This window comes from Scomber japonicus, chromosome 16, assembly GCF_027409825.1.
Source record: "Scomber japonicus isolate fScoJap1 chromosome 16, fScoJap1.pri, whole genome shotgun sequence".
Lineage (NCBI taxonomy): Eukaryota > Metazoa > Chordata > Actinopteri > Scombriformes > Scombridae > Scomber > Scomber japonicus.
Window position 1 is genome coordinate 9,478,446 of NC_070593.1, and position 144,179 is coordinate 9,622,624.

The following is a 144,179-nucleotide window of genomic DNA, read 5'->3' on the forward strand; positions in this document are numbered from 1 at the left end:
TTACAGTGAGGTAACACAATCGCATCATAAAAACCATGACTCACCTTCATATTCCTAAAACTATGAGTAAGATACATATTTCCCCTAACACAATCCAATAGCCAAAGTACTTCATTGGCAACTCGTTTATATCTGCTGCTTATATTTGGTTAACATTTTGACTGAAATTTGGAAGGTATAACCACTTAACAAAAGGTTTTTCCTTGACCCACATTCAAATTTTATTATGGCAATGTCATACACTTACAGTCCTAAATAACTGTGCTGAGCTCAAAATGAAAACATGACTCCCTTACACGTATTCTAAGCTTCCAGAACAAAAAACAAGTGCTTGGCCATATGTTTCTCTTCAGGTGTCATTCTTCCACTTCACGTAACAGCCGTCTGACTGGTTACCAGATCCCGCTGGATCTTCCTCCGGGCGGAGCGAGGATCCTGGCCGAGGATCTCTTTGGAATGTTGTCATCGATCTGGGCACCTGGAGCAGTGATTGTGAGCGTTTAGGGGCGAAACTAAACGAACTGATACTTCTAAGCAGCTCAATCATATTTTCTCATGTTATTATAAAAGGGTTCTCTTAACAGCTTATGTTAAATCCCAAACAACTCCAGGGGGATTTACGCACTAAAGCAATTCTTCCAATTCCATCAGAAAAGCCTCTCTAATCGTCAACGGATACTGCCAAATAACTGGGTGGAAAAGATACAATTAAGGTTTAATTTGGCTTAAAATCTGGCAATATTCAAGTCAAGAAAATCAAGTATGTTCCAACTTCCTAAGGTAGATTTGAGACCAAAAACCTCTGCTGCTCAGTTGCCTAAAGGGGTAATGGGCAACTCCCAGGTCTGAATATGTGTAATCGGAAAGAATATAGTTAAAAAAGAGGATGGTGTGAGCTTCCTACACTTTGGTTGCAAAGCAGTTTGGAAAATTCAACATAAATTAAGCTGCTAATCTGTCATAAGAAAGGATGAAAATGCTGTGTTTCATCCTCCACAGCTGATGCAGGCATATTCTGAGCCAACTATAGACCGTACAGAGCCAACAAGATGCAGTGTATCTCAAGTTATTTTAACTAGAGCTCCCTCATCAGGCCAATCAGTGTATGTTTTAAATGCAGCATCCCGGCCAGTCTCACCACACTGACACTAGTAACTATAATCATGTAAATACTTTTCAGTTTATATAAATGGACACAGCCTGAAAAGATTCTCCTGCTTGGATAATACGTGGTATTTCATATCTAGATCTGTTGATACTCACCAGACAGGCTGAAGCTGGATTCTTGCAGGTCCCTCATACCTCCGTGCCGGGTGCAGGGGCGTGTCGGAGTGTCCACGTCTTGAACTCCAAAGTCCCTCTTTCCTGAGTTCAGCACTGCGACGACATCACCTGTGTAGGGTTCTCGCTCCACAGCTTTAACCGCCTGGCACTGGTAGATCACCATGACAACACAAACACACACACACAAACAAACAAATAATTAAGTTAGTGAACATGTTAAAGCAAAATCCAACTTTCACAGGGAAATGTTACAAGAGGACTGACTTTCATGGCTTCACAATGTTTCAGCTACCAGTATTGTACCTGTACATCATTAGTAACAGCAAGGCTGAAATGTATACTTCGATAAAGTATATTTCTACTCAGCTGCTACTTAACTTTAATATTACTCAGACAAAATTAAGATTACTTGTGTTGATGACTAATTCAGTAAATTACCTAGAAGTAGCTCTTTGAAGGACTATTACCACTAACAGCAGCTTTATTACATACACTGAAATGGAAAATGTGACAGTGTAAAAAATCTTGTGCCCTACCAGCCAATTCCTCTGCAATTCACTGTAGCTCACGAGAGTTGTGACCATAATTTATTGAGAACAAAAAAAACACAAGCAGAAATTGACTTGTGAGAAAAAAATGTTAAACTCAGTTCAGATTTGTAGACACCAGCTATCGAGTTTCTTAAGATCATCACCATTCATATGCACTTTACATCTGTAAGTGAATCACAGTTCATAATAGCGTGATATTGTGTGCTGATTCTGTTTTCAATTCAGTATTACTTTCAATCTTTTTCTGTTTCAAGCCATTACGTTCAGCTCAGTAAAACACTAGACCTTTATAAGCTCTGGCTCTAAGGTTAATACTGTAGCTTAGCAGCTACCTGAGCCACTTGCAACAGAATTATCACATTATAATGATCTGTCTCTTGAATACATTTTCAAGTAACACACTGGGTCACAGCTGATTTAACAACGGTGCTGCTAAAAGCTACCAATTGGTTCAGTAACAATGCTGATTCAGTTTAAAGATTTGGTGTTAAAAGCTTGTTTGTACATGTGCTATGATTGTGTTAAAGTATCTTGTATGGACATCTAAGAAATAATATAATTAGATGATGAAGTTAATATACACCCTATAATTAAAACTTAAAAATTCAACACAAATAGCTGTCTAAAAATCAGTGTATCAGTTTTACAGTGTTTCACAGATCATCATCATCGTCACTTTAACTGATTTACATAGCTTTCAGATTGTGGTTTTCATAAATACATTTCAGTCTGATACCTTTTCTCTCTGAACCATCTTCTTGTAAAGGTAATCTGGGAAGGTTCTCAGTGGGCAAAACTTTCCAGAGCCCTCAGCACACGTGAACATGCCATTTTCATAGACCAGACGCCCGCGGCTGATGGTGACCAGGGGCACACCGTGACAACGAAGACCTTCATACAGGTTCACATCTCCTCCCTGGAACTGGTTATCCACAGAAATGGTCCTGCAGGCAGAGATGGAAAGACATGACCCAGTTTTAGTCAGATGAAAAACCTGATCAGCCTCAGAGATTCGAGATAAAAGCTGCAGCAAGACAAGCTGGTCGATTTAAGGGATTGAGTTTCATACTTGGATCCCTCGGGGTCCCAGACTACCACATCAGCATCTGCTCCCGGGATGATCCTGCCTTTCCTTGGGTAGAGGTTGTAGATCTTGGCTGCGTTCGAGCTTGTGACTGCTACAAAGCGATTTTCATCCATTTTACCTCCAATCTGTGAAATATGACACAAATTATATTAAATTATCTCATTATCGCTCTCACACTAAATCTGACCAAATCATTTGTTGCACCAAAAGCAGGAGCATGTTTTTTTTATGCTTCTACTATCTGTGTTTATTTTTAATAACCACCAAACTAAAACAGGTGTCCTATTTCTGGACATTCTCTGGCAGCCAGACAGGAACAAAAGAGCTCCACATACCACTCCTTTCTCCCAGATGACGCTCATACGGTCCTGAATGCCAGGAACACCATGGGGGATCTTTGTGAAATCATCCTTGCCCATGGCCTTCTGTTTAATGGTGAAAGGACGGTGGTCGGACCCAACAACATTCAGGGTGTCACTGTGGCCGGGATACAAATAGATGGAAGGTGACATTTAGATTTTACAGCATTATATTGCATTTAATAGAAGATTTAACAGTGTTTTTCTTACTTTCCCAGCAAGCTCATTAGGAAATTAGGTGTACTGGGATCCAGACGGAGAGGAGGCACGATAACATGGGCAGCAGCATGGGACCAGTCCTGATGATAGTACTGCATACCGTTCAGCACAGTGTGGGCCGTGGTGGTTTCCCCATGAACCACCTTGCCTGTAGTCAGACAGCACAGTGAGAAAAGGGGAAGAGATTAAACAAGCTTCAAAGATTAAGACAGCAAATCCTTACTTGTCCAAACAATGAGGAGTTTCACACTGAGAAAACATACCAGTAACAATTTAAAAACTACAATTTCATCCAGAAAAACAGAAATATTTGACAAATCCTATAAGTTCATGGAATCATCAAAATCTCTATAATTACAGAAAATCAGCCTCACCCTGCATCTTAGCTGTAGCCACCACATCTCCTGCATGCATACTGGACACACTGACAAGATAGATCGGGCAGTGGGCCTAACAGATAACACACAGAAGAATAAGAGATGCTTAAAGGTTTGATTTTTGTCTTTTGATCATTATAAATGTATTTAATTGAGCCACAGATCTCTCACTCACCCTGTTGGCGATGGTTATTGCCCTGTGAGTCGCCTCTGCTTCCAACTGTAAAGAAACACAACAGTGTGAGGAATAATTGGGAGACACTAAACTACAACAGCAGATTTATTCTATGCACTTTATTTTCTACACACAGTTACACACATCACACATTTTTTACTTTGCACTAAAATCAACACTGCCAATTAGTTGTATATACTTTTGTACATTACATTTTATTTATTTTATTTCATTTGCTATTTTGCTATTTTATTATGTATAGTTTGTTCTTTATATTCTTATATTATATGTTGTTATTGTCACTGTGTGAAATGCTGCTGCTGCACTGTAGTTCTATCTATCTATGTATCTATCTATGTATCTATCTATCTATCTATCTAAGAAGTAATATTAATACTAGTTAATAGTCCAGGTCAGTTTTATTGACTGACAGTGATTAGAGGGAAAGACTTTCATACCTCTTCAGGCCTGCTGATTTCAATCCCCTCGGGGCCACTGATGCCCAGGTCCAGTGCTTCCTTTGCACCCTGTGAGGAAGCAGGAGAATACCATGACTGTAAATTATGTATAACAAAGTACAACCAAATGCAATGAATGAATGAGAACAATGAACTTTAGTAGATATAATGGACTGAAATATGAATGACAAAGTAAAGTAATGAAGTGATTCTCCCTTGCCTCTGCCACCAGTTCTCCATTCTCAGCATGGACCCTTGCTATGGCGCCAATATCCTTACAGTGCTGCAGGGCTTGGAAGAGCTCACCGTCCCTCAGCATGTACATGTCCTTATAGGCCATGAACATCTGAAAGGAATTCACTCCTTTCTCCCTCACCAGCTTCTCCATCTCAGCCCGCACCTGCAGGGAAGTGTAAATGTAAATGAGCTGCAACAAAGCTCAGCTTGCAAAGTGCGCCTGTGCACAGCAGAGTCCACAGCAACCGGTGGGCTTTAATTTTGGTGCCAATGTTGTTTTGTGATGTAGTATTGCTTTAATTCTCATGTACAAGTAGAATTTGATGTAATTTTAAGAGTATTTTAGTTCAAATAAAAATAAAAAATAGATTTTATTGTAAACTACCAGACCCAAGCAGCAAGACTTACTTTCTTAATCACCATTTTATACAGTCATCCCAGAAAAAGAGTAATTTCTCTAAAGAAATGGCGTCAATTAAGCATAATTCAACACAGCTACATGACATTTAAATATGACTGGATTCTTGCTTTGTCCTGGCATAAAATATCTCTCTCATGTAGGTATTATTCTGACTATCACCATGTGACCATGTCTAATTACATATACAGGGAGCTGAAAAAACATGTAAACATCTTGTCACTGGAGGGTGCCATAAAGCATTCTGGGAGTTGTAGGAATTCACTAACAGACCAACAGCAAAAGTAACACACTGTCTCCTGAACATCACAGACTAACAACCTTTTAAGATTTTAAAATATGAAACAAAATGAGCCATGTAAAATTGTTACAGTACCTTGGGTCCCCACCAAGTAACTCCCACGTGCAGAGCGTAGTCACAGCAGCTTTTGGAGTCCGCTGAGCTGCGACAATTCTCGTAGGCTTCCAGCAAAGACTCATTCTTCTCTGGCAGGACGTGTCCAATCACCATTGTTGTACCACCAGCTAAAGCAGCCTAAGAAAACACACATAAAGGCACTCAATCAGTCAGACAATTTAATATAGGATATAATTCTTTTATTTAATATGCAAAACCTATTGTGTTGCATTGTTTTTTTGTGGAGGGGTGGAGGGTCATTTGAGGTCCGTTTGCACCCGTGTTTTACTGTGTGGTTTTCTTTTAATTGATTGCAGTTAAAGATCTGAGATGAACTGAAATGAGCACACCTTAAATCAACTGAAATGACTATTAAATGCAGGTATTTAGGTAGACTGAGGCAAAAGCTTAATGTATTAATGGATTCAGCCCATAAATACTGACGAGACTCTTTTCTACAAATCATCACAGCTCCTACTGCAAGCACAACAGTAAAAGCATCAATTACCATTAACGCTTATCTGTTATGGGGAATATAAATCCTTAAGTAGTTAGAGCACAGGGTTGACTGCCCCTCACAGTAAAATCAAGAGACATTTAAAGCTGCAATTATGATTGAAATACTCCAGATTATTATCCTTGCAGCATCAGTAATACCTGCTTAATAACATGTAAATGTAACTGTAAATTGTTGTAAATTGCTACAATCCCAACAAATGAATACAGAGTGTGTTTTGTGTATAAGTGCATGCTTCAGCGAGCATCTGTCAGCTGACCCTAGAGAGTCGAGTAGTGTGTAGTGGAGGGAAGACGAATGGGGGGGGGGGGGGGGCCGGAGGTCTGAGAACCATTGTCTCTAAGCACAATGGCGTGAGTGAAAAGGCTTTGCGGCAGTCTTTGCAGCAGCCCCCTGGTATCCATGGAAACAGATACTGATCTGCATTTGTCTCTGGACTTATTCTGAAGCACGGCAGCAGTGGAGCGGCTGAGGGAGGGGTGCGGGGGAAGACGGAGAGAGGAATGAGGGGCGAGGGTAGAGAACAGTGGAGAATAGTGTCTGTCACCAGCGTCTACCAGTCGCGGTTTGTCCAGTCACCATAACTACTGAAAACCAATGTATGTCATCTCTCAGCTCCCATCATCTCAAAGTGCTACACAGTGATGAGTCATCATGGTGCCCTGAAGCAGACAGGGGTATCCCAGTCTTATCAGCATCCATGATGACTCCACTACAGTCTTTCTGGCAGCTATTAGTCTCGCCTGCTACAGCAGCAGCAGCAGCAAAGTGCTAAATCATCTTTGTGATCAAGCTGGAGAAACAATCTCTGCAACCTCAAAAAACAAAACAAACAAAAAACCATAAAACTGCAACTAATGATTATTTATAATGATTTATTATTGATAAATATACTGATTATTTTCTGGATTAATTCATTAATCATTTTACCTATAAAATATAAGAAAAGTGTAAAAGACGGTGTATTTATTACATCAAGTGTTCAAAAATATTAGCAAACCAGAAACTTTTTCACATTTAAGAAGCTGAAACTAGAGTTTAAAAACAAATTACACAAAATAGTTTTAGAATAATAATCTGTCCAGCGACGAATCAATTAATCAACTAGCTGTCGCCTCTGCTGTAAGAACATCCAAAAGTTTGTGGTTGCTAAATATCTGACAATACCTTCAAACATATAGCCAACTTAGAGCATCGTCTTTTTTCATGTTGCTTTTGCTCCACTGTAATGCTTTATTTTTCATTTCAGTTTTACTGTCAAAGTTCAAGATCTATTATATTCATTTACTAACTTCTTATTTCTTCTCTCTTTCTTTAACAGCTGGAATAGATCTGTCTGAAATAACCAACACATTTGTTGCCAAATATAAATACAACAGTCTCTTCTAATCAAAAGCCAACAAAAAGAGGCGTCACTGACATCTTAGTTAAAATTAGCATCAGTGGAGAAGCTCAAGTTCTCTATCTGATGCACAAGTGACAAATACATTTGTAATGATGTGAAAAGTCCAAAATTAGGGCATATTTAAATAAATCAAATGATGAACATAAGTTAGTTTTAAGACTGTATTTTAAATCTTTATCTCATGCTTTGACTGAAAGGGGTGATTCCCTACTTCCAGCCTAAACCACCTCTTTCCTCCTCTCTTCCTCCTCCTTACCTTGGTGCCGCTGTAGAAGTCATCTGCCGTGGTGGCGTTCATGAAGCTCTCCTCCAAGTGGACGCTGGTGTCGATGCCCCCGGGTAGGACCAGTTTACCCGAGGCGTCGATCACTTTGGCCCCACCTGGGATCATCAGCTCCTTCCCCACCTGCTGGATGATGCCATTCTCAATGTAGACATCTGCCTCCTGGGTGCAGTCGTCGTTCACCACCTTGCCGCCCTTGATCAGGATCCGCACCATCGCTGAGCTGGAAGACATGGCTATAGCTCTGTAAGGAAGAGAGAAATATTTTTAGCCTTTTTGTCAGCTCAAAAAAACAAAGTTGATTTGACTATAAATATAAATCCTACAAATAATTAGAGAAGACTGTTTTAAAGTACCTCATTGTGAGGCCGTATAGTAAGTATAGTAAGACTAGCAGAGAGATTAGTCAGTGATGCTGCTCTGTGACCAGACTGTCAGGCTGTGACTGACATCAGCTACGAGGCTGAGTAGTCTGTGTCAGTCACCGCCTGTGACCTGACGTCCCAGTGCACAGTGGTGTAGTGGTAAATAAAAAGAAGCTGAATCCAGTCGTGGATCACAATGAGGCAAACAATTGTGAACAAAAACTGTATTTTATAAAAGGACATTATTTGAAAAGAAAGAATTAAAACAGCATAAAGCTACTTCCAATGATGTTGGCTCACTGTAAAGTTATATAACAGCTGAACATGTTTAATTATGTTGTGTTATGATACTCCAATGTTGCGTAATATGATACTCTAATGTTGTGTTATGATACTCCAATATGCTTTCAACCCTGGGGTCAGCACCCAGACAAGATCAATCACCTGTGTCACCAGACCTTAATCAGGCAGGAACCAATATGAAATAATAATATGGTGGACTAGTGGCAGAGACACATATTATGTAATCACAGCTGGTGTGAGTCTGGCCAGAGAGCTTTATTATTACATGTTCGGCTATACCCCTCTCTCTACCCTAGTATCCTCTCTGTCTCTATACTATCAGTAGTCCAATGAAAATAAGAAGTCATTTTTATATGTAATAATAATCTTATTATTATAAATTGGCTTTGGTTTTTGCTTTTTTATTACAAAAAGAATATTCAAATGATGCAATCTGACTGCCCACACCCTATTGACTGGTGAGAGTGAGTCACAGGCAGGCAGATGAGACTTAATTTTAAGGGGCTACAACCACAAAGTGTAATCCACTCCTTTTTCTGTCTCACACACAACACAAAGTGATCTAAACAATTACCCAAAAATAAATAAATTAACTGATTACTGGTACTGTTCATCAGTTCATCAGTAACAAAGAAATAATCTCCAAGATCTTTCCCCTCCCTTTCTTCTACACCCCAGTATTAATGATGTGATGTGATGTAGTCTGTGTGTGTGTGTGTGTGTGTGTGTGTGTGTGTGTGTGTATGTGTGTGTGTGTGTGCCCATCCTGCGTGCTTGCGTGCATTTCTGCTTGCAGGATGCGTACGTATGAGGGTGCGGCAACTTTACTGCATGGCATGGACTCCTTCACACATCCAGATATAGTGGCTGATAGCGTGAGGCAGGGTTCATCCTTTCATATTCATCCGCCACCACTAACACATTACATATAAAAGGGCGTGAACTCATATTTCAGCAGCTACAGGCTATAATAAAGTTATTATTTTATTACAGCGACCACTATGGAAGTTAATGCCAGTTAGTCAGGTAAGCTTATGTTTCCTGCATAAAAAACATCAATGTAAACAAATAGTCCAAGTCGCATATATATGAAATAAAACCACCCAAAAAGCATTTAACGTCCACAGATTCAACACAAGCAGCTCCTGAATGAACAACAATTGAATCACCTGGTTTTTTTTTATCACTTTGGAGAGGTTATTACACTACAGGCCCTATAGTATTTGGGTTAAATGTCTCATATTTCTATATATTTAAACAGTCCATTCAAATCTTATAATTTCCAGTAACAAATCACGTGAAATCCCAGGTACATTTACATCCATCATGCATGTTATTTTTGTCCATTGCGGAGGTTTTGCTGGTCAAGTGTGAGCGCAGTGAGATGATGACACTTCTACTTGTGCGACTTGACACAAAGAAACCGGTCTCCATCCGGCGTGATCGGCTGCACAGCATTCATTACCGACTCCCCCCTAGTCCCTGCTCTCCTTCCTCCACAGCAAACAGCAGGTTTCTGTCTGTCTACCCCCTCACCTACAATCATGCATTCCTGCTGCCAGGTGAGGCGGAGTACCTTAGGGTGTGAAGAGACCCTGAGGGGATGGCAAGAACCAGCAGGCAGGCAGGGCTGCCACCCAGACGTGTGGCCATAAGGGGGGGGGACATGGAAACAAAGTGTCCAGGCTCCAGGAGAGAGGATTTTCTCCCTCTCTTTCCTTCCCATCCCCGATACAGCCGCTGCAGCCGGAATGCAGACAACCGGTCAGAATAATGCTTCTGATGTGCAACTACATACCTCCTCTGCAGGCCTGCTGCTCCTCTCGGCTCTCTGCTTACTTTCTGACAGGAACAGATTGCAACACAATCCGCGGATGGCACTTCCCAAGGAGGCACACGCACCAGATGGATGCCTTCCTGGCCGGTCCGGGACCAGCAGACCGCAGCATCAGCCGTCTGTCAATTCAGCAATAGGAAATAGGCAGTGCTTCCGGTTATCGCCTTCAAAATAAAGCACAAATTGTTGCACTTTAAGGACAAGTTGAGGTACTTTGCATTTTCAGTTCATGTTACTATGATGCTTCTAGTAGTAATGCATTATAGTATATTGCAGTAACATGCTGCTTACACACTGATGCTTCAGTATTAATAATCTAATGATGCTATAATAATAATCAGTCAGAAGGACCAAACCACTACTTTTACTGAAAAGATTTACTAGATTTTCTGTTAATACTTATGAAGGCCAAGTTTTACTTGAATGTGATTTTTCATGCAAGACTTTTACTTGAAATTGAGATTTTTTTAAAACATTTTTTTAGACATGCAAAGTGGTGTAACTGAATTGAATTTTGGTCTGTCAGGTTGTAAATATTGGATTGGACAAGGTTTTTCTATCAGTTTCATAATCCTATACTTACTTACATTATACCCTTAATTCATATACAGTATACTTGTTTTTTTTAATGTTTCAATAAGTACTTTCATTTCATATCACAGAAAAAAGTCATGCAGATTGCTCAACTGGCTTCTCCATGGATGCACTATAAGATACAAATGTGACGCTGATAATATTTCATAACTTTTCTCACACAACAACAACTGTTTACATGCACAACTCTGAGTACATCCACATCTTAGTGAGAAAGGTGCTGGATACAAAAATCCATTTAAGCTCCTCCCAATTACAGGTGTTCCTAAGGCTTATTTTATTCTACCAAATGCAAATACCTAATTAGTTTACCAGTCTTCTTCTATCTATTATTGAAGCATGACATCAGTACATTTAAAAAAACTTTCACTTTGAAGGCAGATCTTGTGGTTTCCGGTCACATTTCGCCTTTTCATGGTTAACTTGACGTTGCTCGCAGCATCCAGGCAGTGCGATGGTGCGACTCTCCAATCAGCAGCTCTGAGTGAAGGCTTGGTCGCCTAAGCAACCAATTACTTTGGGCTCAGGGCGTGTCCACTTTAAGGCGGCTGTACCACTGTGAGAGGGAGAGGGTGAGCTGCAGAGAACAACAGAGTGAGGCTGCATAATACACCTAACGTCAGATCATCACCTTAATCATGGATTTAATGGCTTAAATGTCACCATGAGCATTCAAGGGATTTATTAATCTATTTAAGATTTATTTAATAACCTTATCATCTTTATGTGTTATCTTAACATGATTTATACTTGACCTGCAACATCTAAATGAAAATAAATGGAGGAAAAAGAAACATAAATTATACATGTATGAGTGTGTAGCATTAGTGAGACGTGTGAGCCCATAAACTCTGCCTGATTGAAGGCTGCACTGAAGGGCTGTTCAGTGGCACCATGATCAGAGAGTAGCTGCAGGGCAACACCCTTATTTAGAGCACCAAAGGTGGTAAAGAAGACCCAGGTGTTAAGACACTGAGGAACTAAACCCCCTGCTAGAGGGCACGATGGCATGGAAACTGGGGCTGAATATTGATGTGTATGTGTCTCCATCTTGTCTGTTTTAGTCTCTGATTGTCCAGAGGTTGACAGAGTGGTGACAGCAGTAATTATGACTGGAGGATAAAGAGGTTATGTGTTAATTAAAGGCCATATCTGCCTTTTTAAGAAATGTTTTTCCCTCAATTGATGACTTGTTATCTCATAATTACAAAAAAGTTTCTCCTAATATAAAGTTTCTGTTTTGTTTAGGTGTCCCAGTAAACCTTGATTCAACTGAAGCAACTTAAATTCATTTTATTTTTTACACTAATACATTTGTATTTTTCCTGCTGTGACGATCTTTTTTGTGACGTAGGAGCTAGTTCGATTATTTCAAAGCATCTGTAAACATCTGCGCAGTCCGCATGTTGGTGCCGCACTATACACAGTGCACAAATTCACTATTAATGTCTTAATTGTACATTTAGGTTGATTTTTATTAATTATAAATGAAAAAAAAGAACAGGAGGTGGCAGAGTTTTGCACAAAAACAATACATTTATTCAAGTGTTCTCCAGCACAAGTACATACGGAGCCTTTATCTTCTCTCTGGACACTAAACATAAGTATGGGGGAGGGTGGGGAGGGGAGGGGCAGGAAGGGTGGGGTGGGGGGTTCAAAGTGGAGAATGACTGCTACATTTGCTGTACGAACTGGTCTTGAGGAAAAAAAGCATATAGGCCATAAACAGTTATGACAAAGAAAGTCACACAGAGTGTCAACAGTATCACCGAATATAGATTATTGACCTGCCTTTGAACAGTGAAATGAAATGTTGCTGATAAAAAAAACAAAACAAATAAGCATCAATTTAACATTCTGAAAACAGACATGGAGAATATTAATGCATGGAATGTAGGATTAAGAAGTAATGCGTATTAAGCATACATAATGCTACAGTAAAAGTTATTACCGTTTTTTTTTCTCACACGATTTTCCCACAGATAAGCACCAACTACAGCAATCTCTAGTCTAAAACAATATAGGAAACCTTTCATTATTTGTTATCCTTATTTTTTCAAGTACAAAGTTAAAATGCCTTTGTTAATATATTTATATGAGTGAAATAATAGTTCTTTTCCATTACTACAAGGAACTTAAAAACAGTCATTGTTGAGACATGTTTATTTCTCTTCCAATCAAATATATTTTTCTTGATTAGATAAAATGTTTAGCACCATCGGAAAACACCTACAATCCCTCTTTTAAAGTCTTACAAAAGAAAACCGAAGCAAAAAACACCACCATGTAGGGCTGTGCAGTGAAGTTGAGACCGTTCATCTTAAAGCTGTCCGTAGGCCACTATTAAGATCACATGACATTAAATCTGGATTCACTTGACACAAACAAATCAGTACGAAAAAAGTAGACTTGGAGTCTCCCTACAGCTAATGCTCAAAGCAAGTTTTGAATCAAATTTGTCACTTGATTTTTATTTTTAACCTAAGATTTTTTTTTCTAATTTGATGATATATATTAGCAAAGAATTATATTTGTACATCTCATACGTAAAAAAAAAAAAAAAAAAAGATAAAAACAAATTGAAACAGCAACCGGAAAACTCTATGTACAAAATGTACAAACATGAGGGGATGTAATTATCATAGGAGGAGGGGGTAAATAACATCTGGTCAAAATATCACAAAGCACAAGGACTCATATTGAGCCCTGTGTGCATGGACAACAATGATGGCAATAAGGTCACTTAAGAACTTAATTACATTAAGAAATTAAATTTCAAATTTTGAATCTTAAATATGATATAGATAAGCGATAGCATCTGTTTTTATTACCCTCTTTACTCTTTGAGTGGTGACATCTCGCCAGCCACTGTGTCAGTTTTTCGTTTTGACAAACTGAAGCCTAAATCCTCCATGTTTAGCTTAGAGGTTACAATCAAGAGAATTTAGTTTGTGAATGTAATCCAAATTTGGATCAGCACTTAAATTTGTCAACATGACGACTACGATTCATCAGGGAAATGGCCGAGGGCCAACTGTCCTTCACAAGGGACAAAATATTATACAAAGCATGAGACATAGTTCTTTAACTCTGTCTTACGTTTTACAATCTCAATAGAAATAGACGCTCTTTGAATCTGGGTAGTAACATACTGTATCGCTGCTTTAAAACAGAGAACAATATGGATGATGGAAGAAGGGAAAAGGGTTGGGGGTTGCAAATGTCAATCCATCTACTGTACAATGAGTCAAATAACATGGGTTTCACATATCAAAATCCATTCTTTCACTTCTATTGGCACAGCCCTACTGTATACAAAAAGTATTACACGAGGGTAGATCAGTTCACATCATAAAACAAAACAAAAACAATTCACAAGAACCAATATTTTTTTTAAAAATATCAAGAAAAAAAAAGAAAGTATACATATAAAAGTGCTTTATAATGTTGATAAAACAGCACAAAATTGCTATAAAAAGGTAGAAGAACTTTGTGAAGCCGCACCATATTGTTGAGGATTTGCACCTGACAGTTTTTCAGTTTAGAGAGGTGGTAGTTGAGGAGGAGAGTTACCCGGCCTGGCCACCCTACCTCCAGCGACCACGCTTACTAACAGTTGTACAGTAATGTCATTGGTCAGGATGAAACTAGAAAAAAGTAGCTCACCACAGACTTTGATCTTAAGTTTTTTTTTCTTTTTCAAATGACAGAAAACATCATTTCCCATGTGGCTAGCTTCACTTTCTGTTTGTGCAGATCCAGGCAGTGAGCCTGAGTGTAGCAAGGCTGAGAGATTAAATGAGCACCAGTAAAAACTGTATAAAAGCTGTAAAATGCAGAAAAGAGGATTTGCTCCATTTTGCAGTCTACTGTCTGTCACTTCTACGTTTCCTCTGAAGTGAACAAAACGGCACAGAACAGATTTTTTTTTTTCATTAAGTGTAAAAACATCAAACACAAGTTTTTCCAGCAACAGGTTAAATAGCTCCGTATTGTCTAAAGTTGTATTGCCACATGGGCTATGATGTTTCTCATCATTGTGGAGCACCATGGTATTGTAACCATATTACAGTAGTACCTTTATTACCTTCAGTTGTGTATAGAAACTGTAAACAAAGAGGTATATGTGATCTGGTGTTTTGGATTCTCAGAGACACAGCTCTCCTGACACTGAAGAAAATCTGCTTTCTCTTCACATCTCTGTGAGGCTCAGTAGCTGGAAGCATGGCTGCACTGCAGGTGGGAATCTCGCAGCCCCCGACGTACAGTACGCTCACACAGCAGAAACATTTCACATATCTCAAAACCACTTCCTATCTATCTGGTGTTTCCCATCGCACGACCGTCTCTTTTAAAATACATGTTTAGCACTTTTCTGTCTCAGTGTCTTGAGAAGAAAGCATAGTCTCAAGTATAGCTTGCACAAACAAATCAACAATACTTGATAACACTGCTAAAAGGTAAAATGACATATCAAAATTAAATAGAATAAGAATTACAATTCAAATACAAGAAATAATGTGAAATCTACGTCAATGTTTTCGCTTGCAAATTATACAAGAGTATAATTTGAGGATCAAGGCTCTTATTTCTAGTAACAACATACAGTTGTAGTTCCTAAATGGTTCAGAGCGGGTGCTCTGGCTGCTCAAACACAGGCAAAGTATTCTTTGAGTGGTGCAAACAGGTGGCGGATCACCGGGACGCTCCATGATCTGCCGAGGAGCCTCTGCCTTGCCAGTCGGCTCATGTTGGACACGTCCGTATAGTGGACTGGGAAGCCAAAGATCCTGACGGGGGAAAACAGCCACACCATCGGATACAGAACAAACACAATAGAGAGGAGGGCAGACATACGTGTAGCCAAATAGGGAAAAATACAGGAGGATCATTTGGAGATTTTTTGTCTCTTAAAGAGTAAACAAAGGTGGTTTGAGGGAACATGTTCACATACCTCTCCATCTCAGTGCACCAGAGTATGTCTTCCTTCTCGTTCATGAAGACAGGGAAGTGCTGGTCCTTGCCCTGTTTGATGGAATTAGACCTGGTGGTGATGGTCCTCACCTTCTCAAACTGAAAGAGAATAAAGGAGAGAGAAGATTAGTCACACAAATAAATCTAACCCTGTTTCTTCCTCCCTTGATAAACATCAAAGCCAAAAAAAACCCTCAGATTTTGTTCTATGAATTTGACTCTTTCATCTCAGATCAGAGTCCTGTGTGCACTTAATTAACCTCAACTTTCATCATTTCTCAGTACCTCTCGCTGCCACTGGGAGCCACCAGTGTACAGTTGCCTAGTCCTGCTCTGAGCAATCAAATCAAATCAATACAGTAATATGCATTTTGTTTTTGGGGTTTGTTTTATATCCTAAAATACTGACTGTCACAAACTGAAACTCTTATGGTTTCCATGGTTTTTTAAAGCTAGAAATAACATTAAAAAAATGATAATCTCTTTTGCTTTGAACAGGTAACTTAAATATTTTTTTTTCTTCTCCCAAGAATTGAACAGAACCAATTAGTATGCAGGACATCCAGGATACCTTAAGGTCTTGACATTATACCAGATGTTGATGCATGCACTTCTTGCTGTAGCATTTTCATGAAGCCAAATAATCAGAAATAATACCTTCGCAGTTCTGCCGTGTTCTAAACAGTCCTGGAGGTCCAGCCTGTCAGTATACATGGCAGACAAAGGCCTGAGGAGGAGAACAAAAAAACAAACTATATTTAGACATACAGTATGACTTCATTTATAAAAAACTGCAAAGCCACTGCAGAATGTTCATTTTGCAGTTTGTGGTCTGGTTAACCGTGGATGTATGAAGGCGGATGTCATGTCAAGAATGCTGTACAGTGCATTCCTGCGCCAAAATAACCTCCTCCTGTAATCTCATTGGGTTAACACACCATTGGTATTTGCTTTTGATTTTCTTAGTTTTTTATTCTCTTTTTATTGAGAGAGATATTCACCACGTTTTATTGTCTCTTACACACCTTTCTTTTCTTTTTTAATAACATCAAAGTTATCAAAAAAAATATATATATAATGAAAGGGCTGATTTCAAGATAATATATGTAAATTAACACATACATATACTGTATACACATCCATATATCCATACTTCTTCCTTTCCTACTTACCCGTTATGTATATACAGTATATCCATCCATACAGTTTCAATCTGTCATTTAAATTAAATAAAGAAAAAGGAAAAAGCTCAATTATCTTTCCTTTAATTTAAATCTATGTACCTATGTGTACCCTGTGCCTTACCCCATACAGTACATTTTTACTTCTGTCGGAGTAGAGATTTTAAATATCTTAGTAGTACAGCAAGTAAAAGAATATTTAAGATATGTAGTGATATAAAATCATATTAAAGTTTGACCTAGTTGGCAATATATATTCAACCACTTTCCCCAGACTCTATTAAATTTGTCTAGTTCCAGTCGGGAAGAGAAAGACAACCTCTCCATCATATATATATATATATATAATTTTATTATGTATTAGATCAAACCAGTCTTCAACCATAGGCACATCTGTCTGGAGCCATTTTCTGGTTATCCTAAACATACGTTTGTCTCCAAATTTGGTTCCTTCTCTATTCATTTTCCACAATATAACACCTCAAATGTAAATAGAGCTTTTACCCTCAACATTTCCTCCATACATTTCTCTAGCTTTTGGCAATAGAGGCTAATAGAGCCCAAAAAATATGGAAGCGATCGGCTTAATTTGCTCCACTTAATCTCCAGCACCTTGGACCTTGATATTTTTTTCTGTACCAGTATCATAAAAAAATCTTGTAATATTTATCCATCCGTTTTCTCTCCAAGATAAAGAGCTAAATGTTTCCCACAGCTGCTCATTAATCTGTTCCCATTTGTCCACTGATAACATAATATTTGCCTCTTTCTCACACTTCTCTTTTATATATATATAATGCATCATTTTCTTTTAAATTTTCCACTCCCATATATAACTTCAAAACTAACTTCCTACCCAAATCTGATGGATATGCTGAGGTAAACATGTTAAATAATGTTTCTGTTGGAAGTATCTATACAGTCATGATTGGTTAAGCTATATTACAGTATCTTCCATTTGGTATAAACTCTGAATCATATGCAATCCATCATAATATCCTAATATGTGCTTTCAAGCTGTTCCTACTGTGATTACTTCAAACCAAATCTTAAGACATAGGCCCAATGGTGGATTCATCTACTCTCTAAGGTGTTTTCTCGGTTCATTATCACCTATTATAACCTGCATAGGAACGCCATCTGTTGTACTAGCTTGATTGCACAGATTCAGCAGTGTTTTGATTGGAGCAGCTTGACACCAGCTCTTTAAATAGGAGAGAGCTAAGAGTCCCTTAATTGTGGATAACTGCAAAGTTCTGTACCTCGTTCTTGGTCTCTTTCCTTGCCAAATACATCTCAAAATCATTTTATTCCAGTCCATGATATCTTTGTCTGTTATCTCTACTGATAGAGTGTGGAACAGATACAGTAACCTTGGAAGTATATTCATTTTAATCACTTCAACTCTTGAGGTGATACTAGAAAAGGAATGAGACTATCTACTAATATCAGATTTTATCCTAGAGAGTTATTTTAAATGTTTAATTGAACTGTTTAATAACCTGTGTTTTTTTGTACAACTACATTTAATTTGATTTATAGCCAGATAGTAGATCATAATCTGTAAGAGTGACATAACTGCAGGGAAGGATGTATTAGGTCTTGATAGTTAACCAGGATAACATCTGCGAATAGCGCCATCTTCTGTACTCCCCCCTCCGTAGCCATTGCTTCATAGGTTCCCAAAAAAATGGAAAATGAAAGAGCATTCTTTAAACAACCCTGCAGACAGCCGTGTTCTAGTGTGATAGGATTCAAAGATCCATAAATCTTGATCCTAGCCGTTAGTTTATTATATAGAGCCTGTGTGGTCTTGATAAACATCTCATGAAAATTAAACCTTCTAAAAAAAAGTCCAATCTAACAAAGTCAAAAGCTTTTGTCTGCATCCAATCTCACAACAGATGCTTCGGCCTGTTTTTCTATTACAAGTTGCATTACATGCAGCATGTGTCTGATGTCTTGTGTCAGTTTCTGCCTTACAAAAACTGTCTGATCTAAATGATTTATTTCTAGGAGTATATTTTCTATATGTCTGTTATAGCAGTAAATAGTCTATAACTTTGATATATGACACTTATAGCTTCATAAAACTTTCCAACTTATCCTTTCCTTCCTTTGGATTTAGAGAGATGATGGCCTAACTCCATGGATAGGGTATTTCTCCCTCCATCAGCGAGCGCCCAATTACATTTATTCTGTAGTGAAGGGATCAATGGTTCCCTGAGTCATTTTTACCCATCTGTGGCCAATTTGTGATGATCACTTGTACTCACTTTATGGTAAATGGTAAATGGACTGTACTTATATTTCTGGTCTTTACGACCACTCAAAGTGCTTTACATTACATTACCCTTTCACACACATTCATACACTGATGGCAGGGGCTACCACACAACCTGCATCAGGGGAAGCTAACCATTCATTCTCATTCACACAGCAACGGGAGCAATTTTGGGGTTAAGTGTCTTGCCGAAGGACACATTGACATGTGGACAGGAGGAACCGGGAATCGAACCGCCAATTGGAGGACGGCCGCTCTACCACAGCCGCCCCAGACTTATCCTCAGACTTTGCTGGTGAAGGTCTGAGGACTGAAATGTCATTAATAAAGTGAGTACAGCGTGATTTTTTGGTCCTTTTACAGTTAGTTTATGATCCAATGCACCTGCCAACAAGATCTTCTGGACCACAAGACTATGGTGAGATATCTACAACAACCTTGGTGTTAGTAGAAGTGAAGACCTCAGTAGAAAAGTCTGTAGTCTGGCTGTACAACACTACAAATATTTATGCTTGTGATCACAACCAGGAAACAATTTATGCTTTTTATTTAGTTAATGAACCACTGCCACAGTCACTATTTAATCTAGCATAATGTTGAAAGCTCGGAGAGCAAATAAGAGAGCAAATAAATGCAGGCCCTGGTTTAAATGAGTTTGATGTTTCCTATTATGTATATCAAAGGCTGCTGCTTCCCTCACCATTCATACACCAACCTGTTCATGCCAGGAAGGTTACCCCAGAAGTAGCGAGCACGGTGGGCAGCAGACACCTCTTTGGCATCAATCATCACTGGGTTGCACTGAGGTAAAGAGAAAAAACACCAGTCAGAGGGGAACCAAGGGGTGGTCCTGTGCTACAGTAGGCTATTGTTACAGTGTAGTGAAATATACCAACAATTTAATAGCCCAGTATTACCGGTACTGAATAATATGTTTATCTAAAGATGTGGCTTCAGTTCATTTTACACATTTTTCATTTATTTTAAAAGGGTTTCAATTGTGGGTGTGTTTAAACCCACAGATAACCACCTTTTAACAGCAATATAAAATGTATCATGATACACTGCATGGTGCAAGGCACATTATTTGGATTTTTTATGCTCTCTAGGATAGAAAATTAACACAAGATTAAGATAATATTCCCTTTCAACAATCTATGGCTGAAGAGAATGAAAAAGTACCACAAGGGGGCATTCATAATCCATCAACACTGTGTCACGTCCTGCTATATGTAGTTATGAGCAGTTATGCCTTGTAGGGTTAGACCAGACAACTATAAGTGCTCACCTCTAAAAAGCGAGATATGTCCCTCTTATCGCTGACACCCATGGCGACCACATTTTCAAAGAGCCAGAAGAAGGGTCGTTCTTCCCCCGCCTTCGGCCGAGCCTCGTGAAGCAGCCTGTAGAACTCAAAGAACAGGCGGCCGGTTCCCTCTGCAGGACAGAAACAGTCATTGAACAGAGTGTTTGAAGACAAAAAAGAGGGTGCATACTGATGATATTCTGGTTACTTTTCTATTCTGATGTTGGTAAAACATCATCACAAAGAGATTATTCATGGTTTTCTACAGTGGAGGTTTAACTCCTCTATGGTAAGTTTATTTGATATACATTTTTTTCTGCATTCATATGAAGAAAAAGGGAAGTGAAAAAGTTTAAACCTACCATACAGACCTTTCCTCGCAGGGTTGACTATAGAGAGGTCATTGCATGGGCTTCCACCAATAACTAAGTCAAAAGGACCCCACTCATGTATCTGCATAGACAGAATCAACAGAGATAAATATAGAGATAGTCCAGTTAGTGGTTGTAAGATAAAGTGAACCAGTAACAACAGGTAAAGGTACAATGTGCAACAACTGAGAAATACTGTGAGGTGAAAAAAGACTTGTTTACTTCTACTCCCTGAGTCAAACTTACATGTTTGCGTGTGACGTTTCTCACATCTCCAACATACATAATGCGACCCTGATGCCGGACAATACCCACAGTGATGGAGTCTTCGCACACTTCTGAAGCTACATAGCGATCCACATCGATGCCAAGTTCTTTCAGCACCAGCAGGCCTGCAGAGAACAGGGTCAAAGATCAGACAAAGCATGAAGAACTAAGAACGTTTTTCACGATTTTCGGACAATGTATAGACCAAATGACTAACCAACCAATTGAGAAAATAACGGATTAATCGATAATGAAGATAATCATTAGTAACAGCCCTACACTACCCTTCAAATCCTCACTTTAATACACATACACTGCCTACAAAATCACTTTCACCACCAATATAATGCTTTTTTATCAGTTATGGATATTGATACACAACAAAGTCTGATATAAATATTTAAGAAAGTAAAAAATTTGCAGTTATTTTGATTTCCTTTTTGACAGAAATCAACTTAAACTTCGAGGAAACATTTTTTCTTTTCACTTTCACTTCAGGAAATGGTTAAAAAGGAGACATTTAGTGTAAACTGATACGAACAGAATCTGTCACACAGACTTGGATTAGAGGAAAGGGGAATCCAGTTCTTGTCTAACCTGTTGCGATGCCATCAAATAGCGACAGCACACGAATGGGCTTCCTCTTCTCCACCATGACTGGGGGGTAAAGCTTTGGTGGATCCTGAAATACAACACCGAAAAAGGGGGGAAAAAAATATGAGACACAGAGAGGGGGGGAAAGAAAAGACTCCTCAGTGAGATAGTTACTGGGGGTTTTTAGCCTTGGGGTGCTTTACTCACAAAATCTTGATCATGATTATTAGCAAAGAAATGCTGGAGACGGCAGGGCCAGTCAGTGCGACGCTCGAGCAGGCCAAACACACCCTTCTGACTGCACATGTAGCAGTTCCACGGGTCTTCTTTGATGGCTGCGACGGCTGCTCCGTGACCAACGAGGAGGTCAACACACTCCACACAGAAACACCTGAACACAGACCGGGGAGGTTTTTTACTACTCTGAGTGACACATCTACCTGTTTACTAGTCTAGTAAAAATAAGCAAGTAAAGTTTATTTGGTATAGCACCTTTCACAGAGCAAGGTCACAAACTGCTTCACAAGCGTAAAATGGTTAAAAATAAGCACATAAAAAGTTTTTTAAAAACACACAAACAATAAAGCACAAGCAACAAGAGATGCTAGAAACACACAGAATTACAAACACCTGACAGAACTAGGCTAGAGGACAGTGTGAGTAAATGAGTCTGCAGCTGCTTTTAAAAGGCGTCCACAGAGACTGTATCGTACGTTTATAGGAAGAGAGCTCCACAGTGTTGGAGCCAAAACGCCAAAGGCACAATCACCTTTTATTTAAGTCGAGCGTGGGACAACCAGTAAGCCCTGGTCAGAAGACCTCACTGACCTGCTGTAGGTATAAGGATGGGGCAAGTCACAGATCTATACAGGTGCTTGACCATGAAGGGCTCCATATGTGAATACAGGAACTTTAAAATGAATCCTATACTTGATAGGAAGGACGTGAGTCGTCCTGCTAGACCTGGTCATCAGCCTTGCTGCAGGGTTCTGGACCATTTATAGATGCTATCAGGAAAGGCTTGTTGAGGCAAGTTAAAAGGGAATTACAGTAGTCAAGCTGGGAGGATCTAGAGCGTGAATAATCATCTCTAGCTCAGGCTATGACAAAACAGACCTGAATATGGCAATGGTTCAACAGTTTGATATGTTGATTGAAGTACTTAGCTTGGTCAAATATAACACAAAGACTATAAGGTTAGACGGTACAGCTGAAGAAAGGGACTCAATACACTGAGTAACCTTGGAAACTATACTATCTGAAGTGATGATAAGGACGTGAGTCTTATCTGCATTTAGCTGTAAAAGGTTGTTAGCCATCCAGTCAACAATTGTGCAAAGCAGACAGTCAATCAATCTTATCAGTCTTAAAAGAGTCATAGAGGTGAATATCATCAAAGTGTCAGTGATATGAAATACCTTTAAATTTGCTAATAATATGACCAAAGGGAAGCATATATAAAGCAAATAATATAGGACCAAAGACAGAACCCTGGGGCACACCGCAGGAAAGAGCAGCATTTTCAGACACGTAGGTATCAAGCAACACAGATAAACTCTTATCTGAGCGATAGGAGGAGAACCAATCCAGGGCGCTCCCACAGACACCCACCCACTGCTTAAGCCTTTCAGTTAGGATGATGTAATCTATATTCGAAAGCTGTGCTAAGATCTAACAGCACCAAAACAGAGCATTTACCCACATCAGTAGACATCATTATTTCATTGGAGCCACTAGAAAGGGCTGTTCTGAAGATTTAGGCATGAAAATGTTGTGTGCAGTCAAGAAAGCGGTGAGCTGTTTGGCTAGAAGCTTGTTGAGTAATTGCATGTCAATATAAAAATTAGCTACTTTACTAAATTATACTACTGGCTTGTTACAGTAGTTGCCTAAAAAAACCCAATGAACACCTGTTTGTGCAGATAACAGTAAAGCTAACTTAAGACTCTTGAGTTCATCATTACATGTCACAAAATTGTAAATAGAAAAAAAGAATATGAAACTGAATAAGTCACACAAACGTCCTTTTAGTTTCACCTCTCTTATTTTGGTTTCAGTATGCCGTAGACGTATTAAGATGGAAAAGGGTATTTCCCCCCTTAACTATATTCAAAAAACTGCACTCGTGTAAAGTCATTTCATATTATATGCTGATAGATTTATTTGTAGAATTTGGGTCGTAGCAACACTCATATTGTAAAAATGTGGTCCTAAATTTCTGATATGGTCATCATTTTACTATCCTGCAAGTTTTCATCTCTCATTGCAGTCTGACAAGGCCATGGTTGACACCTATGCCATTTAGTTAATAACAGTATAGGGATGATAAAATCTTTTTCTAAATGAATCAGAGGTCAGAAACAGGCCAAATAGTTGGAGAATCAGACATTGTTTTATATCTATGGAGCCTTGTTTAAATGGTTTTGAATTAGGTTTGGGAGTTTTGAGAGGCAGCAAGTTGTCATCAAAATGTCATCTAAATGTCAAGCCATCATCTAAAACACACAGCAAGCCATTGTTTGCTGATTGGTATGACATGTTTCATTCTGACAAGGCTCAATCTGTTCCCACTGGTATTTTTTCTACACTGTAAGTCTGACTATGTGCAGATACTTTATCAGATGAGTTCTTTATCGTCAATACTGGTCTATTCAACTGTCATACAGCCACGCTTTATATAATATTTATCATCCTGCTACCCTGCTGGACCTCCATGATGGCGCCTGACATCACTGCTATGGCAGCGACAAAGCCTCTGTTGTCGTGTTCAATATGTGTAATGTACTCAAAATAGAAATGAGACCAATGGTAATTTGCACGTGGTTGCAGTATATTGCTTCTTTATACAAAGTAAGATTTAAAATATCACTTTACCACAAATACAATAGTCAGAATTTGTATTTAAGAAGACACTGTGGGACATCTATACACATATTTGGACTGGAATTTATATTTAGGGTTACTATGACTACGAGGATTACACAGAAGAACCCAGCAGAAAACTCACCGACAACAGTTATTGTTTCCGCACATGAGCACCTCTCGCCCTCCGCAGCATATAGTGCAGTACGACTGATAACCATCATCGTCGTACTGATATGCACATTCTAGGAAGCAGTTCTGTGAAAAATCGGGTGCAAAATTAAACAAGTCAGAACATTTTATGGGCCAAACATCAAGTGCTGCTCCAAATGCGTTTAGAGTATTATTAGCAAGAAAGGAGCTGTGATATTTTACGACACGGTAGTTGGAGTTGAGCCCCAGACTTTTAATGACCTCTATCACAGCTTACCTTACAGCTCTGGCACATTCCTCCACCAAACAGCGGGTGCTCAAGGCTAACATTCAGACTTCCACAGGAGATGCAGATGTCTGTAGAGGTAAAAAAATGCAATTTGTCAGTGTTTAAAAGGCAGAGGTCAGAAAGGTGTGAATGCTCTGCTGTGACGCTCCAAATTTCACACTTCAATGAAATTATTTGAACAGCTGTGGTGCAAGTATAGATCTAATGAGCTTAGCTGCTATGTTTGGAGAGAACGCACAAAGGAGCCAGTGATGTAACAAAAATAATGTGAAATATGATGTTTTTATGGCTTTATTGATGCCGCTGTACTCGTCAACAACAACAATTCCAAGTATGAAGCGTCTAGGTGTTCATCCCCTGAGAGGCCCCCTAGTGCTGCCACAAGCCAGAGTACACAGAGGACACGTCACTTACCTTCTATGCTGCGGCACTTTTGTCTCACTTCATGAACAAGCCGCTCTGAAAACACAAAACAGGATATATCTGATGAGAAATGTAGGTCAACAAAACCGCCACTCAACGACTTATTGGTATGGTCAACAGTGGAAGAAATCAATCAATCCATCAGACTTTATTTATATAGCACTTTTCATACAAGAAGTAGTACAAAGTGCTTTACACAATAAAAGCAAGCAAAAAAAAGCACAAGCAAAAAGCCAAAAACACACACACAGAGACACACACACACACACACATTAAATGCATACACACTTGAAAAAAGGCAACTGAAGCGCTATCTTACTCTCAGCAATTTGCAGTGAGGAAACACCAGAGACTGGATAAAACCAAATATATAAAAGTAGCTAAAAATGAATAATTAAATAAATAAATAAAATAGAAAGTTCATTTTCGGAAAAAAAAAAATTAAAAGATGATGACATAATAAAAATCTCAGTTGTGGTAACTGTAAAAAGGTGCTCGGTGTGTTAAAATACTTTGCAACAACTTGAGTCTGTTGATGTTTCTATGATAACAAAATATACTAATAATAATATTTGGACCAACAAAAGGCCTTAAAACTGACGCCTGTGGTAAACCAAATTCTAGGAGGAGTAGTAGGAGTACAATTAAAAGTTGCATTCAATTCTCCACATGGACATTTATAGTTAAAACAAATCTGTGGCCCTCTTTCCTGTTGAAATATTTCCATTCAGGGTCAAAGTTGGACAAATAATGCAAATACTTATGACTCAGAACCATAGCTGTGAAGAAGAGGCGTAGATAAGAGGTTAATATGTAAGAGGTTATAACTATATCACTCCTACTGAGCACTATAGCATTATACAGATAGCTTTGAAGTTTACTGTGAGGTGGAAGCTGAAGCCGCATCTAATAATGTCTAGCCTGTTAACATACATGAAGTTTAATCATCAAAAACAAAACAATCTGGACTAAACACACTAAATATAAACCAGTAACAACTTAAACATGACTCGTACCCTGTCCTTCTTTTTTCAGTCTTTCTTTAAACTTACTTAATGTTTAGCATGTATTCAGTTCCTCACCACATCTGTTCCATATATTTAACTCCTTTGACTCTAATACATTGATATTTAACATTAGGCGTCTCTTACTTGGATACTTTCAGGTACTAATTAATTTTTTGAGAGATGTTTTATTCATTTTCATCACAGTGCAGAACATGGTACAAATGCCAGCGTTCTTATACTGTACAATATATGACTCTATTATAAAACCAACAAATCACATTCCCCATGTGAACTCATTCATTTTAATTTTGAAAATGATTTTAACCATTTTAAAGTCAAGATTGTCTAACATTAAGTTTTACTGCCAGTGCTACTTATGTTACAGCATCAGGTACTATTACTTAGGTAATCTAATAACTCTTCATTGGTAAAATACAGTTATAGTCCAATATTAACATTAAAAAGGACATTATAGAAATAAACTCATACAAACATAGAAGAACCTAAGCCTTTTTGCTGGGTTACATCACTCATGTCCTACTTCTCCCACTACTTACTCTAACCCTTAAATGGTTAAAAGTACAATTCAACATAGTCCTCTCCAAGGGGAAGGAAAGTATAAAGAGTTCATGACTCCTATTTCACCTAATAAATGAGGCACCTTACCTCGTGTCCTTTCATCAATGATGTCCTTGACCTTGGGTTTCTCTGCTGTGCTTTTGCGAGGCTTTTTGGCTGGAGGAGGCGTATAGGCTGCAGCTTCTGGCTCCATACACATCTCAGGGTAAACCTCTTTGTATGGGTTACGCTCGTCTGGTGGGAACACAGCATATCGGACAGTTAGTATTACAGGAAATGTTATGACTTATCAAACCATGTGCTTCATTTGAGAATTTGGAGTTGACAACATCTATTAGGACGTTATCACAATTTTTCAAGTGTGTCTTAAAACCTTTTTTCCCCACTAGAAAACATTTAAATACGATGTTAGGCTAATATGAAGTTTCAGTCATCAAAAAAAATCATATCAAGTGGATATCTTGTAAATTTAAGTGAGTAAGTGCCATATTCCCCTCTTTTTGTTTTTGGTACTCTTCCACTGCAGCAATAGAGAAGCATTGTTCAGGGAAACACAAAGAGGGCATTTTATATTAAACACACAATTCATTTGACTAGCTGTGACATGTAAAGCTTCATATTAGCTTCAGATAATTTGTTTAATACATTTTTGCATAAAACAATGACTGCGGATTTGTGTCCCCTATCACATTTAGATGAGATCATCTAATGGTCTGTATGAACAGGAAGAACAATTCATTTGGCCAGCTGTTTTCTGAAAAAAAATGTGAACCTGTCTTTTAACACATTTTATCTGCGACAAATAAGGAAACTGATACTCATGAGACATTTCTGGGAAATGAAGAGTGTCAACATCCACAGCTGCTGAAAACACACTGAGACACAAGGTCAAATATTCCAAGCGTCATGTAGGCTTCCTCTTACCTTCGGGTGGCTCCAGGCCTTTGGGTCCAGTGGGCTGAAATCCATTCATAGCCCAGTCAATCATCTGCTTGTTCAGCATTTCCACTGATTTGGAGGTTTCTGTTTCATCACTGTCAGGGCAGGCTATGAAGGCTTTGCCTGCCCTGCTACTAGCCGCCTACAAACATATTAAAACAAAATGGTTGAATGAGATTGATTGTTAATAAATCTATAATAAAGATCATGTTATTATCCAGTGTTTGGATTTTCTCAACTAAGGGTTTACTACTACCTACTATACCTAAAAGAGCTGATATCTTTACATGTTTTGTATCAGTATCAGTATCATGATTTGTTTGTTAGATCACTGGGGAAAAAACTGAAAACAACAGTACATTGTTAAGGATCAGATGTCCTGTAGATATAAAATGTGATATTGTAAGGAAGTGCTGCTGTGACTTTGAGACTGATGAGCTCCATTTTATTGGCTAGTTTCATGAGTAAACGGGGCTGCACAATTCAAACTGTTCTTGCACTCACCTGCAGCACTTCATAGATGGCTTTCTTGTACATGGGCTGCTTGTTGTAAGTTGGTTGGTGAAAGGCATTGTTGAAGGAACTTAAAGGCAAAAGTTTCTCTACGCAGACCTGAAAAATATAAACAGAAAATGAAGTTATTGATCTCTGCTGTGAGGTACGAGTGCAGATCTCTGACGTGTGTGTGGTGAGCCACTTACTGTGATGGCACAACTACCAGATGCAACCAGCAGATAATAAATAAATGAAGCGTTTGCATAGTTTTCTTATAAAGATGTTTGAAAAGTTTTAAAAATGTTTTAATGTTTAAAATAGATAAAAAATAATAATATAATAAAACCCTCCCTACCTTCCTCTCCCCTCCCAAATAAGAAAAAGTTGAATTTCACTCAATTGTCCATCCAGGCTTATTCATCTTGTATTAGCTAACTTTAGAGGAATATAAAATCTTGGGTATGAAATTAACGTGCAGATGCTCTGATTCAAGATGAGGACTAATATCAGTGTAGCTGAGGTGTGTTTTTAACCTAGGTGACTGTTTTTTGCTATGTCACAATGCATAAAGTCTAAGCTTTATGATATTTTATGGCTTAAATATGCTAAAATAGTTCTTTTTTAATTGGTAAAGACTGCAACCACAAGAGGTCCTAAAGCATTGTCATAAAAGTGCACAAAAAATATTAGTCTGACCTAACCTTAACCACTGACCTAAAAATCTGCCTTTTTCCCATTTGGGGACATGGCTTTTGTCTCCAGTTGCACAAGCCGTCCCCAATTAACTAAGTCTGAAATTTGTCCCCAAAAGTTGCCTTTGACAGAGTAGACACACACACACAGAAACACATGATGCCCTCCAGGCTTACGCCTTGCAGAGATAATAATATGAAGAAAGAAAAGTTGGTTATTTTGCTTAATTCTTAGTGGGAAAAAAAAATCACCTGACAGCGATATTAATTTGAGCTCTAAACACTCACCACTGAGAATTTTCCATCTCCAAACCACATGACCCATCTGGTTCCCTCAGCAGCTCTGCTCCGTCCCGTCATCCACCAGGATACGATGCGGCCTGGCCACCACGAGAACCCTCTCAGCTTTCCCCAAACAAGCTCGCCGATGCCAAAACCACGACCGTCCTGCAGCCAAATAATGAGAATCAACTACTTAGTACTAACTTCTGGGCATAATTATGAACCCATTTTGAATATTGCCTGTTTGAAGATGAAAAAGCAGCACATTTTAAAAACTGAAAATGATGGAAATAGGAGAATTGATGTCATTTTTATTTTAAAATTTTAAATTATGAATCAAAACAGCTGCTGGTTAATTTCCTGTTGACTGCCCAATCAGTTAAGCAATAGTTTAGATTATAATGTAAATAATAACAGGAAATCCTCAAACTAAACACATTTAACGTCTGGAAACTCTTCATCTCCCCTTAAATATCCCATTTAAGGTAATGTCTGACTGTACATGTCAAAGTTTGTGTGGTAGTGCTACATATTTGAGAACAGTTGTATTAATAATTGTATAAATATACATAATATAATATTCCTATTACAAAACAATTTGCATTACATCAATGTAAATGCACTGTAGATGTATCTGCATAATTTTACATCATTTTATTTTGCCTTAATTCAACATGACATATTGGGTATCTTTGTAAACTGTAACCAAAACTGTAACCAAGTGAATAAATTCCCAAAACATACATGGTTGCTTTACTCAACATGGATTAACCCCGGCCTTAAACTGAATCCTTTTTTCCTACAGAAACCTCTGTTGTAAAGTCCTGTGAGTTACTACAACCACACATTAATCAGCATCTCAAAAAGACCTTACCTCATACTCTGGCTCAGTGTCTGCAGACTTGGGGGATGCCTTGTCTCCACCTCCGATGGCGACAGGCTCAGGGGTCGTGGCCACCGTGGGGGAGGCGGGGTCAGTAGGCTGCTGCTGCGGCTGCGGCTGCTGATGTTGTTGTTGTTGTTGTTGCTGTGGCAGCGACGGCTGTGATTGCTGTTGATACTGAGGCAGTAACTGAGACTGAGTGTGCGACTGCGGCTGAGGCTGCTGCTGTTTTGAAGGTGGCGGGTGCTTGATTATTGAGACCTCTTCTCTCTGGGTCTCTATTTCCCTCTCTTTGTGATCCTTCATCGTATTCATCGCTGACATCAGTTTGGCCTTTTTATCTGCCTGAAACACAAACCAGTGACAACACAGATGAGCTCAGGTCTTTTCAGAGGCGGAATATAAAGAATGAATTTTGAATTTCTAAATATAATATACACATTTTTTCACACATTTTTTTTAATTGAACAAAATAAGACCGACTTGTGTTAATGTTAAAACACTATTACAAGAACACTGAAATTCTGAAAAACGTATATATCGCTATAGCATCTACAAACATGGTAGCTCAAGTAAAAAAAAACAGAAACTATATTAAAAGGCCCTTAAAATGAACAAAATAAAAGCCACAACACTTCGCCCAGCTAACCAGTGCTCTGTGGCTAATGCTGACCCCTAACTTCTACTAAAACCTAAATGCATAAGAAACCAGAAACAGCAAAAATAAGTTAGAGTAGGCACTTGCTGAAATTTCTCTGTAGAGGACATAAAGACCCGTTTAGCAGTTTGCCATTAAAAAATGTGTTTTGGGTGATCGGATTGAAATTGGACAATGCTTGACCACATGAAAGTACAATAAAATAAATACACCCAAGAGGAATTGAGGACAGATTGTGATCCGATTGGCCAAACCACCTCGAACATGAGCAGAAATACAATTGTGTTATCAATCTACGAGTCAGGAGCGACTGTTTCAAACCACAGAGGTAGCACCCGTTAGCCGATTAGTAAGCTAAGCTACTAGCAAGAAAGGTGTGGATATTCAAGACACTCGTGGATGGAGTCAACACGAGACCATGTGTCTGCTTTCAATTTGGCCTGACTAAAGTATACAAGTGAAAGTTGGCAAGTTATATTGCAAATTGAGCCATTTATGAAGCAATGGCTAAACAAATGGTGGAGAATGGCTACAGACGTTCCTGGCTGCGATGTCAATGAAGAATTAAACACATGAAACTGGCATACAGAAAAGCCAAGGACAACAACAGCCAGAAAAGTGGGCTGGACGTCGCAGCTCAGTGAGATCTCCATGTGGACACTGGAGACACATATTAATACCAGGTGTAGATGTAATCAGGTTAAATCATATCTAGATGCAATCAGGATACAAAATGCTAATGTTAATGCAAGCTGTAAAGAGACTCAGAGAGATGAAACTGATACCAGCTTCTCATATGACTGTTGTTAAAACTATTATCTATCATTCAGCATACATTTGTTTGGATTCATGTTTCTGACCAACTGCTTAATGTAAATTCAATGTTCCCTCTACTGCTTATCTCCGTTTTGCATTCCTGAGGCAAACATCCGTCTCTTTAGCTGCTAAATGCTCCACAGTGTTCACCAGCTAGTCACTAACCTTCTTGTTTGGTACTGAGCAGACAGCATATCAGAACTTTTTTGACCAACTAAAACTAGCTGCCTGCTGGAGCTGGAATGACTGATGAGAGTGATGTGAGTGTACCAAAATAGTAAAGCTGCAGGCTATAAAACTGAAACAATGAGCTCAAAGAGGCTAAAATGCCTCATAGAGCTGGAGGAGAACTGCAGACTCAGGTGATAATTCTCTGTGAACTCTTCTCTGAACTATAATCATACAGCAGGTCAAGCAGGATTCACAATAAAATGATATTAATAACAGGTATAAACAGAGACTAATAGCATTTGTAAGCATTTAGCTGTACAAAACGAGTGCTACTTTCTCGCAGCTCTGCTTTGTAAGTGCAGAATCTCGATTGTGGGCGACTGAAGGCCTTTGTAAACACGTCTTTATCTGCGACTGTAAGGCCCATTCATCAACAGCACTGTATACAGTAACTCTATAGTGGCCATAGCTGCAGCGGAGAGTTCACTGGGTTTGTGGTACCTGACACTGAACCGCTAGGTCGATCACAGAGGACGAGACGCAGCCGGGACTTAAGCCTCTCACAGTAAATCCCCAACAGCTGCACTCATTCTGATGTCTCTCTCTCTCTCTAAAACACACACATGGTACGACTCGCATGCACACACATGCTAACTTTCTTCTTCTTTCTCTCTCACTCTCTTTTTTCTTTCAAATACACACACAGACCCCCCCCCCACACACACACACACAGAATATATATCTACAGTCCCATATGTAAACACGTGTTAGTCATACTATAGGCTCCACGTGAGAGTCATGCACAGCTGTGCTTACTTTCCTCAAGTCTTTCTCAGGTTCTCAGGTCTCACACATACTGTAAATGTTCAGAGTTGGATTGGGTGTGTGGGAAGAGTAGAAAAAAAGGCATGGAGGAGAGAAACAGAGAGAGTATAGCAATCCTCTGTCCTCTGTCTCAGTGTGTCTCGTAAACAATAGCGCCCCAAGTCCCAATAAAATAAAAAAAATACATTTTCCCAGTTTTAATCCTGTGTCCCTGTGTCAACTGCTCACTTATCTCTCGTTATATGGCAAATATATGTCAAAGAATCCGTACCAGAATATTCTTACACCAAAATATGTCTATTGTCTTTCAGTAAATCGGTTTCAAATGTTTGATGACTCATCCTGCATCCAGAAGCGTTTACTGAAGTTCATCCGATCAAATGTGACTTTGGACAAATAAAAAGCCACATCAGTCATACAAAACTGCACTTTTCTGTTTGTGGGTTGTACTATCTAACAGAACATAGGGGAGAGATAAGAGGAGATATGTTTGGATATCAGTGGACAAAAACTTTGTGCTCATTTGCAAAAGAATGTGGCTTTAGTCTAATTTATTCTTCTCTCCCTCGTCATCCTCCTGATCTTATAACAGGTGAAGGAGGTGTGTGTAGAGCCAACAGTCTTTTGCAGCTCCATACAGTGCTTAATTCTGCAAGCCCCGCCTATTTTTTTCCCAAATGCAAAGGATTTGATTCAAATCCCTCTTGTAATTGTACACCACTCAAATATTCAATTTCACTGGGAAATATGTCACAGTCCAGAAACTAAAGATGCTCTAACTTCCGTTTCACTGGGACTTTAAGGGGAGGTGGTGCCTAGATGGCGTGGGGAGGGGTCTCTGTGCAGAAGAGTAGAAACATGTGCTCTTCAATCAAGAGGCTCTGCTGTGGTTTATAAATATCTGTACTGTAGTGCTGGATGGATGGTTCAAAGCCCTCGGCCATATGTGTTAGGCCTCTTGGCTCCAGCACAAGCACACTGGAGTTAGTGTTCGACAGCCTGCTTGAATGTGTGGTTCCAGATGGTAAACTGCAAAAACTAACAAATGTCAATTAAATTGCTAAATGCGTTATGTGTATGGAGGAGAAACAATCTGTAACCATATTGGTGAGTCAGGAGAACAGTTTCTGGAGCAGGCGGTAAAAGTGGGCTGACAAGACGGGATATGACTTTAGTCCAGACTAAACTACTTCATCTCTGGTGACCTGCAATTGCAGGTATACTGAGAAATTTGTAGATGGCAATAAAGCGGCTGAGCTACTGTTACTGTGCTCATTTTGGAGTGTATAGGGGTCAGACTGTCTCCAGGGTTCCTTCCCTTCAGAGCCAATGAGAAAGTGACGCTGAAAATGCCAGTGGGGGGAGGAGAGAAAGTACAGTGGCTATAAGAACCAGATATTTGTCTCTGGACTTTTTCCCAGTTGTAAATGCCCCCTTTTGGGGGCCTCACAGTGTGTGCAGCTCCACCAGCAAGACAGGCCCTCCGAGTCTAAAGGGGAAAATAGGAAAGGAGGTAGCAGAGACACAATGCGGTCTTTATCATTTACGCACGCCTGCCTGTCACTGACAGCTCAGAAATACCACCACTTATATCCGCTGTCACACCGCGCTGAAGACAAATAGCAAAAATGACAGCAGCCATACTGTAGGTATATAAACACAGGGGAGCAAACTGTGTTTAAACAAGCTCACAGTGAAAGCATATACACATTTCCCCATGTGGAAAACAATGTTAACTATGAATATAATGGAAAACTCAACCTAAGTTCCTGTACTTATAGTAATAGTAGGTTTTGCTATGGATAGAAGAAGGGTGAAAACAGAAGCCCTTTAGGCCTCTGGCAGAGTGTAGAGACATGTTGGGTGCACAATAAGGGATAATCTGACTTAGAGGTCTGTACAGCATGATACCCTGAGGGCTCAAAGGGTGACAGAGTGCACTGGGAAGCAGAAAAAAAGAGAAAGATATTGGTCTCTGGGATGTGCAGATAATACCATAGTGTCCAATCTGGGCTATACTTGTTAACAAAAAGGTCACATTTATTGGATAGCTTCAGTTATTTATAAGACAACAAGAGTCTATTATAAGGTTGTTAACTTCACAGGGAACAACAATCAAAGAGTCAAAGAGTCAAAAGTGCAGCTGTTGAGATGAAACACTAACCTTGAAAATATGAATAAAATTAAAGTTTTCTTGTGGCACAGATTTAAACAAACGAGATATTAGAAAACAGATGATAATGTAGCTGGAAATGTGTCTCCAATCAAAGCAAACATGCATTCTGCAAACTCTGAGCAAAGGTAAAAGTTAGATGAAATAAACTGTCACTGAACATTACTTCCTCACACAACGTGACAGCCAGCCTTTGAAGCAACACAAAAGAGTTTGACCTTTGAATGCAGTAGTCTCTCATGCGCAACAGGCAGGAGAGACGCAGCGGGAACTGTTTTGTGTAATTGTTTGATGGATTATACAGTGAGATATGTCTTCAGTGCAAAGACCTAAAGCTCATCTGCTGAGCAGGACTGCAGACAAATAATAAAAACTTCCCCTAAGTTACGACAGGTGTAGTTAACTCAAGGTGCTCGGATCAAAAACCTTGCAAAAAGACTGACCATATAACTTGAAAAGGCTGCTTTTAAAGTGGAAATACTATCTAAAAATGCACAAGTGGCAGGTTCTGTTGTTCAGCGATGTGGTTAATGCATTGATTAGCCTGATTTTAGCACAGATCCATACAAAGGCTGTGTATTTCATGAGTGGCCTTGGGGGGGGTCACACCAAAAGAGGCCATCTGGTTCTCATTGTATTGCGTCCTTTTAAGAGATAATTAGGAATATTACAGACACGGCCATGAATACATAAACAGAATTCCCCCATGAATCCACAAGTGGAGTTGTTAAAAAAGCTCCCTGAGGAGTCTGCTCGATTTACTCAAAAGCCCTTAAAAATCAAGTAATCAAATTACTGTTCTTACAGTAAATCTACATCCAACATCAAACAGAGCAAAGTGCATGATGATACAAAGGAAAGGGCTTTGAGGCCTACGCAACAGTTAAACCTTTTTCCCAGTTCAGTTTTCTGTGAGGTGAAATCACAGTGGCTCTGAAAACACAGCAACATTTCTAGGTAAATATATTTGACCTAAAAAAAATGCTACTCTGACATTTCTAGGCGCTGCTATGAAACAGGAAATAGTTTCAGTACATATTCACCCCACGGGAAAAACTTTTTTCAAAAGAAGCAACTTTTCCCAAACACGGCTAATGCCTGCTCTCTCTCTTCCTTTTTAAAGAGACGGTTTCCCTTTAAGCCATGCAGAGCAGATGGTCCACAACAACTCTCGTGGAAATACCTGAAGTCAGCATATTCCCCTCGCTGTAAGCAGGCTAATCAGACATGCACAGTATCCCCCCGTGTTATCAAACAAACAATGCAGTGCACATACCCATACACGCCAGCGCGCAACCCTCATAATCCAGTGTGGGGCTTGAGTTTTTTTCACCCCCACTCTCGGGGTAGAAGAGATCGCTTAAAAAAAGAAAGCATGAACATTTCTTTGTCTGGGAATTCAGGGTCAGGTGATTGCCGACAGGAATTCTGGTTGGCTAGAGAGGACTTGCAAAATGTTGGCAGTGAGCCAAGAGGCTGTCTTGCAAGCAGGGCTGGAAATTTGCTGCAAACCTCATCTTCACCCTCATATCCATAGCACAGAGTTCATTTCCATAGCTGGGGGAGGGGTCAGGAGAAGAATGGGGGAGGGAAACAGAGAGGGAGAGACGGAGAAGTCCACTGTAACACAAGGCACATGAAAAAAAGAGAAAGCCCATTCCTGGAGAAAGTGCAAGACAGCAGTAACCCTTTCAGCCACCATGTCCTCCCTGCTGCAGGAGCATGCAACAACAAAATGCTCTATGGCAAGAACAGAACCAAAACTAAAGAGGCTATGCATCATATTACTGCTCAGGAAAAATGCTTTGATGCCAAAACAAATCAGTCTTTGTGCAAATTAGATCAAAGCTTACAATACACCAGATGATATAAAGGGAAAAAACAGGCACAGCCACAATTTGCATCTTGCAAATCCCCTTAAATCTCAGGCTTGTAGAGCCACTTGTTCAGGAAAATCCACCTCTGTTTGGAAAATGTGAACTCCCTACTTTACTCGTATTTTACATTTCACTTATGGGACCCTGGTATGTCCTGCTAATTTGGCAATATTTCCTCCCTCGAGACATTTTTATGGCCGCTCCCTGAGCCCTCTCCGGAGGAGAGCAGAGGAGGGCGGGGAGACAGAAGAAATGGAGGACCCCATGTTGATACTACGGAGACTCCTCATTATGTAACAGATTAAGTTGCACTACATCACATTACTACAAGGAGTCATATTTAACATGACTAAGTAATGAGCAATGTGAGGAACTTATATTTATAAGGATTAACATCATGCTGCATTGGGAGCTTTTTAGAAATGTTCCAAAAGGAAATGAGAGCTTGGAAAAGTTGCCACATTTGCAGAGAAGGAGAGCTGTGTGATTCATTCTGAATGGAGTAAAAACTACTATTTTTATTACTGATAAAGCACATTCACCACAAAATCCATATTCAGTAGCTTTTCAGTCAAGTCACATGATCTTTCTCTGAAGATGGAGTTTGTGCAGTTGTTATGGCATTGTTCAAAATGTCATTTTCCAGAGCACATTCATGAGCTTCTAGTTCAATGTTGATTTAAAAGTTTAAAGTTAAAGTGTTTTCTTGATTCTTGAATTGGCATTTGACAAAACAATCTCACCACAATGTCCACTTCGTAGCTGTTCAATTTCGATCATATCACAAGATCTGTCTTAGCAGATCAGAGTATATGAACCACAAAAAATGATCAATTGAAAGCTCCAAAACAATTAAGTTTGAGTTGAGATTTTTATTTTAACTTCTGTTTACAAGGTCAAGAAAAAACATCCAGTTGTTTATTACCATGCTCTACACTTATGTGAACAATTTCAATTGAACTATTTTCCATTTAAGAAACAGTCCCAGTGAAGTTGGTTGATAGCAAGGTCTGTGGCTTATAGAAATTAACACGGAGGTTGCCTCTGGAAAGAGATGTTGAGTTTCTCAAAATGTTTGCAATTATCTGGCTCACCACCATTAAGGGTAAGAGGGAAAATATGTTTTGGGGGGGATTTGGGTGAACTATCTTTCCTCCATCTCAACATCGGAGAAAACACCAAGGTAAACATGGAGGGATTAAACACCCAGTTTTTCTTTGCCAAGCATCCTGCTAGCTAACGTACAGGCATTTGATAATAAGCTGGACAACCTCCGTGCCTGCATCTTTTTCCATCAGGACATCAGGAACTGTGACGTCCTTTGTTTCACCAAAACTTACTGCCATTCAATCAAACAGTATTTTCTGGATAACCAACAGAGGACTCTGGCAAGAAAAAAGGAGGAGGTGTGCTTTATGCAAATAAACATGCTCTTCCATTCCTGCTCACTTGATCTGGAGTTACTGTCAATCAAATGCAGACCACACTTTCTACCAAGGGAATTTACATCAATCAATCATCAGAGCAGTCTAGATCCCACCACAGGTGAGTACAGATGCTGCCCTTTCAGATCTTTGCAAAGACTTGAACTCACAGACTGGTGATCCTGATGCTGCTTTCATTGTTGCTTAAGACTTCAATCAGGCTAACCTTAAGAAGGTTATGCCTGACGACCATCAAAATGCTAGCTGTACCACAAGGAGAATAAACACTCTGGATCGCTGCTACACACCATTTAGAAATGCTTATAAAGCTGAATCGCTACACGCATTCGGGAAGAGCTACCATGCACCCATCTTGCTGAAATCAAAGTGTAAAAAAAATAAATAAAAGAAACTAGGCCGCATGCCCCCAGTGACACAAGAGGTCAGACAATGGTCAGGCCAACCAGAAGCTGGCCTACATTACTCAGTCTGGCGCACATTTCAGGACACTTCTGTCAACGTCACCGATGACATTAATAGATTTACTGTCTATTCTGTAAGTGGGTTTAATTTGTGAAATAACAGAAGCAACTGTACCCAAAATTACGGTTAAATCATTCTACAACCAGAAACCATGGATTACCAGAGCCATCTGGGATGCCATAAACACATGTACCGCAGCCTACAACTTAGGGCGGCAGTCTGGAAACATGGACAATTATAAAGCAACATCGTACAATATAAGTAGTCCAGTAAAGCAGGCAAAAAGAGACAACGAGAAGAAAGTGGAACTAAAATTCTTGGAGGGCAATCCCAAAAGCATGTGACAAGGTCTAAGCACTATGACAGATTATCAGCCCACCCCCTCCTTGTCCCACCCCCTCCGTGTCAAGTGCCGATGCATCTCTAGCAAGAGAACTAAACAACTTTTATGCTTGCTTTGAGGCCATTGGCAGCCAGAAAGCAAAAACAGCTGAAGCAGAGGTTAATAGATGTGTGGGTGCACATTTCACACCTATCAACTTTTCTGAACATGATGTCAGGGGGGCTTTAAAGCGTGTGAACACAAAGATTACAGCAGGAACCGATTATCAGCGGGCAGTTCCTCAAATCATATCCTGGCCAACTACCATCGGTCTTGATTATAATATTCAACCTGTCCCATGCTCAGTCTGTTACACCCAAATTCTTCAAGAAGTCCACAATCATTCTTGCCCAAGAAAACAAGACCAGCCTGCCTAAATGACTACTGCACAGTGACACTCAACTCTGTAGTGACGCAGTGCTTTGAACGGCTGGTCAAGGATTACATCTGCTCCTCACTACTCAGCACACACCAAAGTTCCCTCATCAAAAAGCTCAAGGATCTGCTTCTAAACAACTCACTACTCATCCTTGACTTCTTGAAAGGTAGACCCCAGGTGGTGACGGTAGATGTACCCTCTTCTTCTACGCTAATTCTGAACACCGGAGTACCCCAGAGCTGCGTTTTGAGCCCCCTGCTGTTAATCCCTGTACACACACAACTGTGTAGCCACATTAGACTCCCAACACCATCATCACGTTTGCTGACGACACAGTTGTGTTGAGCCTGATCCCAGGTAATGACAAAAAGGCCCACCTGAAGGAAGTGGAAGACCCGAACCACTGCTCTCAGGATAACTACCTGCTCCTGAACACCAGCAAACTAAGGAGCTGATAGTGGACTTTGGGAAGAAGCAGGGAAGGAACTACGTCACCCTTAATATCAACAGGTCCTCAGTGGAGAGTGTGGACAGCTTCAAGTACCTTGGTGTCCACAACACTGAGGCAAAGACTATTTCACTTGATATGCTTGAGGAAATTCTTCGTATCCCCTAAAATATTGAGGATTTCTACTCATGCACCATTGAGAGTATCGTGACAGGGAACATCATTGCCTGTTATGGAAACAGCACAGACCACAAGGCCTTGCAAAGAGTGGTTAGTTCAGTTAAACATACAATAGGTGGTGCTCCACCCTGCCTAAATGATATTTACAACAGGAACTGCAAGAATAAGGACTAGGAGAATCATTTAAGATTTTGTCTCTGCTGCGGTCCGTAAGAAGGTGCCATGTACACCAGGACAGTACTGAGGGGGTAAAGGAGAGCTTCTAGCCTCAGACAACTAGGATCCTAAATGAGGTCACTTCCTAAGACTACTATACTATACTACTTACTATGCACAACTTGAAGGAACTGGCAGGATTACATTTCACTGTTATTGTTATTATGACTTATATGATTACACATGACACATGAATATTATTGATTGATTGATTCAAGAACTTCAAAGACATCAAAAGCAGTCAGAAAGATGCCAATCTAAAATTACAGCAGCATTTACATCCCCGAAGCATGAATCATGTCAAGGCATCAAACAGATGTTATCACTGCAGCTGCATGTGATTCCTCCTCTACTAATACAATAGACCGAACAAAGCCAGGAAATGTAGGAGTCGACCGAGCAAATAGCCCTGGAAATCCACTGAAATAAATGGTACCTTCATGTGATATCAAATGACCCATCAAATACACTTGGCCATGAACACACAACAAGCCCTAACCTGAACTCTGGCAGCTGTAGTCCATGCCTGTTGCTCACCCTGCTGTCTATCGTCCCCCTGAGACGGTGGCTGGGACAGAGTTGGTGTACTCACCTCCATCTTCCACTTGGCCAGCCACTCCTCTCTGGTCCGCTTGTTAATGTAATAAGGGTCACCAGCCTGGAAGGTTATTCTGGGCATGGGCCTCTGACGAAGGCTGATCTCCCAACCAACTCCCCCTCGCAGTCTCCCTCGACCTGCCTGTTTAAGGTGTTACAAAAAAAAAAAGTTAGCTACTTGTTTTTGATTCTTTCTCTCGCAGGGAAGCAAATCTGTGCGTCCAATCTGTCCTAAAGCCTGCGACACAGACTCTAGTTAACAAGCGAGTAATTTTCTGTTGAAACAATGGGGTTGTCTAATTTCTAAAACAACGATTACTCACATGTTGGTGTGCTGTGCTATGGTGCTATCAACTTGTCATTGCTTGGGCAGCAATAAGTGATGCACCAGTCTCTAATCACATCTCCCTGGCAACAGTCTCAAGGTCACCTGCACCAACTGATACAAGAAGCTCCCAAGTGTATTTGATATTTCAAATCTATACACCATTAGGTACCATTTCTTTCACAAGTCCAAAGGCAAGAGAACTACTCAATTTTTCTGGACCTTGATGATATGCAACTATGCAGAGCCTCTAGTCTAGCAATGGTGTACATACGGTGTACATGCAGTGCAAGCTTTCGCCATACTTTTGTGCAGGAGGCAAAATATTCATTTTCATTTTCGGGCTGAGTTAGATGACAACCACTTTCATATGTGTCCCTTCAACGTGAAGCTGAAGCCAGCAGCATTTAGTTTAACTTAGCATACAGACTGGTAACAGAAGGGAAACAGCTAGCCTGGTTCTGTCCAAAGGTAACAAAATCCACCTATCAGCCCCTCTAAAACTCATTAATGAGCATATTATAGCTTTGTTTAAGCCAAACAAAAATGAGTAAAAACAAGTTGTGTTACAAGGAGTTATGTTACATAACATTAACTTTGGACAGAGCCAGAATAGCTGTTTTTCTTTGCTGCCAATCTTTATGCTAAGCAAATCTGATTGGCTGCTGGCTCTAGCTTCACACTGAATGAACAGATTTCATATTGGTATCAATCTTCTCTTGTAAAGTGTATACAAAATGTCAGACTATTCCTGCCCAGTTAAAATCATGCAAAACAACACCTAAATCTCCCCTCATAAAGCATACAAGCTGTCCTACAATCAAAAAGTATGTAACAAAACAAAAAGGAGGAAATTGCTGAAAGAGTTGAAACTTTGATAAAATATCAGTATGATCAGGTGAGGACTCTAGTTATAGTTAGTATTTCTGTCAGTTTGCAAGGCAAGAAAAGTGCTTTTGCCTTCGTGCAACCCTGCACCTTGGCTATCCGTCATGCTGGCAAGCAGGGGATTCACGGTTGGTGACAGGTCGGTAATTCACCCCCAAAAGGAAGCTAAAGCCCTGGCAAGTGTGAAAGACACCTCAAGAGTTACATCAGCCCAGAGAACAAAGACACAACAGAGCAGAAATCTTACCTCGGTCTTGACTGCATCACGGCCGTCCTCCTCCTTGTGCTCCACATCTAGAGAGAAGACAGCGACACAATGGATGGCCTGAATCATTCATAGGAGAGTGGAAATTGGCCACATCGGTTTTCCTCGTATCTGTGTTAAACTTGAGTGGCCTCTCATTCATCAATAAACCATATGACACATTTATTAACCCAAATTGTTAAGCTCGCCCTTCACATCATCCCATTAACAATGCCTTTGATCAAATAAAAGTCAAATTGATAAACTGCTCAAAGATACTGGCTGAGGAAAGTCCTTAAGCATGTTCATAGTGAAAATTCGTCTGGGGTCGGGGAAGCTTGTGCATTTAGGTGCCATATGAAGGTTTGATGCAACCCAGAGGGTTTGGAGTGGCTGCCCAAGTTATGATGAGTGTGGAGAGGGGCCAGGTTTACTTTGGCAAATGTCACACTTCTGACCTTATATCCCCCCTTCATGAGAGACACAGCTGGTTGCTATTAGCATGGCCCCTCCCACGCCGCTGACACTGAGCCGTAAAGGCAACAATATACTGCTTCACTTCTGTGACTCTGGGGCCATATATAATCTCCCTGCCAATCTCCACAGAATCTACAGGATCAAGACATGAGTCTCTTCTTGCTGCAGTTGAGTTATGTAGAAGTGGACTGCAGCAATACACAGAGGCTGGTATTTGTCTGCATTTTGAACAGAAAATGGCGCTAGAGCCGACAATAATTATGCGTATTACAGTAGTGAAAAGTAATATATTTAAACAAAAACCCTATTTAAGTACATTTTGTGGTACACATATTTAGTGTACTTAAATGCTCTCTTGGCCTCCGAAACAGCGTAACAGCTAAAACAAGGTCTATTTAGTAGCTGTTCTGGAGCTTTCTATCATATCACATGATCTACATTACCAGTTTTCACTGGACAGTGGCACATAGATAGCTGCATTTTTTTCAATACTGATTCATCTGCATTATTTTCTCAATTCATTAATCAACAGATCAATCTATAAAATGTTAGAAAATTATGAAAAGTCCAGGATGATGTTCTCAGATTGCTTGTTTTGTCTCACCAGTCCAACAGTCCATAAGTCAACTTATTGTTAAGACTTTAATAATGAGTAGCACTAGCGGCTCTCGTTATACTATCAGTGTGTTCTGTAGCTTTTACTTCTGTACTTAAAGACACAGTCAAATGCCAGGACTTCAGGTTGCTCTGTTTGTAAAGTGACCTCTACTCTCCCGTCAAACTGACATCAATTGTTCACGCATGCCCGCTAACACCGCCTACTACGTAGCCTTTGTTGCTAAATTTGCTCCATGGGTTGTTCATGTTGCCCACTTGCATATTCCAGATCAGATTCAGGCCCTATCATGTACAGATGCATTCAAGAAGTTAACATTTTTAAATAAAGAACAAGAAAAATAAGTGAAATTCTACTTCTACTGTTCGTTCAGCCTCCAGATGTTGAACTTTTGTACATAAATCATGTAAAAATATTCCAGTAGAGCCTCAGAATACCAATGTAGACCTGGAAATGTTTATGATACGTCACCTTTAAGCAACATTTTTTCAAACAAGGCTTTTAGTTGTAGTTGAGCTTTTTTTTTAATTGAGGAATACTAAATGCCACTGATGGACCGTAAGCCTTCAAAACTCTTGAATACTATCAGCCCCTTTCCTTATCAAGATAAATATTGTGCACAGGAAAGAGAATGCCCATACATACAGAGGAAGTTGCAAAACCAAAAGCGAGAAGTGCAGCAGCAGGGTAACGATGATCAAAAATAGCACAGAAATGCACGCTGAAACCGCAGTCTAATAAAAATGTCTTAAACATAATAAAAGCAACAGTTGGGATTTCCCATTAACCTGGCCATGATTTAAGATCTGAAGGTCCACAACAACAAGGGCATGTTATTCATTCAGCATTGTTTTCCTGTCTTCAGTAGAGCAGAGAGGGGTTAGCCAGGGAGCATGGATACCACCCAACTGAAACACTAGGAAGGCAGTCAGGATTCATGATTCATGAAAAGTTTTTCACCCTCAGCTGCAGCAGAAAAACAGATAAGGAGGCCAAAATCAGCTTCATCACAGAAGCCCGGAAGACCAACACCTCTGTTATCATTTTCACAATGTTTAATTTGAATGTAAGCAAGTGTTTCTAAAAGTGTGCAGGCTCAGTGCTATGACACCAGTGGAGTGTACACACATCATTCAGGCAGCTGTGCCCTAAATTAGCATGATGGCCCAGCCTGAGTAAACATGGCTATCTACTGAGTCCGAGCCTAAACACTATCATAACACTTGAGGCCTGAGAGGCTAAGGACAACTTTTGATAGCATGTTTTCTGCACAGCCAACACTGGCTTGTCAGTGAAGTACCCTACAGACCTGTCCAAACAATAGTCCGCTCTCTTAGCAGCCTCTTCAAGTTGGTTCCATGTGTAGCTTAGCCCCCTGTCTCTCCCTCCCCCTTGCTCTTTTTTTCCATCCCTCTCTTTCCTCGTCTCCTCTTCCTCATCGGGAAATAAGTGACTATATAACAAATCGGTGAGGCGGTGCAGACTGCCAAGGTCACTGGGTTTGTGAGGGGAGCTGGCTAATGTTGCCCACAGAGAGTATACCTTGCCAGTTTGAGCGGGTTCCAGCTCTCGTATTGCTGGAGCTCAGTTCCACTCCAGCCGGAGCTCAAATCCTTCCTGTGCCCTCCAGATGGATAACAGAAACCCTGTTTAGCTGGCTATCGATCCACCACACTGCCTCCCACCAAGGTCTCTCCTCTGTGAGATGAATATACCAACACTCCCTCTATTCAAACTTTAACTATGGGATAAATATCTCCCTGTATGTCTATGTTTGTCAGACATGGATTAGTTGTTAAGGTAAATCTAATCTTTCTGCTGATACAATCTCAATTAAAAGTCTTTTTTTTAAGATTGCACATGTCCACTCCTGTTGGTCTTTGTGCCACGGCCGCCCGCCGGCACTCACAATCTCTTGTGCTAACCTGCAATCTGAGTGCCTTTTACTGACTCATTCCTCCAAATACAGTCTAGACAGCAAGAAACCATATTAGTGTTGTTTCAATGTTTCACAGACATCAAGCATTTCTTCAAAATACAAATTGTTGCACAAGCTTGCAAACAACAAACTATCCAGTCTGCGTCATGATCACACATTGAAACATGAGTGCTGATACCTGCCTGCAGCCTTCAAAGAATGAAATGTGTCACCAACATCATCTGTGGCAGGTCATGTGGGAGCTGCGGACCATGCATGTGAAAGTGGTGTCTTTGACTTTGTGGCTAACTGTTTATGCTGAACACCTAGTTTCTCTTTCTGCTCATTTATACGTAACAGTCTAATGTAGTTTTAATTCTGTTGAAAATGTTCTTTTTGAGTGTCAGTGTCATATCTAACTGATGGAATGTTTAAAAATAAATATGTAAAACTTTTTATTAACCTGGTATAATAAAATGACTATCTACTATAGTGCAGTATAGCAGGATTATAACAATAGTAACCATCCTCAGGTGATTACAACAGCTTATAAAGCATCATTATCTGTCCCTTAAAACATTGATTACCTGGTCACACTCTGTCCTCATTTATGTTATAGCATTATGTGCAATATAATGACTTTCACAGTGTCGCTTATTTAAAACATGATACATAGATCATAAAAATCAGACACCGCTAAGAGTTCTGATGAAAGTTAACAATGTTTTTGGAGATTTTTTAAAAATGTATTTATTATCATCAAGGTAAACATGTTAAGTCCAGATTTTTGTTGCTGTGGTCAGAATATTCATATGTTCATCATACTAAAGATGAGCAGCGTAGGACCCCAACTAAGATTTGAGAGCAGGGTTGTGTTTCTGGTTCGGAAAGCCCATTTTGATCCATTCAAACCACAAGCAAACAGAGATCCTGGTTCTTGCTTTCAAGTAAAGTAACAGATCCTTGATGTACAGATCAGGTGGATAGAGAGTGCAGACTTAGTTTGTAAAGAGTTCTGGGCACAACGCCATCCACCTGGCAGGGCCCCCTGATGGGGAGGTGGCCACAACAGAGACCTGCCAGCTCCCAACAGAGGCTCGTTGCCAGGAGACGAGTCGCTCCTCCCCTGGCTTTATTTACTGCACTCCTCATCAAGGTCATAGCTGATGTCGCTACGGCCCGAGAGAGAGGCGAGAGTGGCACGTGGCTGAGAGAGAGAGAGAGATAGATAGATAGATAGAGCTAAAAATCAGGAGAGGGGGTGGGCGGCTAAGTGATATGTTTAATCTCCATCTTGGACTTAAAACTATCTGTCAGCACCACCCTAGCCCAACAATGCCCCCTCTGATTTATATCATGTCTCTGTGCTGAGCGACGCATTGTGGCTTCAGTGCTGTGTGTCCAAATTCAGTTTGAAAATGTTTTGCATGATAAGAATGTAAAATAATTTTAATTTCATGTTATTTCAGGGTTTTTTTAAGAAAGTGCATTTGAAAACCACAAAAAGTAAGGTCACCTCTTTTTTTTAACTTTAACTGATATATATGTTATATATTGAGGACAAACAATTACTTTTATCGTTACCTGATCTACCTCAATTCTTTGAGGCAGACTTTTAGGAACTAAAACAATGTTTTCACACTTAAACTTGGGCATCCAATCTCCTCACTGCTATATGATTTCAAATTTGGTCTGCTTTCTATTTCTTTTACACTGGAGCTGCCTCCTCTGCATCCTAACTTCTTCCATCTTGGTCACATGGGGCATGCTGCACATTCAAACGTCAGCTGGTTGAACATATTGAAAGAGTTTGGTAACCCACACCGAGACATTCAGACCAAGTGAAATATTGCATACATAACATTCAATATAATATTTATAAGTTGATTATTGGCAGTATAACCGTAATTATGTCTGATTTATTTATAGCAGCCCCATATCATGACTGCAACAGTCTTAGCCTCCTTGTTTCTAATCCTGGCAGTGTCAGTGCCGAGCTACACGGACCCATTCACTCTGACATCCATTTACAGTTCATTACTCAACATCTTGTACTAGTCACATGCACATGTCTTTCCCTGCTGGATCCACGGAGAGCAGATCAAAAGATAGCAAAGCTGAACAAGCAGCAGCCAAAACTCACATTTGGTTGGGCGCTCCAGTTTCCGCCTCCCTCGTTTCTTACGCGGTGTCGTCAGGTTGTCGTCCTGCTCGTCCTGGCTGGGCAGGAATCCGTTCTCCTGGGAAGGGCTCAGGCTCTGACCCCGGGAGCTGTCCTCTGCCCGGCAAGAGGAAGGGTCGCTCGGGATTCCGTTCTCCACTTCCCTCTTCTCCTGTTTGGGGAAGCAGGCGTCAGATGTCCTGTCTCTGTGCCCGCCCATGTCTCCATTGTGGACCTGTGCCATGGACGGCCTTCCCACCCCAGTGTAGCTGTTGCTGCCCACACCCACACCATCTTTGAAAGAGCCACAGCTCTCGACCTGCAGGGAAGAGAAGAAGAGGTTGAAATGTTAACATCCGGGCAATCTTTCAGCTTTAGTGATTGTTATTGCAGTAGCACTATGTTCCAGTTTGATATTCGAAGGTGTTCAACAGTGTTGTGCCTGTCAGCAGTTATGACATATTACTGGATACACTGTAGCCAGCTGTGCAGTAAACAAAACATTTCAGGATTTACAACAAATCAGCCAGTGCACTTGAGAAAAGGTCATCTGAGTGAGTAAAAATAAAACAGTTGGCACCATCAGAGCGAGGATAAGCACTTTTCAGCCTCTGTTGGCTAAATGGGCTATCTGAAAGAAAATGTGAATTAAAGCATTCATCCATTTCATATTAGATAAGCTTAATTTCATCCCTTAAGCCTCTTCAACCCTATCTGGACAGAATCAAACATGGAGCTCAACTTCTACACTAATTAGTCAGTGAATTATGGCATTTCCCATTCAGCTCTGTTAAACTAGAGTTGTAAACTTCAAAGCTGTGCCAGTAAATCTGCTGTACAGCCATTAAGTTGCGAGTGAGGGGAGAGGAGGCAGGCGGGTGTTGGGAGGGGGGGGGGGGGTAACATTACAGTTCATCAGGTACACTACTGAGCTTCCTGTAGTCAAGCATTCTTCATTACAGCAGCACGGAAATATTTCGAGAATGTTGGCTGTTTGACAACGAAGACGCTTTTCGCTCCGTCCAGTATGAAACGCCCAGTTAAACTATTTCATTCTATGCAGAAGAGTTACTCTAGTAAGAGAGAGCTGACCTACATATAAACCTGCAGTTGAAGTTAAAGCTGCAGACATGCGGCTCTTACACCTCGCCTAAAAAGAAGCACAGCCAGTCTTGAAAGACCTAGAAAAAAATTCCTTTCAACTCTAAATGTTTGAATAAACGTGACACGCGCTGTGTCTCTCGATAGTGTCTCTGCTGCTGCCTAAAAATAGCCATAAAAGCACACTTTCTCAGACAATCCCATTACTGGGTCACTGGGAGCAGAAATTGGAGCACGTCTTGTGAGATCAGACTGTCAACACTTATGACAGCAGTGCTGAAGCTTTCATCTCCTGCAAATGTAGGTAGAGCACTTTGTATTTCAGGCAAGCGACAGTATAACACCCTAGGAGGCATTTGTCTTTCAGCAGACACTATTTAGCAAACAGACGACCCTATGACGAGAAGCTGAAAGGTCAAATGTAATCTTGCACACTGAATAGGCAAACACCATGTAAACCTAGCTTTATTGTGACCCAGAGACCTATAAAATGTGACGTCTGTGTAATGAATGCAATGCAAATTATGTGGAACAGAAAAAAAAAATCAGTGAAAGTCATACAGTATCATAAAACAAAGCTACATCAAGCCAAACTTGGTTTTTAAGCATTCCTGACAGGCCGCAAACTCTAAATGACTTCATCATTGTAGTAACTGAGAACAAATTAACTGTAAACGGTGAACAGTTCCTCTCATACAAAGAGCGGCGCTCTGCTAAATGTGTTTGACATGATGAATGAAAACAACAAACCCGCAGCTCAGTCATTATTAATATCCTGACTCAATTCAAAACTAGAAAAAGAGGTTGTGGAGTGTGTGAGAGTTCAGGCAAACACACACACGAAAGCAAACAGACACAGAAAAACACATGAACAAACTCAGGCAACATGCTCACATACATACCACATGAACACACACACACACACACACACACAGAAGCAGCACACACAACTGTTGCTAAAAGAATTACGCAACAGATTAGTGACCCAGTGAACTACATGCGGCCCCTGCCAGAGGTCAAAGGTCACAGTTGAAAAAATCAGGTGGCTCAGACAAGCAGACAGAGGTCGACCAGAACACTGATAACCTGATCCAATTTACTGCTGCAGCATGACATCTTGTACACCTCCAGCATGTAGCGCCACATAAGAAGATGGATAGACTATTTATTACAGTTAAGTCAATGCTGTGTTTCCTTAAAAAAAACACATTTGGAATATATCTATGGGTATATGTGTATATTGATACATATCTGTGGCTAAATGTGTATATTTGTGAGACAGCCAGCAGGCTAGTACAGCATATGATGAAATTACATATTATTATGATATTGATTTCATACCTGAGAAAGTTATACGATTAATCATTCAGCAGACATTGCCTTGTTTCAGCTTCTGCTTCTGAGGATTTCCTGCTTTTCTTGGTCGTATATGATATTAAGTTATTATAAATTGTTAATATATTTCGATTTTTGACAGTTGGTTGGACAAAAAAAGAAAAAAAAAATCCCCTTAGGGCTTTAGAGAAGTGTGACGAGCATTATTCACTATTCTCTGTTATATTAAAGGCCAATCAATTATTAGATCATTAAAATTACCTACAGATTAATTAATAATGTGAATAATCATTGCATATGACCCTAATTGATTTTACTTAGTGGAATGACTTCAAATAAGCACTGCCACTGCCATCAGATATCTTTTTAAAAAATAATATTGTGACATACTGTGAAGTACACGCTTAATTGCTTTCTTGCTAAGACATAAATGAGAAGATTAATACCACTCTCATGTCTGCACAAATATGAAGCTACAGCCAACAGCCACTTATGAAAATAGGGTGAGACAGCTAGCCTGGCTCTGTCCAAAAGTAACAAAATCCACCTACCAGCACCTAAAAAGCTCTTAACCATTATATCTCATTCATTTAAATGTTAAATATTAATTTCAAACAAAATATATAAAAGCAACAATTTGTTTAAATTAATCTCTCATATGTTTTAGGCGTATATGATTCATTTTGTACAAATGAATTTCTAAAACCCAGCTTAGCTTTTTTTCCCCCACACTAACAATCTGAAGGTACCTAATATAACAGTCTGGACTCATTATAGTTAAAAGCAGGAACAGAAGTTAATGTTTAAAACATAAAACCCTATGAACTGAAGTCAATGATTAAATACTGAAATTCTTTGTTGCCTTTTTTCTAGCAGTCGTTTAACTGTTTCTATGAAAACTTAATGTGACCTCATCAGTGGCATTTGTGTGCTTTTGTGGACAATTAACACAAATACTGAAGGCTCAAAGCTGGTGTTATATCACCACTAGCAGCTATCATACCAGCTTTACCTGATTTTTTTTAACCTTACAACAAAAAAGGACTTCAGTAGTCACAACAATTATCATGAATGTCTTTTGACAACATTTTAACTGGCAAATCCATGCTTGAGTGACTGTCTCATTAAGAAAACAACGACAACATGGAAACACCTTTGTGACGGACATGTCTGGCACATGTGGTGATCCCCCTGCAGCTGTGAAAACCCTTGCTGAGGTGCCCATTTTTATCTGTTATTGGTACTAGTCAGCTTCTTCAAATATGCTCAGACAAACCCCTCCAGTATATCCCATATATTATCTGTAAACATTTTTGTAATCCATTTTTTTGGGTTTGTTGAATCACACTGATAGAATTCATTAACATGATTTTAAGCAGAGGCTTATGCAAATGATAACATCTCAGGGAAAAACAAAAAAACCCCAAACCAGATACACGTTGGCCCAAGAGTCATTATTAAATCAGGGCTTTTAAGTACAAAAGGCATGACAAACAGATTGCAAATGGTGTTGGTGTAGTGTTGCAAGAAGCATGGTGGAAAGACTACGTGATGTTTATGCATGAGTACAAAGTGGTTCAAAACAGGTACAGGTTAACAGGTTTCTGAAGGCTGAAACAAGCAACAACACATTTACGCATTGAAGCTGCTCATAACCTTGTTTCCCTGCTGTCAGTCTCATTCACTTATTCATTTTCTTGCCCAGAGTTAGATGAGAGGATTGTTACTGCTCTTATAACTTTACATTAAACATGAAGCTGAAGACAGCAGCCTGTTAGCTTAGCTTAGCTTAGCTCACTTACTTACAACGTGTCGTTTCTGCACGTTGTTTTTTGTACAAATTAAACAGACGGGACGCAATTATTAATAAGTGAGCTTTAAAGGTGCTTGTATGTGGATTTTTTTTAGCCTTCAGACAGAGCCAAGCTAGCTTTTTGCACATTTGTTTGTGCTAAGCTAACCGGCTGCTGGCTCCAGCTACATAGAGTATTTACAGTGGCTTAAATCACTTTTGGAAGAGAGTGAATAAGCCTGCTATTACTTTTAAATGTGTCAATTCTTATTTTTTGTTTATTGAAAATATCATAATTACAACTGATAATATATCAGTGTATCTTATTTCCTCTGTCAACAAGTGCACTAACCTATAAATAACTGTAACTAAAATAAGGTTTCCATACTGAACAAACTAAATTAATAAATTAAATGTTTATAAATGTTAATGTAATTCTGAAAAAGGTTGATAGTGCTGCTCAAGGACTGACACCAAATATAACCAAAAAAGTCAATATCTGGCTGGTATATGCCGACAGAAAACCACCAGAAAAAACAAGTATGGATGGATTAGATTAAGCTGTAAAATGTCTGACATGTAAAATCAACACTCACTGGAAACTGCTTGAGCTTTCGTCCCGGCTTGCCAACTTTACAAGAGGTGCTACTTTTAGCCGACTTCTCCTCTGTCATCAGGTCCATGTCCAGTATTGTGCTCTCACCCTGTGAACAAAAAAATAAATAAACCGGGATCAACTAAGAATGCTGAGTGAACTGAGACATGTGAGGATTGCGTGCACATATTTACAGGTTATTCTTGTATTTGTGCATACAGTAAGTTGAGTGGTCAAAGATGTAGAAAGAGCAAAACTAAATCTGCTGGACACACAAAAAGCGGCACCGCACTAAAACACTTGAACATTTGGGAGGTGGGTGGGTAGGTGGTGGGGGGGTTGCAGTTGGTCCTTGAGTATCTTTGGCTGAGTGGACAATGAGACAGATAGAAATTGAATGACACGTTCCTTTGAACTAGCCTGAAGTGAAAGCTCTGCGGACGCAGCGCTGACCTTCCACAGACAATCCCCCTCTTGACACCGTTACAAAGACGTCGGCCGGCCCCCACTTTCCCCTGCTGCAATTTCCCTTTGATTAACAAAACTGTCTAACCCCATGAACAAAGCCCCGTGTCCACCACAACCAAGTACCCCTGGGGTTGATGGGAAAAAAGATGATCCTAATGTAGATGCTTTGAGTTTCAATATTGACTGAATAGGACCACCAGCACCAGGTCTGAATGCAAATCAGATTGCAAGGCTGTTCCTGACAGCTGCGGTGGGGGGTGAAGGGCTGGGTCCTTATTAAATTCCTTCAGTATTGAATATGTGAGATTCCCTCAAAGATAAATGGGCTCTCTGCGCTGTAAGGAGTCCTGCAACCAAGCACGTCTGCTGACTTGTTGTTAAGTACTTTTATTTATTTGAAACTCAACCACTGTGGCATATGATAATGTGAGGATAGATTACTGGAAGAAGATGCTACATGACTGTCAGGGTTTGGGGTTAAATGCATCAAGATAATTAAATGTCTGGAAAAGCAGATAGTTACAGAAGAACCTGAAACACCTTGAATTACTCCAAACACAAGATGACACTCTGACTGTGGAGTAAAAGTGTGTTCATACATAAAAATAATACCTGAAAACATGTAGCAATGTCAACGAATCAAATTAAGTATTTCTAGAAAACTACTAAATGTGAAAATATACAACAAATAAGTTTACAGGAGGTGAAATCACACATGCATTATTTTATTTAGTGAGATTCACTTTGTAAAAAATACTGTAAATAAACCACATTATTTGTAGGAAAATAGCGTCTTATTTTTTTTAACTAGTAGCTTGAACCTTAATTGTTTTATTGTTCATTTTCCTCACTGTCGCTTTAAAGGCTTTAGGTCAAAACTGCAATTTATTCTACATTTGAGTGAAAAACTTAAACTACATTTTATGCTGACACTAAATCATTGCGCTATCCAGGCAGGGAGTATTTTAGCTACTGAAGATAACATCCTTGTAGTAACTGGTCCTGGTCTTTTATGAAAACATGTCATGAAAGGTTTTTTGGGGGGGTGCATGTTTGCATTTATGAGATAGGCAGACAGTAGGGAGCTGACAGGAAATGAGGGAGAGAGATCAGGGCTGGCATGCATCAAAGGTCCCCAGCTCGTCTCAAATGTCTTAAACCCTGTTTAAACCCTGTTCTCGACCTTGGAAATAAGAGTTTGATGAAATAATCATGACTCAAAGTCCACGTAGCTTTTTTCCAGGGATGATCAAGTGGCCTATGATGAGATCACAGGTTTGATTTCAGTGTTAAGGTGAGGTCACATGACATTTCTGTTCTCGGCAGTTATCTCCAAAAAAGGATGTCACGTTTGTGAAGCAGGTAATAAATAAATATTGATCGGAGTGATCCAGACTGTAAACAGTGTATGAGGGTGATGCTGTGTGATAATTTAGTGACTACTATAGTTCATAACCTACTATAGCACATGACTGAACGTTTTCAGGGAATACAACACAATATAGGCCAAGAGTTAGAAAGTAAAGAAAAACAAAGTTATTTACTTCCATGACAGAAAAATGCAAAAATATAAAAAAAGATTAACTGAACTGAAAATCAGCCCAAAACACTGTCACATGTACACACTGAATAACATATGTTCTAGCATTTCGACCATATAATTAAAAAAAGTGAATTTGTCTTCTATATCATGTATATATGTACAAATAATGGCATTTATCAGGTAATGTCTCTGTGTGGTTTTAAAGAAAACGTGTTAGGCAACACATAAATGATTTTCTGATGATGGGGGGTTTTTTTAATCGAAGATAGAAACACTATGAACAGTAGTCATTGAGATGACACTGAATCTTTTTCAGCAGTGTGCTGGCCCAGAGTGACGATAATCATTATTATTGAATAATGATCATTATTACATATTATGAGGTTCTCTTTTTGTCATAAAGTACATGCATTGTCTGTGCAAAGATAACTATGTTATTCACACAACTAATCAAGGCAGACAATAACTAGATTCAAATCATTTATTAGGCTTATAATTCAATCAATTTTATCATATCATACATAATACAACCAATATGATTGGCTTATGCACATGGTGATAAATATTTAAAGTAAATACAGACATGGCAAACAAAAAGTCTGACTGATTGTGGTCCTGTCAGAGCTGAGGGCTGAGTCTGCAGTCTGACCAGAGACCTGAGGTGAAGGAGGATGACCAGAAAAGTCTGGACAGACGCTGGAAGGAGAGAAGGCAGTATGACAGAAGTGCTGAAAGATTAAAGATGAAACAAGTTCAAGGAGACACTGGATACAGAGTGAAGGCTGTGACTGGTCGGGGTCAGAAGACTGAGCAGGTATCAGATGTTTCAGTAGCTCCAGCTGCAGCTACTTCATCCTGCTGTCTGTGCCTCTGCTTTTACCAAGACAAAAATATAATCACAGATATACAATACATAAATACAGCAGCTGAATGGACCTGAACTGTACTAATTTCAGATGCAGGAAGACAGAACTAATGGAAACTAAATTTAATGAGCCTGCTGCCTTTTATCAAAACACAGGAGACAGACAAGACTGAGGGTAAGGTGTAACCATGAGCGATAGCCTATTATGAGTGTTAAAGGTCAATAACTTTGTGGTTTACACTAAGTATTCTAACAAAGGAAAAGCAAACTATCTCTTCTGTCTTGTGTCAGTATCAGTCTGGAGATATTCCAGATTAGTTTCTGACAGCTCAGACAACAAGTCATTTATATAATTCACATTACAAATATTACTCAGATACATTGTTTATTTACTGAGTCCGTGTCTACTGCTTATCTGTCTAACAACACACGATACAGGAGTAAGAGCAGCACAGTCATTTTTTGTTGTTCATGTTTATAACAAATTAATATTACCATTGTTATCGCATGGAAGGATTATCAATAAAGTTACGTTATGAATATTACCGCTTGAATAGAGGTACGAGGCAAAAATTCAGAGATAATAAAAATATTGTCTCTTACCGTCCATGCGGTTTCACAGCGGAGAAACAGCTGAATAAATTTCAGGAACAAACTTACTGAAGGCCAAGCAGATGAATATCAGCTCGAACAAAGAAAAGTCTTGCAAGTTTCATTCACCACAAACATAAACAGACACACATATCTCATATTTGGTAAAAGTTTTTTAGCCAAGTTAGTCATAAACTTTGAAAGGTTGCTTCTGCAGTCTTCACTTCCTGTGGAGTCAACGAGTGGAAACAGAGACAGTATCACTCTGCCATTGCAACACCGTGTTCAGAAGGGTGGGTTTAAGACATTAACCGGATGCTCAAGTTGTGCAGCCTAGTCTACAGGCTGCATCTGGACCCTTCTCCACCTATCACTGACACTAAGTGCAAAATGCAATCTGGGGCACTTGGCTGGCACTTGGCTGTCCCAAGTTTCTGTGGCCAATGGTAACTTCATCAGTCAGTGAATGATGCAGTGAAAGACGGGCACAGAGCTGGGCCCACTATTGCAATCCAGCCCAAAATAGTGATGAAATATACAAGAATAATACCATCTCTATTTCACATTGCAACAGTGTTTCTGTTGGCTGGACACGCACATCCACTGGGTGAAAGTGAACTCTGACCTGCAAAATCACTGCAGCCTGCTGGACATTGCAACGAAACAGGAAACGCATGCTTGAATTTGTCTGTCAGACAGATTTCAGTAGAAGTGAATGACAAACGGAGCAAATATTGACGTCATGTGACCACACCTTAACACTGAAATCTGTGACCTATCAGATTCTGCAACACTGGAGGATTAAGAATTGCAACAATATTGATCTGATCTGATCAAATACTGAGTAGTAGTGATATAGAGTTCTTGAATTACACCAGAGCTGAAGAGAGTCTTAGCTCCCATTAAAGAGATTTGAACTTGAGTTTAAGGGGATGCCCAAAAAATGATAAATTATCAACCATTATCTTGTAGCTTTTCTAAAAAAATCTGCAACTGATTTTGTCTCTTGTCAGAAACTCATATGAGACATGTCTGGACATGTTCAGGGTGTTTTCTGTGTATTATGACTGTGGGCTGCTTTAGTGTGATATTGTTATGTGCACCTATTCATAAATAATGTGTGAATTTGATGTCAGTGACAGGGCTGCCAACTGGTACTGGTCCATGCATTGTTGGCTACTGGTCCACAGAGATATTATCAGACAACAAAACACGTCTCCTACCCATTCCTCCCCCTGCCACAGCCTACCAGTACAAGTAATGGAGTGAAAACCAAATGTTTGGAATAAGCGAGAAACACCATCCACTGGCAATCATTGTTGTTCTGAGTGAAAAAACAAGCTCAACATTCTCAAAATGACTCATATTTTTTGATCAATTCATGTTAAATTTGGTGTATTGCAGTGTTAGCCTCTTTCTCTCCCTTCCCTCTTAAACTTATGATGTTTTTTTTTTTTTTATCACAGCCCTCCCCCACCCATAAAAGCCACATTGGTAATGTATCTACTCCTATCAAAACTTGTGACCCTAAGATGTGGTACCTCCTTTAAAAACAACAACCGCAACCAAAATACAATTTGGAGACACAACATTTATAAATACAGCCCACATTTTTGATGAGCTCATGGAAAGTGAGGAGTACCAAATTACAATGAAACACCAGCCAAGGACCTTTATGACATCTCATTATCCTCTACCTCTACCTCTCTCCTGCAGTCCACTAAAATCAAAAATTCTATAAAAAATCATCCTAAACAAACTGGACTCAGGTGCACTGACAGATTCCAAAAGGATCTATTAGTTAAATAATTAAAAAAGGTGGAGTATGTTAATGAACACAAGCACACATTTTAAAGGTCACACCATGTTACATCCTGAGGATGTTTGCTGCAGAAATGGAAATATATCCATCAGCTATTAGTGTGCAAGGTGATGAACTGATTTGCATAAAGAGATGGATATGCTCAGAGAAACCGATGCTGTGGTTGATGAGGGCGGTTATAATTTGTAAAAAGGTAGGTAAAATCTAGAAAAATCATCCTATTAAAAATTCTTAAAAAACATAGGTGAAAATGTAGAGATTACCAACCAGCCTTTAAAAGGTCACTTTAAACAGAGATATTTATGTGTTCGTAAAAGGCTGTGTTTTGCAAATGGTGCTGCTTCATTGTGTGATCACTAATAGAAAGACTCGTGCTTCATTTTTCCTTATCAAGGGTGGCAGAATTTGCATAGATAATAGCATGTTTGAGTGCAGCCTGGTGTGCAGCCTCATTTGGGAACCACTTACATGGATGACACAATTCAGTGGTGCCTGGCACTGCAGGGGCGGCCTGCACACACCGCCACAATGTTCATCCAATTCCCAACCTGAGAGCTTGGACGGTCACGCACTGAATGAAAATAACACGCCATTTTCACACACAGCTTCACCCTAATATTTTCTGAAAAGGGAACAGAAAGCAGAAATATGATTTGTTGTTGCCTGGAGTGAACCTCACTACATTGTCAATATCTCTGCACTATTTTCGTCTGAGTAGCCAGTTATTTAAGGCAATGTCTGTTGCCAGGCAACAAGACTAAGGGCAGTACTGTGTAATGGGAACATAGAGGAAGAGGACAGATCCCCCCACAGCAAAAGAGCCGTAGAGCCATTCCAGCTCCAGCTCAACCTACACCAGCCAACGCCCACGTCACCAACCACCATTACAACTGCAACTGTCACATAATACAGCTACACCTCGCAACAGATGCTGCCACCACTGCCACTGTGGAGCATCAGTGATGCTGCAGTTACACACAGACAGCCATAATGAGTCTGTCTGCATCATGAAAGGTGACATGGCACTCCAAAATACTGCTAGATTCCTCTGTATAATCGGAATATTTCTTCAATAAACAGACTGAATCAATGCGAGTAAGTCTATTCCAGTAAGTCCTTGGATTGCAGAGATCAATAGTGTATTAACTTGATTGAATGATTAACTCCATTCACAAAAAAAGACTGAAATGACTGTAGAAAACAAATTACTGTGATATCCCAGTTGTAATAGTTTTAAAAAATGTGTAGTTTTAGTTAAAGGACCAGTTTGTCAGATTTAATGACATCTAGCAGTGAGATTGCTACAAACTGAATGACCCAGCCTCCCCCACATCTACACCTTTCTTTCAAGCATTTAGAACAAACAAATGGTGGCAGTGAAACCCACAAAAAAGGTGAAAGGCCCTCTCTAGAGTCAGTGTTTGGTTTGTCCATTCTGGGCTACTGTAGAAACATGGCGTGCTCCATAGAGAAGGACCTGCTCCCTATTTAGGTATAAGGTTCATTGAGAAGGTAGCAAAAACATAATGATTCTTATTTTGAGGTGATTATACTCTAATTAAAACTCATCCATTAATATTATATTCCATTTCTACCAGATGCCACTAAATTCAACACACTGCACCTTAAAAATTAATCTCTCATACTCAGACATAACCTCCTCTATAGATATTTTAGGAAAATACTGAAAGGCACACTGTACAGCATTACTGGATGAGCTCCGGGGTGAATAATCTCCTTTTAAATTAATTCTGGTGAGTTTGAGTCCTTTAAAAAATTGCACTTTGCCGTGATGGAGAGTCAAATCCAGCTCAGCTCAAGTCATTCAAAAAGCCCAATCCTGATTGAATCAACTCTTTGAACCCAGCTGGCTATAAAGTTGCGCAATCCTGAGTTATTCACCAACATACCACGCTGCAGAGGAGTCTCATAAATTCCTAAAAGGGAGACTCCTGATATCACACACATGTTTCTTACCATTCTGTTTCCAGGTGAGTCAGCGTAGTCTGAGCTTTTGAATGAAGCGGTGTTGGTGACAGTGTTGGACGGCATCGTCGAGTCTTACGGTCTGATGGGTAATGTCAGATGATGTAGATGGCGATGTAGATGAGGGAAAGTTTCAGGTGAAAAACTTAAACTCAAAAGGAATGAAAAAAAAAGAAAATGAGAGATGATCCCTCTTCTCTCCGCTCTCCTGCAAGATAAGAAATGAAATTGATATTACATTACTCATTTGAGACATCTTGGTTTTGTACTAGTGTGGTGATGCTTTCAATGACATGACTAGGAGACTGTGATAATCATACATGCATACATTTTATTCATAAACAGACACTATCTGAGCATCAGCTTTCCTTTTGTTGTGTGTAGGTCATGTATAGTAACATAATAGACTTCTATAGGATACTGTATCGCCTATGGGGCCTAGGCCACTTTTTAACACCACATGGATGTATGGGTGTAACTTACTTACAGTATTCGACATGAAATCTCCACTAGTGTGCGCTCAAAACTCTGCATGATGCTGCTAAACAAATTAAGGCTAATCATGTTGTTGGACTAATTTCTATCACCATTAATGTGCCATTTTCACCTTACGTGTGGGTTAAAGTCACTCCAGCAGTCAGCCATGCGCACACAGTCGAGCCAGTTTTAACGCTGAACTCGAAGAAATGTGCAAAAAAAAAAAAAAAGACCCACAGGCCTTTATTTAAATATGTATTTATTCATATAGGATATGATCAATTTCCTCTAAGCCAACATTAACTTCTGGTTTATTCAGAGGGTCTAAGAGGCTGCTGTAATGAAGTCCTCCTGAAAAAGTATTGCAGGCAACAACCTGAACGTGTTATCTTGAAAAATAATTTATTATAGGGCCACACAGGCTTAAGTGTCACCGCTTTTTCATGCATATCAAGCTACAATCAGGCCACACGCTCACATAACTGCGATATTACAGACTCTCATGTATTATTCAATTGGCTATGCGTTAAATTGCAAAGTTTCAGACGCCTTTTTGCAGCAGGGGAAGTCTGCAATACTCCTATGACCCAGGGGATTGTGGCTCTTTTACAGGCCACGGCCACAGAAGGATAAATCCCCGTTATTTTTTAATGAGGCCGGTGCTTTTAAGAGTCGCGATCCCTGGTTCCGTGATGCAAATTCGGTCAAGTTCAAGTGCACATCGCGATGTCAAACCAGCACATCTGCACACACACACAAAAAAGCACCAAAAAAAAAAAAAAAAAAAAAAGCAAACGCTAAATCGGTATTTCCCCATTTCCATTGAGCGCCTTCCGCTGCCGCCTCCACTTTCACGTTTTACTCAAGATAGAAATGACCCTGCCTACGTGGTTAGTTGTGGCGGGTTAAACGGATTTTAAACGCGCGGGTCGCTGTGTGTTGGTTACCAGATTTTCCCGTCCCAGGCCTGACCCTTTTTTGTCTCGTACTCCCGGAGCCTCCTTCCTCTTCTCTCCCCGTCCTCCACCTCCCCAGCCGGCCAGCACTCCTCCAGATGCGCCGCTCTCACTGCAGGGGCCTGCAGACTGTCTGCTGAAAGCCACCGGGTCCTAAAGATAGCCGGTTTCACAGCCCTACTCCAGTCCCCACATGCAGTAGCGCGTGGGGTAGGGGGGTGGAGGGGTAGGGAGGTGGAAATGGGGGGAGAGGGGGGGGGTGGGTAGTTAGAGACTAATAAGCAATTATCATGAACCCTTCACCCCCTCCACCTCCCACCCCCCAAAATACACACACATCAACATCTGTATCTGGTAAAATTGCATCTCAAGGGTCCAGTAAATAATACTCAAATTACCCCCTTTTAACCTTTATTTAATTATTTCATAAATGTTTTGACATGTTGCTTTTATATGATAGATTGTTTAATTTAATTTAATTTTTAGCTTAAGGAACAAAAAAAAGCTCAATTATCACTTCCGTGTAACATAATTAAGGAGGCGCTGTTGCATTTAGTTCTATGCATTATGAGTTATGGTTTTATGGCTTTTTTTAATTGCATTCCTCATTTTTACAATGTGTATTTTCCCCAATTTATTTAGATTTTCCAGTATACTGACAAACAGTGATAAATAAGGCATAATTGTGCAACAGTATGTCAGAAATATTTTTACAATGTTTAATATCTTTTACCTCATAAGGCATATGCAGTATTTATATATCTTTTTTCATGTTGTTGTATTTAATTTATCATTGATGTCTTAGCTATGTATTGTATTTCAATTGAAAGTTGATCTTGTCTTACCTTCTTCTGATTTTATGATGAATCTGTTGATTTTACCAATAATTGATTGAATAGTAGTTTCAACTATAAAATGTCAGAAAATGTCATCGTTTTCATCGTTTCCTGAAGCAAAGATGCAACCTAGAAGACAACTTGTTCCAACCAACAGTCCATAACCCAAACATGTTAAATTTTATATCACAGAGGACTAAAGAAACTAGAAAATATTCACATTTAAGAAACTAGAACCATAGAGTTTGACAAAGACTGTTCTTGCATTCATCTGCTAAACAGAGAAAGTTTCATCTGAGTTTAATGACTGTACTTACGAGCATGATTTGTGACATCACAACAACAATTTTGGAGCCAGTCATTTTCCATTATGCCACAATATGATGTGGAAACTCTACGCCTCCAATGCAAATACACTGAGGATGGAGTTTTCAGTGAAGTAGCAGGCGTGTTGTGTCTAGCAGTTCAACTTTTGAAAAGACAAACATTTTCCTTTGCGTAGGATATTTGATATGACTAATAATCATATCAGACACAAATTATTAGTCAAAGTTTTTTTTTGCCTTAAAACATGTCTGAAGGGAATCTTTAAAGTTTTATTGCCCAATTAGACTGTTTCCATTCTTAATTTATGAACTAATGTTACACCTGAGGGACATATGAATGGCACAAGTGTCCCCTAAGTACCGCTCTGATTGGCTCAGTAGCCCCCCTACACTCAACACTAAACTCTTTTTCCTGTGTGTGAAGGGAGGTGTCCCTCTTTGATTTTCACCACTGTGCCTTTAGAGAGTCTGTGCACGCCACTGCATGGTTTGACCCCACCTCATAAATGTGCATTTCACTGTCACATAACAGTAAGTCACCACTTTTTTGTCAATATATTGTCACATTACATGTAAAAATATCACCAGTGGCCTTTAAAATATGGTGTATTTAAAGTGACTCAACAAATGAGCAAACAAAGCATTTAAACTAAACTAGGTAGTAACTTGTATGCTTTAAAACTTTGTGTGGTACATATCTGCACACGTGATCATTAATTACCGTTAGCTACTGTTTAAATAACTGCTGTATCAATTCAGGGCAGTTTCAGCCTTTTGGAAAAGTGCTATACAAGTACAAGAAACACAAACTTATGTTATTTAAATGATGACAAAATGAACCGAGTAACCTGTGGAGACTTCCCATTTTTAATTTGCTTCATTTATGGGCCCCCTGGTGGCAGTGGGGCCCTAAGCAGTCGCATAATTAGCAATTGCCTGGAGCCAGCTTTGGGGCCTAGTGGAATGAAACAGCCTTCTGCACAGATACTGATTATACTACAGTGTATTTTTCACATTGATGTAAACTCTTAAAGTAACATCTTATCTTCTGCAAATATTCACACAACAGTACAAGCTTACACTTTATTTTAAGGTACACACAGATGTTAACAGTGTGGTTAAGTTCTATATATAATGTGTGGTTGCTGACTTTTGCACACTTTTTGCATGCCATTTCGCTCACCTCAACTACTAGAAGCTAGAAAATAGGTCCCCTAATGTGGTATATAGTGGTTACATGTAGACGTTTCACATAACTTTGTCATTAACAGAACTCTGCTTAAATAATATTTTTTTTTATATTATTATATTCTATTCAGGGATCAATCTTATTATATTCCAGGTTGAATTCATATTTTTTACAGCAGACAGCTAACTGGTCAAACGCAGGTGTAACTAATAACATTGTTAATTGCTGCATTGCGCTGCATTAATTGCTGTGTCTGAGCCTTCATTAAGGTAACTAGTTCCACCTGTGCCTTTTCTGCTCTGAGAAGTCAAAAAGGTTGAGTTATTTGGGACAAGAGTGCACTAATACTGGGTTATCGGCTATCAAGAATCAATGTGTACAGTATATGATGGACAGATTTCAGACAGGGCAGAAAGAAATGTCGGTGATTGTTAAACAAAAGAATAAAATCTGCAGCTGCAGCATAGTTGAGCAGAAGAGTCTTGTGTGTCACATGTCAGTTGATAGTTTGGACAAAGTTTAACTCGAAACTAATGAGAAACATGCTGCTGATGATAATGTTATTCTAGTCAAATTCAACCTGACACGTTTTGTTACTAATTTACCCAGTATTGTCACTGCTTGTTAAAATGTAACTTTGGCATCAGTGAGATGTGAGATGTGAGACAGGAAACACAACAGAAAACAGTTTGCAGACTACTGGCCTGTTATATCCTAGATTTGTCTACTTGCATAACAGAAATGATGATTCACTACTGTTGGTGGTGAGGTGATGGTGAGTCCTCCTCACATGTGGAAATGTTGTCAAAAGCCTCAACAATACACTTAGATATGAAACTATTTTACATACACACAAAAAGTGAAGTATATATTCCTTGTAGCGATGGACTAATCACTTATTTAGTGTCCTCACTACTAGATAATTGTAACTCATTATATTCTCGCCTTGTCCAAGGAGCTGTATCTCGCTTGCACATCATTCAACAGTGCTGACTTCTCTCCATTAGCTGCCTGTAGTTTTTGATTAAATACTTAGACTGCACATGGTGAAGCCTCTGATCACATTTCTGAAGTGAGTTTACAGTAATGTAAAGTCTCTAAGATGACTGGACGTTCCCAGATCTTACAGAAACTTAAGATGAAGGAACCTATGATGTTATCCAGCTCAATTGAAATGTTTCTTTTTTTTTAAACTTTCTTAAACCTAATTTTAAAAAAGACAGATGTTTCATAACTATTCTATTTTCTGTTTTGTCAATATAAACCTTGATCTTAATATAATGTTTGCTTGATGCTTTGAATGTGAAACACTTTTGTGCAATATAAAAAATTCTTCACTTACTGAAATCTGTATATATATCATGTGGGATTATGAAGCCCAGTCCATGCAGTCTCATTGATTTTATCCTCTCAGCAGGATTCTCCATCTCGCACCACAGCTACATTTCATTTCCTAGAGTGCAGTTAGAACAAGATAGGAACTCTCTTATCACATTCATTACATTAACCCGACCCGTCTATCCCGTTCCTGCCCACTAGACGGAGACACAGTGAGAGCTAAATACAGAAGTGCCAAAGGGCTAAAGGGTTAGAGAACAAATCCCTGTGGGGCAGACTGAGGGCTTTTAGGGGCAGTGGGGGAAGAGAGGAAATGTGTGTGCAGCAGACGGATGTGGTTCACTGATCTGAAAGCAGCAGCATCTCCTCTTTCTCAATGAGTCAGTGGTTCACCTGAGGACAGCTGCTGCTGCAGAAAGATGATGCCACATTTAATGTTACAGTAAATGTGCTTACCACCACTTAGAAATGCTACGTGTGTGACTGAGGAAGTTCAGTGATGAAAACAACAATATTAACATTAATGACATGAACATTTAAAGCAATATTTTAAATATTTTTTTAATATATCTCACATTTGATTTTATTTACAAAAGACAGTGGCTTTGTGACATAAAACTATGTTTTGTAAAATCAACATGAGAAACAAATGTGTACCAGAAGCGTAACCATACAGAACACACACATAGATAAATAACATCGGGGGAGCGTTGTCGTCGGGGTTGTCCTCTTTGCGCATTGTCTTTCTGCAAACAATAAAACAATCACAATGTATGCATCTCTGTATGACCAGCTGCGTTTTATTTGCATTACCCCGAGTTTGGTCTGATAGGGTATATTGCCTCGTTATTGGATAAAATGACATCAGTGACTGTCTATCAGTATTGTTTGGAATGTGTTTTCTATCATTATTAAATATTAAATGCACATTTGTCCCGATTCCAGCAGTGGAAACCATTAAATGAGAATACCTCCAGGCATTTTGTGAATAAACTATGGGCAACAACAACATACTAATGCAGATATACTCTGATATATACCTGTAATTTGTATGACACACAAAGTCTGCAAACAGTTTGGCACAAATGTAAAGGCTGAGCATAAGTTTTCCTCCAGAACACAATAAATAAATAAAATCTCTACAAAGTCACAGACTAAAACTCTGACATAAAGGCTGATAGATCATCTTATTTGCTGAATGGTTACTTTATACAGCACTTTACAAAACAGCAACAGGCACAAACTGAGAGGAGAAAAAGAAAGCTATAACATTTGACATTGCAATCCAGTGCGTTGCCAGAATGAAGGGGAAGACAGTAAATCTTTTTTTTAAAATCATGTCAGGTTAAATAGCCTTCCAAGAGCCAGGCGTTTTAATTACTGAACTTAAATTTTCATACCTGCTTTATTTCAACTAATATTTGGGAAACTATATGAGTGCAAGTGTGCAAGTGAATCTGCATTAAACAATGACTTTACTCCACTAATACTGTAAACCAGATTAAGAACAATAATGATAACAGAGAACTGAATGAAAACATCACATTTAGAACGACGATAACAGAGGAACCTCTTTTTGTTCTTTTTCTTGACACAGTGTAACAGGTTGTTGAAACTTTATACTTTAGCTTATAGGATAGGCCTACTGTACAAAAAAAAAATCTCAAAAGAAAAAGTTCACGCTTTTTGGGGTTCAGTTCAGTCAGATTTGTAACTATTTCCTTTGTTAGATTACTCTCAATGTCCTCCCAGAACTTTATCCATTTATATTACTAAAAACCAAACATTGCTCATTTTCATTTGAGATGAATGGCTAACCCTGAAGGACAAAAAACATTGAACCAGAAGACAAAAATGTAAAGGTGAATTAAACCTGATCTCCATCTAACTCAAAATAAACTTCCTCTCTGGTTAACAGCTACCTCCGAAAGAGACACATCGCTTTGCTTTTCTGAAAAAGACACAAATTCACACACAGACAAACTATACCCAACAACATGCTTCACCAAATAGCACTTCAGAAAAAACCTCTCTCCTTCCCATAATCCACATTCTTTACCCAGCATGAAATCACTTGCTGTTATTGTCCTCGAAATATTTGAAGATTTTCATTCCAAAATATGACAAACTGACTGTTTATAAGAGAGTAAAAGGATCTACTTTAGCAGGTTTTAACAAAATCTTACAACAGGGATCATGAGCAGCTTGAAGGACTAATTTGTGAACAGATTTCTGAATCTTATTCACAGGGGATGTATAGCTTCTTGGAATGAAACCCTTAATTTTTAATCTTCACTGACTTTTAACCTTGACTTCTAGCAATTAAATCACATTTCAACCACATTTCATCTAGAGTAGCTCTGCAGTCCCTGAGCACCTACTTTCATTGCACATAAACATGTTCAGTAATCCCTTATTAACTAAATAAAGCTATCAAAGCATTTCCTACTTGCGTACTACTACCTTACATCCTCACATACAGTAAGAGTGTTCATTTTGTAACGCACAACTAAACTCAACGCCTAATTCGTACTACCGTATTAAACATCCTGAGGTGCTTCCCTACACTCTAAACAATAAATACTGAGGCTACCAGCTAGTCAGTGTGTATTTGGAAGGAGGCACCATGCTGCGTTGAGTGTTACAATGCCCTTCAGGTGTGTTTGCTTGGAGGAAACGACGAGACCAGGCTCATTATTGTGTTTGTACTAGCCCCTTGGTTTCTCTTAACCTCACAGCCCTCTTATTTGCAAGGGTGGCTCACTGAGCGCAGAGTAGCAGCAGTACAGTATGTGACTCAGCGAGTGTGTTTACATGCACACAGTATTCTGGAGACCGGCTCATATCAGGGTTTAGATTTGAAAGGGGATAAGTTGTGTATCTGCATTGTCATACTGTAATAACAGATATCTCCGGTCACACAAATAGACATAATACTACAACTGATACATAACTTTTCTTGGTCTCCTAGTGAGGGCTGCAACTAACGATTATTCATCTGTTGATTAATATTTCTATTGATTGATTTAAAGGAATAGTTGAACATTTTGTGAAATAAACTTCTTTTCATTATTGTTGCTGAGAGTTAGATGAGAAGATTGATACTACTCTCATGTTTGTGCTGTAAATGTGCAGCAGTAGCCAGCAGCTGCTTAGCTTAATTATTCCTAACTATTCCTTTAATTGAAACTGCAGCAAATCCCGGCTATTATAAATGGGAGGCTGGTTTTACAAGCATTAGCTCTTAAACATCAGAATACGGACATGCGAGTAAACACACTCAGCGTGAATTCTGAGGCAGGAGACTTCTGACACCCCAGTTGTCATCATAAACCCACAAAGAGCTGGCATAGCATGGTACAGTACCTAAATCCAGACATGAGTGCAACTTCATGCAAAAAATGTTTTTTTTAAAAAGAGAAAAAAAAGAAAGAAATACTAGCACTAATCATATAAAAGCAATGACAGGGAACGTATCGTGACATGAGGTCACTTCCTTGTCGGGGCGTTCCCGTCGCCATGTGTTTACAGTATTTTATATACAGAATGATCGGCTGCAGTGGAACAGTTGGGGGAGAAAGCACAGCAAGCCATTCTTAGCAGTCATGAGGGAAATCATTGGGTAATTACAGCAGTTTTTGTATTCAGGACAACATACACACTCGCTAATTAGACACATCTTGCTACCTGCAAGGTGTCAAGAAACGTTTTTTTCACATAGTGAAATCCTGTTAGATTACAGCATGCATTACTCTACGTGCTAATGCCAGGGGGTTGTTGTTGTTGTTGTTGTTACTGATTCTTCCCAGGTGATGACTGTATGTCCTTACAGGATGGAGTGGTGTTCACTTTCCCTCAGTGCTTGTGTACTCTCATTGTGCCTGAATAAACACACATAAAAGCATATTAGTGCTGCTGACAGCCTGTACAGTCTGGATGTATGACTGATTTGAAGTATAAATCATTCCTGTGGCTTTGTGCCATGTTGTCTTGCTACTTTTGAATGGAAGGTTGCAGCAGCAGTCCATTAAACATAAAAAGCCTAACAAGTATTTTATTGGCTGGTAAATGTGTCATGCAAATATTTAGCTGCAGTCAACTGTTTTAAACCCTCAAAGGAAAAAAAACCCCAACAACAATGTAGTCATTATTAGCTCTAGGTATTTCTCTAGTTGCAGAGCATAAATGTACTTCAGGCAACTTAATTTTTAAGTTGATTGAAATTGGTACATAGGGAAGAAGAGAGCGGCTGTGGTTGCAGTTTTTTAATTTTATCCCATTAACACAAGAAAATGAGATAATTACCCATGGTATATCCACGGGTTAATTATCTCATTCTCTCAAGATAACAACACTTGTTTTTCTTCTTTCTTTTTTTTGAGATAACGGAATAATTAACCCAAGAAAACAGGCCAAAATAAAACGATTGCAATTACGTCCGTTTTCTGCTTCTGTAGTACGTGTTATATATTATGAATTAATAATAATTCCTACTTTTTGTTGCTCATTTTGCTTTAGCTGACAAAAGAAAGGAAATATTTCATTTCATTTTATGTGAATGGCCAATCCTTAAGATCAAGACTAATAACTGTACTCTGTTTTTGAGAGGCATACTGTATGTGGTATGACTATATAGCTAACTGGCTCTGAAAGATTACATTTGGACACTATTAGCAATTAATAAAGTAATAATAATAATAATAATGTACCACTTAGACTTACCTCTGTCCCCACCATTCCTCATGTTGGTCTCTTCTTCCTCTGCCCCATCATCCACTTTAAAAAATAAAACCACAGTTTTTAGTGCAGATGTTTTTGGATAAAGATTCATGAAACAAAGCATGCACCATATGTTATAGACTAACCTGAGTGGAGCTCTTTCACCAGTGATGACATGGTGTTTGTGATTGAGTCAGCAGCAACTAATAGATCATTCCGAAGATTTCTAGGTACACCTAGGAAACAGAGAAGTTTCCAGACCACATTTAACACATGCGATTATTAGTCTTGCAATATCAGCATGTAAAGATACAACACGGGCCACAGCAGTCACTAATCATTATGTATTTCTGAACAGGTTTCACACTGTGAGCAGACTCACCCTGAGCAAAGGCCTCCAGCACGTCCCCTCCCACCCCTGCCAGGCAGTCCTGCGGAGTGTGAGTTGGGGTGGACCCAGCCGAGGTGGAGCGTATGGGCATGGGCATGGAGCAGCCTGCACCGTGACTGGGGGAAGAATGAGGGGAGCCTCCAGACTGGGACTGCAACATACAACCACCCGTGAAAGTTACCGTACCTTCAGAACATTTTCAACATTAAGCAACTACTGTATGTATGCCATTAAACAGTTTGAGTTCAGTTCAGAAAAAATTCAGTTCTTTATTGCTTGTCAAACTAAAGCTTCATTTTACCTGGTAAAGTCATGTGAATGCAAAAGATTGCAAATTATTTAAACTGATGTTTAGTCCAATTAAAAACTACTTGTATTACCAGTCTCAGGATTAGAGTCAGTGATGCTGCACTGCAACAACGAAACAGTAATTTCCCCAACCTTTTAAGGAAACTCATAATAATTTGAGGAAGTTGGTTTTGAGACATGTTTATGAATCAGGCACAATCTTGGTTTGCATCTTCAAATAAATACAATATCGCCAAAACAATGAGCAGCATACATTATTGATAGATATGTGAGTGTGACGGGTGCAAAGACACTAGTAGACTGGTGTTATCAGGCATCTTCTCATTGGTGCAGAGTTCGTGAATAACATGCCATATTTGGTTATTTTCCATGTTTCATGAATCTGGGCGTCGGATACAGAAAGAAACTTAAATCCAGCTAATCTCTACATCAACAAAGCCAATTGTGAAGCAACTGCGTTTCAGTGGAAGATGCTGCATTGCAATCACAGATTGCAGCTTTAGGAAGAGATGACCTCTTTGGTTCTAAAGGTGACTTTTATTAAAACAAACACAGACACAGATGTGACCAAAAGAACTTAATCCTTACAGGGAGAACAAACAAAAACAATGGTTTAAAGGCAAGAAAACTTCTGGTAATCCTACACTGGCTGGCTTTACTTTATGTCTCTATAGTACACCTTTACTGCATTGAGGGGGTAATGAGAAACATGTGTGGGTGAACGGCCGTGGCCTGTGCTGAGTCTGGAGCTATATCTCACAGAGAAAGGATCACTGTGTGTCTCTGGGACTGGTGCAGGCCCAGGACGATGGCTCTGAGCCAGACAGCAGATGGCCAGCCAGACTGCAGTCACATTAGACAGGAGGTTGTTAGCGCCGATGAAAGGAACAGGTCCCTGACATTTGGGCTGAGAAAAACACAGTTCTCTCAACTTGTTTGGACCACAGACCTGCGCAACCTGGTTTTAAAGACTGTGTCGCAGTCTGTGGCTAGCAAGGAAGTGCTTGGATATGCTGGATTGGATGGCTAGATCAGTATAACCCAGTTAGACAGTGGAATCCTATTATCTTTCCTAACACGCTTCTCTAAATGAATTATAAAAACTTCCTTAAATCACATCTGTGTGAAGGCGGGGCAGTTTACTGAAGTAGTCTTACAGTAAGTGCTGCGACTAGAGCCAGGTACTGAGCCTTACAAACTGAATTAAAGGCAACTTACAGCCTGCTTCTGCTCCTCATCCTATCAGCCAGCAAAGGTAAGCAGAAAGAGAGAGCAAGAAGAGTGAGAGCAACAGAATTAAAGCAGTGAAAGAGGAAGAAAGGGATTTTTGCATGCATCGCATAGCACATTAACATAACTTAAGATCAGTGCAATGTTTCGATTGTGAAGAATTAAACATGTCCACTTCTCATTTCATCAAACATGCCACCAAGCTTTTAAACCCAGTTGCTGAAGATTACCACTGAAGGAGCCTGTTAAATTCTAATTTTTGTATGCGCCATCATGGTTTACTCCTATTGATTCTGAGGCCTTTTTGTGTAAGAATCTCCGAGAAACAAGTGATACCCACCTTTAGCAGCCTCATGAGTCCCTCCAGCTGCACCATCAGCTCCCGTCTACTCTCCTGCAGGGCCGACATGCGCCTCTCCAACTCATCCTTCCTGTGTCTGTCACAGAAGAAAACAAGACTAGGTCAAAATCTAGTATATGGATGAACTGTGTGTGAAACGCTAAAAGGTTTTTCATTTCAAAAAGATACAAGAAGTGTTGGCATTTGGCCGATCAATGTTGTAACTTCATCACTCAGCCATGCAATATTCAGCCGACCAATGGTGTAACTTCATTGCTCAGCTATGCGGCATTCAACTGACCAATAAAAAGTCTGGACCACCATTGGGCAAATAATTTTTTGATTCTGTTTGAGTTACACATATGATGTCTGTCAATCTGATAATTTTGTAAGTCAATAAATTTGCAATTTGTCATAAGACTTTTGAAATAAAACACTGTGAAAATACATCATTATAAAGACAGCACACCCAAATGTTGCTGAAGTGATGAAACGTGAGTGTTTAGTGCTGGGATGAAGTCACACAAGCAACATGTCTTGATCGTTCTTTCGCTTTCGGTTGATAAAAAGACCAGGAGTCAGTGATAAGAAGAAAGGGAATTTGTTTATGACAAAGGGTCCCATGATAGACAGAGGAAGCGGAGGGGCTTTGGCTCTCTATGGTGTAACTTCATCATTGAGTCAGTCAGTCATTGCATTTGCATTTATGAGGCTGACACTGCCATTGCAATCTGGCCAAAAATGTGGGGATTTATGTTTGCAAAAGTGTTTCCTGTTCATTTTTTTGTGTGTAGAGTGAGCGATTTGTCAACACTGTTTACACGTAGATCTCAAATGGTGACAGTGCTGTTGCAAACTCACAGATGATGCATCTACAGTATGTATAGTGCCATGGAATGTGTGTTATTGTCTTCATCTCATTGTTTTTGAGATCATCTTGAACTAGTATAATGTATATTATAATTGTTGATTATTAACCTGTATCAAAGTAAAAAACTAAATGCCTTTGATATATCTCTGTCACTAGTTCCTTCAACACTCTTGACATCTGACCATCCCAAAGGTGTAAACTCTGGCCTATCATCACCCCCTGGTGTTCACAGGGTGTATTACATTTTGAAAAGCCTGAAAAACTGAAGCAATCTGTCAGCGCAGAGTCCAGTCTTCAGAAACTCACAAACATCTGCAGACTGTCTGCACTGTCTGCTGCACTCCTTATCGAGCAGCTGGATAAAGACAATCACAGAGCAGTATTGCCAGGCTCCAAACACAGTGCACAGACTGTGATGAAATAGTTACTGCTTGACAATATCCTGGTATAAAGCCAGTGATACAGAATCACAAACATTATTCAATGTCAGAAATAATAACTGGTGAAAATGTATCATCCAGTGATATAAACCAATTTATTTTCTAATTAAATTCCTATGTTTTTGTACAAATACTCGTAATTAGTTTCTTCTACCCACAACAATCCCTTAACATACCAATGAGCAAGAGAGAAAAGAAGCTCTGCCTCTGCTCAGTGTGAGGCAAACAATATATAATTAACCAGCACTGAGTAGCTTATAATTTATGTTATAAAATATTAATAGAATATTAAATTTAAATCTTTGTCATGACTGTTGACCTTAAACTTTGCTGATGATTCATTATTTAGGCCAGACCAGACGAATAAAAGGTCGTTCAGGACAACATGTGCAGTAACACTCATGGTGAGTCTCTTCCAAGAACTCAACTCAAGTGTTCCAGCGTACTGCCAGCATGACAAATGTCCATCCTGAATTAGGGAGACATTATTTCTACTGAAAGAATGACTTCAGCTCACATTCAGCAAATACGACAGCCCTAAAGTGATATTGCTACTCGCTTTTCTTAATATGTCAATCTTTCATCTTGTCATTGTGAAGTGCTCTTAGGAAGTGTATTGGCGATACCTGAGGAGTCGCAGTTCAGTCAGCAGTGTAGGGTTCTGCTGGGCCTTTTCTGGTGTCGGTTGAGAGGCCTGCTCGTGCTCCAAACGCAGCCTCTGGATCTCCTGGAGGATCTCCCTGAATTAGGCAGACAGCCAGTGAAGTACTGAGCACTTAAGTTGAAGCAGTAATACCCCAGTGTATAAAAATACTCTACTACTTTCAGAGTGCATAACTATTCATTATTATTATTGCTCCAGTTACTGAAGCAATTTAGTGTTATTTAATGAGTTCATTTTAGAGGAAAACTTTGACATCCTGGGAAATATTTGCTTTTTTGCAGAGGGTTAGTCTCTGCTGGTTGCTGGGCAACCTCATAATAATTTTAGGAATTTACTGCTCCTGGCCAAGAAATAGTTCGGCACATTATCTCCCATAAAACCACAACTTATCTTTTTTTTACACTTCAGTTTCTGGAAGGATTAAACGAAGACAATATAATTTGCTTATCTTGTGCCAGAGCCAGAGCCTGTTTCCAGTCAGTATGCTAAGCTAAACTATCTGGTTCATGCCTGTAGCCTTATGGACAACGGACACGTGAGAGTGGTATCAACCTTACTGAACTAACGTCAACTTTTTCAACCAACTTTTGCTCTTACTATTCTGCACAGTGCTGGGTTGTTAAGTCTGAGACAATGCATCTTATTTAAAAAGCTTATGAAATGTTTCGTATGCTGAATCTTAATCTACTAAATTTAACTACTTAAACTACAGCTGTTGGGTAAATGTAGAGTGCAGTAAAAAATGCAATTTTTCTCTTTGACATGTGGAGGAGTATAAAGTATATAGTGGCTTATGATAAAAAAGTAAGTACCTAAGTACAATACTAGACTGTCAACCAGCAAGCCCACCAATCAGTAAGGAACATAATGAATGTTTCTGATGTACAATTGATGTTTGAAAGATAAATGGTACCTGTTTTTGTTCTCCAGCTCTGCAATCAACTGCCTTTGTTGCTTATTGGCATCAAAGTTGAATCCCAGATCTGTCGGTGGACACTGTTGCTGAAAATAAAATTATCATAGAATGGCATTAACAATGGTAGGTGAGTAAAAGTCAAACATCATCAGCTACTTTCTGAGCACAGTGAACAGTAATGATGCTCTGTTGGAGTCTTATGATGTTCATGCATGCAGGTCATGGCAGCTTTCCTTTGTCCCTTTGTCAGACTGCAAAGTACAAATGCAAATTAAACCAAACTAAAACTACTGTTGGTTCACTTATTCTTAATAATTTCTTGAAAGGAATAGTTTGACGTTGATATGAAGGTACAGCTAGCAGATAGTTTTTAGTTTAGCAAAAGGTTAGCAAAAAGACTGGAGACAGGTAGGAACAGCTTGCCTGGCTCAGTCACTACCAGCACCTCTAAAGCTCACTAATGAACAAATTATTTCTCATTTGTTTAATCAATACAAAAACAAATGTAAATATGACATGTTGTGGTTTTACAGGGGGTTAATGTGCATGACCATTGCTGGGTGCAGTTACTTCCTGAAGTCATCACTGTAAGGCAACCAGCTTTAGGAACTTCAGGAAGTCACTACTCCTGGCAACCACATAACCCCCCTCGTAAAACCAAGACTTTTTCTCTTCAGTTTTTGTATAGATTAAAAGCTCATATATAACATGTTAATTAGTGAAATTTAGAGCTGTTTGCGGTACATTTGGACAAAGCCAGGCTAGCTGTTCACCCGTTTTCAGTCTTTATGCTAAGCTAAGCTAACCAGCTGCTTGCTGTTGCTTCACACTGAACAGACAGATATGACAGTGGCATCAATCTAATCTAGTCTAACTCTGGACAAGAAAGCAGATTTCCCAAAATGTCAACCTTTTGGCATTTTGCTTGAAAGCATCATGTTTTAAGAAAACAACACTTGCACCTGCTAAGACAGAAGTGCACTTATCTCGCCTTTTTCCTCTTGTCTTACAAAACAATTACCTTCTAAAGCTGAGTATGGCAAAGTTTGACTGGTGTGTGTGAGAATTTTGCACAGAGTGTAAAGTGCAGCCTCAATTCTCCAGCCACAAAGAAGCTGAACAATAACTTGTCAAAGCATTTAATGTGAAATTCAGGTTGACTAAAGCCCATCAAGGGGCGTCCTGCGAGCTACTCACTGTGGAGTTTCCCGCCTCAGCTGCCAAGCGGGCAGCGTAGCGAGCGATGAGGCGGTGCTCTTCATCTAGCCGACTGGGACTCTCCAAGACACTGCACAAAAGTCAAAGACAGGGAGATCCATCACACACACACATACACACCACACACACATACTGAATTCAGCAACACAGTCTCCAATGTCAAAAGCTCTTTTACAAGTAGAAGGATAAGTGTGCACCATCAAAGTGATTATGTAAAATAATTTGCATGACAAAAAACTTTGTTACTGAGGTGACCTTAATATATGACAGCTGGCTTTGACTCCAGTGTTGATAGACAGCCTGAGATAATTGGTCATAACAATGAACTGAGATGAATAAGAGCGAATGCAGCATGCCAAATGAATTTGTGACTTTGCCAATGCCCGTTCTGGCCTTTTCATTGCTGACTGGAAACGTCATAAAGGCATGAAACTTTAAATGATCATGGGCGTGGCATATGGTGAGGACAGATGACAGGACATATGCTGTCTCTTCTCGGCAGGCGGTCTGCAATGAGGAGTGAAGGAGAGCTAAAATGGTGCCGGGCTCTCAGCCTTCCAACAGGATGACTATCTAACTCTGACTGGAGAATGAGTGATGATTAAGGCCATTAAACCCAATCTGGCATCAGACCCACTGCATCAACAACTACAGTCCCTGCAATCTCATATATTCTGCAGACCAGTGATAAAAGCTAAAAAAAAAAAAAAACAACCAAAAATTCAAAGATTCAAAGAAAACATATAAAAAAGAATTCAAAAAGCTGCAAGTGTGTAGACATTAATTTGTCCAGATGCTACAGGACCCAGCTCATGTCAAGGGTTTCCCTACTTCAGTGATGAAATCTTAAAATACTCGGCGGCTCATTCCACTTGCTTCAAGATAGTGTCACTTGACTGAAGAAAATTTAGTTGATCTGCATCAGGATAAAATGAAATTACTCCACTAGCATGTCAAAAAACTTGTTTTTATGGGAAATTTCAAGACTGTCAAGAAATGTCTCTTTTTAAATAATTCACAGGCTTGTCTTCAGGCTAAAGCATAAACAGAGCCTGAGGTTTCTTGTAGGATTATACATTTACACACATGGGAGTTGGCTCAGGAAGCGATGACCCAACCGGGTCATTGCATGTCTGGATTTTTTTTTTCTGCAGGCTATCACTCCCAAATCTTCGGAGTTTGCTTCATTGGGGAGACTCCTGGCACCACCTGATGGTCTGTGTCAGGTTTTGGACAAAGATTCACAAAATGCCTTCAAGCTCTCCTGCATTGGCATCTTTGCCAGGTACTTTTATTTTTGTAACATGTGTAAAGAAATCTCTCAAACACAGTGTTTGAGAAATCTCTCAAACACTGACACCGTTGGGTTTATTTTGGTGAGAGATAAATAGATGATGCTTTTTAAAACTGTGTTTTGACTTTCCTGATGGCGTTTTAACTAAAAGGTCACAGCTTTCAGAGTCCAGACATATGAACTTGTCCAAACTTCCCCAAACATCTGGAGGGATGCATCTTGTTCTTGGCCCTGCAGCAGTCATGTTTACTTGTTGATGTCACTGGACAATGTGGTTTAAGTCAATACCACAATATTATTAACAACAGTTTTTTTTATATTTATATATAGTATATGTAATTTCTTTGTCACTAATGATCATGCATCACTAAGTTCGATTGTCATTCCTTTTTGAAAGATAATAATTTCCATAATGGGATAGTGTTCAAAATTACCTCACATCTTTTCTGTCACTTACATCTTGTAACTTATCCAATTATTACTTTTCCCATATATGTATTGATCTGGCCTGGATTCAGCTTTTTAAATGTTTAAAAACTTTATTATGTGATGTTATTTATGTTATTTATGACTTGTCTTTTATTCATTGTAATTGTCAATTAGTTGTTGTTTGTCTGACTTTGTTGTTTCTGGGATGCTGGCTGTGTGATTATCTGTAATTATCTTGTAATTGTCTGCAATTGTCATCTCAGTAAGAATATCTGATTAAATAATAAATGGCGAATATGCCATATAATATAATCACATTAATGATCATTGCAATGAACTGCGTTCCACTGTAATGTACTGCAACAAACATAACTCGCTAGTTTTTAATGATATCAGAATTTTGTGAAATTGCAAAATATTACCATTATTATCATCACAATTTAGTTCCACTGAAAGTCAATACAAAATTTGACCAAGGTGTTTCTATCTCCCATTTATCACATTATCTATTTTTCAAGAAAAGGCAAAAACCAAGTCAAACAAGCGTAAAAACATTTTTTTGCTAAATTGAAGATGTTTGTCTTTTGTTTCAAATGTCCATCAACTTCTTGTTATGTGAATCATCAAAATGTGCATAAAAATACATTGATGGAAACGCGGCTATATTAAGTTTTTTTTTTAAATTCAGAAAGTAACCATTTAGATTCCCAATATACAGTCAGTTTATCCAAAATAATGTCTATCTGGAAAAATTTTCGCAGCTGTGTGGAGTCACTGGCCATGTGAGTCCAACCGGTCAGGATACATCATGCAGCACGTCACCTGTGTTTTTGTTATTACTCTCATTGCCAAAAGGGGGGAGATATCATTTCAGCACTATAAGTTTAAGGTAGATTATTAATGACATTAAAGATGTTATATGTTATAGTTTAAATATATTATATGTCTGACATAATGACCTACAAACTTCTACACCACCACCAGCAACTTACATCTGGTCGAATCGCAGTTAACTGAACTAAACTCATCAAAGGATTTAAAAAAAAACTTTTGCTGCTGTGGTTCAGCATGACTAACAGGTAATAAATTGTGCGGTGTCTGTTCGCCCTTGGAGGACGGGCGGGTGGTGAGCGACTGTCTGTGTGAGAGAGAGAGCGAGGTGGGAGGGAGCAGATGCCATGTCAGCAGAGCAGACAGTATCAGAGAGCAGACAGTGATGGATGCTGAAAGCACAACACACACACACTTCTTCAAACAATAGTGTGCATTCAGTTTCTGCTCTGGACATCTTAGAGCGAGCTCGCAATCATGAATGTGTTGTATTTTTTCCCCTGACAAAAAAGAGGAATTTGAAAGTGTCACCAAATATAGACGCCACTAGTGCTGCTTCTCAGTTTGGGTCTGTTGAACTGAGGCAGAGCCACAAGGAGCTTTGCATTATTCAGCAGTGGCATATTTGACTCACAGGCCCGTTGTATGAAAGCAGGCATGCATGTTAATTATAACATTAGATTAATATTTACAAATCAGATGTGACACAAAGAGAGGCTAGTAGCAAGTGGACTTCTGTTCGAAGAGCAGCCTCCTTTGCTATTAATTCAACACCTTATCTACCGGTATCCATACTGACACTCAACACAACCTATTTTGGAAGCGTCACGGTGGCTTAATGCACAATTTCTGCCCTAAATATGGCAGCTTTGTAGTTGTTATGCCCCTCCAAGGCAACAGCTTCCACAGTGCATGACATCTTCCCAAAGCAGCTCTGACTCACGGAGCAAAATGTCAAGACAAAGGTTATCAGGCTTCTTCATTACTGCCACAGTGAAACAAACCTCAGGAGAGTGTCGCCTTCCTCTGTACATGCTGCAACACGTGATGTCTTCAACTGACCTCCACGGGTCTGGATGCTCGGCTCCATTTGCCGCCTCGGGCGTCCCTATCTTGTCAGTTCCCTTCAAACCAGCTCTGATCTTGATACTGTCAGCCCTCTGAGAGAACACCACGCTGCATAAAATGTTCATGCCAGGAAGAAATTTAATATACTAATGATTCCGAGCATCTAATCCCCCACCCTACCAAAAAAGTGAGATAATTGCACATGCTTTAAAATTCAGTGCAAAAATCTTGAAAGTAAATGCTTTAACAGATTTCTATGATAAAAATACACATTTTAATATACAGCACTTGATAAGATGGCTTTATGCAATGGACATTTTTTGCAGTGTGTGTTCTGCCCTTCAGCTGCCTCGAGCTTACTGCCTGGACTCCTTGGTGTGCTACTGTAGGATAACTCAGCCCAGAGGAGCAAACATCCACAGACTTCATTCAGGTTCTTTCTGAATTCTCTACAAAAAACCTTTGTCTGGATTTCAATCAAAGATCTGACACAGAACAGGGTGGATATCTCTTTTCTTTTTGTATGCTGGACAGTGGCGTCTCTTCCTTCCAAATATGCCACGGGATGTCCCTGAGCAGTTCCATCTTGCAAACAAATTACTGGAAAGATGTGATAGAGAGATACTGTACGCAAAAGGGACAATCCACCTGGCACAGACCTGCAGGACAGAGTGCAGATACATTATAGCTTTCTCAGAGTGCTCTCCATGATCAAATTCATAACCACAATGGTTCATTACCACTGTAAATAATAATGGAGGTGGCCTTTAACTGAGAGGCGCTAGAAAGAGAGGACAATTAGGCTGCTTTCACGGGCCCTTCGTCTGCTATCTGCTTACTCGATGAGGCTCTAATTCTATCATAATCTATTTGTCAAATCAGCCCTTTAAGTAGGAGTGCTCACATATTCTTCATGACAGCGTAACAAATTTTCCTCTAAAAATACACTCATAAGGGCATGCTGCTCAGATGCAAAATAAATGTGTGTAAAGTGTGAGGAACAAATAACATCTGTACTCTGATTTGCCGCGCTACTCTTTTTATTTCCACGGATGAGAGAGAATCTGTCGCCTATTCGGAAAACAGAGCGAGTTAAAAAAGAACTTGCTTCGCATTTGTGTGTAACTTAAAATGACATTTTGTCACCTTTAAAGAATATGTTAATCACAGAAGTGCATCTAATTCTCTGGAATAATATCTTCAAAATGACACTGTGAGATCATCCCCTGGGGGTGCTTACCTTTTGGTGGGAGTAGGTGCCCCAGAGGACATGAGCATTGTGTCGTTCATGTTGTTGACCACTGGTTTCGGCTGACTAAAAGACAAGATTAGAGGTCTTTAATGCTACACTGCAAGGGCCTGTGGTGCTTGTCACCAGGGAATGGAGTAGAGGGCATTTGCATTTTATTAATAAGCATGAATCAGCGATCCTGACTTCAATTTAATCCAACTGTACAAAAGAGGGCAAGAGGGGAGGCAGGGGGGATCATTATAAACCACTGAGTGTGGAGCACAAAACAGGCAACATGTTGTACTCCAGTTAACTTAAAATTGTTTCGAAATAATTGACTTCTCCGGGAATGGCAATTTAGATGTTTTTAGGGCTGTTAGCTTAAACCTAATTAACATGAGCAAGAGCAACAACAGCAGACAAGAAATCTAATTAAACTTGAAGTCTGTGAAAAACTAGGAAAGGTGACATTGTGGGAGGTAATTTGTGCGAGTAAACAAAGCGATGGGGTCCATCTGGCGGCTGAAATCTGTGGCCCCTGCGAGCTCATCGTAGCCCCAAACCCCAGGACCACAGGGTCTCATTAACAGATCAAAATATCATTCAGGTGCTCTCGGCTTCACACTTCGCCCGGCACAGCAAAGAGCAGCCGCTCACGACAGCACTCAATTTCCATGTCTCTGTAGTTGCATCTCTTCAATCTGCAGAGTATCTCTCTGTATTTATCAGCCTGATTTCATTGTAGCTGACTGTTTTATTTAAAGCACTCATTATCACATAAAAGGCAAAACACTGAACAGCATTGTGTCCTATTATGCTTATTTGTCCAATCAGCATTTCTGGCCAGATAAAACTATTTATATCCACATTGTGAAGAATAATGTTATCAGCATGAGGCATAAGACTCTTTTTTTCTTTCTTTCTTTTTGGTACAGTGCTTTAACAGCACGCATACTTTTCTTCATTATACAGGAACAAATTATTACAGCTCTACTAAACACAAAAACAGAAATCAAAGCAAGAGGAATTGCTTCATTTTGGCTCACTAATTGTATTCAAATCATTTCACAAACCAAAATACATATTCCCTGCATTAATTTGAATGCTCAAGGGGGTTAGTATGTTCTTTTTAAAGAAATACTGCAATTATTTATCAGTTCATACATTTGAAATTCTCCCAGGACTAGCCTAACAGATTCAAAAGAAAGACATGGACTGTCCTACATGACTAATTTATCAGTTGTACAGATTCAATCCTGCTTATTGTTATTTTTCATGCATAAAAAGAATAACAGCAAAAAGAGAAAAAGAAGCAATGTTAACCCTGTCACTACTCAAACCTGCACATGCTGCCTTCTAGTCTCAGTAAAATCCCAGTCCATGTGAAAATTGTTTACTTCTCAGTTAAACACATCAGACACGAGGCATCACTTACCTCTGTGAGGAGAGAAAGCACCTGCCTGGCTGGCAAAATACATCCAACTGCTGCTGTTGCCAGATGCCTAATCTGCCCTCAACTGAGCAGGCGAGCATCTCAATGTACTACACTGCTGCTGTCTCCAAGGAAACTCGGTGGTCACATGACTTTATGACGACGTAGATCCTCTCTCTCTCTTTCTCTCTCTCTCTTACTCTCTCGCTCTTTCTCTCTCTCTCTTCCTCTCTCTCTCTCTCTGTCTCTCTCTAAAACTCTCTGCTCTGTCTCTGTCTTTACACCTCTCTGACACATGAAGATAGAAATTTGAGAAAATGCCATTTTCTCAAATTGCATCAACCACAACCTCTAATAATAATACAAATTCAAAAAACAGCATAAATTTGCTCTCATCCTTTCAGGATGAAAACTAACTGCCCCCTACTGTCTACACCATAATTGTATTTACATATCTTAACTCTTCCCCTAACCTTCAGTGAGTTATATAAGTCTCCAGCTCTTAACAGCTGTCCTCCTATAAATAATCATCAACCCTTTTCGAGTACACCAATATACCTCTTATGGAACAGAAGGGTGCATTAAAAAAGAGCCTCTTATGTAAAAGCATCAGAGTAGCAGTATTTATTTTCATTTGGACCGCGTCCTCTAAGCATTTGGATTAATTCTAACAGACTTATTCACATCAGTGTCTGCAGCCCTGTGGTTCACTCACTGAAGAAATGTTGATTGAGGACACATAGTCCCGTCAGTGAGCCGGCGTCTCAGAGGTCAAACAGGAGTGAATTGACACAACATTTAGGCACAAAGAGATCAAAGCCTGCAATGCGCTAAGCCTCGTGCTACCTGCGTGCGGTGAATGACAATGTACCCCCTTTCCTTGCACTTGGCAGTTGGCAGGGGTACAGGGAAAATTAAGTGCTCACATTCACCTCACACGTTCACCTTATTTCTGACAACAGCCGATGCATGGCTGCCTTCAATCGCCCTCACCCAGCTAAAAATAATACCTAAACATGAAGCATCCTCCCTGCTGGCAACACTCTCCTATTTCCCCGCAAGGCTGTCAGTTCCTCAGCCATAAAAACCCAATGGATCAGGCTCGCAGAAAAGTGAATTACATGCCTGTTCTCGCCATTTTAATGACATTGATGGAATTTGCATTGACCCGCAGAATAAAAAAAGATGTAAAACAGAGGAAGGCATTTAAAAAATGTTAAGGGATTTCTGGGGATTATACAGAGAGTGGAAAATTGGTTGCTAAATATTAAACATGGCACATGGAGAATTTTGACGCTATAGTGCATATTCCACATTAATGCAAAGTACGGTAAGATGCCTATTTTCGACTCTTAGACTATTTTGGTGCTTAAAGTCTTCTGGCAGAAGCGGTACTAAGTCTGAAGGTAAGAAGCCGTATCATAGATTTAAAGTTCCTGAGACAGACGGTGCATCCCAAACCTATAACTCCTCTCCAAAACACAAATCCCCAAGAATCCTGCTGACAGTTTGAGTGGAGGGAAAAATTCACAGCTCAGCTTGGTGTTAGTCTTTGCTTTCAGATGCCAGTAAATACTTCAAAACAGCATCAGAATAGCTACACTTTGTCTGTGGACGATGCGAGGTATTGGACAATTGGGAGACTCATGTCCGTTCGATTTGTAAGTTTTGATCGGACCTGACACCCTACCCTGATTCTGCCATTATTACTCACTCACAGGGGCTTCGTCAGCCTCACACGCACATATACACACCTGAGACACCAGGCTGATGGATGTCTCCTGGTTTACAAGATGAAATAACACCTCTCTACAGACAACGTTCATCAGGACTGGCAACTAATTGAACTAGTTTTAAACTAAAATGGAGAATAAAATTGGAGGCATGGCAGTTTTTCTGTGACTCATTATCTCAGGGATCCAGTTAGAGGGAAGATTTCTGTTGCCAGCAAGGAAATCAACATGGGAATGGTAGGCAGATAATTACTGTATTCACCCACAACTTCTCTGAAATTGACTGTTAAGAAATGGGAATTACTCCATTAGTGCCAGCTTGTCCTTATACTAATGACTAAGAGTGCAGAAGAAGGATTTATAATTGGTATGCTGTAGTTAAAGGAAAAGTTCAATTTTGGGGGGAATTATGCGTATTTACTTTCTTGCTGAGAGTTAGAGGATCGATACCACTCTCAAACATGAGGGAGGTATTGATCTTCTCCTGTACGTTTCGGGAAGAAAGCAAATAAGCGCATTTCCCAAACTGTCAAACTCTTACTTTAAATGTCATAATCTCAAATTATGTGCCCTAAAATCTGCATATTTTCATCTGTGTGTGCACAAATAGACTCACTTTGTACTATTTGGGAATGATCTGACATTAAAAACGGGATAGCTAAATATGGAAGCATTAACTCTGAAAATTTAGAGCAGCAGTCAGTGATGAATACATATTTTGAAAGGTTGTAGGGTTTAAAAAAAACATCTTTTCATAGCACGGTTGATGAGAGGCACGCTACTTTATCACCACACACAAATGAAAACTTAAAGGCTCCAGGAACCAAAGATAGATATTTTTCCATCATCAAAGACAGAGACGTCCCTGTGTGAGAAATAACAATAGACACTCAGAGACATACAAACAAGTCTCAGGGGTCAACAGTCAGATCCATTATCTTAAAAGTCAGTGAACACACACACAGCGCCACCAACCTTGAAATGCCATCTGTGAGAGCATGAAAATGCACTTTGTCCTTTAAAGTCTTATAACAACAAGAAGTTCCTGGAATTACAACCCAAAAACTTTACCTTCACAGGTTTCACAGAGATATAGTATATATGTTCGTATATATAAAATAATGCATCTGTAATTTGAGAGAAAATATACTCAAATAGGACCCTTAGTTCATGGAAAAACCTTTCAGAAAAAAGGAATTACAATGAAAAGCTTTCATTCAATGAAATCCGATATAAGCAAGAGCCCCCAAATTAATTTTCCAGGACAGGACTCAATATTCTCGGGGCCTCCATCATCTCAAATAATCAACATCATAAAAAATAAAAAATAAAAACAACACGGATTACTGCTCACTGAGGGCACTGGATAGGCATAATCCAAAAATAGTTTTAGCCACCAATTTTTTTAAATCAATATTAATCTACTTGTGTGATGTAATTTCATGCTACACAGCCTATACCGCTCAGCATAATCCAATCACCTCATCTCTCAGTTAGAGGAAAACATCCGGGTTGACAGTTGATTCTCCGCGTTGTGATGAATTGTAAATTTATGTAAATGTAAACTTCATCTTAAATGCATAAGTTTGGGCACAATGCAGAAAAATCCTCCTGCCAGTGGGCAGAGCCTCGATGAGAACTGATTCAGAGATGATGGTATCTATTGGGCAGTAAAACAGGAAATCATGTTGATGTATTTATGTTGCGTCTATTTTTCTTGGCATTCACTGAGCTAGTTTCTCCCCCCGTGATGTAGCTCACTATCAATTACTCACTGACACTTGCCAGCAGCAAAAGCATATACAGACAGCTTACTGTAGATTTATGATCGTGACTGGAATATGAAGCAGGATTCTGTTATGAAATGTGCCATGAGAAATGTTGAAAGCTCAAATGAGAAAGTTGTTATTTCTTATGATCCTATTAATGCCATGAACAAGCAAAATCATAAATCACTCTCTAAAATCTGAAACATTATTAGATTTTCTCTTGGTGGAGACCAAAACAGTCAGTCTCCGCATAACGATGATGTGAAAAATATGAAGTGACCCCAGCGATGTGAGCTACTGCGGATGTATCTCGTGGTGGAATTGATTATGGAAATCGCACTATTTTTCAACTGAAATGTAAATGAGTGTGCCAGGTTTAAGACAGCAGCAGAATATAATGCATTTCCTATAATGACTTCCAGGAGCCTCAAAGCCTGGAGTGTGAGATTTATACCATCGTCCCCGTTTCATTGCCAACAGACTGATGAGGACCATTGCGCTGTTAACGGCAGCGGTGGCTGAACCTTAGCGTAGTATATCAGCATTTCCATGTTAGCAAATAATCAAGGTCTTGACATCTTAGCGAGATGGCACTCTATCAGTCATGTGGTGACAGCAAAATGGAAAGATGGAGGCAGTTACATGATGGGAACAGACTATAGATCATTAGCACACTGGGTACTTGTTCATCAACAAATCAGTTGGGTGTCCCTCATTACTGACACAAACGGCGGTAACAAACACCTCAGGAAGAGTCTTACACAGTATGGGTGAGTTCCTGTGGCCTCTCAGCCTGTTCGGGGAACACAGGATGCGGTGGCTCTCCAATGGGGACGCAGCCTAGAGATTTACTGATTGCGTGGCTCAGCTTTTTGGCCGGAGACTTCTGTGAAGAGGATAGGACAAACAGAGTACCTGTCACCTTGAGTATTGTATTCACTGTCATTGAGTCGGAAATATTAGGAACAGTTTTAAGCTGCTTCAGGGGTAATATATATATAACTAGGTCAACAGTTTGTTTACTCTGTCAAAAGTGTGGATCAGCAGTAGTTTGTGCATATTCAGTAAGTGCTTGTGTCTGCTACTTCAGGTGCAGTTCTGGTGGCTGCGGTGCTGTTATACAGAGCCTCAAAACTGCACTGCAATCTGGCAATTATGCTGCTTTCACTTCATATGGGGCGCAGGATAGAGAAGCCAAAGTTTCCCATGCGTACAACATGTGAACGTTCATATCATAAAAAATTGACGTTAGTTGTATGATTGCAGAGTTGGTTTAAAATACTGTGCACTGACAATTTAACACCTCGTCCGTTCATTTTGGGTTTAAGTATACTGAGCAACATATTCTGGCTGATGTGAGACATCCATGTGTGTTTGATTCATAAACAGTTTTCTGGTCATAATTACAACTTTGATGTTCACATAAAATATTTGACTGAAGTCTGAAACAGGCAATTACAATAACTCTGATGTGACATGAATGCAGTATAACTATAACATAAAGTGCCATCACTTCTACAATGGATACATTTTAAAGGTTTTTACACAACTGTTGCCAGGGAAACATATTTTTGATAAACATCATTAAGAAAAATATGAATTGTCTACTCTTGGGGGTATATTTTGCTTTCAAACATAGTAATTAAGTGCCACAAACGCTAGCTACTTCTCACAGTTTAATCAGCTTTTTAATGTGACGACAATATTGAAACAAGCCAGTGAAAACTGCCCCGCAGTCATGTCACAGTAGGAGAAAAAAACATATTCCGGATAGAGTGCAGTCTGAGTCAGTAGTAAATTAATATGTTGAAATGCTTATGAATCATCAGCAATTTTGCACCATCGCTGAGAAGTGTAGAGTCACAAATTGTGACTGTAATAAATATATCAAGCATCATTGCATCTAGGGATTTTAGCAACAAAAAACAAAAACGCTATGAATACTATTTTTATTTTGAGGGGACTCATGGTGATGTTAGTTACTGTGGTCCTCTGTGGTAAGAGCTTCCTGATGACCAGAAATGTATCACAACTGTGTTCATGTTACACTTACTTGTTTTTAATCTATTATATTATTCTATACATTTTACACATTTCTGAAGCATTTTGATGTAAAGCACATTTAGATCACTAGTAATGAAGGATTAAAAGAAATTAAGTAGCCTCTCTTTGTCTATAAACATCATACATTTAACATTTTATAATTCTGATATACAAATATAAAAGCTGAAAGTAGATACAGTGTGCTGAGTAGCACTTATAAATATTGGCCTTGCCACTACCTGAGTAATCATGGCCTGTAATAATACCTGTTAATCAGAATAGTGGCAGATGGAAAATGCTACCAAATGCCAAACACAAATTTTACAGGTTGTTTTGAACATTAGAAACCAAATGGCATGTGGTAAACAATGTCACAGGCATGCAATTTACACCACTTTGTCACAAAAGTAAAAAGGCATCCTGCTTTTAACAAAAGCCAATAATGGCTTTTTTTTTGTGTTTCATGCACTCAGGCATGTCGTCCCCGTTCTGAGTTTTGATAAATCAGTCACTCCTCTCTGTGTAAAACTGAGTGGGACAGTTATTGGCTTTGGGATCCAGTGCCTGTGACTTCCCTTGTTTCGATTTATAACATAATGATTGAGCTTTGGGGAAATGCAGCAACATGGAGAGTTCGATCAATACAATTTCATTTGCCAAAATGAGTAAAAAAAAACATAAAATCCCTCTTGGATTGCTTTGAGAGGACAGGAAATGTAGGGAGATGGCTGAGTGATGTGCTATGTTGTAAAATCATTCTTCGCACTCAGAGATATCGACTTTTGAAGTGTTTAGAAAAGGGACAAGCTCAATGCAAAACTGAAAGTGATCAGGGCTTTGTCTTACCCAAGATGAGTGCTCCTTCATCTGGTGCTGGTTGCTATGGGGACCATTGGCATGACCACGCCAGAAGCAGCTCTGACAGAGCTGGTAGCCATGGCACTGTTGGCACCGATACCGGAAACCCATCATACTCTCACTCCGGCAATATGAACATTCCACCGGATGGAAGACTGAGCGGGGAAAAAATAACAAAGACAAGATTTTCTTTTCTTGTTTTCTCTTTTAGAGTACCGGTAAGTCAAATCTTTACTTACAGGGTTACAAAAAGGGTGAAAATATATGTACTAACACAGCCCATCTCAGTACTCCTTTAAATACACAAGTCTTCAAGTCTTCATCTTCCAAATGTGTTCAATTTAAATTATTTCATGCTTGGATGTTATTTAACACTATTAAAGGACCACTGTGTAGAATTTAGTGTCATCTAGCATAATGGATTTAGAAGAAATTGAATATAGTATTCATAAGTATATTTTAATTAGTATATAATCATTTAAACATGAGAATCTTTTTGTTTTTGTTATCTTATAATGAGCCCTTTACATCTACATTGGGAGTAGGTCCTCCTCCACAGATTGCACCACCATGTTTCTAAAGTAGCCCAGAACAGACAAACCAAACACTTGCTCTGTAGAGGGGCTTACAAGTTTTTTCACAGCAGCCATAGGTTCTCCTACACGGTTGAAAGGGAGGGTGGGGGGTATTCATTTGGTTACTACTGTATCTGCAGTCTCACTGCTACATGCTTGTAAATTTTACATACTGGTCCTTTAATTATATAAACTTTGATATTACGACATTTTTTCACATAGCAATCCTGGAGTTATTCAGGTTTCTGCAGTTTTTTTTTTTCTTTTTCAGTCATTTTGGTTGAGTTTGCATTTATACTATCACTTAATGTGGCAGAATTTGGATGTTTATACTATTTATTTATTACTTTTTAGCTTTTTTGACTCTCTTATGGTTGTACATGGGCTGTGCCTTTCATATCTGGTAATGATTATGACAATAAATATAATGTAAGATTGATCTCACACCAATTTATAATGATTTTTTGTGTTATGTTCCTTCTATACACATGAGGACATATTTTTTGCAAAATTATAATTACTTTTTTTTCAATTAGCTGAGTTGTACCACCATCTTTCAATGTACCACTTTTTGGACAACGTCAGTTTAAAAAATGAGAAACTTGCATGTTAAAATGTTGGCACTCCAATATGGATGTACAATGTAAATATACACATTTTGAGAATCCAGGTCTTACCATTTTCAACATTAGCAAGTCGGTGCATGAGTGGTAGCCATACGAGGCATTGAGGCGGAGGATCTGCCATCAACACATCCAAAAACGTGTTCAGCATGATCTTCTTCTAGATACAAACACACACATGCATGCATCAGTTTACATACATTCATTATTAGAGTTTACCTAAAATGTTCGCTGCAAGCAATAAGTATCCTCCACCTACCTGCTGAGGGAAGCACGTCCGCACTGAGTGCTCCGTGTAACCAAACGAGGGCCCCTCAAACACAGCTGTGGGAAGTTTCAGCACCTCTCGAAGAAACTGATCAAACTTAGCGAACACCATAATTCCACTTGAATCAGAGATCTGTGAGAAAATATCTTAGAGACAGAAAATGCCAGAGTTAATGTTCTGCAAAATCTGAGTCCAAAAAGGCTTTTGGCATTACTGTGAATGAAAACTATTGATCCATGGTGCATACACTTTGCAGATAGATAAAACATATACAGTTAGAGCAAATAAATTCTGCATGCATGTAGCAACAGTGCCCCTGTGTGTTAAATGTGAGCAACTACATGAACACTGCAGCTGTCCCAGGAGACATCACCAGCTAAACAGGATCTCAAATTTTATAAAAGGCAACTCAATCACATCTAAATATTGGCACATGCTATATGTAATATGTCAAATATGAACTTACAACGTAGTTTGTCCACAATTTTTCCTCCACACATTGTTGCCAGCATGGCTTTCATTGAGAAAACTGTCAGCTTCCCATGGCTTTCACTACAAGTAGAGAGAGAGAGGAGACGTTCCAACAGTACATTTAAGAGTGACCATGTGACTAATTACATAATCTTACACTTTTTTTCTCTTTGGGATTTACATTTTTAGATGTATTACTGTATTACTTATTCTGTCGTTGTTGTATTGCTGTTGACTGAGAGAAACAGCAAGTTTTTTTGTATAGTTAAGTTGTATAGTTTTTTTTTTGTATAAGTAACGAGAAAAAAAAAATCTTGAATCTTGAATCTTGAATCTTGGCCTGGGAACAGGGGGGCTGGAGGGTGTTTCTGGTTAGAAGGATGTGTGGATTTCTTTACTCAGCCTAATGCCACCGCGAACCGGCCCCAGATAAGTGGCGGAAAATGGATGTAATGGATGGATGGTTGAATCTTGAGTTGTTTAATTCATTAAAAAAATGCACCCATGTTCATTTCAATACAGTCAGAAGTTTTGCCACTATAGTATTTGTTAGTCTTGTATGGTTGCTAACATTAGCTGATGTTAGACAGAGACTGCTGTGTAAATAGTGACTTTATGACTCTTTTCTATGTGTTTTATTGTCACAGTGCTTATTTTATTACATGTATTCGTGAGGGACCATGTATAAAAGAAAACAATCTCCTCCAGGAAGAGAGGTATTAGAGGTGTTACATACACTCAGTTTAGGAAAGGATAATGCTGTGTTTGCACAGAAATATTATTTGAAGAGAATTCTGCTGAGACTGCAAATATGAGATTTAAAAACAGAAGATAAACATGAGCAATCTGTGTAAGCTAAAATATATTTGAAACATGAAAATCTCAACAATTATAAACTAGACCTTGAATTACGTCTTAACAAGGTACATGTAATTATTAAGACGCCTCAAGATTCCTTAAAAATCTTTTCAACTTGCCAAGAGAGACCGGCTTTTTCATTTCAGATTCATTTAGCTCCGGCTTCCGAGCAGAGGTAATAGAGTACATGAAAGCTCTTCTGCCTAATTCAGTTTGGACCTCAGGGACAGATAGCGAGACCACTTCCTGTGATCGCAGACAGTAATTTCCACGAAGTTTTCCAGAGATACGGCAGCATGAATAATAACGAAGCAGCACCAGAATGGCCTTACAGATAAAAGTAAACCAATTGAATGGGCCACATGAATGGACAGGGCAGGAGGCCAATCAATTTGAGCATACAAGGTACAATAATGAGAGAGAGCTTTACGGTCAATAATAAACCTCTGTGCTCTATGATGCACAGTGTCTGGGGCCTTGAGCATAGAGCAGGCATTAAGAGGAGGAACATACAGTAAAACCTCACTAGGGCTACTTCAGTTACTTCAGGTATTTTCTTTTACACAGTCTGTTGTCTATGATGAGATGGAGGATGAAAATCCAACATTGAGATCTTGTTCTTCGTATATTTTCTATGATTTTGTTGTTTGTTAGTTTGTTTTTAGCAACCTTGGATGGAGTTTACATCCTACAATTAAACACTTGGACATGGACTGCATTTATTAGGCTTATTCTGGTATATTTAAATGTGATTCACAGGCCAACTATAATGTTATTCCTGGCAGAACGGAGATTGAGTGGCATTCAAAGCAGCATTTAGACCTTTGTGTTTGGAAATTAAATGCTAAGGCTTTATTTTAAAAGGTCCTTCATTTCCAAACAATTTCCTTGAGAAAATAGAGAATGTTATTTTATTTAAGTGGTTGCTTGAATCGCTCAATTTAAATAAAAGCTGCAGAGATGCATCGATACCAATGCTAATACCAGTCCATTACTGGATCAGGTATTGGTGACAATGAGCTGATCTTGTATATCAGATAGATCAGATATTTTAATTAATAACAATTCAGTAAATTAATATCTATGTATTTATTTATTATATTTTGCTTTACAATGTTAGGAAAGCAATGTTTAAGTCAAACTGATTTTGTCTTACGCATAAAAGATCCCAGTCTCCTTAACATAGTGAGGCATACAGATTATTAATTAATCACTGGTTTTCATATCAGCCAATACTCAAAACATGGATATCAGTATTGGGAGTTAAAAGTTGGATTGGTGCATCCCAACAATAATTTAAAAAACCTCTTAGCATTGGAAATATCTTGTCAAATGTTTATATTTATATTAAAATATCCCTCATACTATTTTATCTGTCCTGACAACTGAACAAGTGAAACAATTAGTTAATTAATCAATTAGTTGATCGAAAGAGAATTAATCATGAACTACTTTTGATAATTGAGTTATTTTTCAAGCAAAAAACTCCAAAGATTTTATTTCTTTTAGGTAGTTTTAGGTTAACAAATGTGAGAATTCACAGTTTTTACCCTCTTACCCTATAATGAACTGAATTTGGGACTGTTTATCAGAAAAACAACATATTTTATGATGCCACCTTGTTTGGTTGGATACTGTGATGGACATCTTTACAGTTTTTTGATGTTTCATTGACTAAATGATTCACTGATTTATCAAGAAAATTATTTGCACATTAGTGTATAATACAAATAATTATTAGCAGCGCTAATCTAATCAGTTGATCTGTTGTTGTTGATCTGTATACTATATGCAGTGAAAGCCAAATATAAAAAACACAGTTGGGTAAAACTTAACCTCTTTTTTCTAACATGAATTACCCTCTCTATAATGTAGACAAAGCTTCTCTTGATCACTCTATCTTGTAAGTGTAGGTATATGTTTATTTTTACTCTTCTGAAAATGACAGAAACACAAAGCACTAGATATTTAAATGTCTCTCAGCTGACTGTTGAAAGTAAGTATTTTTTCCAGCTTGGTATTTTCACTTGGCTTAAAAAAATTTCAATTAGTTGGCTGTGAATCGATCGTCAAGTACATATAGCGGTAGGACAGCTGAGATGTGAAGCAATTACTGAGCCTTGACCTATTTGTCACAATAGAAGTCCATTTTAAAATTTGCCGTTTCTTCAGTCTGCACATCTTAACGCTGAGCTCTGCATCCTTGCAGCTACACTGCTTTCAAGATATTTAACTCCCCAGCTTCTCCGGTATTAGCATATAGCTATTTTTGAATGTTTTTTAATATGTGTTTCTGATCATCAAATGTGTATCTGAGGCTCTGCCAGAGGGGGGCTTTGAGTTCAGTGTCAGCATACTCTGTGTCAAGCTTGCTCAAATTGGCTCCAGCGTGCTCTGACTTGAACAACACTTTATGCAGGAGTGTGTTTCTCCTCAGCTATTAAAGTATTCAACAGATGATTTTACAGCTATCATCTGGACAACGTTGTCAAGGTGATAAGTAGCCTTTCTGTCGGGCGTTTTTTGTTAAACACACAAAACGCTAGAATCAGTCTTCACAAATCTGGACAATCTTCTGTTGGAGGAATATTACATCCTGTCATCCACTCAGTGATACAGGTTGCTGACATCTAGGTGCAGCAAGTTCATGTGCAAAAAGTCAAATAAACCACACGAACCTGCCAACTTGTTTATTGGTCCCTCACATAACTAGGTACTTTTCTATCCTTAGTCCTATTCATAGCATGTTATTATCTCATATAGTGGTTATTATTATTGTTTTTATGCTGCTTTGCTTCTTTAATCATTTCCTCTTGTGGGACAATAAAATATTTGAATTGAACTGTTAGATGTTAGATGATGGTTATTTAGCATTTAACATTTTTGTTTTGATACATGCTTGTTGAATAAATATCAAAAATTAACATTTCACCCACAGTAACAGCTGTGTGTGATTATACTAGTTTTGATGTGACTCTGCAGCAAAAGCTATCCAAACTATACAAGAGGTGATTCGACACCCCGCACTGTACCTGTCATAGGTGGCCACCATGAAGTTGAGCAGCAGCCCGATGGACTGTTCCACATTGATCTGGTGGGTGGTGGGCAGCCGCTTGTTGAGCTGGTAGTAGATGGAAGACAGGATAGTCTCCAGCCGCGACACATTGATCTCAGCGTTGTGGTCCAATGTGTTGAGCCCATTGTCACGAAAGGCTTCGATCATGTTCCAGACATCCACCAGATGAACTGTGAGGGGGGCAGACTGTGATCAATTAAGCCTGTATTCATGTTGGGACCAGTGTTTCTGTTAGTAGCACAGTGTCATGTCTATTGTAAAGAGGGGAAAATCTTTAAAATAAATAACTAAATAAATAAATAATGCTCTTACGGTTACATCTCTTTTGCACAAACCGGAGTTTGCAGGCAGTCCGATAAGTTGACAGTCTGATAACATCAAAGTTTTGAGCTCCTGAAAAACAAAACCATAAAGCAACTCTCAAATCAACAAATCTCCAACAAAATCTCCCATCCAGTTTAATGAAATAAACTCATTAGAAACACAACTGGGATTACTCAGGGTACATTTAAAGACTATTGCTGCGTTTGTGTGGGAGGAATTATACGTGTGAGAGACCACGCATCTCCTGCGCAACTTAGAGCCAGTCAAAGTATTACATGAGCCGGTTCGGACTGTGAATAGTGTAAAGAGATTTTTCTCAGTCGACTCCACTCACTCATTTCCATGAAGAGCTGTCTCTTCTCCACCATGGCCTTGCCTCGTTTACTGCCTTCCTCGATCATTCTGTGGCAAATCAAACAGCAGAGCATGTAACACTGTTCAGACACTCAGCTTGTTAATAAATGTGACACACAGCTCCTTTCATTGCCCACAATCATTCAGATACCGAGCAAGTCAGCATGATTTATATACATTCTATATTATTACTGCAATGAAGAAAAATGTTTCAAGAGAATGGACTAAAGAGAAGAACATAGAGGAGCCAGTATGTACGTATGTGTGCATTCTTTCCTCTTTATTATTCATCCTTTGCATCAAGGACCATATTAGTCATCACACCAAATATAGATGGAAACATATAGATGTTCTGGCTTTGGTTGACTTTTTAAAGGGACAAAATGTAGCCTATAGTTTTTACTAATTTCAATAATTTGACTGAATTGTTTAATTCAGGATCTTAAAAAAACTAAAATAAAAGTGACATTGTTATACAATAATCTGTCATGGAAAGTCCCTATCAGTCTAAGGTACTCAACAAAGAAAAATGTAAACTGTGACTTAAATTCAAAGGAATAGTTCGAAATTTTGGGAAGTATGAAGCTACAGCCAGTGTAGCTTAGCTTAGCTTAGCTTAGCTAGCATAAAGACAGGGGCAAACAGCTAGCCTGGCTCAATCCAAAAGTAACAAAATCCACTCACAAACATGTTATGTGTTGTCTATTGAATCTGTACAAAAAGCATGTTGTGGTTCTGTAGAGTCTCTGCAGTTTGTCTGGCAACTTCACAGTGAGAATAAAATAACAAAAAGTCTGTGTTCACCCAACAAATAGTCCCCCTCTAAACCACAAATTGTCATTTTCACACTTTCTTTTTTAATGTTAATGATTAAGCTTTAGACTTGAGAGTGGTATCAATGTTCTCATCTTACTGAATGTGAATGAGGGTATTTCCCAAAATGTCAAACTATTTCTCAAGTGTGTTGACAGTCTTATTTAGCATTTATACAAGCTTCACAAAGACAAAAATGAAAAAGAAGACAACAAAGCTTCCTCTTTTCAAGATACTAGTATCAGATGTTGTACAGAGGAACAAAAAGGGCGCTCCTGACTTTTATACCAAAGAATTGACCTCAATTGATCAATTTCCACTTTTATTTTTGTGCCAATGCTTATTCAACTTCTGCATTGTGCATTTTCTAAAAAGGTTTTGCTTCAACTCAGTACTCATGCTTGCAGAAGACAAAGGCCCTTTGTGGTTCCAATACTTCATTCATTCCTTCAAATAAATCATGTCTTTTAATCTTTTTAACATTTTTATTTTGTACACTTACCTATAATTGTTTTTGAGTAGTTATCTTACATTATGTTCCTATACAGTATAATCAACATATTAGCAATGTATATTTGTGGTCTAATGTATAGTAAATACTGTAATATCATCATGTCTTTGGTGAGATGATACATGACAGATATACTATCTTCTTTGACCACATATTCATTATGATAGATTATATTTTTTGTATTAGAGGCATAGCATCAGTTTTGTACATCTGACTTAATGAAGATTTCAAAAGTATTTACCTGTCGCTGGCTGAATGTCAAACAAAGTGAACCGTTAAACGTCGACCCTGTGAAGAGAAGTCACATGGAGAGAGTTAGTGAGGGTATCTTTCAACTTGATGTCACCATTACTATGAGAGATAAGCTATTCCCCACAGACAAAATGTATTTGAGTTTTAAATAAGTAATTAACACTCCTCCCCCCTCGCTCCCTCCTTCAAGGACTTCATTAACTCTCAATTTGTGCTTTTGTTTCCCGTCTCTCTCCTCTTGTGGAGGTACTGGTGAGCTGGCTGGGGAACACTCCAGTGCCCGTGGTCTGTGCAAATGATAATTCTCCATGACATCCCGCTCAGCAGTGACTGCATCCTGTGGGCTAATGACACCAACTGAGCTGCAAAGGAACCACTTAATGATGACGGACACAGACCACATTACAACTAGCCAATGAGTAAGAAGCGCTGGGTTCCCCAGATAGCCTTGGACCAAGGGACCGGATGCCCATACATGTCCGCATCATATGCGTGTTCACAGGGTACATTCGCCAACCAGGGGGGTGATCGGCTGATCAGTCGAGTGTGAGCAAAGAAGACAAGGTTCTGCTACCCTCAGGAACTCTGCAGACAGAGGACGATTTCTCTCTAGTTTTTGCCTTTTTTTACATCCAGCTAGTTTCCTGCTCATTTCAGAGACACTCCTCTCCTCAGAGAGATCTCTACTGTCATGACAGCTCCTCTTTCCCCTCACAAATGTGCTACTCTGGTTTGAGTAGTTTTTATTGCTTGTTACAGGCAACAGCAAGGACCCCTTCCACTGAAATGCAGTGTTACATTGTTATCAAATTAAAATAATTGGTATTAACGATGATTATTTTAATTTCTCAGTTTATTGATTTAGTCTATGAAATGCAAAGAAACAGTGAAAAAAAATCACCATTTCCTATGGCTCAAGGTGACATCTTTGTCGAAAGACCAAAAATATTCTGTTTACAATGATATAAAACAGATAACAGCTGAAAAAACCACAGAATTGTGGCATGTTTGCTTTAAAACTCTAAATCAAGGATCAGGATTCAAGGTTGACTTTAACCATAACTGTACTTGGAGACACTTGGCCAGCCCAATTACATCTTAAATTGCATCCTAAGTAGGGCAACATAAACTGTATTTGTTGTTTTTCTGTTGTTGCTTTTTTAGTGATGATATGTCAGAGAAGCACCACTGCACTTTAGAGGAAAAAGGGTAGAAATATTTGCTATGCAGTGGGAGACCCAACAGACACATGTCAGCAAAATAACACAATGGTTCATTGTAAATATTCAGCTTGTGAAGTAACTGCAGAAATCCATGAGTAGGCAACTCGGGCCTTGCACTGGCAGAAAAAAAAATCTGAGAGCGTTGCATGACAGCGAATGACAGTTTGAGACATAAGTTGAGTATTTAATGTAATATAAAGGAGAAAAAAAACAAGTCCTCAATAATTCATGACAAAATGAATTCAGAGACGGAGCAGATGCAAAGGCACAGACCAGAATCAGTGATCTCACTGAGGTAAAGGTCTGCTGTACACTGTAATCACTCATTTGCACATAAATTATCTAAAGCGCATAATAGTTCTGATGTGAACCCTTTTGTGTTGCAGCAAGGCTGTTTAATAATGATTAAAGGCCCGTAAAGGTGCATTTTACTGTAACCGCACCTTCAGCTTCGAGGTAATGACAACATCCTTTGACGCGAGTCAACATAAGGACTCGGTTACTGCAGTATCTCCCTTCCGCTGATATCATTCACTTCTCCGTTTCTACGAGCCTCAATTCTCACAGTGCAACACTTAAAATTTACTTCTGAAGCGACAGCAGCGCACAAACGCAGCCATATTGCTGATTTAACTGCCTATTTACCTTGTTTTCTCAATGTAAACGGTGTGTCGTGATGCCAGTAAAAAAAAAAAAAGATTTTGGATGAGAAACAATGGCAATCCTGAATCTGTTTTATTCTAACTGGTGTCTCGACAACCGAGTGAGAGGCAGAGCAGAGAACTGGCCTTTACCGGAGGAAAATCACGCAGGTTGCGTTTAGAGCATCATCATCATCATCATCGGCAGCAGCAGCAGCAACAGCAGCACAGCAGCAGCATCAGATGGGGAGGATAAGTGGTCCAGGGTGAATAAGGAGGATATTTCCTCCGTGATTCACAGCCGCACTCTCACCTTTGATGAATCCACGCGTGTCCGCCGACGTTACAGCTGTCCGAGCGATGAGAAACGGTTCCGACCATCCATCATCGTATTTCAAGCTCCTCTCCCGTTTCATTCGACTTCAATCTTGGGAACTGCGGTTGTAGCCGCACATAGAGATGTACGAGCTCGGCATCATCAGCGACCCAGCAGCAGAGGACGGCAGAGCGCAAGCAGGCACGGAGATGCCATGCGCGGCCACCTACTACACTTTACGCATGTGCGCACGCACGTTGGTTAAAGGCGCACTACTACTATTGCAGCTGGTAGCCTACTGAAGTACGATTCTCAGCATTATTAGACTGGAGATGAAACCAGAAATACTGATTAAATTTAGTTTTAAAGGGGCACTCCGGCAGTTTAGTTCACAATAGACAGATTATATGGTAAATAAGGCTGCAACTAATGATTATTTTCCTTTTCTGATTCATTGATTCGTTTTTTTGGTCTATAAAATGTCAATAAAAGGAGAAAAATGTCCATCATGGTTTGCCAAAGCCTGAGGTGACATCCTCGACAGTTAATAACCCACAGATATTTATTTTTAGAGGACTAACGAATTATTGAAGACTGAAGAGACTGAAAACATTTAATATTCAAGAATCTGGAATCTGAGTATTTGGACATTTTGCTCTTAAAAAATGACTCACAATGATTAATTGATAATCAGTTGTCAATCATTTTTGACTCTAATGTTCAAAATTGATGGCCAATATATCTTGACTTTAAATCTCCTATAACACTGGGTCATACATTAAGCAACACAACAGCATTTTCCATCAGACCATGCCAGCCTCCCAAAGTGCCCACTTCTTTCAAACTCCACACCTCCAGTTAACTGAGGCTCTCCAAAAAAAAAAGTAAATAAATAGATATAAAAAAATAATATAAATAGATATTTTATGTCTCTTACTTCACACTGAAAAAGTCTATTCTCACAGTTTGTGCCTTGGAAGCTTCAACGTTCCCCGTCACACACATTAAAGCTGCACACTGGATGATGATTGGTTTCCAAACAAGCTGTGATGTCATAAAACCTGAAGTTTCAATCTGAATCCGAGAACGGGTGACCTCGATGAAATCATTAAGATTATTTGGGAATGTCCGTCGAGAGAGAAAACTGAACATCAAAGAGTCCCTTAAACCTGCGAGTAAGAACAGAAAACACACAGAATCCATTTCCTTTCATTATTTATTCATAATAGTCTATAACTTTTGATAAAATACACTTTGTTTACAAGTGCTGATTACTATATTACATTCACTTGGAGTTGAAATGGAGACAAGATAACACAGACATATTAAAACAAATTCACCTAGTGACAAACGTGACATTTTTTAAAAAACGGTGGTGATTGCCCATGACACTTTAACCCCAGCCAATTCTACACGAAGTGCTCTTCTAAATTCACACACAACAGCTAAGTTCAGTGAGAGGAAAGAGGGGGACTGCTGCCTGACTCATGTTTCAGTCCTTATTAACAAAGATTTCAGCTGCCTTTTGGGGTTGTGATTGAATGTTTTTGTTCATTTTTGTTTTTTGTTTTTTTTGTTAATTGTTTTGCAGTACAGTCCAGTCCCCGACAATACACGAGTAAACACAGTATCCTATTATCACAATCAATCAAATAAAGTATATTTGATTATTTATGGGGCATTAATTAAATTATGTGTTGACAGATTCAAACACTGACAAACCAGTTTTAGTGAAGTAACTATGCTAAGTATGTGGAAATATCTCCAGATTCTAAGCTCTAAAATCTTAAAACCGAATTTTCCACAAGTCATAATTCTCCAATTTTATAACAAATACATTTTAAAATGGACGTGGGATAATCCACTGATCTTAGGTAATGACACGAATATAGACAGCTCAACGGACACACATACTAGACAACATCTCTATTGAAAAATATAGACCAACGGATCCATTGAAAAACCTGGGCCATACAGAACATCAGATACCTGGGCAATTTGAATTACAAAAGTCAAGTTATTCTCTGTACTGTGGTCTGTCCAGTCTAAATAAAATTATAGGAAAAAACGGACAGCCAATATATTATTAGAGTAAATACCCTGTTGATTTTCAAAAACAATTAGCAAATAGATTTTTTTTTATATTAAAATATATTAATTAAAATATATTACTTTGATTAACTAGTCAGAACATTAAAAACAAGATCTGATTATGTCGTTTTCTTAAGGAGACTTTGGCATATTACCTTGGAAATAATCGCTAGAAAACTGAGGCCCATTTGCACCTCCAGGAAATTTCAAAATATAACTTAACTGATGCGTCTTTATTCGCAGTAAGCACAAACACTCAACGAGCCTGCTGAGGCGACGCTTCACACTGGCCTTCCTGCACGTTAAGGATGTGGTAAAGTAAGCATTAACACACTGCTAATGTCATGAAACAATGCAGCTTGTAAGAACATCCTTGAGTGTATCACCCACACAAACATTATTGTGTATTAAATATACAGAGTACAGTATTATTTAATGCTTACAATACTCCACACATTAATATGGAGGATAACTCTCAATTCTCTGGTAAACGGCCTTTTTAAAGTGAAGCGTTTCAGCAGTCAGTAAATCGGTGTGTCATATTGTACCCCAAAATCATTTTTGTAAAACTGAAGCGTGCTACGCTGAATCATCTTATGATTTACACTGATTCAGCATGGCATGCTGAAGCGTTTAGCGTTCTCTGTTCTTTCCATTTTCTTTTTTTCCACAGTGAAAATTATCTTGTAAATAAACTGCTGGATATGCTTGAGCAAGATGTGCTGCATGAATAAAATAAAATAAATTTCTACATCTATGCATATACCGGGAATGAACAAATATTTACAATGAAATAAAACAAAAACAATTATCTTCATTTTCTCCCCATGCCTTGAGTGTTTTTTTTGTTGTTTTTTTTACTGTTTGCCACTGCTGCTGATATTTATTCTACCTATACAGACAGAAAAGCAAAAGAAAATCCACTTCAAGGGACACAATATCTACAAAACCGGCTTTTTTGGGGGGAAAAATGCTGGTTTAAACAGTAGGAAGTGACTCTAGACCTTGACCTGAAAGGGAAAAGATCTTGATTTGCTGTCGCCAAAAGGAACATATAGGCATTTTTTATATATAAATGATTCTTTTTTCCCCTATATTTGAATTTAAGTGCTGTACACAGTTACTACCCTTGTATTTAGGTGGTTTTTAAGTGCTCCCACCTGTAACTGTTAGTCAAAAAAAAAAAAAAAATCATGTCACGTGCAATCCTCACGAGTTGATTTTTATAAAGTATAATTCAAAACTCCTTTTATATTCTCTTTCTAAAACTATACATGTTATTTTCTAGTTCTTAAATCTGAGTGTGTTTAGTAATAAATGTACAGTTTTATATAAAATAGTTACTGTAAGTTGCACTTCCCTGCCATGCGTGCATAAATGCCAAATAGGAGGTACTCTACAACCAAATGATTATCATTAGCGCCCTTTTTTTTAGTTTGTTTTTTTGCCTTTAAACCATAACTGATTAGGCCCAATAATAAAAAGTGTCAGTCTAAAACAACAACAGTCATTATGTTCTACAAAAATATCAACATTCATATTTCCCTCCTTTTTTTAAAAACTACACAAATATATATTTAAAAAAATATATCACACTAATCCTAGCCAAGTGCAAACATTGCCAGATTTTATATTCGTCACTCATCTGACAAACTACTGATTTGATTGAAAACTGACATTTCTACCAGAAATTGCACAAAACAACTTTTCTTAGATGTTGGTGAAACAAAAGACCATCCAGTGTAAATCCTTGTTTTTCCAACAGCGACCACATGCTGTTTCTTTTTCTTTTTTTCCCTCTTGTATGGAGCGTGGCTAATGTGCTTTACCCCAGCAATGATTTCGTAATTGATTCTGAATGACCTGCTTCTGCTTCGTGCGTTGATTTCAATCAAACCACAATATCTTCTAGTTATTCATTTCATATCATCGTACCACTAAACATGACACGCACAGTTTCGAGGGGCCGATGCAGTCATCATGACAAAAGGCTCCACAGCCTTTGCACATGATCATCGCCTTCAGTCGGCAGTAGCATTTAGACTGCACCTCTTCCATGTTGGAGCCCTCTATGAACGACTGTTCAGGTGAGGGCTCGCTCTGGTTACCGTGGTCTAATGAGTGACCTGCTGGTATGGTGGTGACGGTCACGGAGAAAGACATGACGCTCCCGTGGACACCACCGCCGTCAGCCTCTGATGAGGTCGTGGAGGAGGCAGTGCTTGCAGTGCTGTGGTTCAAAGTGTGAGGTACAGACATGCTGATAGTGCCACTGTAGCATGACGCTACCACGGGTTCCTGATTATCGAGCGTTCTCTGGGTTTGAAAGGCAGGCAGCCGCTGGTGACTGGGGTCCATTTGGGAAATATATGGCTCGGAATTTCCTTGATTACTATTGCAGAGTTCGAGGTGCCTTTGGTGTGACTGAGAAAAAGGGCTGGTGTCTTTGGCTGTCGTGCTGGTGCTGCTGTTGTCTGCACCGTCTTCTGATCCAGGCTCAGTCTTTATGTTGGAGCAATGCTGAACACTCCTTACTTCATCAGACTTGGTTATGGAGTATCCCTGCTGCTCCGTTTTAACCCCAGAAACCTCCTCTTTAGCCACCTCCTCTCCTTCTGTGCTTTCCCTTTTTAAACTGGACACAGATGTGTTTGGGATGGTGGACTGGTGCAGTCTCTTGTTCTCTGACCCTCGGCCGTATGTGGACACATTGAGCAGGTAATGTCCAGTCATGGCAGGCCTCGGCATCCTCTTACGACCCAAAAAACCTACAGAAATCCTGGGTCGGTCCTGATGCTCTTCTGCATGCATCATCCGATGGGCTTCGTACTGAGGCGGATGAGGCCCCAGACCTGCATAAGGCTGGCTCTGCTGGACTTTCCTCTGCATTAGAGCCTGTAAAATCTGCTCCTGAGTCTCCTTATCAGGAAGTTCCCTGTGATGTCTGGTGTATTCTGAGAAAACCCGTCCTGCTGTATTGAACTGGAGGGACATCTGCTTGTCAGGCTTATGCTCAGCACCACCACCACCAGCGGAGTGTGACGTCTTCCCCTTATTACCTGAGGGGACGTTTGACATCTTCACTTCCACCTTGGCCAGAGGTTTTGGGAGGATCTGCTCTAAGGGAACCTCTTTTCCCTGCAGAAGCTGAGTGACCAGTGGGTTGTTTGCAGGGATACAGGAGCTGGTCCTGGTTGATGATCCAGCAGATGATGCGTTTTCCTGCCCCTTCAAAGCATGCACAGACGAAGGAATGAGTTGTGATGATGAGTCTGAACTCTTCTGAATGCCATGGAGCCCTGCAGTGACAGTTTCAGCAGAATTACCTGTGTGTTTGTCGTCAGTCTTGCTTGAGTAAAAGGTCTGAGACACACCTGGACTTTGCTGACCGTTAGAGTCCAGTGGGTGGGAAAGTGTCTGACTGCTGCTGCTGGTGTTTGCTGGTAACCTCGTTGTTGCCTGTGGCGATGTTGGGCTGGGACTCAGGGAAGGCTGTGCCTGCTCAGCGGCGCCTCCACCTGGACCCGGGCCTGACACTGCTCCCTTGGAAGCAGATGATACTGCGGCAGCCGCTGCTCGCTGTGCTCGGGCGAGCTGAGCTTTGGCTTTGATGTCAGCCAATGTACGAGCACCGGTGCGACCTGGGCTGCTAAGTGGTGCCGGGAGGGGTGTTCTGGGTGAGACTTGGCTTGGTGACACAGGAACAGGAAGAATTCTTGACACTGGAATCTGGAAAATGACAAGAAAGTGACATTAAAGAATTATTTACATGAAAATGTAAGTAAAGGAGAAACATCCATAAACAAAAATTAAACTCAAAGATTTCTCATAGTTGAACACACTACTTAGCCAGCCCGTTAGTCATTCACTTATTTGTTTGGTTCTGTTCACACCAGGCATGTGGTCTTGGGTTATCCGACCACAAGTGGACAGCTTTTAAGCACCTCAGTTCACACCTGGCAATAGAACGTGTCTCCACATGCGTCTCAATTTACCACTTGCTCTGTATGCAAATAATAAACACGTACATCGTTTCTGTACTGTGGTGAAAGGCAGCAATGCACTTCCCGTTCCTAGTCTGTGGGAAATTAAAAAAAGAAGAAGATTGCAAAGACTTTGACGCACAGGGAAAATAAAAACTTGATGGCACAAGTGGAAATCAGACAGCGTGTTTCCGTGTGTACTCCGTCAACAAGAATCCATTTTGCCTGTTGTTGTGGCTTCTTCTTCTTGTTTTGCACTTTAATATGACACCGTTGATGCGTGAATGACTACATGATTGTAGTTCTATATTTACTCAGAGGATGTCAGTTGAGTAGGCGTCTACCCAGCGTAGCCCAGGACACATTTTGTACACGCTGCTAAAAGAATATGGCCATATGTGGCCCAGACCACCTCTGAATGTGGTCTGACCAACTGGATATCAATGTGTCCTCAATGCGTCTTCGGTGCAATCACATCACGTGTACTTAGAGCTTGTGATCCACTTGTGATGGGAACACCCAAGATATACTTTATCGCCATGTGTGAACAGAGCCTTTGGGAGATATTAAGCGTAGAGATCAATGCCAAGGAAGCAAATTATGCAGCAGGAGTTGTTGGACAGGGTTCTGTGGGCGTTGTAATACATTCTGACACATTCTTTGATTTGGTTTTTTTGGGGGGTTTCCACTGGAGTGCATTGTAAGTGCTGTGAATCCAAACTTACAACCGCTGCTGTCCTCCACAAAGGAGCCAGCTTTAAACTTTTCTTCTAAGCCTACAGGCGGTGATTTTTTTTCTTTAAACTAAAATGACAGTTTTTCAGTGGAGTATGCCTTCAAAGGCTTCACAAATGCACTCCTACCTTGAGTGGTGGAACTCTCTGATTTGTTGCAGGAGTAGGTGTAGCAGGGCTGGATATGGATGATGCTGGAGGAGATACAGAGGAGACTGAAGATACTGAGGAAACTGAGGACATACGAGGCCTTTTTTCTGGCGTCAATTCACCCTCAGTCTCACTGGTAGACTTTCTTTTCAGTGTCTCTGAGGAGCCTCCAGGCTCAGGGATGACCTCTTCACTCTCCTCAGCAGGCGTAACCACAGACACCGGCTGATCCTCTTTTAACTCTGGGCTGGGCTTTGGTGGAGGGCTCTTCTTGACAGGCGACGGGGGGAGTTCAATTTTATTCTCCTTCATTTCGACTTTGCGCTCAGTTTCAGGCAGTGCACCTGCTGTGCTTCGTTCTACACGTCTCTCAACCTCTGGTGTTTTCACTGCAGGCGTTGGCCCAGACTGAGCTGCTGTGTTCAACTTACGATCCTCTGCATATTGTGAGCGCCGAGTCTTCATGGGCTCTGTGGTGAAGAGAGATTCTTTCTGAGCAGGCTGCACCTTCAGAGGCTCCTGTGATGGTGTCCGCGTTGGCTTTGCGTCTTTCACAATGGTAGCGGCAGCATCAGTCTGGCGGCTGTCCTTGGTTTCCTCCACTGCTTGAGCGACAGGTCCTGTCTGATGAGGATGGGACTGGGGCCTGGCAGACTCCTGATTCAGATCAGCCTTTGTCAGCTCTTTGGATTCCTCATAGCTGAGCCCGGAACTGTTCAGAGAGGAAGAAGAAGGTAGGACAGTCAAATAATTAAATGCACAAATCACTGGAATAACTGGAGATTATAAAATACTGAGCTTTTACATGCATTGCTAGCAATATACTTCAAGTTGTGTTTGTTGAGCATGACAATCACTACAAATGAAATCAAATACAATTATTTAATTACTTGTATTGATTTGTGGCACAAGTATAGTTTTTTAGACACCCTCAATCTGTGTTCATTTTGACATGCATTAAATTACATACTTTTATTTAACCATTATTCTTATGAGTGGCCTTGTACTCTAAGTAGTAAGAGATAAGGCAAACTCAAAAACATCCATACAGTCTCTTTAATTTTATCCATTAACATCTTGATACACAATCAGTGATCCCCGTGATTTAGATACATTTTGAAGCAGCACAGATAATGCAATTTGATTTTGCCTTGCCTTTATGCAATACACTATGTTGAAGTAGGAAATACGATGCATTTTACAACCATTTCCCAAAGGAATCATACTAGGCACTCATCGACTTCAGTAATGTGTGAGCATTGGATAAGGGGATCCTATTTGGGATCTTATTCGATTAACTTTTAATAATCCTTTAAGACATGCTGCTATCTAATAACACTATAATACTATAAGAAGTTAAATAATGTTAATTACTTCAAGAAAAATATACTGCTGGAGAAAAAACAATCATTCTTCAATGTGTAGGCCTTATAGGGAGGTACTCCTGCAGTGTTTTGGCATTTGGGAGAATATATAACAATAACCCTTCAAACTTCTCCAAACAAAGTTTCAATCATGAAGGACAACCTACTTTTCACCGAAATAGTTCTCAAAGAAGGCCTCCTTCCAGTGCTCAACTTTCTTTTCTTTCTCAATTTCTTGGCGCATTCGTAACTGCAACTCTGGAGTGAATTCACCTGTAAAGAAAAAAGTTGAAAAGTGAGAAAAGAAAAAATCCCATTATTCTTGTTCTGTGCAGTCACACGAAACCTTGGTGACATAATTTTTCTTTTAATGTGAACTGAATGCTGTTATTATCAGTTGGATGTGGCTGTACTGACCCTCAGCCAGTCTTTCCTTCCATGACTGTGCTGCTGATGTGAAGAACTCATTGTTTAAGGCAGAACTAGTGACCTTCAGAAGGCCGTCCATGCAAGCCTAGGGAGAGGAGGCTCGATGTTATGACTAATATCATCAAAACCACCATCACTGCATAAGCACACTGACTTATGCTTCTTATATGTGAATATCTAGAATTAGTGAACATATGGTAGATGAATGCTTAACAAAAAATTAGCTTTATGCTGTTTCTGAATTGTATATTTAAATATGTGTAGAGAATATTTTCAAACTGTTAAACAAGATAGTTTAAGATATCATGACAGTGGACAGAAAATATATGAAATGACATGAAATTGTATTACATTCTCTACATTTCGTGCAGGATAATGCAAAAATAAGTATAAAAAGAATGCATAATTTTAGAGCCACCTGCCGGTCAACTTCAGGCAGAAGTTTGAGCAGCCTCTGTTGGCAGTCTGGGGGCAGGACCGAGAGAGTGTGCTTGTTGATGATCGCCCGCAGATTGGTGTTAACCAAAATAGAATCTGGTGTCTCCACATCTATTTTACACTTAGTACGCTTCAGTTGCCCTGTAAGACAAAACAGGAAATAGATGCAAGCCAGCAAATAGATAGCAATGAAAAAAAAACCCAAAAACAACTTATGTCAATCTTGCAACTGATATCTCAAGTGATTTATTTTCAAATGTAGCCAAATTAACTTTATTTCTTAGCATTTTTATGCTGCTAATGAGGGATCGTTTCACTTGTTCCCAGACTTTGGATTAAAAGTAGATACATTTGTATTCAAGATAAGTCAAAAATGTTACACCAGAAGAGAGAACGGGGATCTTACTCTAATAATACTGTCAGAAATGTCATATCACAAGAGATAACTAAACAATTAACAGGATTAGAAGTTAGAAAATTGTATTTATTGCACTATGTCTTTAAGTTTTCCTAACTACTAGATGGATGTCAGGCTTACCTGCACTAATGCGACCTGACCTCTGAGGAACCTTCCTAGGTACGACCGGGTGGCAGAGCTCTGTTTAAACAAACAGAGGAGGAAGAGCAGAGGAAATGTTCTTAGAAATTGTAGGACAATGATCTGACTGTTTCAAGTTCCCACACTGACGCTGCCAATTATTATGAGTCATGTTTGGATAATGATACGATTCCTTTGTAGTCTAGTTATGGCAACCTGTAATACTAGTAAAATACACAAGAACTGCATCAACTGCGTCATTTGTCTTCAAAATTGTGTCACAATTACAACCATGTAATAAACATTAAAAATAAATAATAAATCCCACCTCGGCTATGTGATCTAGATGAGCATCTTTTTAGTAAGCATGTGAGCATTTACTGATTAAAATCTATATTTGTTAATATAATAGCTACCACCTACCTGTCTTGGTGGTAATGTTGTCAGCCATATCTTTGATGGTCTTCAGAAGCAGTCTGGGATTGGAGGTTGCTGGCATGCCCACCTGCCTGCGCTGGTTTCTCTGTTGTTGCTGCTTCAAGGCCTAAAAATGAGCAAATAGTACGAGTTCTCAGTTCAAGAGAAAGAACGTGTGAATGTGTGGAACCCCGTGTTTGCCTGTAACTACACCCTCAGGGCCACTTGCCTGGTTAAATAACAACTAAATAGCAGTACAGCAATGAAACACAGGTTGCGTAACACGAGCATAAATCATCTCTGTGTCGTAAATCTGTCAATAAATATGATTACCTCTCAAACAACGTCAACAGAGTTAAGAAACAAACCAAGACAGTTCACTCTGTGCCTTTCTTTTGTTTGAGGTGATTGAAATATATAGGAAATCACAGAAGGAAAAATTCACAATAGGCCTTTACAGCTCTAATATTTTAGCCAAAATGCCATCTTGTGGAGCTGCCTTTGCCCAATAAATGAATACAAATTGGTCTTAGAGAGCTGAAAACTCCACACCAGCACAGATGGAGTGAATTACAATCTGTGCAATCAAGTGAAATCTAATTAAATAGAACACAAAAGGCACAAAGCAGCCAATAGGAAAATGTTTAATGGCTGCATTATGAGAACATTAATACTGTAAAACCAGCTATAGGCATTTTTCCCCCTGGCGTCTCATTGTTTTTAAATAATCAGCACAAGATGTTTAACAGACAGAAAATGGAAAGATGATGAGCGCCTCGTGCGAATACAGCACAGTGTGGGGTTGGTGTGTTTATGCGTTTAATGAAAGCGTGCAAGTAAAAAAAGGTCAGATAAATGTAGTGAAATGTGCAGAAAACTGAATATGCATTTACTATGACAGAGCAAGAAAAATCCCCACAGACTCATCACATTGACCATAGTTGTTAAAAAGACAGAACAGATCCGTACAGCTTTTTCTTCTTTTTTTTTTTGATGCAACAGTAGGAGTCTCCTTTTCAATCTCTACACATGGCAGATTTTTGAACATTAAAGCATGAGCATACTTAACAAGCATGTATTGCAGGGATTTGTGTGGGTGTATGCAAGTATGAGGGTGTGGCAGGAACTCAAAAACATGCCTGAGATATGTGCCTTTGTGAAAACCTACTACTACTATTATTAATATACTTAAACATTTAAACCATAAATATATAAAAAGGAATACAGAATACATCATTACCTGTTTCAGAGCTTTCTTGCTGTGTTTCTGCGAGGGAGAGATGAGCTTACTGGTGGGGATAGAAGGCGAAGAGCACCGAGGCTGCGGAGACGAAGGCTGCGACTGCAACTTGGAGGGAACTATGAAAATACAAAAGCACAACACAGATGTTACAAAATCCACTTCCTGAGGGTGGTGTACAGACTTTATCACATCATGCTTTTGTTTTGATGAAACTGAAACCACTACTGAGCACAAAGAAGCAGATTAAATTACTTTTCTAAATAAAAAAAAAAAAGGGCTAAACAATCTCAAAAGGAAAATTGCTTAAACAACCTCGCTGCAGTCTATTTTTTTGATAAAGCACATTTGATACATACTGTTGTAATCCACTTGTTTCTTTTTTTCCCCCCCAAATTCAGCTTAATTCACGTTTGACTTTGTGGTTCGTTTAGCTGAAAAATAAAGTAATACTCGAGTCCTCCCACTAAGCTGCAAACCAAGGTTATTTGCTTGGCAGTTTCTAACTTGTGCATAATGAGGAAGTGGTCACGGGTCATACTGAGAAAATACGGCTTCCTGTTAAACAGTCACTTAAAATATTCAAGTGGTAGAGAGAAAGAATGAAAGTCAGCGAGAGAACGGCCCATGAAGAACAAAACAATTGGTACTCGACGGCAAAAAAAAAGAAGAAGAAGCTCATTCTCCAAAGTTGCACTGCAATAGGTACAATCAGGTATGCAATTCACCGTAAAGCAACCATTTGACTCTACGGATGCACAAAAATTTGCGGTAACCATCGTGCAGCTTCTCTGTCGACAATTAATAGACGACGTTACGGATAGAGCATGTTTGTTTTAAAGATAAAACCCACCTTTATCCATCATCATGTTTGATGTTAAATGTATTCCAGCGATTATTTTGTGATAAAAAGGTGTAATTTATGTTTTCTACTTAAGCCTCTTTCTCTCAACTTGCCTCGTCTACTTCTACTTCTGCTGGCTTCCGGTAACAGCGGCTGGGAGGGGGGGCGTTAACTGTCATAGTCATAACACAGCTAGGTAACCAATCAGCTTAAAACAGCCGGGGTGTTTCTACCACTTGTGCTTTTATGATCTATTAAGGCAATTGTTGATGGTGAGCTGTTTATCTTTCTCTTGTATTGACTCTATCTAAACGATTTTTGAACAAGGAAAGAAGCCCTTCCTCTTTGATATCACAAAGCAGCTCTCTCTAAAAAGGGACTGTACTTTCTGCAGCGATATACTAACTCTAATTTATGATATGGTACCTCTTCGCATCCATCTTCCTCTCCTGCCCTCCTGTGTAATGGCACTGCTGTTGTTTTCTGTGCTTTGGGAGTCGGAGAGATTGTCACTACTCTCCTCAGAGTCCTCCTCCGACAGGTCCTTTGCCACATCTGAGATGTCCTTCTACATAAAATACAGAGCACATACAGTGTATTATTATTATGTTTGACAGATAAAGAGCTAAGCAGAAATCTTCACATAGATAACACTAATTGAATTTGTACAAAGCTTAATGATGCTAAATGAATGAAGAGTAATGTATTTATGAGTCTCCATACAAGACATGCAGTAGAAATGGTTGGAATTACAAAGAACAATGTTTGTGAAGGATCTTTTACTTTATGGCTTTCCCATTCATGAATCGTGTTTGGTGTTTACAGTCAGAATAGTGTAAGCTGTTTTGTGTCTAACTGACCTTCAATGTGTAAACTCCCATTCTGCCTGGAACTTTGTAGAAGATCCCCTCCTCTCCACGAGAGTTGGTGTGCAGCATTGCGTTCAGACATGCCAACGGCGAGGTCCCGCTGAATCATTGGAGAAAAACGCAAATTACACATCTGTTCCCCAATAAACTAAGACAGCTGGGAGAAAGACGCAAAGAGGGTAAAAGGCTGGTCTGATATCTGGGGGGGAGAAATCGCTATCATGCATCAGGAGGAAACATGTGAGTTCAGTTCAGATTCACATTAGTGCAGTTGTGAGGCAATTTGTTCTACGCTTTAAAAGCAATCAGTTGCATAAAACTGCTTCAAGACTAATCTAATCATTGTCAGGGACTGATATTCTCAGAATAAACCTGTCTGACATCACTACATCTGTTGCATAAAAAACATGTCCAGTTCAAACACTTTCAAAACAAAAACACGAGTTAGTAAAAAGTGCACATTAATGCCCCAGCAGAAGAAGAGAGTATCCGAAACCGAAAATGTTCTTTTTTTGTACTTAAAGTGCAAAATGTTCGGCAAAAAAAAAAGCAATGAGGTTGAGTAAATGTAACATCTGTTATGCATTTAGTAAATTACACTAGTTAGGCTAACAAATAGCTAGCTAAAATCGCCAGACAATGTATATGATCAAATGTATAGCCTTTTTACTTTTTGTAAGTTAACGTCATGTAAACATACTAAACTAAACGTTGAATATATAAAGCACAAAACACGGCCGTCGGCTTCCATCTTTTAATTTATTAGAGCATCAAATATTTTATTCATACGGGAAAATATAGTGTGTGTTTTTATGCAACAGGTGGCTATAGATATCTACGGTCACTGTGACTTTATGCAACTGAGCCTAAGACATGTTATTGTTAATAACATGCAAAAAGTAAAAACCAATCGAAGTGGCATTGCAGTGAGTTTGTTAAGGTAAGGGATGTGGAGGGTTGGGGGGGGGGGGGCTAGCTTGTTCTTACCTTCTGGATGAGAACAGTGACAATGAAACAAAAAGAAATCAAACAATTAGAAATTATTGAGTAAAAATAATCGCGACTATGGGTACAAGAAAAAGGAAAGTACACGGTATGAGTCAATAACAGAGAAAGAAAGCTGCAGTGCTCTTGACTGAGGGGATTTTCCAAAAGGAAAGCTACTAAGATGCCAAGAAAATGTTTACCTTATTTCCTTAAGCCTTTCTCTTTGGATCACCTGCAAGATTTCTTTATGGCTCATAGGCGTGTTAGGGTATTTCTCCAAAACCTGCAATAATGAAAACAACAAAATACATGTTAGCATACTACTGTAACAAAATTCAAATGAGAGGGGCCTTCACAGAATATGATGTGGTCTCAAGGCCACTTCAACCAGAGCCAAACATTTCACATTCTAAAGTTTTCTGACAAGTTTCCACAAAGCCTCAACTCCTTTAATTGAGCAAGTTCACAGCATGATACTGGCCTTTCCGACTCTATTAGAGTCAGCTCTTCTGCCATGATGTTGCTGTTGTTGCTGATAATAAATAACACATGTTTAGCTACTAACTTATAATTTGTTACATATAGTTGCTGGGGTACAGTCAGTCTGGGAAATGCCATATGTCATATGTTGAGCAACACTCACAGATAATATTAGATAATACTCAGACATGTCATAGAAATAATGTCATGGTCTTGTAACATTTAAAAGGATAGTTTCAACTTTTTTCAGGTCTGTCTTAAAACACTGACACCATACTGAACATCATATGAACTTGTATATACACTGACTGGTTACCAAAATATCCCCTTCAATTACATTTAAAGTTAATTTGAAGCTTATATGAGGCTTCAGCAGTCCGAGTTAGTCACATAAAGTTGATAACTAACACATTATAGTCTTTTAAGCTTAAAAAAACTCTCTTTGTGATTCTCAGATAGCTTCCCTGTTGATCTAAGGTGGAATAACAACAAAAAGGGGGCAAAATATCTATTTGATTTGACTTATTTGGATGGCTGAGGCTTCAAAGTATCTTCAAATAAACCTTTAAATACATTTTTGCACAGAAGGAGACTTGTGGATTTCAACACTCCATCACTAACATTGTAAAAGCATTATGAAGAGATCTTCTGATGGTTAGTTGAAAAAGGAGGAATGATTACAGCAACAAACATCTGTTTCAGTGTCCATTAGGGGGGCACCTGACTGCTGTTTTTAAGACACTTAAAAACTGTGAACCTGTCCTTTTAAGAAACCTTCCCCTCTATCATTAACATCTGGTGTTGTTGCATTTGCTTTTCTCTTCTTCCCTTTTATATTTTTTGTGATAGCTGCTAGTATAGCACTGCAGTGTATAAATATATGTAGCATCCCACTAAAAACACAAAGTTTATGGATGTTTACAAACTAACATTATGATAATGTATCATCAATGGAGTACAGTAAGCTAAGGTATGTCATAAAATTAGTTATCGTCCATTAAATAATCAATGTTAACTCTTCACTGGACAGTTAATAGGTGTCAATAACCTAATGCTTCAATAGTGAAATAGTTGTTGACAGTTTGAGATCATTAGCATGCTAAGCTACACAGCTAGCAACAGTCACTACTGTACTCTTGATGATATCTCGCCAAAAAACCGCAGGCATGCAACAGAATGAGGTTAGCTTGGTCAACTATAATAGAGTCATGGTGATGTAGGTGCTTAGGGGTAACACAGACACTTCATATTTCATTGTTGTATATCTTGCAAACGTTATCAAAACAAAGTTGTTGACGAAGTAGGGAGCTAGCTATGCTATGCTATGCTAACGTTAGCCTGGCTAGCACGTAGCTCTGACGCGATTACCTCACGCTTTGGTTAACTTCACAAAAATCGTGAGAGATAAGATATGTCAGCCAGTACAAGGGTCTCAGACAACACAAGCAGGAGGGGGAACATGCTTTTGGTGCACACACACTCACTCTCTCTTACACGCACGCCACATATTAATTAGAGAGATACAAGAGAGAGAGGGATAGAGGGAGAGAGAGAGCTAATGACAGTGATCTTTTTTTTTCTCCCCTCCTAAATGTCTGACCGTCAACAGGCCCCACGCAACATTTCGTCTCCTCCAGCAGCAACAGCAGGCAGGTCATGAACTCATAAATTGTACAAGTGGGAGCGTTCAAAGGAAAAAACAACCACAACAAAAAACGACAGGTAAAAAAAAGAGAGAGATGGGTAAGGAAAAACAACAACAACAACACAGAATATACCGTTTTAGCTGCTTCAGCCCACGTCCTCCCTTTCTTTTTCTTCTGTCTCTCCCTCATCGCGGATGTCTTGTCGCGGAGTAGTAGTAGTGTTTGAATTTGTGTCTGTCTCAGTTGAAATGTTGCTTTTAGTTACCGCGTAAGATCCACTCCGCCTGCCATGTTGGACTTACTGTAAAGAGTCATGTGACCTCCCCCCCTGAAGGAAACGTCATCTTACTGTATATAGCCTATAGCTGTCATTTCCAACTCTTAAACTTTTCCCCATATATATATGTATTAATTTATTTATTTATTTATATAGCTGTCAACAATGATTATACTCAGTTTCCACATGCACACTGCAAACATGTTCAACTTCAGCTCTTTTTTGGGGGGAAAACACAGTAGGCAGATTTTTTTTTTTTTTTTTAGTCTAGTTTATTTTGCATGTTTTTAAGCAAATGGACTTCTTCTCACGATTCTCACACAACTATGAAAAATAAGGCAGCTAATCAAGAGAGAGCATTTGCAAAGCTTTCTTCACATTTTTTTTTTGGCTCACAAATTACATCAGCAAGAAATTGAAGCAACAATTCATCAAGAATATAGAGTCTAAATCAGGATGGACCCAGCGTGTTTCATCATCATCACCCTCCACAGACTGGACACATGTTACAGACTTTTATCTTTAAGAAAAAAAGGGGGGGATTAAAGTAATGCTGTTTAAACATTACAAATAAATAAATAAAATTTAAAATAAGGTCTGAAAAGATCTCCCAAAATTATTACTACAGTATATGTCAAAGAGGGAAGTGTGCTATTTGTTGAGGCCACAGTAAGTCCAGAGAAAATACATATTTTAAGCAACAGTAGGCAAAAAGCTGGCGAACAGTCATCAAAATCACTTTAAGAGCTCCACTGACCACTGAATTCATTTAACATGCATTCCCTGAAAATAAATGCAGGATGCTTGTCTTTGCATTTAAATCAAATATGTGCTCAATAGGGTATTTTAATAAAAATCAACTTAAAATCAAGCCAATCTGGAGTCATTTGTGCCACCTGGATCTAAGGCCAGCCTACGTGTACAGTTGTATTGACACATCTCATGGGCTCGTTTGAGCTGGATCCCCGTGTGGAAGATAAGCAGCAGAAGATGGTCTTTGTCTCTGACTGTGGGAGAAGCTCTGGGATCCTGATGCCAGTGTGGTAGATGATGAGGACGATGGGACAGATGCTGCTTGTGTTGGCTGATACCTGTAGGCCATATAAAAATTAATTGATGTTTAATTTAAGGTGAAATACACTTTACTGTTCCATATCACAAAATCACTCAAATATTTCCAGTAGTGCAAGAAGTATTCCGATGCTTTACTTGAGTAAAAGTTCTGATTTCAAAATGTTACTAAAGTAAAAGTATTATCAGAAAAATACACTATGCAGTATCAAAAATAAAAATGATCATTATGAAGACTGGCTTCTTTTAGAGTGTAACAGTGTAAAGTTAATGTTCATCAATGTGGAGCCAATTTTAGATACTTTGGATGGATTCATAGTAATAGTTTGGCATCATATTATATAAGTGTATCTTTATATTTTTAGCACAATTTACTACCATTAAGGCAGCTATTAATTAATGTACATGTCAGTGTGATATGAAAATACATTTTTAGAGACTCAAAGATTACATGAGTTGAAAAAGCTGTTTCCTTTAAAAATAACACCACTACTGCATGCCACACAGGACAAATCATAACAATTATTCACAGACGTATTCAATTGCAGTGTTCAGGCCAATCCGAACTTAATGGCTTTTTCAACATCTGTAACCATGTAAGATATCTGCCCTCCACAGCTGTTCTCTCACCAGGATTGGGATTTCCTGACCCGAGATGATGCGGTGGCCCTCTCTCTGATAGGAACATTTACCAGAAGATCTCGCATCAGCCTGGGAGAGAAGGCTCTCTCCAGGTGAGTGCCATTAAGGTTCAAGGTGAACATGGTTGGCGGGGACATGTCTAACTCCAACAGCATGATATTCTCCGCCTGTAAGAAACAGATGGGGGTTAACTTGCAGTTATGAAAGCGTTATCACATATGCAAATGTGTTTGGTAGTAAGAAACCTCACTCTGCTCTGCTCTCATTTGCTATGTTGATTTGGTTTGGTAGGTGCTATTTGTTTGCTATGACAAGTATAACACCTTCTTCCACTGTTTTGCATTAAAACCTCAACGTTAATTCAGGTACAGAGTCCACTCCTTTCTCTTGAAAGCTTCTATTGTGACACATCTACTGGATATGTACATGTTTGACCAAGCAATTGTTTTAAAAAAAGAGAAACTCAGAGCAACAGTGTGGCAATAAAGCATGACTACATTGTTGTATGGTTGGAAATATTGCTGATGAAATACAGAAAACGCAGTGTCGACTTCCAATTATTATTCTATTACTATGGATGTGAACCAATATAGTATATGTAGTTAATAACACTTTTTTACTCTCGGCTTCTGGAGTCTAATTGTTCAAATACACTGCATCCCTTGCTATTACTTTAAAAAAACAGCCATTATTTGACTGCTGGCTTTCATTTAAGAATTTGCAGTTTTTGTTGTGTAACATCACATTCATGGCTCACCAGCATAAGATGCAACAGTTAAAGCTGTGAGTGGTTTCCATAGCTACACCCATCATCTCATCCCTTAAAGAAGGTGTGCTCTTTCACATCTCTGACTCTGCTGTACTTTTGCTAACTGTCCCTGTGAATGTCCAAGTACTGACCTGGTATCTGGAAGGGGCCCCGGTTGCTGAGGCAACTGCCATCTGTGCATAGTGGCTGATTGGCCTCTTGTATCCCACAGCAGAGAGAGGCCTCCTCTTGACCTGAGTGGGTGCACTGCGATAAAGACATGGGAAAAGGAAGGATTTAGATTCTGGTAAATGCACTCAGAAGTTGGGGCAGTGGTTTAGATGTAAACATCTGTCCCATACTGTATATGGTCAGCTGATAAACTCCCACCCCACAAAAGCACTCTTGTTATCTCCTTCATGGCATGTTTAACTGAACTTTCCAACTGTCTCAGTAAAGAAAAACACAAAGATATCTGTGTCTCGGACAGGAAGAATGCATACATTATTTATGGTCCTGTATCTGATCTGGGTAAGTTGAACCTGTCAAAGCTCTGATGAGTGGGAAAGATTGTGACTTTGGTGACACCTAGTGGTAGGATTGAAAAAGGACACTTGTAGCAATGCAAAACCAGTCAGAATAATTGAATGATGCTATAATCACACAAAACTCTACAATTTCAGCACTATAATATTTCTTCTTTCTTCCTACTGTCCTGTAGCCTGCCTAATCTGTTTAAACCTCTGTTTGTGACTTGGGTCAAAGGAACAATAATAGCATCAGTTGACTGAACGTTGCAGCTGTAAAAAAGCAAAACTCACATCCATTAAACCTTAAACAAAGCCTGGGTTGCATTGCATTATAATTTATTCAAAAACTGAGAGCTAAGCCTGCAGCAATGTTGTTCCACATGTGATTCAATGCAGTTTTACATTCTTTCTTCAACTTACTGTATAATATGTTGGCATTGTAAAAAAAAAAAAAATTAACTGACCTCTCTGATGGGATAACAGGTTGGAGTCTCCACTGATCCTCCTCGCAGTCAAAGTGCAGCCTATTCATGATCTTGTTCTTTTCTTCAGGAGGTATAAAATTCTCAATCAAGAGATATCTGAAACATGTGATACAAGTACAGTACATGTTAGACGGGATCATCCAAATAACAACATACACTGCCACTGTAAAAAATAAAACACTTCTAAAACTTATACAGAATAACACACATTCACTTTTAGGATAAACAATCAATAAAACTGATATTTTTTGTGTATAGTTAATGTTTATCTCATCATGGATCATAAAATTAGTTTAATATTACCCACAGATTATTGGAACAATGCTACCAGTTTAGCTCCTCCTATGGGCACCCATAAGTGGATGTTTTTATATCAACAGAATGAATGATATGGTAAAAAAACTGTTGTAATAATATGAAATGTATCTTTATAGTTGAAGTTTTAACTGCTGACAAATACTTTTCTTAATGAATACTTAATAATGTCCTTACAGTATATTGTAAACAATGTATTAAATGTATGTATACTGCTAATAAATTCTAAATATGGCAGTCAAAGTGTTACAGTTGTGGTTAATAATTATACTGTAATAATATATCATAATATATCATCATACTTATAAGTATGTCACTATTATTTAATGAATAATAAAGAAATGCATTCTTCTATTTTGCATTGTCATCCAGAGTAAATGAATATGCATGCGATATCACACATTTTACTACATATATTTGATCAGTTTGATAATGCTCAGTTATTTTCTTAAAACTTATATCAAATGTAAGTGTGGAAATGTATTTTATGGCGATATGATGATGTTTAATATCGTAGCATTCATGTAAAAAGGAGTTAAATTTAATCCTTTTCTGATAAATTGACTATAGCACTGTGGCAAATTTACCATGATAAAATAATACATTCTCTCTTCATTCTGATCAACACAACAAACAATATTTTCAATGCTTTCTGAACATTTTCTACTATGAAAAAATGACAAATGCTTTATATGCTTTAGCTTGGGTACTCACTTGTACTTGAGTTCTCTGGTGAGCTCATTCTGTGTCTGTTCAAGCTCCTGTCTGGTACTGACGTGCTCGCCGATAACATCTCTCATCTCCCCCTGTACCATTTGTAGCTTGGTAAACAACTGTAAAGAATATGGACATACCGATTACTGATCTCACTAAAGCTGTATTAGACACACTGCTTACATTAAAACCACAATAAAGGCCTAAATCCAAATTTAGTGAAGCCATTTATACACTAAATTCGATTAGCAACAAAAGGATTTCTAATGTTGGCTATGGACACGAGTGGAAAAATGTTCTCTGTCTATCAGAATTTAGCAATTAAACAATTCCTTAACACCAGAAAGAAACAGCTCTATCTAGTGTTACCGCGCCTCTCTTGAAAAAAAGATTCTTAATAGCTTTTGTGATAATAGCATCAGCGTGCATCAGCGTGCATCAGCAGGTGAGTCATCTTTACCCTCTTCAGTTTCTTTGTCTTAAGTTCCACCTCATGCTGCATGGAGGAGAATGTCTCTTTCATTTCCAAAGTCTCCTCATCTTGCAGCATCATCTGCTGCTGGATCTCTCTCTCTCTCCGAATCTGCAAGTCAGACATAGTGTTCGGGTCAGTTAAGGTTGAATGGAAACTACAGCCATGAAAATAAAGTTAATTATCAAACAACTTTATGTGAAAGTTCAGACAACCCAACAATTATAGCAGAGTGGAAAAGGGGTGTTTCCTGCTGAGTAATGATGGAGAAAACATCCAAAACCATTAATTTAATCATTATTGGTTATATAAGACATTTATTACCTGCTCTGCAATCTCTTGCCTCTTCAGCTCCAGCATTTTTTGTTGTTCATTGGTGTGATCAGTTATAGTCTTTCCCCCAACTAACAGTTTGCTCTCCATAGCCTGTGAACAAAGACATATAATTATGCAAATTTCTTTTGTTCCACCAGTATCTAATTTATCAGACACTAATGTGCTGTGCCCGTACCTTGTATTTCTCAATGATCTTCTCCAGTGCATCTTGATCCCACTGCATGTCCTCCACACTCTTTCTGTTTTCATTCAGGTGCTTGAACTTCTCACTTTCTCCCTGGCAGGCCAAGACTTTGGGCATGTCACCTCCGTCTTTTGTGTAATGTGTCATATCTGGTTCCTCCTCCACAGCCTTCCAAACCTCTGCATCCCTCTCTTTGAAGATCTCCTCTTCCCAACCAGCCATACTTTTACTCAGTCTTTTGCTGTTCCTTCTCCTCCTCCTCTCCTTTGCCAGCATCCCTCGCTCGTCCAGCTGGGCTTTGAGCCGTGCAATCTCCTCCTGAAACTCTCTCAGCAGGGCATCTTTGGGATCCTCATTAATCCGAGGCTTGTTCTTTATGTTCTTGGCTCTGTTGGCGTACCTCAGCGTGGCCAGGGATTCACTGTGATTCTTGTGCGCTGGCCCCACCGTGGCTAACATGACAGTTTTTGCATTCCCACCCAGTGAGTCCTGGAGCAAGCGGGTAAGTTTGGAGTCTCTGTACGGGACGTGGGTGCTCTTCCCATCCACCAGGGCCGAAATGACGTTCCCCAATGCTGAGAGAGACAGGTTGATTTTGGCTGCCTCCTTCAAACGCTTCCCTTTGGCGCCAGTCTTGCTCTGGCGCTCACTGCCAGCCAGGTCAACCATATTAAGCTTTCCCACCCTAATGTGGTCCTCACCATCTGGCCCTACCTCACTGCACTCCACAGTTATGACAAAAATTGCATGAGAACGAGAGCTGCGTTCGTTCATGTTCGTGAACCCCACAGACCTGGACTGGTTACCTAAGTTCATCACATGTTCAATCTCAGTGGCGTTCTTTGTGACCACTGAGGACAGGTCTTTCACATACACCCCATAGTCAGGACTCTCTTTAAGTTCCAGTTTTTTGTTGTTATCTTTGCACAGGAGGTCTCTGATTTCCTCCTGGTAGATCTCAAGGTACGATGACCTCACCAGGTATTTCTGATTCTGAGTTCTGGCTATCTGTGTGAAAATGTGCTGAAATGAATTTGGTATAACACCTCTCCTCTCAGGGTCGTTTGAAACCCCTTGCATGGTGAATGTTTTACCTGTCCCCGTTTGTCCGTAGGCAAATATGGTCCCGTTGAAGCCTTGCAGCACGGACTCCACAAGAGGTCTTACCGCATCATCATATATGTCGCTTTGCTTTGAGTCCCAGCCGTACACAGAGTCAAACGTGAATACTTTCATTGGCTCATCAGGTGGTGCCTCCGGGTTCCTTAGGATGATCTGCCCCAGTTTGTCATCAATCCTCAAAATGTTCTCACACCCCGATTTCTCTTCTTTCCTATTGAATGGCCGGCAGCGTACCACCACCCTGATCGCCTCGCAATGTTTGGTTTTAGACATTTTGGTTTGTTAATTAAAAAAAAAAAAAAAAGACAGAAAACTATCCTCACCCCGTTACATAGCCATTATTTGGGGCGGTGTCCGCAGTAGTGTAGCGGTGCTCCATGCAGGTGCAGCGGCTTCACTTGGATTTGGTTTAAGTAAATAAATAAAAAAGCAGCCAGACTGACAGTCACACCTCATGTGGGCCAGTTTGAGCCGCTTTCATCAGCCCGATGGATGCTGCTCTTCTGCCCTGAGCATCCTCCAGGAAGGAAGCGATGTCACACGGTATGAAAAGGATGCTGCGAGAGAGAAAAACAGACAGCCCAGCCCACACAGCCTCCCAGCCGGTACACACCCTGCCTGCTCTGCGGACAATGGAAACCAGACATGTGACCTGCGCGACCAATTAAATTTGTGCAAATCCTCTGGTCTTACACATATATGGTCTAATTTTGTAATAGAGACCATTGACACACCTACTACCACTTGAACGCACATAAAAGAAGGAAGAAAAAAAAAAAGTGGGTTTGATTCAATAACAAAATTTTATTTCGACTTCACATTTACATCATTCTTCAAACCAGCGCATAAAGTCTTTAATGTACAGAAAAAAGAAATACATTTGCAGGCACACATTCATCAATGCAATGATGAATTATTTTTTGCCAGCTGGGATTTTTTTATTTTTTTTATTTTGCTGCTATGGAGTCTATACACCCTCAGTGAAATCAATAATGTAAAAGTACAAAAAAAAAATCTATCCATTATTAATTTCTGCAGACATTGTATTTTCCGATTTTTTTTGCCTTCCCACTCATGACATAAATGTTAGGCACATTCTAGTGGCAGGCCCCAGTTTTATTAGTAAGTACTACTGGCACAGATGGTGAAGTCAGGTCACTTGTGAAATTTCTTGCTTGAATCCTTTGCATGATCCAGTAGGAGTTGGCATGGTGTGAAGTGATTGCCGTAGACGGCTTCGTACTGCCTCATCTTATCCACCAGCTTGTCGGCACCAAAGCTGTCCACGTAGCGGAAAGGCCCTGAAGCAGTAAGATATTTTGTTAGACACATTATCACAGATATGCAGATATGGTTAAAAGATAATGGGGATATTGCTCTGAGTTGTTTTCATTTGTCAATGAAGATAAAAACTATTCTGTAAAAACCAGATGAGTTACTGAACTACTAATAGATCCTTGTTTTCTGGGGTGCAACAATTATGTTCTTTATCAATAAATCCCTGAATTATTTTCTTGATAGTTTTGTCTATAAAATGCCAGAAAATAGTGAAAACGCCCAGTGTAATAACTTAAAGCCCAAAGTGACTTCTTTAAATGTCTTGTTTTTGTCTGCTCAACTGTCCAAAATCCAAAGATATTCTGCTTACTATCATGTATGACTCAAAAAACTTCCAATTCTCACATCTGACAAGCTGCAACCAGCAAATTGATATTTTTTACTTACAAAAAAATCTCATGATTAATCAGTAGACTCATTGATAAATTGACTAATTGTTGCAGCTGGTGGTTTTACCATAAAATGCTGTATGCTCAGTAATTTACCTTTACAAAATCACTGTTTGTGACTGTATTCAGCTCTGAACAAAACCCTTTAGATACCCTTTTTAGAGGTAATAATCCCCCCATTGACAGACTGACAGAGGATATAGGCACTCAGCATAAGCAGCTTAAATGACCAAGGTTCAATTCTGACCTCCAAGGCACGGGGGGAATCCCAGTCCAAACACAGCCCCAATGTCTCCTTCCAAAGGATTGTTCAAAATACCCTCTTGCAAACACAGCACGGCCTCGTTGACGAACCGGGTAATGAGTCTGTACTGTATGTCAGAGTCTGATGAGCTGGACAAATGAGAACAGAATATTTTAATCATTAGGAGATGCTAAAATGAAAAAACAGTAAAATATTTATATAACAACATGAACAGGATTTATTTTGTGTATTAAAGACAAAACAAAATTCTGGTTACTGTAATTAACAACTGGGACTGATAATAGTAATTTTATAAATAGACAAATTAATAATGTGACTTAAATGGACTGCATTGCTACTTCTGACAACTCACACAGCAGGATTTGGTGTCAATTTGTATTTCTGCAAGATGTCGTCAATCTCTGTGTTGACGTCTTTGACTTTGAGTCCTGGCTGGTAGGTGTAGCAACCCTTTCCTGATTTGCGGCCTTGAGGATAAAAAAAAATAAATAAAAAAAAAATAGTTCAATACATTTTTACAATCATTCCCACATAAATCAACAATATCCAGCTATAATGAAAGCTCAATCCTTCAATGTGACTGCATGTACCCTTGAATCCCATGTCCACCATAGTCTTCAGAACCTCAACATTTCCACCACCGAACCGGGAGCCAAAAGCTTTGCCGAGGTCCTCGGCCACATGAGCGGCGACATCAATACCGACTTCATCGATCAGTGTGGCGGCACCAACAGGGAACCCGAAGCCTGTGGTGAGGGCATCCAGCTTCTTGGGGTCAGCTCCTTCCTGTAAGTACACAATGGATAAATAATAATGATATCAATTTTCTAACAGCCATCCTGAAGTGAACAGACTGTCTATCCTAGGTCCCAAAATCTATAACTCCAGTATATAATGAATACAGTATTTTACAGCAATAATAAGCACAGAGTCTACAGCTAAATTTAGTTTTGTAATACTACTAACCTGGAATATTCTAACTGCTTCAGCCAACATGGGAGCCAAACACCTTGTTGTATAGAATCCGGGTCCATCCTGCAAAGAAATATGTGTAATATATTTTAGTGTCATGCATCATCTTTGGCCTTCCCTTAAAGCTACTACTCTGTAAACAACTTTTATATTGTGAATATTAAATCAAAGATGAAACAGTTTTACACAGGGTAGTCACTGGTTAGTAATTACAGAGGGATAGAAGAAACAATTATGATGCTGAACCTCACCCCAACAACGATGATGACCTTGCCCTGCTTCAGGCCCATTGCCACAGCAGAGGCTGTTGTGTCCTTTGAAGTCTTATCAGTAGTTATAATCTCAAGGAGCTGCATCTTGTCCACTGGAGAGAAGTAGTGCATTCCAATTACCTAAAGAGAAAACACAGAAACAATACTCAGCAACATTGTATTCTTTCATTTAATTGCAAACGTAGGACTTTTAAACTACAAGGCTCCCAAGTACAAACCTTGTCTGGTCTCTTGCTGGCAGCAGCAATATCCTTGATGGGCAGAGCAGACGTGTTGCTGGCAAATATGCAGTGAGGGGAAACCACCTGCAGACAAATGGTTATTAGACTGGAGTTCAAAACATTTGTTACGCTAGAAAGTGAGTGTTCTCTTTCTATCAAAAAAGCCTACTGAGCCACTTTTCAGTTACACTTACAGCCTCCACTTCCTTCAGGACTGCATGCTTGATACTGATGTCTTCAAACACAGCTTCAATAACCATGTCAGCCTTGTCGAAGCCGCTGTAATCCAGCTTGCCAGACAAATTGGACAGGATGGAATCTCTCTCAAATGAAGTGATGCTCTTCTTTTTGGTCTTGTCATTGAGCCTTGAGTTAAATGATACATCGACTTACTTTAAGATCCCACATTTTAGGTTGCAACACATTTATAATCATCAAATATATTCCACAGCTGATAATATCTACCATATTTACAGTCGGTATGTGGATTAAATACCTAACATGGTGTAAAGATATCTTCCAAAAACTACATTTTTTTGATGCCTGATAAGGATAATCCACCATCAGACAACTCACCCTTTGTAAACCTGCTGCTCTCCCCTGCCCAGTCCAGCTACAGTGGTGTCCTTCAGGATCGTGTGCACCCCTTTGTCCACAGTCACCTGGGCGATACCAGCTCCCATCAGACCTGCTCCCAAGATGGCAAGAGTCCTGGTGGTAAACAAAGACCGATAATTAATTTAGTCTATAAGAACAATGGTCCTGAATATTTTACACATCCTTTAGACTAAAGTAAAGACTTGAAATAATCTCATGTTTGAGATCACTATAAATGAGTCAAACAATAGTATCAGACCTGGCTTTGTCGTCACTTGCAACCAGGTATTTAACTATGACCATATTGCAACTTTGCTATTTTGGTCTATTCTGTACTCACAACATCTACTGAGTATGTTAATTTAATATCATGGACGCACTCTGTATATGAAAGTAATATTCACTTACTTCACTTCTTTTTGAGGGGTTCCAAATCGGTTCTTCTTGCATGCAACTTGACCGTGATAGAGACCAATCAGGGCTGCTGATTCTGAGCTTCTTGCCAAGTGGCCAAAATTCTGTGACAAACAAAGTACACAATGATCAAGTACAATATTATTACTGGACTGTTGCAAAAACCAAATATGCCGATGACGTAAAGCCAACAAAGCTTACCTGAGACTCCGCTAAGTATCCAGCAGTAGGGCCTTGTTCTACTCCAGCCTTCACACACTGAAAGTTGGAAGCAAAATATGAACAGTTACATTTAGTGTGATGTAAATATGTATATATAATCAATTTTGTACAAATGTTTACAAAGCAGAGAAGACAAGAAAGAACTGGATACTCTACTCACAAATGGACAGTAAGTCAAGCTAATGAATTCAATTTCTTCCAAACTCCCTTTTTAAAACTTGAAATAATTCGCATTTTTATATACAGTAATAGAGTTATTGTTTAGAGAGCGCTTTCACTTACGTCAATGATTTTCAGGGGTGCTGGATATAGTCCCTTGCTCTGCTTCATGACTTTACCGTGGACAGTGTTGTAAATTTTATTCCGCACCATTTCAAAGCTCATGACATAGTCTTGAAGTTCTACAGAGAGAGAACATTTAGTCTTTAATATAGTAAAAAAAAAAAAAAAAAAAAAAAATTCATGATTGAACAAAAACAGAGAGAAAAGAATCACGCCATGTGCTCACTCAATTCAACATGACTTACTCTCCATCCTGCTTTTCTCTTTGCGGAGAGGGATCTTCTTTTGAACGATTCCTCTGGCACATTCAATGGCAATTTCCTCGAGGTAGTCAATTGTTCTTTCCTCTGGACTCTTCAGCCCAGGTCCTAGAATATGAACAGAAAAATCATGAAAAGATCCAAAACACACTGATGTACAGTCTGAAATCATGCAGTGTTACATCGAGTAGTTAATTTCTACAAGTGGTAATCAGTTCAGTGTTTTTTATTATTTTATGATATGTTAGTTGGGATAGCTTTTTACCTAGTGGATCAACAAGTTGGTGAACAAGCCCCATCTTCTTGGCTTTATCTGCTCGGATATTTCTTCCTGTCAGCATCATGTCGAAGGCACTGGGAAGACCAACCTAAAAAAGGTAATAAAGGCAAACATTTGTGAACTGATCTATCATCTATAATATTAGGAGTGTCTTTAATGCAACAAAAGAACTAATCATTTATATGTGAAACTGAACAGAAGTTACATTGTAAACCAGTACTAACCATTTTGGGGAGTCTCTGAGTACCACCGGCTCCGGGTAAAAGACCCAGCATTACTTCAGGAGTACCGAGAACTGTTTTCTTGCTCTTTGTTGCAATTCTGTACTGGCATGCGATGGCAAACTGAAATACAAAAATAACCCATTAGAGTCACATCATCATCATCATCAGTCATCATAGTCAAATGTTGTCACAGTAGTCAAAAATAAAGTTTGGGTGGTGAAATCATTTGTTTACCTCTAATCCTCCTCCCAAGCAAGAACCATTGATGGCGGCGACGATGGGCTTTGGTGATTTTTCAATCATATCAAACATTTTCTGCCCTTCTTGAGAAAGCTTGGTTACCTCATCTGCACTGTTGCAGGACTGAATCATGCTGTAACAGATTTAGAGGCCAATCATACATTGGAGACATTGCCATTTTTACATTTAATTCTAAAACACTAAGATTTTATTTCTGAAGGTCCATAACACTAAATTGTGTCATGCAGAAAAGTTTTAATACAGTGCGGTGGTAGTTAATTATACTGTACAATATATAAGATGTAGAGACATTACATGGCTGAAGTGCACATTTTATCAAGTTTAACAGAAAGTGGATTTAAGGAAGTTTCTATTACTTTATGTCGGCTCCTGCAATAAAGCATCCTGGCTTTGAGGAGATGAGGACAGCACTCTGCACAGCATTGTCGGCCCACACTTCATTCATGACCTCTCCCATCTCCTTTTGCATTTGTACCGACAGTGTGTTCACCTGGATAGAGAATTGACCATTAAATTTAAATTACATCTGCTTATTCCAGGCATAAATATCAGTGCATTGGTTTTTTTGTTCTTTTTAAACAAGCTCTCACCTTGGAATTAGGGTCGTTGATCCGAACAACGGCAACATCGCCCTTGACTTCATAGTTCACATGGGTTCTGGCTAAAAATAAACAAGGAAGATACTGCGCAGTCAGAAAATAATTGTGTCGCAGGACAGGGTGAGCTATTTTTAACCATGTAGTATATAAATTAGAAATGATTTTTAAATTACCTAGCATGGCTGGAGCTGTTGAGAAGGTGCGAAAAGTACTGCCTGTAAAAGGGAAGAGGACATTAATCAAACGACACTAAAGGTTACAGGAAGTAAAGGGAAACTTAAAGGACCAAGTTAAACTACCAATTCTCACTGTAATAATTATTTTTTCAAAACATATAAGAAAGAAGCAAACCATTCCACAAATGGAGATACAGATACTCGTCTTAAATTCTGGCAGATCCATGGATGTCAAAGTAGAGGATCAGTCATAGTAAGTAAATAAAGTTTTATTTATTTTAGTAGTAGTTAGTTTAGTAGTTGTTGTTTTTTTGAACAGACAGTTACAAAGTGCTTCACATACAAACCCATGCAAAATTAAAACAAACAAGTTTAAAATAAGTTTAAATTTACAATATAACAGGCTGAGACACCTGAGGACAGAAAGGGAGGCGCAGTTTAAAATAGTCCAAAGATTCAGCAGATCTAATAGGATTGTGGAAGATGATTGGATATAGTTGGGGCAAAGACTGCTGCTGCCTTTTGTTTTGGCGTTAGTGTGGGGGATAGAGAGAAGGCCGGGATCTGAGGATCGAGGTGGGGAGAGAAACGAGGAGGTCAGAAATATAGGTAGGGGAAAGGTCACTGAGTGTTTGTATGTAATCAGCAGGATCTTGTAGCCAAATCTGAATTTTTACACAAAGCCAATAGAGGGAAGCAAGAATGAGGGTAATATGGGAACTATGACTGGTTCTGGTTATTTTTGATACTCTGCATGTCATTTATGTACAAAATGAACAATTTTTGGCCTAATACTGACCCCTGATGGACAAGTAACATCCATGCATGATGATTTATGTTCACTTATCTTTACATATTTGTGCCTGTTTCAGTAAAATCCATCTGATACCATACATTTCACATTTATCAAGTAATATATCATGATCAATAATATCAAAAGCTTTATTTTAGACATATAAATATGTACTGTATACATTTTTTCCAGTGTCTTAGAGAATTGGGAATGTAAAGAAACAGGCCTGTAATTTGTAAAGTGGTGTCTATCCCCAGCTTTATATTATGGGGTACATTTTTTTCCTGGACATTTACCAGTTTGAAGGGACAATTTACAAATGTGAGTTAGTGGTTTTGCAAAACCATCAATGACATTCTTGACTACGGACTACAAGAATATCAATTTAATTCCAGTTTGTAGATATTTTACTCTTATCAATAATGCTGATCTCTTTTTGTTTTACTAAAAAAGTTGAGCTTGGATTTCTATCCCTATAATCACAAGACCCCTTCTTGGGCAGCTGTGGCTCAGGAGGTAGAGCGGTCATCCTCCAATTGGAAGATAGGCGGTTCGATTCCCAGCTTCTCCAGTCCAATGCAAAACATTTAACCCCAAGTTGCTGGTGTGTGAATGAGAATGAATGGGTAAATTTCACCTGATGAGCAGGTTGGCACCCTGCGTGGTAGCTCCTGCCATCAGTGTATGAATGGGTGAATGAGTTGTAATGTAAAGCACTTTGAGTGGTCATAAAGATTAGAAAGGCGCTATATAAGTACAGTCCATTTACCTTCTGTTGTTTCTAGGTCATTGATTTCTTCTGTTTATTTCCATATTATATCAATATTATTTATCATCTTATTTGTTATTGTTCTAGCTAAACTGCATTTTCACCATTCAGAAATGTCCATGTTATAAAACTGCAAGGTTAACCACACAACAAGAACCTGACTAACAAGTAGGGTCCGTTTAAAAAGTCTTGAGGGTCTATTTACTAATCAAGTTTACACAGAGTTAGGCTAGAAATAGTCTAATGTTGTCTGAACGCAAATGCAAACTAGTAGTTTAACTTAGTCATGTAAGTTTCCTTTAATCTTTTAGGTAAAATTCAGCTTCTTTATGAGAAAATATTTTACTACAGTCATGTGTCAAACACTGGGTACATGTCATCCAACCTGCTGCACGTAGCTATTTCATCACCCACACTAAAAATATACATATTTATATTACATTATATTTCACCATAAAGACTAAAAACAATGTCCTCCAAACAACATACACTTGAAATGTATCTTTTATTATATAAATATAACATAATGTGACCATGACCTCAGACAGCCTCAGCTATATGCTATGCAGTTTCATGAATGACCCTTCACCTAGTTCCCCCGCCTACCATTCACACACAGAGACAGGCATCTGTGGCTACGACAATGGCGAATGAATGACATAAGTATTCAAATCTCTGTCTAATATGTCCCAAAACCGTCTTATTACAGTCAAAAAGCGGAAGCTCACAATCAACTTTTATCATTTAGAAACAGAGGCTCATTTACTTTAAACAACAGCGTCTTTAATTAGCTATTTAGCAGCCAGTGGGTTAGCATGCGCATGAAAAATACACTTTGCTTGATAAACATCCACTTTTAAGTAATATCCAGATGTTCTAAACATATAAATTGATCGATATGAATAATGCACTAACACACAAACTGTTTTCTAAAAGTTTAATAACCCAGCTAAGGTTGCGGTTACCAAACACGTAGCAGTTATCAGGTTTTTTTTATTATTGTTCTCCTCGCTGGCTTTCTGTAACTTTACACTAGTGAAAAGCATGTCCTTCCTACCTGAGATTACAGAATATCTCTGTAATGACAATCTGGAGAGAACACCGACAGATCTGATACCAGCCATCTTGGGAGCGGAGGTCAGTCAGTACTGAAGCAGAAACTAGCCTGTCACAGCTCTGTCACAGTTAGCTAGCCTCTTCTTCTACTTCTGGGTTTTATTCTCTTCTTGGGTTTTTTTTTGAGAGTCAGCAAACAACTTTAGGGCGCATTACCGCCACCAACTGGACTGGAGTGTGGCTCGGGACTGTAACTACAACTCTAATTTACCCTTACATACTGTTGTTCATTTATTCCATTTTTACATTTTATAGCTGTAAAAACACTCTATCCACATTTATTTTTTTTTAGCCGGACTCACAGCTGATTTTTGATCTATTTAAAAAACAACAACACACAGGTCAGAGTTGTACATTTGCATATATAAAAATGTGTATCAGCTGCACACATAAAAAAAGATTTTATTTCCATTTTTGTATACTGTGGGTTACATTAGGAAAAGTGTTTTTACAGCTCTAAAATGCAAAAATGGGTCAAATTTGACCCTGAACAGTAAAACAAATCTGACCTGTGTTTTTTATTTTTTAAATAGATCAAAAATCAGCATTCAAACATGTTAATCCATCATATTTTATAAAATGTTCTCGTGGACCATACAATTGTGACATAATGACTGATGGGGAATTTATGAATGTGAATTGATGCAGAGACTAGACTAATTATGAGTCAGAATATGAACAGTATGTAAGGGTTAATTCATTTGACAGATTTTTCTGAATGCTTAAACACTATGATATATTGTATTTGGACTCATGAAAATCAATCAGCACACGTTCTAAACACAAAACACATTCACTAAGAATATTGATGTGAATTTGTCAATGTGATATGATAATAAAAGTACTCCTATCAGACTAAAAACTATATACATGGGAGCACACTTTCAGTAGCAATGCGCAAAAGGTGCAATTATCATCAGTCATATAAAGCTCTTTAGATAAAGGTTAGCAGGGTTATATTTATGTAAAAGCTTAAAGGAAGTGTCGTTAGTTTTATGTTATTAGATATTTATGACATAAGCTCCAGATCTTTTTCCAGTGAAGGTTGTCATATCATTACAATAAGATATGAGACAATTCTGAAAACTGGATGAAGTGGTTGGCTCTCATTGAACATTGTTTTTCTTTTTCGTGCCAGTGATTTTATTTTTTATTATTCTAATATGAAAAGAAAATCATGTCATCATCAATGTATTTTAAAACGAAAATCAAATGTTTTCACTTTGTTTTTCAATTGAATCACCAAAAGATACATGGACCGAATGCTTACCCCTGTATATCCTTTTGTTTTAAATCCTCCTTGTAATTAAAAGTAATCACTGACAAATATAAGTTGCTAGGGTCATTGTAAATGTATATGTCCTGCATACCCATTCAATGTAATAATCCTTTGTTTGAACGCAGTAGCAGCATGCAACCTCAGGGAGGAGGCACTGGACCATAACAAGCAGAAACCTAGAATAAAAGTAAGTCTTTGTATTGGACACGTTAAATAGCTTGTGGCTATACATTATGCAGAGAAACAGTATCTGTGGTGTCATTCCACTTCTCCATTTACATCGAAAGGTGAAGATTGGATTTTCGGTGATTACAACACCATAAGAATGGGTAGATGCAGAGCAACAAATACTTCAATGTAGGTTTGAAGAGGTGAAGCCATGGTTTACATCCTTGTAATTGTATTTCATTATTTCTTATGAGACTATTCCATCACAGAAATCTTATTAAGAAATAGAAATACAAAGTAAAGCACCTTCATCATTAATTAGTTACTTTCCACCACTGTTATAGCTCTTGTCCTAACACCACTATTCTCTCTTGTTTTCATTTTCTTCTGTTTTTCTAATCAGATAAGATATGATACTCCATTATTAGTTCCATGATGGGGAAATTTACATTATTGAAACAGCAAGCAAGTGGCCAGTATAAATAGAAGTATCAATAAAAAAAGAATTAAGAACAATAAATAATAAGTAAGTACAAAAGCAACGAAAACAATAGTAGTAAAACATATAGTCCCCTCTTCTAATGACCACATCACCCCCGCCTCCCCATCCCTCACCGCATCCAATATAAGCTGCTCCTCCTCACCTTCAAATCCCTCCATAACCTCGTCCCCTCACTGACCTGCTCAACCTGTACACTCCCTCCCGTAACCTCCGTTCATCAGATGCTAACCTCATTTCCACCCCTCTCAGGACCAAGCACTGAACCTTCTCTGTTGCTGCCCCAAATCCCTCCGTGACTGCACTGACCTCATCAAATTCAAATCACTTCTCAAGACTCGCCTTTTCAAATCCGCTTTTAATGTTTGAATGTTTTGATGTTTACTTTTTTGTTGTTGTTGTTTATTTAGTTTCTTCTTCTCTGCTTTGCTTTTATTGATTGTGTTTTTATTTATTATGTATGGTTTGTATTGTTTTAATTGTCATTGATTCTGTAAAGTGTCTTTGAGTATTGTTAAAAGAGCTCTATAAATAATCATTTATCACTTTCACCCTTACACTGCTACTTTTTTCCCACTATACCTCTGTGTCGATTTGAATTTCTCCCAAGGGGGATCAATAAAGACATATCTTATCTTACATCTTATCTTATAAGAGAGAACAGTGGTGTTAGGACTAGAACTAGAATAGTGGTTAGAAGAGTAGAAAGTAACTAATTAATAATGACAATAATTTAAATTTTCGAGCAACTTTGAGGTGAATTTAACTTAATTGCAACTTACTGTCTTTAAAACAGTAAACATGCGAAAATATATATAAATATTATAATGCAGGCTGCATTTTTTGGGTTTTATTATTGATTTTATTGACTATTTAAGCCCTAATTTCCTATTTATTATTTTTATTATTGTTGTTATTTGCATTGATTTAGCACATTTCTGATTCAATTATTGAGTGATAATATACCTGAATTACTAATAAATCAAAACTCAACAAATTTATTCACTTTTCTATTCTGAACTTGTAAATATCTTTTTTTTTCTGAACAATCAATAAACTAGGCCTATAATAATAATTATTTTTTACTCTTCTGACCTTTGACATGGCAGTCATTTGAAGGGAGCACCAGCCTTTTGAGGGGAGGCGGGACTTATGTGTCGCTTACCACGAAGACATCCAATCAGAGGCCGGAGTTCCACATAGCAACACCAATCAATGGAGAGGGACTGCCTGGTTGCGAAGGTAGTGGTAGTGGTGTTGTGCTGGAAGAAGCAAGTGTTTGCTCTGTGCTGCTGTAACAACATTCAGCCTAAATATTAAGCAAGTTTGGCGCCTACTTTACAGGCGTTTTATTATCTTAAGGTATATTTAGTTTATTTTGCATGTCGTTGTTAGAATATCAACTCGGGAGGTGAGCGTAACCTTGTCTAAAAAGCATTATATTTGAAGAACATAATTTGGAGCACGAAAAATTACGATGCCATCCCCGATGGAGGGATCTTCCAGAGAAGGTGACCTGTTTACTGTGAAACACGAGCTGAAAAATGGTAAGTTTGCACCTAAACTCTTGAGACAGTCCTGTTTTTATTTGTAAATGTATCTCCTTTTTTTGGGGAGACACGTGTTAGGAGAGAGGGGGAGAGATGTTAGCTGGTTAGCTTGGACGGAGCTGTCAGTGTCAATGGGCGTTTTGAGGTGAGCGCATTAATGTTACTCCCAGTCCAAAAATGGCAGAGGAAGGCTAACGATAACGCTTAGCTGACTATCCCTCATGCTTTACTTGAAACCTTACTGCTATCTCACGCATACTCATGTTACATAACCATTTCACTCAGGTTAGCGAAAGGCTTTCTTAATAACCGTGGTCAAACCTGGAGGTAATAACATTAGCCTAAGCTAGCGTTGTTTTGGTGTAACTAGGTTAAATTAGACCCTGTAGGTAAAGAGTTTTTTCCAGCAAGTTCACGCCACTTGTCAACGCTTTCACTTAACGTGGATTACTTAAATGAGCTGGATTTCCTGTTATTTGCGTGGATTTACTAGCAGCCACACAGCTAACTTCTGCTAAGCCAAGGAAGAGCAGACAGAGCTGCAGTGCTGTCAAGTCACTAAAGCTAAAACCCTAGCCTGCACCTCTACAGTGCACTCAGATCTTGTTATAATGGACAAAAAAAAGATGCATTTCAAGCACAACATTATTCAACACCTGCATCTCTTCTTCAACTAACCTGTGACAGATGTGTTGAATCCTGATGGCTTTTGTTGCTGTTTGACTAATTTAACTTGAATAATAGTGCAAAACTAGTGTTGACATGCACCAGCAGCGTCTTAACCCTTAAAATAGGCAATATGCAACAGGAGATACACTCTTTAACACCCTGAAAGGAGCATGATAGGTTAATGTGGTTGTCCAATTTTATGTGCCTTGAATTGGTAGAGTTGAAGCTTGTGGTAGGCCTATACTTTGATAGAAATAATAAAACTAAAACTGGTATGTGTGATATTAATGTCCAGCGAAAGCAAGAATTTATCACTTCTCTTCGCAGATAAAGCATGTAATTGTTTACCACTATGACCATTTTTATACCTTTTTAATAGGCACAACGTATCTTGAAGGAGATACAACTAATACAAATCCAAAATATACAAACGATCTTTAAAATAAATATTTATGGTGATGTTTTAGTTGCTTACTTGCTTGCTTACTTCCACTCCTGCCTGTTTTAAGGGTTAAAACATGACTCCTACGAGAATCAACAGGAGTTAAAGTTACAGTTAATGTCACCATACCCAAATATTTATTATAATTGAGACTTGATGGATGAGGGTTTTTGATTTGAATAGAGTGGTAATGCTTGTTTGATTCAATGCAGAATGACAGCAGCTGAATGAAGCTGCAACTGGTTTTATTATAATGACACAGTGCTGTTCAGGCTGCAACATGACTATGCTGCACCCCCCTTTTTCTTCCCTGCCTTAAATATGCAGTCTGTCTAGTTGTCACTGGCGCTTGGATTTTTTATGTATTGAATTTCTAGCAGCTTTTTAACAGCTGAGTTAACTTAACCCTGCTTTGGACACCTGCTGTAAGCACTTGACCCCGTGCTGAGAATAAAGGGAGGAAAAAGGATAAAGGAAATGACGTGTCTACTACTAAGCCTGGTTCATCTTACCAAGACATTTAGCCCCAAAATAAGTAATCACTGTGCAATTGGAAAAAAAAATTTAAAATGTGTTACTGGGGCCATAATTTCCCCACACTGAGTGATCTCAGTCACAGCTGTCGATGCTTTACATGATTTAAAAAAACAAAAACCTAACCCTAACCTATTAAAACCTTGTTTTAATGGACAACAGGTTTTTGTTTGTTTAAATTCACTTTTTCATTTTGATCTCTCAGGTAACCAACCAACATGAACAATTCTAGGAAAGCATTTTATTTTGAGGAACTTTGGCATTTCCCTCCTGAAGACTGAAGAGCTTCCTCTTGTGGGGCAGTAAGGCACCATCTGATTGGACGCTTCTCTCGGTCTATTAATAAAACGCCAAAATCAAACTTGGCCTTGGCAGGGTGAAGCTTGACAAGGGGCGTTATGCAATCCGAACCTCTGACCTCAATCTGAAGGACAGGACAGGACAGCACTGTTGTTTTGAAATGATACAGCAAGCAAGCAGCACGCTCATATATTGCCTAATAGTAGTTGCAGTGTTTCTTCTCATGTGTAACGAGAGAGAGAGAGAGAGAGGGGCAGTGGAAAAGATGAAATCAGCCGCTTGTAATTGCTCAGTAGCCCATTTTTTTTATTTATCTCAGCGTGTGAGACAGAAGGAATGTGTTCACTACAATGGACACGCACGTCTGAGAGCGTGCTGTATGCTCAGTCAGCTGCGCAGGGGGAGATTGTGATTTAGAAAGACACGAGGAGTCACTGACAGTGTGCTAAACTCGCTGAAGATCTTTGATGGGAGATAGTTACCCTTTTTGCTTTGTTAATGTGGCAAGTCAGCTTTCAATTGCAATGGAGGATCATCTCACGCCGTTGCATATTTGATTCAGATTGCGTCTTTGTTTGCGTGAAGGCAGTTTAACTGGTGATGTGTGCTCTCTCTCTGCTGTGTGTTTTAAAATTAAACACTCCCCCCTCTTGCAAGATGTCAGGTCATACTGTGCTGTACATTCACTTTCACCACCGAAACTAGCCCAAACTTTCCTAACTGGTCTACCTGCAGACCTCCAGTTCAGAGCTATCACTTCTCAACCTTTTTTAGCTTTGCAGAGTTTAACTTAATTGCAACTTATTGTCTTTAAAACAACACAGTGGAGAGTTTCTTTCTTTCTTCTATGTTATAATGCAGGCTGCATTTACATTTGATTTTATTATTGATTTAATTGATTATTTATTATCATTATTATTGTTGTTTTTATTTTATCACTGTCACTTTATTATACTGCTGGGACCTGAGTGCAAATTTAGTTCTGTTCATGTGAAAGCATGTTTTTGAATGACAATAAACGAACCTTGAACTTGAACAACAAAATGTAAAGTACAGAGGACTCTAACGTGATGCCTTTTTCTTTTTGGTGGCCTGCAAGCGCCATAGTTTTAGGCAACAACCAAAACACACCGTCATTTTTTAATCTATTTACAATTTGTCCATGTCAGCAGTATTGATCAGACACAGAGAATGAGTGTCTGTACTGGTTTTAAGGTCAGCTTTTTTAATCACAGCGTCTTCTCATCGCACTGTTATTTTCTGATATCTTTCAGGCTATAATGAAGGGAAGTGTTAAAATAGTAAGATTTAAAGACTTTGATTATTGTTTTCTACAACAATCCTTGGGGAAATAGTTTGCAGAGTAACAAGGTGAGGCAAATAGGTTTAGAGAAAAGCAAAGAAAGTGTAAGTGGGGAATGTAGGACACATTTTTGTTTGAAAAATTCCCTGAATGATTAATTGATTAACTAATTAAGAGACCTCTCACATTTCAGCTTGAGTCTGCATCCTCGCCTCGTAACCCTCTCTGATCTTTTAACTAGTGTCTCAGTATTTTACTAGTTAATGTTTTTTTTAGGTCATGTTTATCCTCTAATGAGTTGCTCAACGTGGCACCAGTCATAGTAGGCAGGAGATTTATAACGCAACTGCAAACAAGCGCGTGCAGCTGTCAGTGTAATAAACATAAACATACATTTTCCTGTGCTCCAGATAAGCTTCCAGTGGTCAATCAGTGAAAAAGATACCCAATGTGGAGCATGATTTTGTTCTCTCTGCTCTAGCTGCTCATTAATATTGTGTCATTTTGTGCACTTTTGGCAAAAAACACATGATGTTTGTAATTCCTGTGTATTTATTTTAGAAAAAAGGAAGTTAGAGCACCTTTAGCTTCTGTACTGTGACGTATTTCAATGTGAAACAGAACATTTGAGGAGGGTATGGTTAGAAGAGGGACTTAAATCACATTCCTCACATTTGATTGGACAGCTAATAAATGGTTGTGGCTTCAAGTTTAGTGTGATACAGAGCTGCAGGTGAAAATGGAGTTACAGAGGACTTGTTGGCTCCACATAGATCTCCTCACCTGTTATAGATCAGTAAGAGTGAGTTAGACCTCGGCTGCATTGTTCTCGAAATGAAAACTGTTTTTGCCTGAAACACACATCTCTTCCTTTCTCTCTACATATATCTGTTAGCTACTAAACCCACAAACGATAAAGTGTGGTTTTATATGACTGGTGTGATGAACTTCTTAACGTTCCTGTGTGCAAGATGAGTCATAAAACAGTTTAAACAGGAAGTGAAAAGACAGGGTTTTTGATGTAAAAAATACAAGAGATGAATGAACAATTAACGCAGCGACACAGGATTAAAAATGGGAAAATGTGTTTTTCATTTTAGGTTAGGGCTGGGTCAAATATCATGATATCATTGACCAAATAACTTGATGTCAATATTGCAACATTATTGTTGTGATGACTGTAGATGCTTCCACTAAATATTTACACAATGAAGTTTTTGAGAAATAGTCATCAGTAATGTGGATATAATGACTAAGTGGGGAAAGACAAGTAATAGAGCAGCTAGAGCAGTTGGGTAAACTCTGAAAATTAAATCACTTTACTGTAACGCCACCTTTTAAAACCAGGAAAAGACAGTACTTATGCCATATCACGATCTTTCGATATCTAAAATCTAAGACAATATCTAGTCTCATCATGATACCGATACAATACTGATATATTACCCTGTTCTAATTCAAACTACTGTACATTTGTCGTGTTATATAACTGAGTTTTTTTTAAACATTTTATTTCTGTTCTGATTTCAGCCAACCTGACGGGCCACGTAGAGAGGGTGGGAATTGAAAATTTTGAGCTATTAAAGGTGCTGGGCACAGGAGGTGAGTAAAATTGTTAAACTAGTCTCTATTAAACACAACATGACATTCAGGTGATGCAACTGTGGCATATGATATCTATGTTTTTGAAATGATAAGCATGTCATGCTCTGTTTAAGGCTTTGCTCTGAACCCCGTCTTCTCTCTGTCGTTGTTTATTTTATTCACCAGCATACGGCAAGGTGTTCCTGGTGAGGAAAGTGAGCGGCCATGATGCGGGGAAGCTGTACGCCATGAAGGTTTTGAAGAAGGCCACCATTGTACAAAAGGCAAAGACTGCTGAACACACGCGGACGGAGCGCCAAGTCCTGGAGCACATCCGCCAGTCTCCATTTCTCGTCACACTTCACTATGCCTTTCAGACGGACACCAAGCTGCACCTCATTCTCGGTGGGTGTATTTTATATGGTGCCAGCTTCTGTGTTATGTTTATATAACCAAAAGAAAAAGTTAATAATTACCCTTTAACCCAGTGAATGAAACGTATTGTCATCTGCTGAATGAATCCATATAAACAGAAGTATTTGCCCTTCTTTTGCATTATTTTTTACATGATGTCATCCATCGTAGATTATGTAAATGGCGGGGAGCTCTTCACACACCTGGTGCAAAGGGTGCGTTTTAAGGAGCAAGAAGTAGCCCTGTACAGTGGAGAGATTGTGTTGGCACTGGAGCATCTGCACAAGGTGAGGCTCACATTCAACACAAGCTGCAACAACATAAGTTATATATTGATTTATAACGATAATGACCCGCTTTTTTTCTTTTTTTTCCCTCTGTTACAGCTTGGGATCGTCTACCGGGATCTGAAGCTTGAGAATATTTTACTTGATTCAAGCGGACATATTGTTCTCACAGATTTTGGTCTTAGTAAAGAATTTGATCAGGTATGTCTCAACATGTTTAATCACCTCAGTCCTTATACTCAGGACTGTAAAAGTTGAAGGGAGCTCAACTTCAAAATTATAAGCTATATTCACTTATGAGTGTGTTTCCATAATAGATTTAGAACAATAGAATTAGTTGTGTTTTTGTTTCTCAGTCAGCTTTTAACCTTGAGTAGTGGGGATCTAAGTTATAACAATTTTCACATGAGAGAAATCTGTATTTGCGTTTTCATCTCTGGTTTGAAGCTGGCATGCTCACTTGGAAAAAGATGATGTAATGTATTTCAATGCACCAATCAGAGTTTAGTAACATTTTTATCTAAATCTGATGACAGCTGTGAGTTTTTTTTTTTGTTTTTATTTCTGCGTACGTTGCCAGGCTACTGTCAATCACATCTGATCAAACCACCCACCCCCGCTCAATCCTGACAAAGAAGATTAGCTGAGTTTTTTATTTATTTATTCTTAAACTCCTGATAAATAAGACTAAGATCTTTTTTTCCTGAACTTTAATCTTTTATGGGGTTTAATTTTGTTCCGATCTGTCCTAGTTCTGACTATGAGCAGGCATTTTATAATACATAGTAGTCTTGGAATGCAAAGCCTAAGATCCCTCTGTATTTTTTGTTATATTTGCCCTCTAAAATGTGTGTTGATGTGTGTGTGGTTTTTTTTTACAGATGGAAAGGGCCTTTTCTGTCTGTGGCACCATTGAATATATGGCTCCAGAAATTGTGGAAGGAGGAGAGTCTGGACATGACAAGGTAATCTGTAGTTTGATCAAACTCAAGCGACCCAGAATCCTCCTCTCTGTACTCCCGAATGTGTGCGCTCTCCAGTGAGATTGTTCTTTTTAGTCCGCTAAGCCAAAAACTCACGGGTGGGTGCTTTCATGCATTCCAGGCGGTGGACTGGTGGAGCCTCGGCGTGTTGATGTACGAGCTTCTGACAGGCGGATCACCCTTCACTGTTGACGGAGATGAGAACTCACACACAGACATTGCCAAGTATGGATTCGCCCTGATCAGCTGCCACATTTTTCAGCTCTCCTTCAGTTATAATCTCTCTACAACACTGACCATATCTGTCTCGTACCTCACAGGAGGATTTCAAAAAGGGATCCTCCCTTCCCCAAAGATATGGGACCACTGGCCAAAGACCTCATCCAGCGACTCCTCATCAAAGATCCAAAGAAGAGATTAGGGTCAGGTCCTAATGGAGCAGAGAATGTAAAGAAACACCCGTTTTACCAGGTGGATTTCATTGCTTGTCTTATATATTCCATAATATTTAGGGGGAAAAAACTTAATGGCAGGGTGGGATGTTAATATACATAATGGGGCCGCTTTGAGTGTGCAACATTTAGGAAAATAGGGTATTTGTGTAATCCTTTTTAGTAAAGATTGGGATGGACCTCAGTGTTTTTCTTTTTCTTTTTTTTCTTTTTTTTAAACTCCCATTAGAAAATTAACTGGGAAGACTTGGCAGCTAAGAAGGTGCCCGCTCCGTTCAAGCCCGTGATTCGGGATGAGCTGGACGTCAGCAACTTCGCAGATGAGTTCACAGAGATGGACCCCACCTACTCCCCTGCAGCTCTGCCTCAGAACTGTGACCGCATCTTCCAGGTGGGAGGGAAGAGATATTAGACAACCAGACTTTTTTTTTTTTGTTAACAGACAGGAATATTCCTTTAGTGCTCCTTGCAGGTCATTGCAGAGGATATCATCGGTATTTGCATTCGTTTGTTCCTATGTTTGTCTGAGCTTTGGTCGCAGACTGTGTTAAATGTTGACATGGGTGAAAAATCACATTATACATCTCCCACTTTTTGTCTGTGACTATATTTGACATACTCCACAGCAATTGAAGTAATCAAGTGAAGTTTTGAATGTCCTCAAAAGGTTGCTGTAAGTCAACATGAGTCTGTCTGTATGCATTGGTATTCAAATTGACTAAAGGGTCTTTTATTGGAGTAATTGCTGCCATATGCAGCTCTTATTGAAGTAACAGATGTGAATGACTATTTTTGATGTAGCTTTGAACCATAATATGGCCCACAACTCTGTGCCAGCTGATGCTGTCTGATGTATTGCATGAAATTTCAACTCTGATTGCCTTCTGGATCCTTGAGCTCGGTAGATCAATAGATCCATTAACTGGCTTCTCTCATGGAATAAAAGGTTACACTTTGAGAGCATCACCACGTCTGTCTCGGTTACGCCTTCAGTCTTTGATTGCCAACTTCATCTTGGCTTTTTTCGCTCTCAGCTGCCATTCACATAGCCTGAAATTTTGTGGTCTTTATAATTTGCAAGCCTAGCAATCTCTGAGATAACGACAGCAATCCCAATTTGATACCGTGCACTTGCTCCCCCACGGTGCCTCACAAAACAAAATTAAAATTGCATTAAGAGCGCCAAGATGTAATTTCACAGCAGAGCAATCAAATATTCAAGCCCGGCAATTTAGGGCATCTCATTCATTCAACATCCATCCTTCCGTCCATCCATGGCTGTCACTACATACCACACAGCTGTGTGTGTATCGATGTAAAAGGGATAGAAAGATTAATGCCAACTTCGAGCTCTGGGGTCCCCACAGCTGGAATTAAGCAGGCAGCGCTTCACAATGACAGGTTGAACAATAGGAACAGCTGGACAGCTTCTGTCAGCCACAAAATTACCAGATTTGGAATTACTGTAGGGCTGGCAGGCTTATTTGATATAGAAATATTTGAATTTAAAAATGTAATAGTTTTTAAAAGAAATATACAACTGTATTTAAATCTATATGTGTGTAAAATACATAATGTGCCCATAAATATCTATACAGTAAAATGTCATCAGTATGATGTTTTTGAGGCTTTAAACTGCAGCAGTGGAAGTTTCCTCTCCCTCTGTCCATATAGCCCAGCTACACTTTATGTCATGGTGAAATGTAAACACTTAAAGTTCATGTGTTTTGTTTTTTTTGTGCAGGGCTACTCTTTCATGGCCCCCTCCATCCTGTTCAAGAGGAATGTGGTGATGGACGACCCTGTCCAGCTGTGTGGCGGCTCTGAGAGGCCGGGCTCTGCTGCAGTGGCCCGCAGCGCCATGATGAAGGTAAGATGAATGGACTTGGATCCCCCTGTACAAACACACTTAAGCTAATGGCTGCTGTCTCAGACAGATGCAATTTTTTTTGTACTTCCTCTCTATTCCACACAAACTTTTTTTTTTTTCCTACTGCACTTGTGTTACTGCACTCAGGTCCAGTTGGGATGAGCCTGTTTATTTAATGATGTTTATCATGCAAGCACTTATCTATCTGTGCAACATAATGCTTTTTCAGAAGGATGAAAGCATTGCTTTTACTGCATTTGAGTTTTGAGTTTT

The 144,179-nt window shown here is 39.2% G+C and overlaps 6 protein-coding genes across 13 annotated transcripts in view; 1 reads left to right on the forward strand and 5 right to left on the reverse strand.

Moving 5' to 3' along the window:
• Positions 1 to 392: 392 nt before the first annotated feature.
• dpysl5a (dihydropyrimidinase like 5a) lies at positions 393 to 8,007 on the reverse strand. Its single transcript, XM_053335354.1, has 12 exons — positions 7,741 to 8,007; positions 5,542 to 5,700; positions 4,731 to 4,910; positions 4,511 to 4,579; positions 4,053 to 4,097; positions 3,875 to 3,950; positions 3,492 to 3,648; positions 3,258 to 3,399; positions 2,905 to 3,047; positions 2,572 to 2,779; positions 1,264 to 1,432; positions 393 to 478 (listed from the first exon to the last, which is right to left on the reverse strand). The coding sequence occupies exons 1-12, from the start codon at positions 7,999 to 8,001 to the stop codon at positions 393 to 395; spliced, it is 1,695 nt and encodes a 564-aa protein (XP_053191329.1). The 5' UTR covers positions 8,002 to 8,007.
• A 4,321-nt stretch (positions 8,008 to 12,328) lies between these two features.
• Positions 12,329 to 61,299, reverse strand: LOC128375043 (DNA (cytosine-5)-methyltransferase 3A-like). 7 transcript variants are annotated; one of them, XM_053335276.1, is made up of 23 exons: positions 61,228 to 61,299; positions 59,795 to 60,011; positions 52,530 to 52,637; positions 47,688 to 48,024; positions 42,537 to 42,583; positions 41,072 to 41,218; positions 30,439 to 30,792; positions 29,571 to 29,729; positions 28,600 to 28,707; positions 28,081 to 28,237; positions 27,244 to 27,390; positions 25,562 to 25,606; positions 25,136 to 25,215; positions 24,851 to 24,963; positions 22,051 to 22,234; positions 21,847 to 21,931; positions 21,229 to 21,374; positions 20,974 to 21,064; positions 20,594 to 20,742; positions 20,021 to 20,106; positions 16,498 to 16,567; positions 15,821 to 15,939; positions 12,329 to 15,656 (listed from the first exon to the last, which is right to left on the reverse strand). In XM_053335276.1, exons 2-23 carry the CDS (start codon positions 59,867 to 59,869, stop codon positions 15,515 to 15,517), a joined length of 2,949 nt encoding a protein of 982 aa, XP_053191251.1. In that variant the 5' UTR covers positions 59,870 to 60,011; positions 61,228 to 61,299; the 3' UTR covers positions 12,329 to 15,514. The 7 variants fall into 7 exon arrangements, with proteins under 7 accessions (XP_053191251.1, XP_053191250.1, XP_053191254.1 ...); XM_053335275.1 differs by having other exon boundaries at positions 20,006 to 20,106; XM_053335279.1 differs by lacking the exon at positions 41,072 to 41,218.
• Positions 61,300 to 68,751: 7,452 nt separating this feature from the next.
• On the reverse strand, positions 68,752 to 115,518 carry LOC128375069 (putative Polycomb group protein ASXL3). Its single transcript, XM_053335318.1, has 29 exons — positions 115,359 to 115,518; positions 113,301 to 113,383; positions 112,105 to 112,213; positions 111,671 to 111,812; positions 110,401 to 110,519; positions 109,167 to 109,287; positions 108,744 to 108,803; positions 108,186 to 108,346; positions 107,756 to 107,852; positions 107,506 to 107,611; positions 105,954 to 106,686; positions 103,905 to 104,836; positions 95,241 to 95,308; positions 94,895 to 94,975; positions 94,539 to 94,752; positions 90,644 to 90,729; positions 90,169 to 90,323; positions 89,964 to 90,069; positions 88,700 to 88,866; positions 86,572 to 86,696; positions 76,003 to 76,093; positions 74,803 to 74,891; positions 73,852 to 73,965; positions 71,915 to 72,011; positions 71,563 to 71,583; positions 70,027 to 70,186; positions 69,791 to 69,880; positions 69,638 to 69,701; positions 68,752 to 68,806 (listed from the first exon to the last, which is right to left on the reverse strand). Exons 1-29 carry the CDS (start codon positions 115,413 to 115,415, stop codon positions 68,752 to 68,754), a joined length of 4,503 nt encoding a protein of 1,500 aa, XP_053191293.1. The 5' UTR covers positions 115,416 to 115,518.
• Positions 115,519 to 116,443: 925 nt separating this feature from the next.
• LOC128375163 (kinesin-like protein KIF3B) lies at positions 116,444 to 122,395 on the reverse strand. The gene is made up of 8 exons (XM_053335439.1): positions 120,992 to 122,395; positions 120,805 to 120,906; positions 120,469 to 120,591; positions 120,009 to 120,127; positions 118,959 to 119,075; positions 118,117 to 118,231; positions 117,205 to 117,383; positions 116,444 to 116,594 (listed from the first exon to the last, which is right to left on the reverse strand). The coding sequence occupies exons 1-8, from the start codon at positions 122,393 to 122,395 to the stop codon at positions 116,444 to 116,446; spliced, it is 2,310 nt and encodes a 769-aa protein (XP_053191414.1).
• A 511-nt stretch (positions 122,396 to 122,906) lies between these two features.
• Positions 122,907 to 131,647, reverse strand: hadhab (hydroxyacyl-CoA dehydrogenase trifunctional multienzyme complex subunit alpha b). Its single transcript, XM_053335438.1, has 20 exons — positions 131,514 to 131,647; positions 128,892 to 128,933; positions 128,710 to 128,780; positions 128,476 to 128,609; positions 128,093 to 128,231; positions 127,859 to 127,978; positions 127,620 to 127,722; positions 127,340 to 127,462; positions 127,095 to 127,213; positions 126,792 to 126,848; positions 126,585 to 126,694; positions 126,156 to 126,290; positions 125,774 to 125,945; positions 125,577 to 125,663; positions 125,338 to 125,478; positions 125,081 to 125,149; positions 124,705 to 124,900; positions 124,467 to 124,581; positions 124,097 to 124,242; positions 122,907 to 123,423 (listed from the first exon to the last, which is right to left on the reverse strand). Exons 1-20 carry the CDS (start codon positions 131,578 to 131,580, stop codon positions 123,278 to 123,280), a joined length of 2,292 nt encoding a protein of 763 aa, XP_053191413.1. The 5' UTR covers positions 131,581 to 131,647; the 3' UTR covers positions 122,907 to 123,277.
• A 3,161-nt stretch (positions 131,648 to 134,808) lies between these two features.
• Positions 134,809 to 144,179, forward strand: part of rps6ka5 (ribosomal protein S6 kinase, polypeptide 5) — a 19,192-nt gene continuing 9,821 nt past the window's right edge. Inside the window, exons 1-10 of one of the 2 annotated variants that reach the window (XM_053335590.1) lie at positions 134,809 to 135,065; positions 139,847 to 139,918; positions 140,087 to 140,305; positions 140,486 to 140,601; positions 140,701 to 140,802; positions 141,483 to 141,566; positions 141,706 to 141,809; positions 141,905 to 142,055; positions 142,266 to 142,427; positions 143,781 to 143,906. In XM_053335590.1, coding sequence (XP_053191565.1) covers positions 134,996 to 135,065; positions 139,847 to 139,918; positions 140,087 to 140,305; positions 140,486 to 140,601; positions 140,701 to 140,802; positions 141,483 to 141,566; positions 141,706 to 141,809; positions 141,905 to 142,055; positions 142,266 to 142,427; positions 143,781 to 143,906 — 1,206 coding nt within the window. In that variant the 5' untranslated portion in view covers positions 134,809 to 134,995. The remainder of the gene's footprint in view (positions 135,066 to 139,846; positions 139,919 to 140,086; positions 140,306 to 140,485; positions 140,602 to 140,700; positions 140,803 to 141,482; positions 141,567 to 141,705; positions 141,810 to 141,904; positions 142,056 to 142,265; positions 142,428 to 143,780; positions 143,907 to 144,179) is intronic. The other variant, XM_053335591.1, reaches the window with a different exon arrangement.

Bases quoted from the DNA above. Each gene is read 5' to 3' on its own strand.
- LOC128375069 (XM_053335318.1), bottom strand. From the start codon at position 115,415: ATGAGGGAGAGACAGAAGAAAAAGAAAGGGAGGACGTGGGCTGAAGCA. The intron at 109,288-110,400 runs GTAATGATGTAT...GCTCATTTTTAG, and splicing joins GCAAGAAAGCTCTGAAACAG to GCCTTGAAGCAGCAACAACA. The intron at 69,702-69,790 runs GTTAGTCTATAA...TATTTTTTAAAG, and splicing joins GGTGAAAGAGCTCCACTCAG to TGGATGATGGGGCAGAGGAA.
- LOC128375163 (XM_053335439.1), bottom strand. From the start codon at position 122,395: ATGTCTAAAACCAAACATTGCGAGGCGATCAGGGTGGTGGTACGCTGC. The intron at 120,592-120,804 runs GTAATAAATGTC...TCTGACTTGCAG, and splicing joins GGCAAGAGATTGCAGAGCAG to ATTCGGAGAGAGAGAGAGAT. The intron at 116,595-117,204 runs GTGAGAGAACAG...TATGGCCTACAG, and splicing joins GTCAGGAAATCCCAATCCTG to GTATCAGCCAACACAAGCAG.
- hadhab (XM_053335438.1), bottom strand. From the start codon at position 131,580: ATGGCTGGTATCAGATCTGTCGGTGTTCTCTCCAGATTGTCATTACAG. The intron at 128,934-131,513 runs GTAGGAAGGACA...TCCCTTTTACAG, and splicing joins GAGATATTCTGTAATCTCAG to GCAGTACTTTTCGCACCTTC. The intron at 128,610-128,709 runs GTGAGAGCTTGT...TTCTCTATCCAG, and splicing joins TCAACGACCCTAATTCCAAG to GTGAACACACTGTCGGTACA.
- LOC128375043 (XM_053335273.1), bottom strand. From the start codon at position 59,869: ATGCCGTCCAACACTGTCACCAACACCGCTTCATTCAAAAGCTCAGAC. The intron at 25,216-25,561 runs GTAAGTGACGTG...TTACCTCTACAG, and splicing joins AAAGTGCCGCAGCATAGAAG to ACATCTGCATCTCCTGTGGA. The intron at 21,065-21,228 runs GTAAGTTTGACT...CTGTCTATGCAG, and splicing joins GAAACGTCACACGCAAACAT to ATACATGAGTGGGGTCCTTT.
- dpysl5a (XM_053335354.1), bottom strand. From the start codon at position 8,001: ATGTCTTCCAGCTCAGCGATGGTGCGGATCCTGATCAAGGGCGGCAAG. The intron at 3,649-3,874 runs GTGAGGCTGATT...GTCTGACTACAG, and splicing joins GGCTACAGCTAAGATGCAGG to GCAAGGTGGTTCATGGGGAA. The intron at 479-1,263 runs GTGAGTATCAAC...TCACTGCTCCAG, and splicing joins ATCCAGCTTCAGCCTGTCTG to GTGCCCAGATCGATGACAAC.